This window comes from Strix aluco, chromosome 2 (genome assembly GCF_031877795.1).
Source record: "Strix aluco isolate bStrAlu1 chromosome 2, bStrAlu1.hap1, whole genome shotgun sequence".
Taxonomy (NCBI): Eukaryota; Metazoa; Chordata; class Aves; order Strigiformes; family Strigidae; genus Strix; species Strix aluco.
This window is the reverse complement of record NC_133932.1, coordinates 4,607,903-4,750,161: the sequence shown is the minus strand read 5'-3', so window position 1 is coordinate 4,750,161 and position 142,259 is coordinate 4,607,903. Positions and strand designations below refer to the sequence as shown.

The following is a 142,259-nucleotide window of genomic DNA, read 5'->3' as shown; positions in this document are numbered from 1 at the left end:
GTATGCAGCCAAAAGGACAGCTAGCAGGAAGAGCTCACAGCCTTAACAAGTCTGGTGAAGTGTTTGTACGTAGGCAAAGGCAGACCAATGCAGGATATCAAAAAGACACACTTCTCCCCACAAGGAGTCCTCCAAACCATGGGTGAAGAGAGGAAGCAGCACAGGTTTTTGTGTCTGCAGTGAAAAGAATCACTGCCTTTGCCGTTTCTTCATAGCACTCAGTGCTTCCCAAGAGCTACCTTCTGCTCTGAAGCACCAGATAGCCTCTGCTTCACCTAGATGATCTGCTAGATCTGCAAACCAGAGCCAGATACATTACCATAGTAGACCTTGCTGGTGTGTGTGGCTGATTGCCCTGGGGTAGAGACACAAATGCAAAGCTCCCTTGCTACCTCTAAAAGGCTACACTGCTCTCTGGACTCTGGGGGGCACAGACAGCCTTCCAGCATCTCATGGATTTATCTCTACAGCTCTACGTGCAGTATATGGCAGCCTAGTTAGAGGACATGATCTCTTTCAGATCTGATTGAAGCAATGCTCAACCCCACTGAAATTTGTTCAAAAACTAAATAGTCAAAGTGGGGATGACTATCAGTCGTCTTTTTACCTTCCCTGCTAAACATACACTGGCTGGTTCAGAGAGCCAATGCTTATGGTATCTGATGGGCACTGGGAAAATCAGAACCAGGTAGTTTCTAAAGTTGAAGTTGTAGGGGAAGTTCTGTATTCCTGGCTTCAAAACAATTTTAGGGGCAGAAGGTTATTATCAGAGATCTATTTTTGAATTTTTGCTTATTACCATGTTCCTCTGACCAATTTGCTGAAAAAAAGCCAAAAAGAAGAGATGTAGACGAGATGGAAGAATGTCATGCACCTTTGATGCAATAAAAGAAGCCCTGAGCCCAGAGCCAATGTTGATAAGCTCTGATTTTAGGAGACCATTTATAGCACAAATGTATATGACCAAAATAGGACTGGGAGCAGTAGCCAAGATGAAAAACAGTGTATTTTATATCAGGAAGAAAATGTGCCCTTGGGAGTCACGGTACAGTACTGTAGAGAGGCTGTCTGGCAGTAACACAGTTCTGCAGAGCCTTCAGGTCTGTGCTTGTTGTAGTGAGAGGCCAGCATCCTCCAGCTTGCGTAAATACACAGAGAGACAAAGATGCACATATAACAAGGTGCCACCCGGTTTTGCAGTCCCGAGGTGAAAAACCAAACAAGAAGCCATGGAAAAAAGGGCTAATCATGGGGAAGGTGCAATCCGTGCATACAGGGAGCAACTGTTCCTGTGCACAGCGCAGAGCAAGGGTCTGTCTCTCATGTGGTGGCAGTGGTTTTTTGCTTCCCCCAAAGTGTAATGGTTCTGCTGAGGAACTGGCAGGTTAACCATGCTGGCAGGCAGCCTGATAAAAGAAAGCTAATTGCTCACCAGCTCCTGTGTAGCCAGCAGTGAATGAGAGAGAGAAGGAAGTGCTCGTTCTGGGATGGGAAAATATTTGTGTTGCTTCCATGAGGAAATCAGAACTGGAAAGTTATTCCAATTTATTCTTGAGATAAAGCTGATCACTATTCCCCAGTAAAAAAAAAATCCTCTGATTGTATGAAGCCAGATCTAACAGCGGACTCTGCCCAACACTACACACAAACACACACCTAATCGCTCCACATCGACAACAATATTTTGCTCAGAGTAGTAAGTTTAGACCCCCCCATCTTACACCTAGCTACGTCACTGCCATCAGCCCTAACTCACAGGCAGGAAAACAAGCTCAGCAAAGGGAGGTGGTTTGCCTGTAAGGGTCATGCAGTGAGTCAGCCTCAGAGTTTAACAAGAGAACGTGCGACTTTCCGGATGCGTGCCCAGATCTCTGGCTATACCTCCTGCCCAAACCTGCCCCCAGGCCCTCGGCAGGATTTCTCTGCTCGGCAGAAGCAATGCACCATGTATTAGCAGAGAGGGGCCACCAAGAGTCAGTCATTTTACTGGCAGGATGCTGCTTCACCTGACCGATGCCAGAATTTCCACTTCCCTGCATTGATCTTCTAAATGACTCAGGAAAGAAACGGTCATGGAGGGAATGTCGACTATGAGGCTGGCAGCCTCGATGCAAATGTCCAAAGCAGTCAGGTCTGGATGGCATTAATCCTTTCAATGAAAGACTGTGGCAATAAATCTGCGTAAGGGGCGGCGAGGTCTGATGTATGAAGACAGTTTAAAACAACTAAAAATGTGTACCGTAGCTTGCCTGAACGATTCACACCTGCCAAGTGACACCCACACATTTCATTGTGCCTGTCAGTCTGCCCAAGCCCAGAAGGAAAAAAAAAGCATGTTGTTTTTTTTTCTTTTTTTCTCACTACTGTTACTGCTCTTCTCTGTGCTTGTGGGGCAGGTAACCCCCCTTCTCCTGCTGCCCCATTTGCTGAAGTGGCTCTTATGCTGAGATACTGCATCCTCAGGAAAGGAATCCAGTCAGGTATGGTGTTTTTGGAAAGCACCTAGATGAAGGTTAGTAGACATGCAGTGAGGAGTCATTGTGTTAGGGCTTCTCTGGAGCAGAGTGGATGGGAATGATAGCTTCAAGAAGCAGTACACAAAGATCATAGCTTCTTATAGCTCTGTCCTCTTGAGACCAAAACCCCAGGCCGGAGAAATAATTTTTTCCCAAGCCTCGTGACTCCTGTCTGACTACAAGTCCTGCAGCATTGATGCCTGTCTGAATACAAGCCATGCCTGTGGCATGAAGGAATGATCTTCCCCAATCTTGCCTGCCTCCTGGGGCAGAAAGGCAATGAGGGCTCCAGCAAGAGGTAGGCTCTGCCTCTGCCCCCTCTTCCTTACTCCCTCCCATCCCATCATGTTCTCTCAGGAAAAAAGGAGAAATTTTTCAAGGTAGGGGTAGAAGAGAGACAAATAGAGAATGCATCCACCTTCCCCCCCACACCTCCAAGTACGGAAAAATACAATGAGAACAAAACATGCCCAGAGCTACCTCCCTTTTAGGCTTGGGAAGAGAAAGAGGCTATTGCTAGTGCCACCTCAAGATGCAGCATTTCAGGAAGGGGGGATAAGAGCTCAGCCAGGAGCTGCAGGAGCAGATCTGGAAGAATGAGGTTGCTCTGGAGATGAGGGACTCCAAATCATCTGCAGGAAATGCAAGGGTGCACATACATGTTTTTAGGGTAACATGAGGGAAGGTACAAGCATTAATTGGATGAAGCTTTGAGAGGAAAGCTGGGAACATGTCATCTTCAGCAGGGGCCAAATCACTTTGGCTTTATGCATTTGGAGACAGTGAGTGATAGGGGTTCTTTTAATTCTTGCCACATATATGTGGATGCGGAGAGGGGGTGAAGTCCCTCTGCATATGTGTGTATGTGAGAGAGAGAGAGTAAAAAACACACGGTTGTCTTCTTTGCTTGATCTAAGGTATGTGGGAAGGGATCTGGCTCAGCATTTGGGGTTAGGCACTCCACCAGAGAAAGAAATAACTCAAGACAAAAGTTGGAGGACGACACAGTTGCAGGAAATTTTAACCTAAGCAATATAGGGACTTCATAAATACTATTCCCCTGGTCCTCAGATTGACAGCAGGTTGTGCTCCATCTAAAACCAGGGCAGCTCAGAGAGGTCTGGCTGGAAGACAAGAGGGGGTGGTCTGGCAGCCTGGCTTAGCACTATATCATTTAAACAGAACTCTGCCTTCAATTCTTCCCAGGAGATTTCATGCATCTGATTTAGCATCCTAAATAAGATATCAAATATTAATACAAAATATTACTTCTACCTCAGGGACTCACAAGCCGTTCTTGCTATATACTCAAGGCTTTCATTAAATAGGCCGGGGCTGCAGCTGTATTATTCTTATAGGAACAGATCACTTTTTCTGTGTCAGGGCACTGCTGTTGTAAAGTTATGAGAGAGGGAGTCTGAGACAAAACAGTGTGGAGCAAAAGAGATGGTGGAATAGAAGGAGATACAGGGAACAGAAACTGGAAAATAGGAGCTGGGAAAAGAAGGATCAGAGAAAGGAATGAAAGTGTTTGATGATGGAGAGGGGAAAAGAGGCAAAAGAATGGAAAAGGATGAGAAAAGCTTATTTCTGATTCCTAAGGCTAAGGCATAGTCCTGAGGGGACCAAGGAACTACTCTGCAAATGCTGGGAAACCGCATATGATTATTAATTAGCTGCAAGATGGAGTTGTGTTTTTTTTCCCTTTGGCTTTTTCCATTCTTTCCCTTTTGCTCAGATTGCAGGGAGAAGTTAGCCAGTTCTACCTGCAGGAGCCAGCCCCTGGGCTGGCAGGCAGAGAAAGAGTACACACGCGTTTGTACCTCAGAGAGGAGGTGAGGTGCAGTGTCCTCTGGCTAGTGGACACTAGTACATGGTCTGTCAGTGGTGGAAATCCCCCCTAAATCTAGGCACTTCTTACCCTCCTATGGTCTGTGCAATGCAGCCAGCCTAACTCGATGACTAAAACAGCCCCAAAGTGTTTTGGAAGTATTATCCTGGACCGTAGTGCCGTTTTGTCCTGGGAATTAAAGACCTTCCGTGGCTCTGTGGCTGCCTTTAGCTGGTCCCGTGTTGTACAGATTCTTGCCCCACTACACTACAGCACAACACAATATTACTGAGTAATACCAAAGGGTTTTGGTTAGAGACAATACTCCAGATGAGAGCAATGAGTTCAATACTCTTCTCAACGTTATGCCCCAGAAGATGTGCTCATGTTCTGCTGATTTTTAGGGATTGATACTCACAGAATCACAGAATCACAGAATCGTCTAGGTTGGAAAAGACCTTGAAGATCATCCAGTCCAACCATTAACCTAACATTGACAATTCCCAACTACACCATGTCCCTCAGCGCCATGTCAACCCGCCTCTTGAACACCTCCAGGGATGGGGACTCCACCACCTCCCTGGGCAGCCCATTCCAAAGCCCAACAACCCATTCTGTAAAAAAATGCTTCCTAATATCTAGTCTAAACCTTCCCTGGTGCAGCTTGAGGCCATTCCCTCTTGTCCTGGCACTTGTTCCTTGGTTCAAGAGACTCATCCCCCCTCTCTGCACCCTCCTTTCAGGGAGTTGTAGAGGGCCATGAGGTCTCCCCTCAGCCTCCTCTTCTCCAGACTAAATCCCCCCAGTTCCCTCAGCCGCTCCCCATCAGACCTGTGCTCCAGACCCTGCACCAGCTCCGTTGCCCTTCTCTGGACACGCTCGAGTCATTCAATGGCCTTTTTGGAGTGAGGGGCCCAAAACTGAACACAGTACTCAAACCTCTAAAGGCAACAGAAAGGAAGACAAATGAAGGAGCAGCGCAGTGTTAGCTGTGATTCTCCAAGCTCCCCATCTGCTTCCATGGTGGACGGTCAGCAGAGGGGAATAACATGTTTGCAGGCAGCAGGAACAGACCCTCTCTGTAATTCTTGGAGATCAGATTTTTTGCAGCATGGCTCATTCGACCAAGTGAACAAAAATGCAATTCCTGGGTCTGCCGAGTTTCGGGCTAAAAGGAATCACAGTTTGATCAAGCAGTCTGACCTTTTGCGCACCACGGGTCTTTTGCATTCCTTCTCTGTTGCCGCTGTAATGACAGGAGGAATTTGTGTTTGGTGAACATATCTCTTTTTCAGATGACTATTTAGTTGTGATTTAAGGACAGCAGGGGATGGGACGTCCGTATCTTAAGCCAGTAGCTCTTTCCTGGTTAACCACCCTCCCTGTTGAAATTCATGCTTCATTGTCAGCAGAAATTTGTCCAGCTTCAGCTTTCAGTCAGTGACTCCTACTGTTCTTTTCTGCTAGATTAGAGACCCCTTTAGTACCTGGCATTTTCTCCCCATGAAGGTGCTTGCATGTTGCACTTCAAGTCACAGCTAAACACTGAGATTCCTGTTGTAAGGCACTTTCTCCAGCCCTCTAAATATTTTAGTGGTTATCTTCTTTCATGTTTGATTTTTCAGCATCCTTTAAGGGTTGGCCACCAGAACTGAACATATTCTAGACTCAGTCTTACTAATACCATTATACAGACAGAAAATAACCTCTCTACACCAGAGAAGTAAGAAACTTTTTTTCTTCTGCATTCAAGGCTCTTATTAGCTCCCTTTAATCAGCCTTTTATGTTAAAAGATGCACATCATTTGTCTGGATTTGCCACTACCTCCTTGATGTGTACAGAGGCACTTTTGGTAGGAATGGCTTCTGCTCTTTCTTCTTAGCTTTGCATTGAACCACATCAAAATGCGTTTTGTCTGTAAGCATCCACTTGCTATTGAATGCAATTCAGGGTCTGTGACTGTCTTTTTTCTTGTATTTACTACTCTGCCAAACTTTATGTCTCTATAAACTTTACTGGCTGTGATTTTTTATTTACTTCCAGATCATTAGGCATCAGGCCCAGTTCTGATGGTGGAGCTGTGTGAGACACCAGCCCCATTTGAAGAGCTGTTCTTCCTGACAACTCTTTTTCGAGGTCTTACAGCTGTTTATTCTTAGTCCATTTATGATGTGTTTTATGGATGTTGTAAAATCATTACAGGTCTATTTTTTAATCAGAATATCATGCGCTACTAAGTGAACAGAAATCTCTGTGTGGTTATCTTCATCATCTAAACTTGCAAATCCAAGAAAATCACAACAGGTTTGACATGTTCTCTTTCAGTAAGAACATGTTGACTGGCATTAATTATATTTCTTCTCATTACTTTGTCAGCAGCTGATGTCTGGCTATCTGACCTACCATACTTGGAACAAGCTGCTTGCATCTTTTGGTACATTAACACAGCATTAGTGTTCTTCCAGTCTTCTGAGATTTTCCCTCCATGCCAAGATTTGTTTACTGTAGGTTACTGTCTCCAATCAACAGGTAACACAGCGAACTCTTTAGGACTCTTGAGTACAAGTTATTCAGATCTGGAAACATTAAAATATCTAACCTTAGCAGGTGATGTTTAATATCTTCAGACACTAATGGACTGGAAAGTACTTCTTCATCTTATGATTTTTTTTTTTTTTAATACAGACCAGAAGAAGTACTTAAGTCAGTCTCCCCTTTTCCAATATGCAATAAAACATTACCTCCATTAGTCATGAAGCCATGCAACTGATGGAATTTATTTAGTTCCTAACACACTTAAAATTCTCCTTATTGTCCTTAGCTCTACCAGTCATTTGTTTTCAACTTGTCTTTGGTTTCCTTTATCAATTTTCTATATTCACAGCTTCTAATTTATATTGACTGCTGTCTATTTCTTGAAACAGTGTAACCCGTTTATGAGACATGTCTGTTCAGTTCCTGATTGCTGCTTTGACTTTGCAGCTGAATAAGGATGATGAGCTCTCAGCCAAAGCATGTCTTCTGTTGATTGCAAAGCCATACTTTTTTCTAACAAACTCTTCTGTAAGACCTGCCAATTTTCATTCATCTTTCATGCCTAATTTTTGCCCCATCAATTTTGCTTGTATTTTTCTTCTACTGTTGAGAAATTAGCTCTTTGCGACTGCCCTCTGTTTGCCCACATTTAATGCAATCATTTCACAGTCATTATCATCTGTAATTTTAGAAACCTTTAAACTCTATCAGTTCCAGCATATATCTTTACAACCAAAGCTCCTTAAAACAGTGCTTTCATTTTTTCCTTCTGCAGTAGGTATGAAGAAGAGACAGGTGCATAAAGAATAACTCACCTTATTTTCTGGTTTGATTTAGCAGTCTCAAACATCCCTGTACCAGCATGCCTCCTGGGTTTTATTAGGTAACGCATTAATCCGTATGCATCCAACATCCTTTGGTTCTGGATTATCAATAACTCTAAATCAAGTAATGATGTCTTTAATGCAGACTGCCACCTCCACTTCTTTTATCTACTCACTTATTCCTAAACTGATTAAACCCATGGATTTTAACATTCTAGTCATGCGAGTTGTCCCACCAGGTTTCAGCAATGCCAATTATATCAATGAGAATTTCTAATTTCTTTTGCTTGTTACAGAGCCTCTTTGCACTGCAAGATGAGCAGCTGAAACATTTCTTCCCATATATGCTGCCACATCAGTGCAGCTTATCTGTGATGAGCTGAATTCAATGTCAGTTTTCCACTCCTGCACTCTGTGGCTTGACTCTCAGGGTGTGGAGTGTGTGATCTGGTATCAGGATTGTATCAGCATCCGTGTTTTGTAACAGTGCTAGAGGCTAGCTTTGGAGATGGCTTGCTCTTTTGCCTACAAGAACCGTAAAAACTACTGCATTGGAACTTGGCACCTGTCAAATCTGTCTTCAGTAAGCTCATGATATGATATTTAATGCCAAGACATACTAAATAAAGGAAAGCAAAAATGTCTTCGCTTCTCATATTTACAGCTGCAGGGAGTTTTGTCTGGAGTTAGTGGAAAAGGTACTCCTTGTACTTCAGTCCAGAGATGATGAGATAAAAGACCCCAGGACGCAGCTGAATCTGTGCAACTGCTCTGGAGGGCAGGGAGTCCCTTAGCTAGTAGCCATAAGGCAAGTCAGAATATTTCCCTCTGTGCTTCATCTAAATGTCTTTCTGGCCTGAGTTGCTGTCCCTCTAGTTAAATATCGCAGGGTTCATTGAAATTGGGCCAGTGGTGCTGGCCATGTCACATGTTTAGTTGTTTAGCAACAGACTGGGAATCAGTGACATCTCTCCTTTTCCCCAAGGGTTTTCAGAGGGTAGCATTTTAAGTCGTGCAGGCAGGAGCTTCTGAGGCAGATGAGCAACTGTCCATCATAACAGGATGTCTCCTCTGTAGCCTCCCCGGGGCCTGGGTTACAAGGACTGTTTGCTGAGCAGGGGACAGACAGTTAGACGGGAGAAAAATCTTTGCAGCAGAGGACATCAAATTTCAAATAATAAATCTGAGACAGGAGATCTTGCAATACTGAAAGTCATGCCCATATAAATAGAGTGGTAATATAGATTAAAACTGCAGTATAATCCCTCGAAAAATTTCTTGTTTTTATGAAGAGCCAATCCCACAGATGTTGTGATCTCACTCACCAGTTTCAAATCCTTGAAATCATCAGGAAAGAGAAGTTGGCTCAATTGACACGTAGTTTCCCAACCCACAGCAGGCTTGGTGGGTTCTCCTGGAGCAGGCTGTGGGGAGAGAGCCAGTGTTGGTTCTTCCTGGAGCCAGACAAGCACTTACCCAGCCAGTGGCCTCACCTCCTCTGTAAGGGAAAGACTCACTGGTTACACTGCTTGGTGTTCCTCCAGAAGTGGCCAATAAGCAACAAACCAAAGCAAGGAAAAACAAATCTCCCTAGCACAACACATACCTTTATCAGAAACTTGCTCTTCGTCCATGCTTATCATTAGTTTAGATTCTCAGCCACAATCTTTGACACTTTTATCACTAAGTGCAACACCAGACAGAGATCTTATTTGCTGATATGACTCAGCTTGCTCTTGTACAGCATAAACAAATAAACAGTAAACACCCAAGAGGGCAATGAGCAGTTTGTCTGGGAAATACAGTGTGTAAAATGGCAATTAGTCTAAAATCTGATGCCAGTGTATGTTCACAACACAGTCTCTATGCAAAAACATGTGGGATATTGCTGTCCAGCTTGCTGCAAGCCATCGTTTCCGTTGCCATTGAACATGGGTTAGGATAGATACCTTATTCCCTTGTCTCAGATTGCAACCATTTTCTCTGCCTGCCTATGATTCATCTCTTCCCCTGTCACATTCAATGCACTGTGAGCGTCAAGTCACCAAGTACCAGCACTTGTGTCACTCTGGGCTGAGGAAAAGCTCAGGTGCCTGCTCTAATGCAAATCATTCAGGAGATGCTTGGTCACCTCTCAGCTGAGTCAAGCATTTAAAAGAGAATACATCAGAGGAGGGGCACATCAGCTGTTTCCTCAGCCTTTCATGCTGCTACCTGCATGATAAAATGGAAGAGGAGCTCAGCTCCATCTGAACAGTGTTAATCATGGCTGGATTGTTAACAGTGCTACAGGCAAGAAGGTTTAACAGTAGTGTGGCTGAAGAGAAACATATTTGTCACAAAAGCTTAGAGCTCCCTGATGGTGGCAGGGGGTTCTGGAATGAAACCCTGGGCTGATGAGGATATGATGTCAGATGGCTGTTACCTTTCCCGGCACTTTGAGTCGTGGGGTCCTGATGTCCCGGTGAAGACTACAGACACAAAAAAATCACGGCATTGCATGGCAACATGCCTTGGTGGCACTTAAAGAGCACTCTTGCAGGGACTCCCCTAAGGACATGGGCACCACAGTTCATACTGTCTAAGCTCTGAGCAAAGCGTGATTTACACCCGGAGCCTCCCACTGCAAATGTGCTCCATGCCTTCCCGACTGAGGTGTCAAGACTTATTCTACCAGACTCTGAGATAATATGACAAATTTGCATTTTCAACTAGGTCTCACAAATTCCACCACTTCCCCCAGCATAGTTGTACTTTGCTCTATCACTAGTGGCTCCTTATTTCAGCAGGACAGTTGAGGGAATAAGATATTATTTATCATGAATAAAAGAAATAGCAGATAACATTTAAGGAAACTAAGATGAGTAAACTGTCCTATGAGTCAGATGTTCAGCCGGCAGCAGAGAGAACCAGGAGTATGACCAGAAGTTTAGCTTGCAATGGGGCAAAATGCTGCAGGCTTTCATATTGGACACACTTTACTAATTAGACAGCTGGAAAATTCTGCAGCTAGATGTGCAATTATTAAGGAATAGATGAATGCAAGAGTTCTCCAAGGCGACTTAATCTAGCCCCTGCTAACAAAAGCAACTGTACCACAATGCTTCTTATAAACTGATCAAGTCCCAAGTAGCTATGTGGCTTGACCCATCTCTCCCTTGGACCCCACATATATAAGACCAAAGACTACGAAAGACTTTGAAGCATCTAAACAAAGAGAGGCAAAAAAATTGCCATGGTGTCAGAGAAAGTTCAGCTGCTGAACACTGACGCATTCAAAGGAATCGTCTCGCTGAGCTTTAAATGTTACAGGACCTAAATTAGCTGTCCCTAACGATCAGGTTATTGAGAACTTGTGCTTCATTGCAGTGTTAGTCAAAAACAGACAGAGGAAGGAGGAAGGGTACAGGGCTTCTACGCATGTTGGTAGAAATATTTATTGAAACTTATGTTTATGATTGCAGAATTTTCATTCTGTGGTGGCTTGTGCTGACTGAGAGTGGTTACAGCTGTCTTGCAGGATGGTGAGTCTGAATGCTGAGTGGGTGTTTCTTGTCTTTAAGTCTGTAAAGAACACAGTTTTAGATGATGCTGTATTAAACAGTAGTTATTATAATAATATATAATAAATCACTTGCAATAACGATCCAGGCTAGGAATTGTCACAGTGTTTGTCTTAATAGAAAGAGTTCCAAGAAATGCTAACTCTACTTTTCCTGTTTCATTTGCTGTTTTATATTCCCCTAACAACTATTCTTATTTGTCTCTTCTTTAAACTAAGGGATCACATCCTTCTCAATCTTTCTTTAACAGCAGCCTCCCAAGCAGATAATCATTCATGTCACCCGTCTCTGAACTTCTTCCATTTCTTCTGCAACCACTTGATGGCTGGTGACTAGGACTGAACACAATATTCTAAGTGAAAGCATACTATTGATTTATTGAATGGCTTTATATTTTCAGTAATCTCTTTCATGCATGCTTTCTTGCTACTGATGCTAGGAGAGTAAATGGATAAAAAATGTCTCTCAAATGCACTAAAATGGAAAATATGAAGTACAATCTCTTCCTTCCCCCTGGGAAAGTAACACTTCTGACACCCTCTGTGCTGCAGAAAGTGCACATCCATCTTGGTTCTTCAGAGAGGTGAACTTTTGACTTTCAGTGCAACTTTCAAGAAAGTTGACATTTATTGTGTTATTGCACATTTTCAAAGTATCTGTCTCTTATTTATAGAGGTGGGATTCAGTTAGCTGAAAATGTGAATATCTTTTATTGGGCTGAGATATGTTAGGGAAGGGGATGCTAAAGGACTTTTCTTTGCCAGTAACCATTTCTGCAGGTGGATTTTAGCACTAAGAATCTGTAACTGTTTTAACAAAGGATTCTTCTTTCATATAAGATATATGGGTCATCCCATATAAAATACATGGGTCATCCATAACATGATGTCTTATAAATATGATGGCATAAACATACGTACCCAAACTACATTCCTGAAATCAGGCCCAGAATATGTACACAGGCACTCAGATTAAGTGTTAGAAACCTCTTTTTCTTTAGGGCCTTTGCTTTGAAATTTCTGCCTGTGTAAAAATCATCCCTGTGATTACACCAGCCCCTGAAACAAAACACGTTGGCAGACTGGAAGTTTGTTATGCCCTAAAAAAATAATTTTAAAGGAGGGAGAAACCCCTCCCCTGTATCCTGTGGGAAATAAAAATCTTTTAGGAAGCCAAGAGTCGCTGATTTTTTCTGGCCACCTCTTGGCATGCTGTTCTCCGCCATCTCCTGGATCCCTAAAAGGTGCGGTTGGACTTTAAGAGTAGGGGGAGCAGGGTCCTTGTGTCCCTAAAGCAGCGGTGCAGACACCCTCACAGGCAGCTTTGGACTGAGTGCTGGCAGCCTTCCTGCTGACTCTGAGATTTTTCTGCTCCTGTAAGGACTTAAGGATGAAACTCCTAGACATAGAGGCAGTTAGACTCTATCTATCTTGGCATATGCCAGTGTAGATAAAAGAGGATGTGGCTATGTGCTGAAGCTGTCTGCTAGAGCTAATTGACAAGAAATAAATGAAAAATGTAACCGTTGTCATTATCTCCAAGTGTCTTCTAGACAACAAGGATCACTTTCACCGAGCAGGAGCCCAGTCTCAGAGAGTGTGTAATGAAATAGGCAGTGAGATGACTTTGTATCTATCTTTCCATCTACTGTCCTCTCCAATGTCAAATACTACAATTTCTCTCTGTATAACCATACTGCATGGTCCACTAATTGGTTCTGGAGTTAGTCCTAATAAAAATAGGCAGCTGTGTGAATAATGACACACCTAATTTACTTTTTTTGGCTATTGAAAGTCACCTGAAGTTATCAGTATTGGTGGAGAACCAATCCACTCCTGGAGAATAACGCCAGCTCCCATTATAGCTGTGACTAGAGAAATGAACATTAGGAATTTGCAGAACTTCACCATTCACTTGTGACACCACATGTGTTAGACAGGTCTCCTATACACAAAGATCTTCCCCAGGTGGTTATAATAAGCACTGAGCTATTATAATGGACTTGCAAGTATGAAATGTGAATCTTTAACTTTGAGTGTATCTTTGCGATTAAGAACGCTTGTGCCTCTGAATTTTACACAGCACATATTTGATGTCAGCCTATCTATCAGCAAGCAGCACAGGTGATTAACAGACATGGATCTAAAAAGGTAATGCCTAAGGAGGTTAGGACTCAATTCAAACACCTGTGGATTAAACAGCATCTTAGAGAGTTTGCTAGACGTGCATTTTAAAGTGACCTGGAGAGCCACTCAGTCTGTTATTTGATCTTGCTCATGTTTATCACCAAAGAATCTGAATATTTAACAGTGAATGCATGCAGATCCTGCAGTGAGACAGCAGGGAAGTGGTGGTCAGTCAGCAGGGTAGTTATCTGCTAGAGACAGTTTCTCTCTGAACAGCTATTTTGGCATCACGTTCTCCTGCTATGATCAGATATATTGCTGTGATGGGAAGATGAGTAGATAAACAGATGCATAAAATGGATGATATGGTTCAGGATGGTATGGTTCACGTCATTAAACATTAGGTTGATGGTTTAAGTGCAGTCTCCATCCTTGGACGTTTTCAAGATCAGACTGGACAAAGCCCTGAGCAACTAAGTCTGATCTCATAGTTGACCCTGCTTTGAGCAGGGGATTGGACCAGATGATCTTTTGAGGTCCCTTTCCACCTGAATTAAATTACCTTATGAGGTTTTTTTTTTTTTTTTTTTTTTTTTTTAACAAGAATGATCTGCATTATCTGAGAGCCTACAAGTCAGTAAGAACAATCTGACAGATCCCATTATCAGGGTTCCAAATCAGTGCACTGATGCCAGAACATCTTCACGGTCTGGCATGTTTTCTTAGCTGACTGCAATCTTGCTATTAGTTTCAGTCCTTGCAACGTACACTTTGAGAGCATTCTGTATTCACTGAAGCCAAAGGTCTAGAAAAAGAATATCAACAGGGAGTCTGTGGCTGTGAAATGCACAGCCAGAGGTCAGGCTAAAATTGATGAACAGTAACTATAAACTCCCATTACTTTGCCCAAACACATTTACCTTTCATTAGGACTAGCAAAATATGGTGGCTGTCTTCCACACATGACGGCCCCCCCACAAATATACAGCTTTCAGTTTTTTCCAAAGTTCCCCTCACCCCCAACTTTATTTCATTTAGGAATGAACACTGAATCATAATTTCTCTTTCATTTCATGTTGGACCCTTTCTTCAGTCATATCAAGCAATTTAATCCTATTTCAGTTTTAACAGAAAAATGTTTGTTTGTTTTAATACCCTTTCCTCAGCCTAAACAAACAAAAAATTGGAGAAGAATCAAGTGCTTTTTTTATTCTGAAGAATTAAAATCTCTAAGGGAACAAACATTTCTCATGAGCATCCGTTCCTTTGAAAACTCAGTTTTTGTCCAGAAAAAAAAAAAAGAAAAGCAAGCCTGTGATGAACATATTAGCAGCTCACTCTAACCACAATAATAAATGAAACCCTCTGGAAGCAAAAAGAGCAAATAGCCTCTTAAAACATATAGCTGCCTGTGATGGCTTTTTATGGACTGACGAGCTTGGCACAGCAAGCTCCTACACTGTTTCCACAAGACGCTCTCCCACCTCCAGCTTAGGGCTACTGTGCAATAGAAATCCCTATAGCATGGCAGGAATCTCTCTGTGAATGCTGCAATGCATATAGGAGCTATATATAGGTTAATTGTCTATAACAGTGCCCTTCACGCTCTTTGCTGAGTTTATTGTTGCTGAAAGATGTCAGCCTGACAACCGCTGAGGCTGAAATCTCTCATCTTCCACAGGAGAGATGACTCCAAATGTAGCACAGGCTCCAACAACTTTTCATCCCTTCTGATGAGACTGGGTATAAGGGGGACAACTGTGGTGACAGTTTTGTGACCTGGACAGTCTCTCAAGAGCAGCAGGACAGGATCATCCACAAGAAATAGCCATTATTAGATGGTAGCCTCTTATGGTTACTGCTGAGTCGAAGAGATTTGAGGTAGTCAAGTTATTTTGAAGCCGGAGCCTTCACACATTTTGATGTATATGCAGGTTTCTGTATCTTCTCTGTGAACTCTTGGTGCAACACGGAGAGTAAATGACAACCCCTTGGAGTATGCTGTTCATGGCATAAAGCAACCAGGAGGATAATACAAGGGAGTACAAGAGGGTAGACAAGGGTGATTCAAGCACAGGTGGTCCCCTCAACGACCAGGCACAGTCCCACAGCACCAGGCGCGGTGTGGATAGAGACAGAGTCTCCTGACAGCCCCAGGCAAGGCAGGGTCATGAGTCAAGTCCAGGGTCCCTCCAGGAAACAAACCCAGGCTTTCTACAAGGTGGATCCAACATCTCTCCAGAAAAACAATCAGTTAAGCCAGGAGAGAACTGAGCGCTGGTACACAGGCAACACAGCCCAGGAGCTTTATTTAAGCTCAGGCCTGGGCTAATGGGCAGAGGGTGCATGGATGCAGGGCCCAGGTAAGCCCAGGTTTTATCTGGCAAATAAAAGGCTGTAAACGAGGGGGAGCACCATTAAACAGACAACGTGAACACAGAATCACAGGAAGGTGGCTCATAGCATCTTGTGAACAATTGCCTTAGGGCTAAGCGTGAATTGATTAATCTAAGTTGTTGGGTTTTGGTTGTTTTTTGGGGTTTTTTGTGTGAAGGGCAGAAAGCTTTTTCTTTTTGCATTGGGTTACAGACAGCAATACACAGGCACAAGGGATACACATCACTCTGCAGAACAGCTGTGGATTCAACACATATTAGGGAGAAATCAAGGGTGGTGGGGAGAGGAAGAAGTTAGCCCATGCAAAAGAGCAGAGTTTGCAGGGCCAACCAGTAAGCGAAAACAACCATGGCTGCCAATTGTCATGTGTCAAGGTCTAAGTGGATCACCATCAGAAAGGCATTTCTTTCCAAAGTATACATGAAAACATGAGATGTGTCATCAGCTATTTTACTGCGTCTCAGAACACATCTGTCTGATCATTTTTCAGGCGAGGGTACTATGATAGATGATGAACAGAGCTGCTCTAGCATGAAAACTTCTGCTATTCTTCTGGTTCCTCTGGATTTTGAAAGCTGCATGCCCCAGGGAGATGGGGCTGGTGGACCCTAAAATATAAGGTGTGAAGATGAGGCAGTGACGGGGATTCTAATAACCAGAAGAGGATCCTAATAATCAGAAGGATCTTTATTTCTGTCTGGAAACATTATTGGGACTTGTTAACTTATGTGGGTCAGCCCCTAGGAAAATGTGGCATACCACTCTCTCCTAGAGCTCCCTGTACACACTTCATGTGTTATTTGCACATGAGAAGGAGACTTAGACAGCAGATGCTGCAGAAAAGAGAATCAGTGAATATTTATTCAGATTCTGCACAGCTGCTCATCTCCACTCCTCCCCCACTCTCTTTTGTTTCTTATTCATGAGGACTGGTGTGAATGGGGTTCTGCCTGGCATGTAATGTTTGGGACACAGCTGTGGCAGGGGTATTTTCTGCATGAGGAAGGAGAAATCTTGTAATTAAAGGCATTCTAACATGCAGTTCGAGAGCAGTAAAGCACAGCACATCAGTGAGGGAGCCACTTACATGGCCTGAACAGGAGAGGGAAGCAAGCTGCAGACACCTCCCACAGACTGAAGTTTATTTGCATGAACCATTCATGAAATAATTACCAAGAGCAACAAAAAGCAAAGTCTGTTTGCTAATGATTCATGAGCTGGATAAAGGGTTGAATTAGTCGGATAATTTATTTGTAAAAATAATCTAGCCAGCTGTAATTAGAAGGCTGGATAGAGTGATCTAGAAAGAGAAGAGAAACATTCCCAACAGCACATGACCTTCCAGAGGGCATTGTTGTTTTTGAACAGAAGCATTCCCAAGAGTCCTTGAATTTGCCTGGGTGCAGGGTAGACCTGGTGGAGGCCTAGGAACCAGGATGGTTTTTTTTTTTTTATTGTAGGTATCCTTTCCTTTCTTGGCTTTGACCTGTTTGAGCAGTTGGTACTATTCCCAGTGGCTTTTGGGTGTAGATCAAAGCATTGCTGAAATCACTTTCAAGTGAAGCAGAGAGCATTTGGAATTAGATCAGCAACTAGCCTCACTTTAAAAAAGTTAGAGGTTTTCTGTCAAGAAAAAAAGGGTTTTTTTGAAACATAGTAGGGCGTTAACTTTCCTGAAGCCTCTCCATACAGTTCAGGTCTTCACCCCAACTCCAGGCCTTTAACTACAGAGGCTGAGACAGGGATGCCCTCTGGGAACAGTGCATCTAGCCCACGATGAATATCTACAGGCCTGTGCGTGATCGATCCCAGCACCGCTCATTTAGCTTGCCAAAGAGTTGAGCTCAAATAATTCCTTGTCTGCCAGCTGGCCTGACCCTGACACCAGCAGTGGAGGTTGACAATTCTGCGTTGTCCTCGGTCTTGCTGCAGGGCAGTTTTCTTCTCAGCTGAGAGGGAGTGCGGAGGACAAAGAACTTGGCTGAGCAACAGGAGGAGGGGAAGGGGGCCACAGGCAGGTAGGAAGCTCTCGGTGGTGTTATGATAGTGTGGGGAAGAGGAGTAACCCACCTATTGCTTTGTGCAGAGCATTGCTGTGTCCTCCTCACACAGCCATCAAGTCAGCGTTTGATATGGACCTTCCCCTGAGTGCTCACCTCCCGTCACATATGCACACTAATGGCCATGAAAATGGTGGAGCAGGCTCACTGGATGTTATCTGCCTCCCCTGGGCCACTGAGGAGTTCCTCTCTAATCATTGTCTCCCCGTTACAGCCTAGCAAAGCTGTGTGACTGGAGGCAGGACCCTCCTCTGTCAAGATGTCTGGATGGAAGACAAGCACTGGCTGACCTGAACATCAGCAGTCGTGTCAAGCTCACCTCAGCTGGTCTGTAGTTTAATCATCCCTGACTGTTCTTGTTGGCCTCCTCTGACGCCCTTGGAATGACACTCAAAAGGGCCTTTCCTTGAAGCTTCAGTGAAATGTTAAAGGGACCGTTGCAGCTTTCCATTGAATGATGAAGCAATGAGAGAAGATAATACTCTAACTGTGCTACTCGTTTTCTAACAAAGGGCTCTCATAAGTGTTCTTCCTCTAAACTATGCCGAGTCCTCCCTTCCAGCAGGACAGGCAACAAAACTTTCTTTCATACTCACGGGATGCCACAGCTCAAGCCAAGCCCTTCCTGACCTGCCCATTTCTGGAGGGAGCTCCATTCTGCTGCCAGGGAGGGCCAAGACCTAGCTGGTGTCAGTCAAAAGAGGGTGAAAGCTTCATATGGGTGTTAAAAGGACCTCACATGGAGAAGCCTATTTTTGAACAGCTATGCAAATCGCTGTAATCATTTTAAGGATATTAGAGATGGCTCTTCTAAGATATATCTGGGAGCCACAAGGGATTTTTTCATCTCTCCCAGGGGGAAAGTCAGTAACATTCAAAGAGAAGCATGTCCCTTAGATACTGAAAAGCAACTGTTTATTGCCATCTATATAACAGACCTGTATAGAGGGACTTGAGAAAAGGGTGGGTGGGAAGGGTTTCCACCAGATCAAAATAAGACTGTGAATCATCAATGTCACACTGTTGTGAAAATGTGTAAGACCATACTAAGAAGTATGGCTAGACTCCTGTTAAGACTTGGGAAGTAATTCTTCAGCACTAGTATTGGTACGAACTCAGCTTGACAAATGGCATCACACTCCAAAATGTTGGTGGATCAGCTAGGCAGAGTCTAGGAGGAGGGTGCCAACAGAGGTCAACAGTCAAGAAAACAATATCTGTGAGAAAAGACAGAAAGTACTGGGCTCGCTTAATCTAGAGATGATGACATTGGTTGAGGAGGAGGATGTGGTCCACAGTCTTCAACACATAAAAGGCCGCTGCAAAAAGTGAGGGGATAGTCCTTTTTTCATATCTGTGCTGGAGAAAGGACACATAATGAACTGTGGCAAGAGGAATTCAAGCTGGACATTAAAGTTTTATGGGTAAGGCTACTGATGCACTGAAGAAGATTGTCTGGGATGGGTGAGTTTCCATCATGGTAAACTTAGATAAATATCTGCAAGGAATGGCTCAGATATAGGTAATTCTCTTTTGAGCAGGAGATGGATAAAATGAATGTTTGAGGTCCCTTTTAGCTTTTTTTATTAGTCTACAATCAATATGATAAAGCCTCATTCTAGCCACAGACAGGGGTTAGGATTTTGGCACTGGAATACAGGGAGAAGGAAAGGACATTTGTTCCAAAGGTTGCTGAGCCTTGAGAAGGGAATCAGAGAGTTTCCAAGTCAGAATATGTGCTCAGAAAGTATTCATTTCGTGTATTAGTATGCCAGGCAGAATGCTGTCCACACATCATTAGGAGTCAAGGCCTTGGCACAGAAAACAAAATTTGCCCCAGTAGCCTGTGTAAAAAAAAAAAAAAAAAAAAAAAAAAAATTCTCCCTCACACCCAGCTGCAATGCACTGGCTACTGAACACAATTTGTTTGTCACCCCCCCAGCCTGGTGATGGTTGCCTTCCAGCGGCGCTGCAGCTACAGCAGAAAGGTGCACAGAATACTTCAGGATGGAAGTTTCTCCCTACAGAGCCATATGGCCACAAGCAGATAACGCTGTGAGCAGCATTCATTAACAATTTCCAAATCTGCAGCAGCTGGAGCGTGGGATCATTTAAAACATGACTGATTTACTTCCTGCAGCCTTGAAAAGGAGGGATCGGTTGGAACCCAAATGCACAACACATTTCTCTGGACTTATCAAATGAAGCCACATGCCTCTCATTACCATCACACACACGCTCACAGAAGTTACCTCTTGGGGAGGGTACTGGAAGAGGCACACAGGACAGATGATTGGTGGAGCATTGGCAGGAGACCAGGTATCCCAGTTGCTGGGGTGGCTCCAGAAACTGAGCAGAATGGAGCGAGAGGAAAGAATATCTATAATAATCCTGATGAAAACAAAGTGTTGGGCTACTATTTTGTTTCAGCCGCAGCAAGAACAACAATAAAAGCTGTCAGAGGCAAGGACTGTTCTTTCAGCAAAACTGTTCTGTGAAGGCTTATAATGAGCTGCACTCACCTAAAAATAGTGTTCAAGTTAGCACAGTGTACCTTAATTTGTGGGACAGTGATCCATCTTTGCGCCAACCAGATGTTACTTCATTAATTATTGACAGCAACATGGCATTTCTATAGCACTTCATAGTGTTAAAAGAGTTTTATAAATAGGTAGATAAAAAATTAATCAATCAATTTTGTTAGACAATTAACCAGCATCCACTGTTTTAATCTGAGATGATGCCAAGATGATGTGGGGTTTTTTTTTAAAGAGTGCAAGAAGGGAGAGGCTGAGCTTGCCAGAAGAAAAGAGAAATGCTTCCAAGCTAAAAAACGTGGAATAATTTCTGAATGTTAAGCAATGGGGTTAAATGTTTAGAGCCTCCAAAAATTTTGGGCACTGGGATGGAATTCATCTCCCTCAGCTTGATTGAATGCAGACCTTTGCAGCTAGGCTTGTCATCGTGGACTCCCTTTATAGTCAGCAAAAAGAAATGAACCATGCCCTTCAAGTGCCTGTTCCTTTCAGCTGATCATAAAAAGAGATATTGTAGATGACAAGCTCTGACGTAGGCATTGAACAGCTGGGGGAGAAGAAGCCTCCCCTGACAGCTCCTTTAAAAAACTGTCGGGAAAACGTTTTGAGCTCCAGCCCTGGAGCTGCTGCAATTTAGTTCTTTTAAAGATGAGGCCAGATGGGACCTCAGGGGAAGGACCACCGGGCACATGGCGGGCACAGGTCCCAGCCAGTACAGTAATGGCCCTTCCTCTGCGAAGGCATCACGTAAGGAGCACACCTAGAGAGAGCATGGAAAGCTCTGCTCCTCCAGTGCCTCAGCGTGGGCTCTGCCCGTGAGCTGCACCGCTGCAGAGAGTAAGTGTCTGAGGTCCGGGTTATGAAGGGAACTGTTGCCCAGAAACATGCAGGCAGGCTTAACCTGGCTGTTTGGTTTGGGCTTAAATTGTGGTGATGCTGGGACTCTTGCTGGGATCGCCATGGGGGATGCTGGAAGGACAATGGGTAGTGGTGACCAGCTGCTGTGTACCCTGCCATCCCAGCTCTGTGCTTTGCACTGTCTGTGTGGGCTCAGGGAGGGGCTGAGGCAGTAAAAGGAAGTCAGCACAGCTCTAAGCTGAAGGGGCGTTACTGATAAATAGGAACAATATCCAGAAATGGATTGCAAAAGCCCGGGTTCTGTTGTGCCTGCAAAAGGCATCAGAGCTGCTGACACACTGACCACATGGCTTCTTTCAGCCATTTCTCCATAGCAAATAAACTGGTGTTTGTTTTATTGTGCTTTTTAGGATGTGAGGGGTCAGCTGAGGACCAAGAGCTTAGAGAGCTGATATTGTGCAGGCAAGACAGCGTGCCCTTCAGGCTGAGACTTGTAGTGTAGAACACCAGGACCAGGATCCCCTCTCTGGACAGCAGAAGCCAGCATGGGGGATATGGTGTAGGGGAGAACTTTGTAGAGTAGGGCTGATGGTTGGACTCGATGATCCCAAGGGTCTTTTCCAACCTGAATGATTCTGTGATTATTCAGGAATCTGTCTTCCTGGCTGGAGAGGACTGTTGGATCTGGATGTTAAAGGAGACATGATGGGAGGAGAAAGGGGGAGGAAGAACTTCCATGAACAGGGATCAAAATCCTATTTCTTCCTCCTGTTTTGAAGGCCAAGACCAGGACACTTCTTACACTGGGGACAGCAGCATTCAGCCTCACCATTATTTTATAAATTTCACTAAAATCTTTCCTTGTCATTTTGTTTTAATGCAAGGTACAGTTGCAGCACAATGCAACAAGTGTTTAAGGGACCAATATTGTACAAAGCAAGAACAGCACTTGTTATCATTATCGAGATAATACTAGCAAGACAAGAACATTTTGTTGTCATATGCTGGAAGACAGAAGACATGGCCATTACCTTGTAAAAAGCTAACCTTTGCAACTTTCTCCTACGCAGGCTTTTTTGGGTTCATCTGAGCTGCCACTCTCCAAAATAAAGTGTTATTTTAAAAAATATATCCATGGAAACTTGTTAAGAGTATTCCTAATGAGTTCCCATAGATATAAATCTAATACTTTCTAAATAATGCTTAAACATTTTAGAGTTCTTCTGCATTTGTGCTCCTGTGCAGTGGTTCTCAGTGGGGATTTCACTGGCTGGCCCCAGGCTGGGAGATGGACATGCAGCAACACAGGCTGACTGCAAAGATGGGACACGTAGGAGAATGCTACAAGGTTCTGAAAGCTACAACTACCTGAAAGGAGGGTGCAGAGAGCTGGGGATGGGCCTCTTTAACCAAGTAATAAGTGATAGGACAAGAGGGAATGGCCTCAAGTTGCACCAGGGAAGATTTAGACTAGATATTAGGAAGCATTTCTTTACAGAACGGGTTGTTAAGCGTTGGAATGGGCTGCCCAGGGAGGTGGTGGAGTCCCCATCCCTGGAGGGGTTCAAGAGGCGGGTTGACATACCACTTAGGGATATGGTGTAGTTGGGATCTGTCAGTGTTAGGTTAATGGTTGCACTAGATGATCTTCAAGGTCCTTTCCAACCTAGATGATTCTGTGATTCTGTGTCTGTGTGAAGGTCTTTTCCAAAGTAATGGCCATTTTTTTCTGTTTTTCACCCTCACCCCCCAAAGGGACTCTATATACTTTCACCTCGATAGCAATATCTTGATTATGAATAATCTTTCACTGTTCTTGTCTGATACTTCCTTTAAACCTCTATCACATTATGTATACATAAGCATATCTACAAAATTTTCTTTCAAGATCCCCACCGGCTAGAAAACACTAGAGCTGCCGCTGGCCAGGATGATGATTCTTTTGCCCTGGATCTCCTGTTACTGCTGGATTTTCTCTTCCTTCTGTAGTAGTGCCTGGTTTCTAGAGGCAACACTACTACGTTGTTTGTGGCACCCTCCTGGCAGACAGACAGAGGTAATTCCTGCCCTGATGATGGAGAGGGAAATGCAAGGCTTTTAGGGAATTGCTCCACGCTGGGAGGGGATGTTCTGTATCTCTCCTGAAAATTAGGGAAAACATACCAGCTCATCTGACTGTCTGAGGAAGCAAGAAGCCGTGAAGTGCATAACCAGGCTGCGAACAGGGTCTGAAGCCTTGACTGAGATACTCTTACACTCAGAACTTGTGGCTGTTTATGGTGTGTGAATGGGCCATGGGACAGAGCAAGAGCAGGGCAAACAGAAGATTTCCCTTACCACAAACCAGTACTCACTAGCGCTTCTTACTCCTTTCCACCACTTGCACCTGGAGTCTTCTGCAACCTGGAGACCCACTCAGAGGAGAAGCCTGGTTCCCATCCACCTGCCAGGGGAAACCAACCCAACCTGCCTCTTCAGCTCGCCAGGCCCTTTGCCTGACTTACTAAATGGAGGAATACATCCAAGCAAGCAGACTGATAAAGCTGGCCAAAGCTTTGGCCTTTTCAGTTGAACATCCCCACATGTATCTGCTGGACACTCACAAATCCTGGGTTTATTTCTGTCAGGAAAAGGCTGAAAAGGCAATTTTCAGGTAACTGGCAGAGCTACATCCTGGGGGGGGGGGGGGGGGGCGGGGGGGGGCGGAGATAAAACTGCACGCTTCAACACACTCCAGAGACTGAGAAATTTCTCCCCAGGGAGCAAACCATTTTACTGCACCACAGAGTGGACTTCAAAGGTGGTTTGCACTGTAAGACATAGGCTTCACGTAATGATACTACAGAGACTGGGCACTATCCCCGCCTTAATGCACACAGAAGAAGGGTTTACTTCCCAGAGAGGGAGGGGGAATGGAGTCTCTCTACTCTGCTACATCTGGAGGACAGGGTGTGTGATTTCATCAGCTCTAACCCATAATTGCTATTCTGATTTAAGCATTATTTTTATTTTCTCTCTCTAAAAATAATAGAAAGAAAACAATTGCCCTAAATGCTCCAGAACTCTTAATATAATTTCTAATTAGCATTTATTCTTTTCATTTTGGCAACTGTACACAATGGGCCAAATTCACGCTGGTAAATTGTTACTAATCCCTGTATACATACTTAATATAACTTAATTTCCAGGCAGATTTCAGAGCAACTGCCTGACCACTGTCTATCTGCACAGGCTGATTTTAGTAGTAAGAAGCAGATCTTGCAAGTTCAGAGGAGCTGCTCACCCTTGCAGTCCAAGCTGAGTTTCTCAGAGCTAGAGACCGGGAAAACTTTTTGAGATCGTGTGATTTCCCCATGAGATTTTGAGTGTAGGTTGGGCTAAAATCATGTTTCTGAAGGGATAATGATACTTTCTCATTCTGATTGTAGGAAATGTAGAGAAGTACAAAAATAAGGAAGATTCCAGTCTCTTTGTAACCCTCCAGAAGTGTTAGGTTGGACTGCTGCTCACATCACCTGAACAATTTTTCTCTTCCCTACATTTTCTTTTAACAAAGATAACTCTCTCTGTGCATTCATTATTCAGTTCCTAGAAGCAGACCAGCTCCACAAGACTCTCCTGGTTGCAATCATAAATAGCACCAATCAAACCTGAAGCCGAAATATCCCAAATTTCTTTAAACTCAGTCTCCTAGCAGACTTCAGAATTGACTATTTGGACATCTTCTGTTGCTTTACTTGGGTTAAGACCCTCCTGCTATTGCTTCATTAGCATGGTAAAAGCATGCATAATGATGTAAGAGATCATAAGCAAAGAGATCAAAACACAGATCTTAAAAGATATTGCTTTTCTGGATGAAATATGACCTGGACCTACATCTTAGCTATTTTTCTCCCTTAATCAAATGTCACTGCAGGATGAGAAGATGCATAATACCAAGGTGTGTGGCTGTACATGCAGCATACAAGTGTGTACTTGGCTGATGGAGGGATCCTCCCTCAGCTTGCCAGATCTGGGACTCTGACCCCTTACACTTGGTAGTGTGAGCTCGGATTATACCACACGCTACCACTAGATGTCAAACTCTGTCCCAAGTCCCACAAATGCCTCCAGTGGCAAGTGTGGAGGCCGCTACATGCTGTTCCTGCTGCAGCCATCTCAGCAACAGTGTCAGGGTAGATTTTAATTTTTCCTCAGAGGAAAATGATTGACATGTTTAAAGGGCTTTAGCTACTGCAGACACAGGGATTTCTAAAGGGGTACTTTGCCCAGAGAGGCAAGCTCAGGTGTTACTAACAGCTACTAAGTGATTTTGTTCAAAAATTAAATCTACCTGCTCACACCATTAATGAAAGAAGCAATTAATACAGGTCCACAGAGAAAAAGTGAACTTATCAGCAACAGAGGCTAGGTGATTTCTTTGTTCCCTCTTGGCCAGTTTGAGTTGCTTTAAAAGCAAAATCAGTAAGAGAAAAAGCTGAGGAGCCTTTAGCTTAGGACTGCAGCTCTAGCAGCACTCGTATGCGAAGCACCAAAGTCGTGATCGGCATTTGGATCAAGGATTCCCCAGCATGCAACAAAACCCGCAAGAGAAGCTGATTCATTCGAGTGGTTTAGTTTGGAAGCGGTGGAGGTGCTCCCTTTCAGAAAAGCTGAACGCTGAAGCCCCTAACGAAGGGTGTTTATTAGAAGTCCTGTGTTTCCTTCCTCAGGAAAGGGCCGTGGCACTGTTACTCTGGCCAGGTTTGAACTCACTACTTTCCACGTGTTTGATTTCTCAGATATGTGCTTCTTTTCATCACCTTCATGGCTAAATGACAGCCCTGTTCCCACCCAGATGGGGTTTCTTCTCAGCAGGAGGTGAAGAAATTCCCATCTAACTAAATGCCACTTCCACGAAAGATATTACATAAAGGATGAGATCTTGCCTTTAACATGTGTAGGAAAATACATCGTTTTTTTAGGTGTAGGCTTCTGAAAGGACACCGCTTGGCTCTTTTTAGCCTCACCAGCATCCTTCCTGTTTCTACCAAAAATAAACATGCCAAGGCTTTTCTCCTCTAGCACTTTTAATCTTTCTTGGCTTTGTCACAAGTTGTGTCACAGGATGTCCCACATCACCACAACATACCACATCACCGCAGCATGACATGGGCTGAGATCAGCTCAGCCCTCTCTTGCGCGGGGAAGTGGCTGCAGTTCCTCCTCATCATCTCCCAGTGGATCAAAGGTGGTACACCAGGTACACCGAGTGCAGAGCCAGCACAGGCACGTGCTCCTTCCACAGCCTAACCGGGAGGATTTCATCACCTCTTTTTGACCTTCTTGTTTAGAAATGGTGCCTTACACCTCTGAAAGGTGTAAGGCACCCAAGCTCCCCTCCCTGCATACAGCTACAATCCTTTCCCTGTCCATCCTCCACATAAGCTGAGTATGCAAACAACATTTAGTCATGGCCCGTGTCCCTTATTGAATTAGTGCTCCCCAGAAGCTCCTGTGGTTCTCTTCCATGACCAGCAAGCCAGTAAGAGGCCCTGAAGCACAGCTTGTAAGGACAAAGGGTCTGTCAAACATGGCATGGTGGTGGTCTGCCTCCTGCATGGGGAACAGAGGCTCTGGATCTCTGAAAAGCTGTGTGGGAAGAAAAGGCTTTCTTGGCCTGAAGTCCTTCAGTCAAACCTGTGACATTGTCTGAAGGCTCACAGCAGGTACTCCTTGACAGTCCTGCTTTTGTGCAGAGAGCAGCATGTCTGAGAGAAGGGTCTCCTCAACCAAACAGACTGCAGAATAAGCACAGTTAGAAAAGCTGCTGGGTCTGGTTACTCGTCCCCAGAGCTATCTCGTCAGCCAGAAAATTTCATCTTGACACACGAGGAGGGCCTCCTCAGCAAGTGTGATCTATCAAAACCAGGGAAGAAAGGGCCTTGTGCCAACAAAACCAGGCCAAAACTATGCAACCAGACCTCCAGCATGTTTAAAAATATCTCTGGGTCCCTGTACATCCCACTTCTCCTGGCTCCCTTTCCGGCCTGCTTCTCAATGTGAGGAAGGACTCTGTAGCTAGCCGGGTTTTGGGATGTGGTTGAGACGTTTCTGTGGTAAAAGGGTGGAGTTCCCTTGTTTTCTCCTTTTTCCCCAAAGTAGTCTGGCTCTTGTTCAGTGCCTGTTCAAAGAAACCGTTGCTATTCCTCTCTACTCCCTGCCTCTCCTTCCCTCACTGGAAAGGTAAATTAAGGAATTCAGGGATGACGGGTGCCTGCAGCAAGCCTGCGCTTTCCACCAACCCTCTCATTACAGCAAGGTGGGGCCAGCACACAACCCAGGAGGTCCGCCAAGACAAGCACTTCCCTTCAAGGGCCCTCCTTCATACTATACCAACGCTGGGACACCCTTTCATGGGATTTCCTTACTATGGCAACACACACCCACACAGTGTTTAGAGGAAGGACGTTTTTAGTTTTTTCTTGTGTGACTACCTGCTCCGCTTGCTTTCAGAGTCATCTCCTTCAACCGAACAGCAAATTGGCAGGGGCTGGGATGGGGACATGGGAAACAACAGGGTGCCCCAGGATAGCAATGAAATGAAGAGGCTGTTGGCAGCTTGACAGTATCATTTTTCAGTCGTCATGTCTCTCTGAAGTTTATATCTGAGGCCCTATCCTGTTCTGAATATAATGAAAAAGTTATTTCCCTTCGATGACATGCAGTCCTATATTTAAAAGATTCTCCCTTCAGCACCCTTCTTTCATCTTCACTTTCCTTAAGGGAAAGATACAGGTGTAAATGTTAATAGCAACTTAAAGTAATAATGACCTTTTTGCTGTCAAACATTGGCACATGGCTATGCTCTTGATTTTTCTCAAGCCATGCAGTCTCACTCATTGCAACTGGCCCATATGCCTGAAACCATAGCTGGCCAAATACCTCCCTCAAAGTTCACAGTCGACCCATGGATGAGAGGAAGAAACTGCAGAAAATGTGCCAGATAGCATAAGATAATAAAGAACCTGAGGAAATTGCAATCTGCTCTGGGATACTCCAAAAATGGGAAAAGAAGAGAGATTTGCTGAGTAAACAATTCATTGCAAAATTATTCGCTGAGATCTAGGAGCCAAATAAAAGGAAGGAGAAGGATATAGAATATGTTACGGTAATAGAAGGTATGATGGTATTGGCACAGGAGGAATGTACCTCCTAGGAGAGATGACAAAGAGGATCTGTCTCCTTATTGGCATTTTTCAGAAGCAGAACAAGAGGTAAGACTCTAGAAGAAAAATAGAAGCAGTTTTTATCCACAACCCATAGATCCTGGGGCCCCAGAGCCGAGCTGTCACTTCTTATTTTTATATCCTACTCCCAGTCTGTGAGTGTTTTACTAAGATGTTTTCTTTTCTCCCATTTCATATTTTCAGCAATTGCTATTGTTCTGCAGCCTACAAACAGGGTCTGGGAACCAAAGGACGGCACGAAAAGCTGAAGTATGGGAAGCATTGCACCAGGAAAGGGCAGAGCAAGAGGACTGATAGGAGTGACAGAGACTCCAAGGTCTTCTGGATATGCGGCGCCTAAATACCCCTGATGCAAGAGCTGTACTCAGATGCAGTGGCACTTCAGAGCTTAGGCAGCAAGTCAAAAAAACTTCTATAACCCTCAGGTATTGAGTGACTGTGGTTTCACACGCCTGTAATAAGCAGTATCTAGTGTTAGACTATAGTGAACAGAAAAAGTGTTGTTTTCTTACCTTTTTTCTTTTTTTTTGGAGGCTGCTAAGCACAAAGCGTTGAGGGTCACCACTCCTATCGACTTCTGCTCTGGCCATAAAGAGCCAATGGAACCAGCAAGCACATGAGGAACTGTGTTACTTTTTTGCAAAACTTAACTTGAAGAGAGGAGATGATCCAGCTCAAACTCATTTGTGGATAGCCCAGATAGTTTATAAGGGAGACAACATAGGGATATGGGAGTTGGCATGAACTGGGATATCTTAGAAAAGCATTTGTAAAGTTTCCACAAGACTGGTGTGTGATAATGTCTGTTCAAGATGGTGCGATTTAAAAATATCAGATAGCAAAAAAAGGATGATTGGAGCAATCTATTTTAATTATGCTTCACATTTGTAGTTATTTCCAAAACCTCATAGAAATTACCAGAAAACAAAACTAAACTAAACTAAAAAGGTTGCTTCCTGTTAGCTGGTAATTAGAGCATCCTGATTTGAAACTAAATATAGCCCTTCCACTAAATTTGGTAACTTTTTGCTAGCCCGGGCTCTCTGCACATGTAAATAGAACAGTCTAATCGCTCACATTTATTCAGATCCATAATTTGCATTTAGTTATGTTAGAAAATAGTGAATGGCTTTGCTTATTTACATGATAATTATTTTTTTACTTTGATTTGTGTCAAGCTATTTTTGGATGAGAATTGGAATTCAATTAAGATGCAGAAAGCCAGCATTTTAATTCTGCTTTTTATTAGATAATGAAGGTACACAGTAGCTGTGCAGGATATACAAGACAAGTTGATCAAAACTGATTAAGCAAGGAAAGGACATATTATCTGTAGGTAGTGAATTGAATTGTTTCTTTTCGGTCAATATATCTTACAAGGTTTTAGAACTAATAGATCTCAGCCTTTCTAATCTCGTTTATGCTGAGACCAAAAAAAGAAAATCTAGTCTTCTTTGGTTTTCAAACTTGCTATGAATTTCTTAGTGCTGATCAGAACATTAGTTATTGAATCAAAAAAAAAAAAAAAAAGAATAAATTTCGGAAAACCTCCTAGAACTTCCAGAAAAGGTTGCAAATTGTAGAGAAAGAAGCTTTCTGACTTCAGCAAACTTCTCTTAGACTTTGTGCTGGTGACTTGCCTCACTTTGCTAGTGTGAGATTAGGCCTTCAATACACTGTGTCAAAAGTTCACATTCATTTTTCAAAAAACTTCACTTTCCAAAAGGAAGATCCATTTCTTCCAAAGGCTAAAAACACACACACACACACACACACACACAAAGGCAACTATGATTCCTCCCCCAGCAGTCCTCCTAATCCATTTCACATCAAGATTCTGCAAGACGTTCCTCCCAGAACAGGGTCCACCATGCAACTACCAAACGCAAGTTTTTGCCACAGGTTCCTCGGAAAATTAGCACGACTTCATCAGCCATTTCCTCACCATCCCTGGATTTCTCAGAGTGTCATTAATCCACCTTCTTCCCCTGATCCTCCCTGTTGGTAAGCTTTTCTGTTTCCCGTTCAGCTGGAGTTCAGGACTTCCTCCACCTGGCTGTGCTGCCACAACAGGTCACAAAAGGAACCTGAGTGTAAAATCTCCGTGGCCGTTCAAGCAGTTGCCCAGTAACTGCTGGGCAGGGTAGGTAAGGGGCTGCAGCGCTATCTTGGGGAGAGTCAGAAGAGGGAAGTGGCTGCAGGCCAATCCCTCTTGCATCTCCTAAGCAACCACTAAAATAGATGAACAGTCTTTTCATAATGGCATCATGATAAAGTGATTTGGCAAAATGAGAATATAATTTCCTGTTGACTATTAAGGCTCCACAAATGATCTTTAGTCACCGAGCACAGTGGATCTGTGTTCTGCAATAAACAGCAAGTATGAAATAACCCCCTTTATTATTGCAACGTGAACCAAGAGGATCCCAAATTTCTCAGCCAGCCTGTGTGCACCAAATCAGAAGCTGCTATAGAGACAGGCCTTTGTTTTTTAGGCCACCATCCAAAATTTTCTGAGCTTTTAGGGTCTGCATCTTTAATATTTCCCTGTACGCTAATGAAGGATGTAGGGTTTTTTGTACTGGTTTATACTGAAAGCTGAGATTTTTACAGGAAATGCCCTGACTCCAGGAGTTGGGAATTAAAGACAGTTGCTATGTATGACAATATTACAACCCAGAAAACCCTATGCTTATGAAACTGCCTTATTTCCTATGACAAGGGCCATGCCCTATTGACTCTTTCAGGTTTTTTAGTGACATTTGAGTTATTCAGGTTGTCTTCTGTGATATGTTGAAGTGCAACAGTGCAGAGTCCTGCTTACTGTACCTTATCGACACTGTCTGCTAGGGATCAGTCTGAAATGCAACCTTTCCTTGCTGCATTAATTCCTCCCTTTTACCTGATTTGCCCTCAACTGCTCCCTGTACTCTCCACTCATCTACAAAATTTCTGCCTAAGACTGTTGTCCTACAATACCTGTCATTTGGTGCTGTGTACCCATGGTGTCAAAATATTATCTGCTTACTTCTCCCCCAGCTGCATTTTTCCTGCCAGCATGCATTTTCCTAAGCTGTTCTTAAAAGCTGGTTCCATTTTCAAGTTGTACATACTTGGTATCGTAACAAAAAAGATGCTACGTGACTATAACACAAACCGTTGGATTTGTCCCAGCATCTCGTAAATTTGCCAGAGAACAGTGGGTATGTGGTGATAAGTGAAGCGGGAGTATGACACTGGCACTGGAGGCACATGCACTCCCCGTATTCCCCACATGAGATTTACACTCCTCTTCTCAGGCAGGACCAGCAGATGCCTGTGTGGTTTGGACAGATACCTTTTTTTAGCTGATCTTTCTCTTGCCCTGAATTTTGCTATGATACTCAGCACCTTTCTTTCCCTGCTGGAAATATTGACTTTTTTTTTTTTTTTTTTTTTCTTTTGACCTCTTTAATGCCCTGACCTCTCTAAAGCTTATGGGCTTAAAGGAAAACCCAAAAGAGATCCAACTGAAGGATGTTCCTGGAATCTCCCTCAGGGATACACATGTCCTTTTCTGACTAGAGAGGGTTTGGCTTAGGAGGCCAAAAGAAGCAACAAAGTTGGAACCTAAGGTAATGGAACAAAATCTGTTTTGGATGAAAATCTGCAATTTCCAGGCTCTCATCATTTAGGTTACTGTGGATCAGGCAGACTCCTCTGTCTTAAAGAAATCTCTCTTCTCTCTCTTCTCCCTGTCTGGATTTTTTTTCCTTCTCCTTTGTTTTTTCCTTTGGCTCCATTTGTTTAAAACAAGCAAAAGTAATCTTAACTTGATTCTTGCTCTGTGCACCGGTAGGGCTGGGGCTGCTTTTTCTCTCCCCCTGTAGTGCTGAGGTTGTAGAAAACGGTAGCCAAACACCACAAGAGCTCAGAAAAAAACCAGGGGGTGAGTGAGAAGGGCATCTGGCCGCACCTGTAACCCTATATGCACATGAGCAGCTTCTGCTGCAATCAGGGCAGATAGCAAAGGCTTTCCAGGAACAACCTGCTGCTAAAACACGCTCTGGCAGGAATACAGGATTAGGGGTGAGGGTAACAGAAAGCAGATCTTACATTGCTCCTTGCCATCCTGATTTGCTGCCTCTTGGCATTCCCCCCATGTCTTCTGACACCTTCTCAAAGACAGTCCCTGGGGCAGGGCCACACCACAGAGCGCTCAGCATGGGGAAAAAGCCCGTGCTGGAGGTTGAAGCAAGAGGGACAATTGCTTCCCATTTCCCAGTACAGTATGTTACAAAGGGCCGTTGCAAAGCTTGGCTGCCTGACAGTTTCGTTTGCATGAGCACTGGCCCCTTTCCAAGCAATTCTTTCAGGTCTCATTGTTTGGTAGGAAACAAACAAGGGGAACAGCACTGGGTGGGCACACCAGAAGAGGGTCTAAATATAGCAGGGCAGCGTTAGGGACCCAGGCTTCTTAGCCAAAGCTTATGCTAAAGATAACAAAACCCCTCTGCTAGTTCACAGAAAAGACACCAGTCCTGCTATAGCCACTTCAGTTACACAGGAGAGGGCTCCCCAGATGTCCCCATCATACTGGCCAGCTACAATGATGCTACACTAGCCATAAAAGTTGAAAACAGCTGTTAAGCTGTGTAAGTAATTGCAAAGCACAGAAAGAATATTATTGGTTCCAGCCTGAAGTCTTCTGAGTACTTTCTGCTGTAATTCACACCCAATATAACTTCAGCATGAGTGGGGAAATAATCTGAACCACAGATTCAGTCAATGAGGTGTCAGAGTGAAGGCAAACCAAGCCTTTCAGCCTGCGATGGAGAGAAGATAACTGTGCCACCTTTGCCTGGAGGTGTTGAGACTTAGTAGGATTCAAACTAAATACTGTTGCTGACAGCACTGCAGGGCTGGTGACATTTCTGAAAGCAAAGGAAAAGAGAAAGCAAGTGTGGCAAAGAAGTTTAAAAAATCCTCCACAACCTGGCACATCCCCACAGAAAACACCTCCCGCTAGAACAGCCAGGGTGCAGGTACGGAAATGTTAAAGCATAAATGTGGCCTTCCCTGAGGGAGTATACAGAGAGCTTTAATATTACACATCCTGAGAGAGGGGACACTCAAATCTCAGGCAGAAGGAATCTGCCCACGTAGCTGATTTCCCTGCTTGGTACCTTCAGCATTTGAGAGCACAGTAGACAGGCAAGTTGTTTTTCCACTTAACCAAGGCACATGCCTGACTGTGAAGAGGGACGTGGTGCAAGGCAGGAAGAGAAAGCCTAGAAGAGAGAGGGGATACAGTCAGCCTTGTAGAGAAGACAATAGAAGATCATTTGTGCAGCCCCACCGGTGCTTTCCCTACACGGACTTAGCTCAGCAAGTAGAAATAAGAAACAACAAATGTGCTGGAGCCTCCCGCTTGCAATAACACCTGGCCTTGCCTGCCACAGCTGCTAGCACTCTACCCATCACAGCTGACAGCCCTCTTGTAGAGGTGTTTGCAAGGGGACATGTGGCTTTTGCAAACTTGTATTTGCTCTCTTCCCCCTTCCTGCCACCAAACCATATACTGCCTTGCTAGAGAGAGAGAGAGAGAAGGGGTGAAGCAGCAGTCTGTCCTAGCTGGAGACCATCATCATAGCTGGCAATTCTTTGTAGGAACTCTTCCTTGTGGTGCTAGACGTTCGGACAAAATAAAAGGAGTCTTAGTTGAAAGCTTGTGCTAAAATAAGATTTAATTGTCTCACAGAAAAAATTATTTTCACAAGTGAACAGGAGAAGACCCCAGAATAAAAGAAGTCAGGTTTTAAGAGACTTCTAAAAATAGCATGTAACAGGCTAGCTTTTATCCCTAAAATAGTGAGCAACCCCTGAGCTATTTGTTGGGGTTTTTTTAGCAAATAAGGTTATTACAAAACAGCCCTATCTTCTACAGAAAGTGAAGAAAATAGATTATTCCTTGAGTTAACCCCTAATCTCATTTCTTTCTTCCCTTCCAGCTTAGTCCTTATAATAGAGATTCTTTCTCAGTCCTTAGCCTTGCATCACTGTTAAAATAACACAAGAACAAATGACTGCTGTTATTATGCAGTCAGGTTAACCCACAACTTCCTTCTCCCATGGCAACTTGATTAGCAGAATGGATAATAAGAGAGGGACACCTGAAGGTGGAAATACAGGCAGTGAAGTGGGTGTTGGTGTCAGTGTTCTCTGAGTGATGGTGAGCTGGGCTAATTAGAAATTATATATGTAGGATCCTTAATAGTACACTACCCATGCTGTTGTTTGGCAGAATTGAGAGCAGGAAAGACTAAATAGTTTATCTTTTTGCCTCTGGCTCATCAGATTTCTCATTTCTGCTAGAACAAGGTTTATAGGATAAAGGGTGGAGGAAACTCCTACAAAACCAGTGGGGTGCAAATGTGGAGGAACAGATACTGAAAGTCTTCTGCTCTCCTTTAGGCTGTGGTAGCATAGCTGCTGGACATAGTGACTAAGCAATGGGTATCTGAAGTGATAGATTGATCTCCTCAGGATTTTCTTCTCTGATTAAGTTTTCTCAGCTCCTAGGGATCCTGGCTGTGCTTGAAAATCTGGTTATTGCTTGTGCTCACAGGCTGGTAAGTCATGAGAAGCAATGGGCTTATGGTTAAGGCGTTTCTTAAATTCATAGGTTCTGTTGATTTAGCTTTTTGCTTTGCTATGGAGTCACAACATAGTTCTAAGCAAGTCATTTAATTTCTGTCGGTCTCTTTGGTTACCTGATCGGGGGGGAAAAAGGAGGCAAAAACATTTCCTAGTTTGGTGGGAATCCTTATTGTTGTTATTTGCAGTGAGGCAATGTGTTGAGGAAATCACGTCTCTCTCTGCAACATGCTGTCTTGCTTGTACTCAGCACAGGGCTGCCAGCTGCCTCTTCCATGTTATCCAAAAAGCTGCTGGCAGGATGCTCTTGAAAAGGCCTGTGTGAGCTTGGAATGGCTCCATGGTGTGAGCTTTGTGGACTTCCTGCCTCACCAAATGGGTCATCTTGTTGGTAAGATGCTTGGAGAAGGTTCAGAATGTGCCTCTGAGACGAAGGAAGCTTTTGCTAGCTGTGTGGTTTGTCTGGTAGAGTTTTTCTCTGAATGTTTGTTCTATAATACTATCGCATATTATTGCGCTATCAGTAGAGTTTTACACTGGGAGGCATAAAGCCTTTCTATAATGTTCTTTCTGTTTTTTAACTAAAGAACAATTTGGAGTCCTCAGTCAAGAATTCAAGTTCCTCTGTGCTAGATGCTGTACAAACACAGGATTAAGCAACGGTCACTGTTCAGACAAGTTTGTGTTTTGAGTAAGGGAAGGGAGATGTGTTCCTCATTTTTCTGTAAGCAAGACACTTCTGAAATGACTGGATAAAAAATGTGGTTGCATGTGTTGTAGTTCTACTGTGTGTAGTCAATAACTGAGTATCATGCTATATTAAGCTACTTATGTACTCCAGAATTCGCTGCATCTGGGATGATACTCAAGGAGGTGGGTTGGGCAGGAGTATATATGTCTGCTCCTATTACGTCAGTGACTACACCTGGTCCTACGGCCATAGATACTCACCCTATGCCCTAACCAGCAAAGGGGGAGAAAAGTACCCTCCTGGTACAAGCGGTGTTCCATTTGTTCTCTTCTGTGATGACATCACACCATCATACGGCCTCAAAACTAGAGCCTTCTGGGCATAGGTCTGTCGTGTCATGGGTATACAGCCAGCAGTGAGGAGGATTGGTAGTGTGCAAGTGTGTCTCCTTCATTTGTAGCTGAAGTGCTGGGATCTGTGAAGCAGCTAATGAAAAGCTTGCATGGGGCAGACAGACACACAGAAGAAGATGTGGCATGAGGGTCCTCTGGAAAGCAGAAAGGGAGGTGAGAGCTGGGGGAGACAGGGCTTGTGGCTGGGAATAGGTGAAATTAGGAACCAAGAGTGGTGGGTGCCCTGTGACAAGGGGCGCTGAAGGGTATCCCCATAGTCTGTGGTCTGACATGCACTCAGAGAAACAAAAGCCTCCACACCAGGCTTTATGTTTCACAATACATAGCTCCAGCTTTGGCCACAGAGATGGGAGTAGACAGGAAACTGGGCTGGAGAGGGGCAGGAGAGGAAAGAGAGTATGTTGAGGGGTGGGGAGGGAGGGTGAAGTGGCGTGTCAGGGTCTAACAATGAACTGTCTGTGTCAGGAAAACAGCCGTACTCGGCAGAGCTATTTTTAGGGGTTCAGATTCACCCCCCCCCCCCGGGTCTTCCACCCCCCACCTCCACTGCTCTTTTGTGTTGAGTGGCGCCTGGCAGATTGGTGGAGATTTTAAAGCCACAGATAGGAAAGAGCTCAAACAAAATGAAGGAAACGCAGCAGGGAGGGGAGAGATGGGTGCCCAGAAATAGCTTGTGTGACGCCTCCGCCACAGCCCACGGCTCTTAGAAGGGGAAGAAAGACTTAGGCCTAATGGCCAAAGCTGTTCCCCAGGCTCTCTGACTGCTTCTGGGGTCACCGATACCTTGTCTGTGAGAACGGAGAGAACTGTGAAGTCATTATCCGTCCTAGTTCATTCACACACAGACCCTGGTTTGCCACATCCGCTCTCAAGCCGAAGGGTGAGGCACCGCAGATCAGCAGCGAAGCAGGGTGGGAAGGTGCTCCACCTTCCTGCACGAACCTGTGGCCCTCTCTGACAGGGAGGCCTTTGTGACTAACTTCAAATCCTGACCTATTTTTACAGGTTCAAAAGGAAGGATTTAAAGTAAGTGTCGTGGGCCATGACTTCCTGATTGGGGCTGTGGTACCGTGGGGCAGCTGGCCATCAGGCTGTTTGTATGGCAGCGGGGACAAGGAAGTAATCTCTACAGAGAGATTGCTTCTGTGAGAGCTCTGGCTTGGCTTGGTGTTGCTTTTATTCTGCAGAGTCACTTTTTTCGTCTTCTTTTTTTTTTTTTTTTTAGGAGGGAGAGAAATTCCCCCATCTTTTCCAGCGGTTTCAGCTTTGAACTCTTTTGCTTTCCATGCTTCTGGCTCAACCTCTTTTCCTCTCCAGCTTTGCCTGTTCTTCTCTGTGAAAGCTTTTCCAGGAGGGACACTGGCTTACTCCTTAGCCCTGCTGTTCACCCTAACTATTGCAGCGACCTGCCCTGCCTCCCGGGCTGCACAAATCCAAATTTTTTATTTTTTCCTCTGTGGAGGAGAATGTCGCCCCTTTCCCTCGGAAAAATCCTCTGGCTCAGCACTGATTTCAGACTCCAATACGAAGCGCTTTGTTTGTAAAGCCTCCCTTGTTTGGTTCCCATTCACCTTGCCTGACCTTCTCCTCCCGGCCCAGGGCTCCTCGGGCAATCCCCCAATGACCTCCCCTCTGTCCTCTTGCTGAACGTCATCCTGGCATGGGGAATGCCACCCCTGTAGCCCAGCCTGCCTGGCAAGGGCTCTCCTGGAGCTCCTCATGCCTTCTTTCGCTCGCCGCAGCACGTGCCTCTTTCACCCCACCTGCCACACCATTTCCTTTCTCCAGCTCCCTCTTCCCTCCATGGGGTACCTGGCACGGGGCAGCAAGGCAGCAAACTTCAACGCCTGAAAGATCCTCTATGAATAAAGTGAGATTGTTTCTAGGTCCTCTTCTATGCACTTGTACTTCAAATACTGTTTTTTCTTGGCATGGGGGTGGCAGTTTCTCCCTGTCCCCCACCCCAGTGGCAATGGCTGATGGTGGTCCTATGGCCAGGCCTTGGACAGCCATCACCCACTCATGGCCTGGCTGGGGTCAGGGCAGCACAGCACAGCCCCCAGATAACCAAAATCAGACGGCAGTGCTCAATTTCTGCAGTGTTCATCGGCTGATGGGACCCAGTAGCATGGGTCCCGAAGATGGCACCTCCCTCAGTGGCTGCAGGGAACTGCCACAGAGCCGACTCCAAGAAATGGTGCTTTCAGCTAAAAATGCCTACCAGCCTGTGAGAAACAGCAAGAAGAGAGGGTGACAGGCTAACCCAGCAGAGCTGCTGAGTCCCTGTACTCTGGGCCTATGGGCCACAAAGGTCCCTTGGAGCGAGGCTGCACCAAGGGAAAGGAGGGGGCCCGTGCTGCATGGCAGCCATGTCAGGGTGCTACCCGCTGCGCATGGCGCTGTAGCTCCCTTGCTGGTGACATGAGGAAGGTCTATCCATGCAGGGGTTGATGTTATTTGTTGAATTTATTTTTTTTTTAAATGAAGCCATCCTCCTCTGTAGCCATCCTGTTTGGTTAGACTTTCAAGGGAGGAGTGGGGAAGGCATATCTAAGATGAAGGAGGGCATGGAGGAGAGGGCAGGAGTGTCACACCGTGGGTCACCAGGCAGAGGGGACAGGCGAGGGCTGTGGACACAGACCCTGTTAGTGAGGCTGTCTGATGTAGGATGATGGAGGAGACCAGCGTGGGAAATTTAAACGTCCTATTTGGTTCGTGGAGGGAGGAAGGTGTCTGCAAAGGGGAGTTCAGGACTTTGAAGAAGATGGTGTGGTTATGTGCCACGGTGAAGCTGTTCCCCGCTGTGAGTCCAGTGCTGGGGCTCAGCCCTGCGGGAGAGGGCTGGCATGCACAGGAGGACATGCCTCCTCCCTGAGAGGGCAAGGAGAAGGCTTTCTCTTCATAGAGAAGGCAGCCAGCCACCCAGGCAGCGGGAGGACGGGCTGGTGAGACATCCAGGTCTGAGCGTCCTGTTGTCTGTCCGACCCGTTTGAAGTCTGCCCCTTGGCAGGCAGGCAGGATGTGCTATGGCACGCGATGGGTTTGGCAGCATGCCGGCACAGGGAGGGATCCAATGCGTCAACTTGACATCGAGGTGCTGTGAGAAGCCCAGAATAAATTCAAGGAAGTTTTAAGTGTTTCATGAGCACCTAGGGTCCCTGAGAACAGCCATTGGTCTGGTCACAAGAGTCGAGTTTTCCCCCTTAGCCTGTGAGCAGGAACAGGAGGCTGGGAGCTGACAGGCCAGACATCTCTCTGGCACCCTTCTGCAAATCATTTTCTCCTCAACCCATCAGCCAGCAAGCTGTAAAATGGGGATAATGATGATAATTGCAGTGATAAACTACACAATAGGAGTTATAATTGCTCAAGGTCCTTCGCTAGGGCTAGGAGTTTTTTCTTGTATGTGAAGTGGTAACATCCAACACTTTTGAGGAAAAAAAAAAGTCATCATATCAACAGACAGAACCCGACTTGCTTTTGGCAGCAGTCGGATCACAGTCGGAGGCTTGATTTCTCTGAAAAACGACTCTGTCAAAATAAAGACGTGAGGTGGTGGGTTTGCAGATGTCTGTGGAAGAAGATGGGATTTCTCTGCTGTGTGAGGGTGCAGAGCCCAGGGTTGAGGGGGAAGGTGGGTTAAGGGAGTCCTTTGCTGTTTCCTGGACAATTTTCCTTCAAACCAAAACTACTCTCCTTGTCTTTGGTCTGATTTTTGGTTGAAAAGCTGCAATTTCCTGTTTTTCATTTGTTTGTTTATTTTTCACCCAGACCCATACAGTTATATCTGGCACAGAGCAAGAGGGGGCAGTGAAGCCTTAGCAGCGTTAAGTTTGCCTCCCTAGGTGAAGCATGTGGTCCGCCAGCACACCCAGCCCTGTGAAGAGGTCTGAATTTCTGGGATAAAAAAAAGTGGAGTAAGTGCAAGTGACTGCTCTTACGAGCAGAGATATGCATGTACTGAAAGTTAGACTAGCAAGGTGTTGGGACAGGGGGGAGCAAGACTTGGGGCCTGAGGGCAGACTCGTCCCATCTCCCTTCTTGCCGCTACTGGGTGATTTATGTTCCTTATCTCTAAATCCCTTTGTTGGTCAAGGGGAGCATTTTTTGGGAGCTGACTTGAAAGTACATGAACTTAGGTGCCCGGACAGCATCTGTTTCTGCTTGCCGGGGAGGAGGGAAACGAAGGTTTCCCTCCTCCCCCTTCTCTTTAGTTTCCCAACTTTCTGCCCCCTTCTTGCACTTCGGTAGCTCCAGCCTGTGCCTCTGTAGAGTAAGGCAAATCCTGAAGTGACAGGATCATGTTCGAGGGCAGGAAGGTGCCTTGCGATGAAGGACTTGATGAACAGAGGCAGAGATTTACTGAAGCAGCTCCTGGTGTCTCTCTTCCTTGCCGGCCCCTCCTTGGGCCTTTTCAGAGCTGAGCATTGGTAGCGCAGGAAGCGTCTGACCGCGCCGTGGGCTGCGGCTCGGCTCGCAGTGATTTCCTCTCAGGCAGTCCGTTATCTGTCGACTGTCAGGACAGGCTTTCCCTCTTCCTCCCCTCCCCATCCCCATCCCCGTCCCCCAACTCCATTCCCCGCCTTCTCTCAGCCTCTCCTGTACACACACACACACACATACACACACGCACTTTACTGCCAAAAACTGTCCTCCGCCCCCCTCCTCGGCTAACTTCCTTTCAGCATTTTTTTGAGCTGGATAATCCTAGGATTTGTAAAACGGGGGAAAGGAGAGAGTGAGCGAGCGGGAGTCAGGACAGGAAGCTGGTTTCTCATTCCTCTAACTGTCCGAAGGCAGGAGGAGGGGAAGGGGGGGAGCCAAAGAGGAGCCTTGTGCAGACTCTTCCCCGGTCCCTTTTCATTAGCCCGTTTGAACTTCCAGTCTCCTCTGAAAGCCAAGAGAAGGACAACAACCAGACTGGGACGCTTTCAGCTGGAAGTGGCGACAGCACAGCTGACGAAACCCAGAAGGTGGCTGTGGAGGGTCCCGGAACCGTGCTGAGGGAAAGACGTCCCCCCCCACCATCATCTTCCCCCAACTTGCCAGCTCCGATGTGGGCACCCGTCCACCACCCACTTCCCTCTGATGAGAACCCTTCCGGGCTCGGGCTATGATCGCTGCTGCTGCCGACTGGGGAGCCTCCTCTCACCCTGACCTTCCTCTGCCACAGGAGAAGCCCAACATCTGGTGGGGATTAATGTTTACTTCTCTGGCTGGACGCTGTACGGGACCGCCGATGTTGCTCCCTGGGAGCGGGACACGGGCGGTGGTCTGAGGAGAAGAGCGAGATTTTTGTCGCCCAGCGTGAGGCCGGGGGGAGGGGGGCAAGGCAGGAGGGGGGCGAACCTCTTTTGGGACTAACCTCATGAAGAACAAGGGAGCCAAACAGAAACTCAAGAGGAAGGGAGCCGCGAGCGCGTTCGGCTGCGACCTGACGGAGTATCTGGAGAGCTCTGGGCAGGATGGTAAATGCCTCTTTATTCTCACTCTGGTTGTGGAGGAGCAGAGCGCGCGTCCCCTTCTTTTACTGGTAGGACTGCAAAACGGACCTTTCCCAAGGCTGAGGGTAGACAACCTGGAGCTCGTTTATCCCTGGGAAGTGGAGTCACTGCCCAGTTACTCACAATGAATGAACGATCGGAAGATTGCTTTGGTGACGCGTTTGCGTGACCCTTGCATGAGTAGTGCTAAGCGTGGACAGAGGTGGACAGATGTATGTTCCTATCCTCCCGGTCGTGGAAGGGAATAGCAGGCTTTTAGGGAGCTAGGTTCAGAAATGAAAAGTGCACTTAGCATTGCCTCCTCCCAGGATTCAAAATCCTCCTGAAGTCCAGGAGACTAGAGTGTTGCAGGGCTGTAGAGAAGAACTGGGAATGTCCTATCTGCCCCTTCTGGATGCCAGTACACTTCCCGTATTGTCCTTTCACTGCAGGATGGAGACAGGACAGAGACTGGGGGGAGGGCATGGAGTAAGGGATGGGTGTGAGGTGTAGGGGTCAGCTGAGCTAATATTTTTACTACCCTGACTGTTATCTTTCTCTCCTCTCCTCCTCCCCCTGACCTCCATGCCCCCAGGTATGAGATGAAAACATGGTAGCTCAGACAAGAGCTAACTCCAATAAGATCAGAGGGTCCTGAGCTTGAAAGGGTCAGTCCCTGATAAGGGAAGGAGCAGAACGATTTTTCTTAAAGAGGGCTGGATGACAAGAGAAACAGTTGTGAGTTTGGCATACAGAAAGACCTGCAGTTTAGCAAGAGCAAAAATAAATATATGCCTATTAGCATCCCTGATGTTAGCACTATGTTATAATTTGAATTAACTAACTTTTAGCAATGTCAGTCTACTCTGACCAAAAAAAAAAAAAAAAAAAGGCTTCTAGCAGCAATGCCAGCTTTGTACGGGGAGGGCTGTACAATCAGGTCTTTCATTTGCTGATGAGTATGGCTGATGGACTACAGTGTGGAACCGCACTGGCTGAGGGATGGACTACATAGCAGTAGTCCTTTCCGTTGCACAGTGAAGAGGGCAGTACATATATCACTAAGATAAAATGTTCTGTATGTGCATTTACTTAGATACAGGGAAAACCAGTCATTCAATTTCATTGTGAGTTGTCCGTAACAATTACTGTATCTTTTAACTCATACAGCCCTTAAAAGCAATTGAATTGAAATAGCAAAAATAACAGACTTAATGAACTGGTATCACTTTGCCAGTGCAAGGTACAGATAGATAAATTCCATCCAGTGCTAACGTGAGCTGCCGTGGTGGAGGAAAAATTTACAGCTGTTTACAGGAACACTGAGAAACAACGCCAGGAAGGCGGGCACAGGCGGTATATTCTGTTGAAGCAGCAAGGGGGATTTTAAAGGGAGAAACATAGTTACTGCAGTTGAAATTAGGCCAGAACAGCAAAATTTACTACCCGAAATCCCATAGTTTTTTTAAATAGTTTTTTGGGCACAAGAAAGAAAGACATTGTCTCAAGTCTCATTTGTGGGATGGTTCACAGTTCCAACCTACTTATCTCTCCATGCTGAGGAGAAGTGGGGGAGAAGATGAAGTTCCTTTCCCTTTATGCTGTAGTGCTATTTGCTGAATAGCACATCTTGTTGCCCGGTGCCGTGGGATCCAGAAATGAAAGACTCAATTGTTATAGGTTTATTGGGAAGGGTGTAAGTTAGATTGGTACAATTCCATTTGTCAGGACAGGGGGAGAAGAAACGAGAGTATTAGAGATACTAATTTTGTTGCCAGTAGGGCTCTCAGGATCAATAGGAATGTGACCAACTATGCCAAAGTGACATCCTGGGAAGAAATGGAGGTTCAGATGTCACCACGACATCACAAACTTGCAACCTGTAACTATGAAACAAAATTAGAAGAGCGTTTGAGGTATGAGAGATGATTGATTTGAGGATAGTTGAATTGTCCTGCTAAGAATTATTTCCAGTGACAAGCCAGTGGTTCGGCAAGCAGGGGCTTTGGTAGAGATGTAAAGCAGTAACTTTCTCTCTGCTTTAGATAGTACTCTGTGTTTAACTGCTGGGATGCATGCTCTGGGTGTTCCCTACTTGGAAGCAATGAAGATGTAAGACAGTTCACAGTATCTGGGAGTGAGGAGGAAGGGGAGAGCACTTTGGCTGCTGTCCAGAAAACATTTTGTTGCGGATCTTTGTGAAAGAAGGTTTTAAAATGCACCCAGAGGGTTAACTGGAAAAGAAGAGGAGGCTGTAGGACAGTCAGGACACTAGTCAGATCGGTTGTGCTTTCATGCTCAGGCCTGCTTTACGCCATCCTGCAGTGCTGCTTTGTGTGACTGGTCCTGCACACTTGCACAGGCAAAGAGAAGTGGAGATCTGCTTGGCTGGTGTTGGGGATGGCAAAGGGAGCACAGGGGATGGCCAAGGCTAGTGTAGATGGTTCAGTTTGGCTTTTTTCCCTCCAGACGAGTACATGGCCATTACAGTTAGGGGGTGCTGCACTACTTGTGTGAGGCTTTGTGGAGGAGATGCAAAACTTGAGTCCCTACATGCTTGTGGTTGTTGAAGAGCAGCTTGCGCTTTCTTCAAGGACCTTAGCCCTTGTGTGGTTGCCAAATTCCAGTGGAGAGAATTATATTCTGCTTAAGGTATCAGCATTTCCTCTCCTGTCGTTTAACTGTTTAATCACTTGCTATGGTCTGCTTCAGAGATGGCTGCGTTTCAGTGACGGGTGAAAAGATCCTGCTGTCTCCTTTACCAGACAGATGTACCTAAGGCTCTGTTATAAAGAGCTTTATGATAATACAATAAAAGCTGTGGCCAAACTACAAAGTATTTAAGAGCGGTGTAGATGGAAACACTTTAGCAGGTACGGAGGGGTAGCTCAGGAGACTAAAAATGTGATACAAAGCCTTCAGTTGTAAGTTGATTCTTCAGATCTGACCGAGGTCAATGGTGATGGACAGATGTTGCTGTCTGGTAGCTGGTTTGAAGCTCAGATGTGTTGAGTTTTCTGTATTTCAAGTCAGTTCCTGTCACTACCGCATTTGACCCTACTTGGCCTTTTCCTGCTGGCAATTTCTACACAGAGACTGGTTGTGCTCCTTATGGGGGCAGACTGCTATCAGTGCTCTCAAGCATTTAAAATCATGACTCAGGCCACAAAAATCATGAGATCAAATAAAATCAGAGCTGGGTTCTTTTTCTTCTTTCTGTTTTCTGAAACATCTGTGTGCTTCTGAGTTAGGTTTTCAAGTCCTTCTCCTGGCAAGAGGGCTAGAAACTTGGGGAAAAATTAGCCTTTCTTCCTTCCCACTAAAATTCTCAAACAATGACTTTAATAACAGTGGATTTGAGGAAAAGCTCACAGAAGACATAAAAGAATGGTGGCTGGCAATACCAATGTGCAAAGGTCATCTGATTTCATATAGTCTCTGCCAGCACTGAATCCACGTATGGAGGCCAAGTGGAGCCTTTTGGAGTGTCAGAGCTTCACTAGAAAACAGTGTCAGGCTTTGGGCATGGATAGGCACCCATGCAGGAGGAATTTAGTGCTAATGCCCTCTACTAAAACATTTTCCTGTGTCAAACTTTAATAAAGTGTTGCACGGGTGCAATGGAGCTAACAGATATTAGCCTTGAAAGATTAACATTAGAGCCATGTTTTGGTCTCTTGATAACCAGCCTGGTTTCCAGAGGAGAAAAGCATGTAGTGTCCCTAATGAAGTCAATGGCAGCTGCACATCAGACCCCCAGTTCCTGTAATAACAACAGTATAATTTTCAAGTGATGGATGGGCCAGTGGAGAAGACAAGAGGCAAGGTTGTGCACAAACCTTAGTTGGGGCAGGACGGTCTGAACTGCTTAAGAAAACAGTCATGAAGGGTAGTCTTGCTTCTGGTTACACCACAGAAGTGTTGTAAGAGGGGGCTGAAAAAGTCAAAGCTGTTAAAGTGAGAGAGACTAAGTCAAAATGGAGTTTAATATTCCGAATACTTCTAAATGTGGGAGATTCCAGCTGGGATTTCAGGTACACAACCAGGTACAAATCCCACATTTTAAAATGGAAATACACACAACATCTACAAAAAATGGATTGTACTGGTAGGACATAATCCAGTCTTTTGCATAGGAACCACTACTGATTTAGACTTGCCTTGGATTCATTCGCTTAGAGCCAGGTAGGACTTGGAGAAAGGCTGAATCGTTTCCTTCATTTCTGGTATGATGGTGTCTAGATGTTGGGATAAGAGGTGCTACCAGGACTGCAAAAAGCCCAATCACAGATTAGACACCTTGTTCTTAGGGTGCAGGTCAGCTCTGTGTGTCCAAGCTTCCCCCATTTGCTGGAGAGTTAATTCTGCTGTTGCTGTACCCTTCTGTGGTTTCTTGCACATCTGTTTCCTGCCTGATGTTGTCTGGTTGGGATGCAATGAGCTCAGTTTTTCCCCTTAACCCACTCCCACACTCCCCACAGCTCCCTCAATGACTCTCATCCTGAGCCTGTAGCACCCAAAGCACTTTCTACCTCTTTGTCTAATGCTGCTTATTGGCTTTGTTTGTTATTTGCTGTAGAGATAGGGCTGCTTCATTTGAGGAGCTCTGAAGCCACCAACTGCCTTGTGCTCTCCACTCGAGGCTCCTTCTTGCCATGGCAGAGAGCAGGGCTGACCAGCAGCCCTCCCTGAGGCTGGGGAGGGAAAGGGAGATATTGTCTGCAAATGTAACACAGGGAGACGGGTGAGGAAGCCCTTACAAGCCCCTGGATTGTAATACAGGGAAGGAGAAAACATGGGTAGCCAATATGATATTTTTCTATGCTGTAGGGCTGTGCAATGACTGCTTCTGCTTTGTCACAGCTGCATTTGAATGAAAGAGTAAGGAAAGTTTTCATTTAGTGTTGGTGGTCTCATAAAAACATGGTAATTCTGTCTTGAGCTGGCTCCCCAAGCACAATCTTAACCACTTTTGAGAGCTGCAGTAGGTCAAGACTTACTCGAGTGTGTCCAGAGAAGGGCAACGAAGCTGGTGAAGGGTCTGGAGCACATGTCGTACAAGGAGTGGCTGAGGGAATTGGGGTTGTTTAGTCTGGAGAAGAGGAGGCTGAGGGGAGACCTCATGGCCCTCTACAACTCCCTGAAAGGAGGGTGCAGAGAGCTGGGGATGAGCCTCTTTAATCAAGTAGCAAGCAATAGGACAAGAGGGAATGGCCTCAAGTTGCGCCAGGGAAAGTTTAGGCTAGATATTAGGAAGTATTTCTTCACAGAACGGGTAGTTAGGCGTTGGAATGGGCTGCCCAGGGAGGTGGTGGAGTCCCCATCCCTGGAGGTGTTCAAGAGTTGGGTTGACCCAGAGCTGAGGGATCTGGTGTAGTTGGGATCTGTCAGTGCTGGGTTAACGGTTGGACTAGATGATCTTCAAGGTCCTTTCCAACCGAGATGATTCTGTGATTCTGTGAAGACTTTACTCTAAGGTAGGCAGGTACATCTGAGGGAAAACAGTAACAATAATTCAGCAGTAATATGCTTTGTACAAAGGAAAAGTGGCCTTGGATACTCTGGCTGTTTCGGTACAGCCCCTTAGCACGCTATCTTCCGCCTGATTTTGATGCTACGTGTTTTGTTGTGAAGCTGCCTTGTCTGTCCTCAGAGGGATGAGGAGACCTGTCACTCAGGAAGAAAGTAGTTTGCTTTGAGAACAGACTCCCTTTGGAGCCAATCGTTGAACCTGCTACCCAGATGTGGAACAACTTTTCTGGGTCGTGTGACTTTCCTTCCTCACGCTTGTAGGTGCAGCTGTTTGTGGGATAAGAGCATGAAGGGATGTGCGTGAGAGTGCGTGCAAGTCCATAGCGCATGTAAGTGTGTACACACAAAGATGCCACTTAGTATATTAGATGTGTCCACTTAGTGTATATTTTTTTAAGTGCTTTTCCTGTGTTGATGTTTCAAAGTGAATGTATGCCCATGCTTTTGGGTAGGTGCTTTTGGTTAGCAATGCATGCAGAAAGTCCTGGGAAAATTGCTGAAGGATCATTAATGGCAATGTGTAGGAAAAAGACAAGGCCTTTTTTTTTTTTTTTTTTTAAGTCCCCTTGGAAAAATGAAAATGCCACACGCTCATTTAATCTGCTGCAGAAGATTGAAGAGCTGCATTCATCCCGCTCTCAAAATTAGAAACTGGCACTGGGGATTTCTGTCTCAAGAACTGATCGAGCTGAAAAGAAACCTTTTCGTCTTTCTGTAGCCAGATTGCTTTCAATCCAGATCTCTTCCCTGACCTACCTCCCTCCGAGGCTATACAAACACTTGTCTCCCTGCAAGGAAGGAAGCGGCAGGAGCTAGGAGGAGAATGGGACAAGAACATCCTTTTGGGCTGTCTTGAAATGCATTAGTCCTCTTTTTTTTTTTTTTTTTTTTTGTCTGATGTGCTGCTGCAGTCTCCTCTACATTTTCCCACTGCTGATATACTAAGAAGCCCCATGACCTGTGCTCTGTGGGGTCTATCCCTGGCTGTAGTCAAGCGTGGATACATAAGGTGCATCCCCTCAACTTTTGTGACGGGAGCAAAAGGCACAGCTGGGCTCTGAAGTTTTGGGGAAAAATGGGGGACTGTGTTATTGTACAGTGGAGGAGAGCTGTGGCAGAGGAGCCCTGGGAGGGCATGAATTGTCAGGTGGAGGAGCTGGGCTGGGTTTTGGGGGAAAACAGCTCCTTGGCCTTTCAGGGTCTGCCAAGGCATGTCCAGCGGACAGGGGAGTGAGAAACTCTGCTGCCAAAATGGATAGTGTGTGGGAAATTATTAATAACATAAAGGTTGCTTTTTCTCCACCCACTCTCACAAGTGGAGCATCACATTATGAGTCCCAGATATCAGCCTCTATGGCAACAAAGTGAGAGCAAAAAGACACTGGGAACAATGGGAGCAGAAACCATCTGTCTGCTTCTGTTACTGTGCTGTTCCTCCTTGTTTTGGATGATGTTTGTGCTACTTCCTCAATCTGTTTCTGGTTCCTGGGAGCTGGATTTTTGCATCTTTGTGGCACAGTGTTACTGCAGTTAAACACTCGTGTTGCGAGCTCAGCTCCTTGTTCTGTATTGACTTTCCATTGCTAGCACTGTATGATTAGCAGAGAGCTCTTCCACGCTGCCTCCTGCTTTACATTTCCCTTAACCAAGAACTGCAGGAGGCACACATGTTGTTTGCATGCACTAAGCCCCACTTTGATCCTGCCTTCTCCCCCACCCCCTGAAAACAGCATGAATCACATGGCTTGCCTGCAGATTCTAGATTAGAAAACGTATTTTGATTTAGCAAATGTTTTCTCTTTGTTGGTAGCAGCTGATTTCAGCTGAACTTGGGAAACCAAGGAGTAGGGACTTCACTGCTTGTGGTATCACAGCTCTCGAAGGTTCAAAGAAATAACTGCAGTGGATGAAATGCTGGCGCTGCACAGGGTGGATGTACAACATAGGCTGATGTGAACACGTAATCTGGGAGATCCCCAATTGTCTGAAGTGCTTCGATCCAAAATTTTGCTGTAGGCCTGGTTCTAGTTTGGAGAGCTTGTGACACAAACAAAATGCTAGAAACCTTGCATCTGTAACTCGGGCTTTGCATATATGATGCAGTTCCACAGCAGCTGGCAGTCAGTGTTATGCCACAGATTTTTGTTCCAGTGGTTCTCCTTTAACGGTAATAGTGGAAATGAAAACAGCCTGTCAGTAACGGTATACCCAGTCCAGCTCTGAAGGGCCTGGGGTGGCATGGCTGTCAGATTGACTGCCCACACCATGGCTTGGACTGAATCTCTCATCTGCACTGGATGTGGTTTTCCTAAGTGTGAAATATAAATGGAGGGTGATTAAAGGATGGAGAGTTACCAGCATCTGCCTCCGGTCCTGAACCACCAACAGGGTGCCAGACGCACTTAGAGCTTTGACATGGAAACCTACACATACCTCATTACAATACAAAGGCTGCTAACTGGCTCCACTGCTGGTTGTTTTAAGGGCAACTAGTGTTGCTAGTTGCCGAGTAGTGTCTACTTTCCATACATTCCCAGAGCCTCAAGCCCCAGCTGTCCTTTGTTCGTATGCCAGAGCCTTCAGCTTTTCTGCTGATAACTTCAGTGAATGTGTTTTGCATTGTCAACAACAAAAAAACCACCTGCAGCATGTTTACAATGGACACAGACAGAGAACAGTGTAACTTAAATTGAATTTAGTGTTAAATTAAATAATATGGGGCAACTGTGCTGACTGTATTATTAACTTTCATGCTTAATTCAATAATGTAACCCTCTGGTTTGTATATTTATCTGAAACCACAAGCAGACTTTCTGGTCTTCTGGACCAGTGTGATTGCAGATATGAAAGTACTTACCATGGGCTTAAGACCTAGCCTGTTGTCGGATGTTTAGGCCCTTGCATATAATGAAGTTACAGATACCAATACTAAACTTCACCCTCACTCAAGTGCCAGATCAATGCTATCATTGTGTGTGAGAGCAAGGGGTTCAGTCCCTAACGCTACAAGTCTTTTGGCACACACCACGTAAATGGACAGGGAAATCCCAGTCCTCTTCTGTCTCACCCTCCTGCCTTGAACATGACCCTGCAGCTGGATTAGATTCTCCATTTTCAGCGTGGTGGAGGCACTTTTGATCTTAACAGGGGACCAAAAGGGACAGAGCACTTGCCTTCAGTTCCTCTACCTCAGGTGCTGTCCTCCCATGTGGGAGCAGCAGCCTGGACTAGGTTCAAGCCAGCCTACCTCCACCTTAGTGCCAGCAGCTGATGCTGTGTTCCAAGCAGTTCTGGGTTGGCTGGATGGCTGGTTTGACTTAGGTGATTTAATGTCCATATAGGAAGAGTTACCTTAACAGCAGTAGAACGTGTTACAGAATCACAGAATTACTGAGATGAGCAGGGACTTCTTGAGATTTTCTAGACCAAACCCTCTTCTTGGGCAGGTTTGGCTTGAGCCAGTTGCCGAGGACTGTGTCCAGCTGAGTTCTGAATATCTCCACAGATGGAGATTCCACAGCCTCTGTGAGCAACCCGATCCAGCCTTTGACTACTGTCACATTAAAAAGGTATTGTGTTCAGATGGAATCTCATGGTTTTTAATTTGTGCCTCTTTTTTCTGTCAGTAGGCACCACTGAGAAGAACCTGGCTCCCTTTTCTGCATTCCCTCCCATCAAGTATTTGTTCACAACAATAAGATCCCTCCTGATCCTTCTCTTATCCAGGCTGAACAATCCCAGCCTCTTCTCATATGAGAGGTGCTCCAGTCCCTTAATCATCTTTTTGGCCTTGAGCTGGGCTTGCTCCACTAAGCCTGTCTGGGCAGCCCAGAGCTGGACACAGGACTCCAGGTGTGGGCTCCCCAGTGCTGAGCAGAGGGGAAGGATCACCTCCCTTGACCTGCTGGCAACACTCTTCCTAATTCTTCTGATATTTCTAGTAATTTATACAGTTTCTGTCAGAAATCAGCCTTGGTCTTCCAGCCTAGGCTGGCAATTTCAGTCAATAACTAACATGCAATTAGGACGGTGTAAAGGATCCTTGCTGCTCTGGTTAATGCTGAAAATGAATTGACTTTTCACAGAGGGCCCCTGTTTTTTTAATGGTTTCTGCAGTTTTTCTGCTGGCCAGCTCAAATGAATTAATGTATGCTTTATATAATACGCTGATACGCTGCATCTTATGAAAGCTGTGCAGAGCCTTGGCTTAATAGAAAGCCTACAATTAATGCTATGAAGCAGCACACCATTCTCAAGTGGCGGTTGTGCAGCCTCCCCCAAGGCACTGTGCACCAAATCGGGGGCTTGTGGCCGGACTTGTTTCTTTTGGGGTGGCTGTGTTACATGTCCTTCTCCAGCACAGTGACCGGGCAAGGGGAGGGGAAACGTGCATCCCCGTGCAAGATTCTCAGCTGTGGCTGCTGCTCTCAGAAATATGCCCTGAGCAGCTGAGCTGGATTCATAGCCATTTATCTCCAGCTCCTCTCTCTGCCCTCTTCTACACTCAAGACTCAGCTAACTAAATGCCTTTGGAAATGCTATTATCTCCTGTGCTCTCTGGGGCCAGGAGCAGCTTGAAGATTTATCGTCTGGAACAGGAGGCTTTGTTTAGTTCTGTAAAGCACAAAACAGTTAAAGACAGAACAAAACTAAACCCCAAACCAAACGCAAAGCTCTCTTTATATGTCATGTCCTTTTTTTGCTCTCTTCCATCTGGGAACGTGTGTGCATTTGGTTTTGTAATGTCATTAAATACTGTCACATGGTGAAATTGTTAGAGGAGATATACCTGCATCTCTAAAGTAGGGATCGAACATACAAAGGGCCAGGAGACATTCCTGCTGTAACTAAATTGTGTAACTTGTTTCCTAAAGAGTGTTAGACAGGCGACCAGGTCCGATTCTCCAGCACAAACTTCATCTAAAGGATGCCGCTGCTGGTTTTCACCAAACACTCAGCATTGGTACTGCCTTTCTTTTCTGAAAGGTGTCGGTGTGTTTGCAAACTTTCTCTACACGTGGGATGCGGGGCTGAGAATCCAGGTTAGATCTGTGCCTGATCTCACCGTATATATTCACTGGCTCATCAAAAAAATGCTGATTTAGCAAACCCAGAACACGGGGAGAAAAGGTGTGGGGGGTGTGTGTGTGTTTATCTGGATCTGAATATTTCAGCTGGGATATTTTTGATACCATTAGTATTCTATATTTGCCATCTCAGCAGTGAATGTGACTGTCAGTCCTGTTGCAGACAGGCAGCTTGGCAGCACAACAGGGCCAACCAGCCTGTGGAAAACCCTTTGCTCCATGTGCAACTAGTGCTTGTTTTTCTATTCATCTCTCATTACGGTGCTGCTGGTAGTGATGACAGTCACACCTCAAGAGGTTTGGAGGTGTGATCAGGCAGGGTGAGCCTCCTTCTGGATCCCTTGCGTCTGTGCTGCAATTTGTGTGAAATAAATAAGCTGTCAGCGGGACTGAATTGCTTTCTTTCCTCATGCAGAATCAGAGAGGGGAACAGCTTCACCATTTTGCTTTCTTTTTTTATCTTCCTAGTGTGCTCCATTTGGTGTTACATTTTCCTTACCCTTGCTCTGGTCAGGTAGTTTCAGATAGATGGGAGGCTAAATGAGAACAAACTCTCTTGTGAGATTTATTGCATGTTCTGCTTCTAATCAAGCCAGAAAAATAGAGCAACAGACTTCCTTCTATAATCCTGTTCTCTCCCTTCCAGTCCCAGCTGGAAATCAAAAGTACAACAAGGTAGAGGAATGCAGCAAAAAAAAAAAAAAAGTTAAAACAAATGTCCTGGAACCTCTAAAAGGAGCATGGGGTTTGGCCTGAGGCAACAGCTCAGGGTTACAGATGGGGTGTGGGGGATTCTCCCTTCCCTCGAGTGTTTTCAGTTCCCCTTACTTAGTTGGGTTTTTTCGTTGGCTTTTTTCCCCCCTCCATTTCAATAACTTTATTGCCAGGATGGCAGTATGCACATGTTGCCAAAGTCAATACATCAAGCATCTGCGCCTAAGGCGGGCTTAGGAGCGGTAAATGGGAAGAGCTGGTTTTGATCTGTTGAGTCCATTATTCTTATTTCCTGGCTCGATAGCGAGCACCAGTCACATACTGTTGCCCAAGGTTTGCCATGTAAAGCCACAAACAGGGTCGGAGTCAGAAAATCCAATTCTGGATCCCAATGGCTTCAATTTGAGGTCCCCCTTCAGACTTGCCAGAACCTGGATGAGGAGTGACATCCTCCTGCAGCCCCGTCGCTCGATCAGCCAGGCCCAGGTGACCCCGTACCTGCTGTCCTTGGCGTGGCAGGCAGACAGCAACCGTGGAGGCAGCCCCTCGGCACTGCTGGCAAATGGGCTTCAGAGGCAGGGAAGGAACTAATGCAATAAATACAGAGAAGGGCTAGGAGTCCTAATTAGTCCTCATTTCTAGCCTGTTAAAATACCCATCTGTCACTCTGCTGCAATAATGAGATTTGAGAAGATTAACTGGATACTACTTAGGCTCCTAACCATGGCAGCTCAGTAAGTGTGCTGCTGCTCAGCCTTAAGCCGTGCTTGCAGCAATTACACCCTAAGCAGGTTTATGTCTGGTTAGCGCTTGCATGGGAGTTGCCGAAAAAAATCTGCTGCAGGAATGGGGTGATTCAGAGGATGGCAAGTGTAGTATCATCAGTTCAGTGCTGCCTTGGCATCATTTAGGGAAATGTTGCCATTTGGGCACAAGGTAAAACAAAGGTCCCAATCCTTTAAAAAGAGCTCTGGTTTATCTTTTGTTTCTAGGTGATAGGGACTTTTTAACACATGTACATGCTGTGCTGCGTCTTTCCCTTTCCAGAAGCTATTTCAGCTGGAGCCATGACTTGTTTTTTTCACTCAGCGTCCTAAACTGTCACGTAGCGTTGCTCTGCCCAGCTCAACAGCTGCCACCTCCCAGCCTAGAGGTGGGTGGAGTGAGTCTTGTTTTTGCAGTTTGTGAAATATTTCAGGATGTAAGGCGCTTGTTAAATTATTGATGTTAGCTCTTGGGCATTAAAGACAGACATGAAGTGCAGCTCTGGATCCTAAGGGCTTTGGAGGCTTATCCCTGCCCTAATAATGGTTCCCTACTTTGGATTTTTCATGCATCTCTTCCTACAGATTTGAACTCACTGCAGGATGGTGAAAGAATTTAGCAGATGGACAAAGGGTGACAGCAAGGCTTTTCTTTGCAACATTATTTACCTATGAGGCAAATTTAAGTGAGCATTGGTAGAAAAAGGAGAAAGAGACATATGTGTTTTCTTTGGGAGAATGGGAAAATCAGGGAAATGTGTTCTGCCTCTTGACAGAATGCTTGCAGGATATGAAAACATTTTGCATAACTGTGATTCAGGGGACAGTGCAGGTGCACCTGTCATCAATTCTTGTGCTCAAGATATTTTAGCTTGTAAAGTGCCTTATTTCTCTCCCTTTCCCCACACTTCTGCCTCCTTGAAAAGAGGCTGGTAGCCATAGTGTTACTTTACCTCATGGTGACGCTGGTCTGGAGGCTGGGACATTCAGTGTCCTCTCCCGTGTTTGACGAGGGCTCCCATATTAGGGTTTGAATGGGAAGTGTTCAAAGGACTTCTCCCTTCCCCACCCCTTCCCCACCCATTCTCCCCTCCCTGCGTCGGGGCGTTGTAGTTTCGCATAAACCTCATGTTTATTATGGGGGAGAGGAAGGGGTGAGGGCCATCTCTGACCCTCTCCTTTCCTTGGCAGTTTGCATGTTAATTAGCTTGTCCCTACGAGACAAGCCCGCAGCCCAACAGAGCGGTGATTCAGCAGCCGAACAATGTCCAATTATCCCGGCCTGGGAAGCAAGAGGCTGGCCCCCGGCACATGGGCTCTGCGTCCCTGGCCAGATGGCTCCTCAAACTCACTTGGCTGGGCCAGGAACGCTGCTTGGGGGATTTGACACGTGTCAGCAGTTTTGGCTGAGTGCTTTTGCGAGCTACCAGCAGCACAGTTGTCTGAAATATTGGGAAAAGTTCCACACACCCCCTGGGCAATGCCGTCCACTCCACGCCCCGTGATGAGGCTAAAAGGGAGCATGGACCTTCACGTGTGAAATGAGATTTTGCACCCTCAGCTTGGCTTCCGGTTTGGTGACCTGGTGGAGGTGTAAGCAGCTTAAAAGCACACCTTTTTATTTTCTCATTACATTCCAGTGTTTGTACACAAATGAAGGTTGAGTTGCTCAGATTGGAGTTTGAATTGTGTAGAGCGAAGGAGGTGGTAGGAGTCACACTGGTGGCATGCTGCCACTGCTTGATTCAGTGAGAGACCTTAGACCACTCCTTTTTCCACATCTTACTCCCCTCAGTGATTAAATGATGCTGGTATTGTCTTCTTTTTGGTACAAAGTTCTCAGTATTATTATTGTTTTTATTATTATTATTAAATGTGGAGAGTCCCAGCTGTTTTCACCACCACTGAAAAGTGGACTCGAAGCTGTGGGGAGTGCCGCCTTGGATGACAGTGAGGGCAGAAAATGATGTTGCTTGTCCATCTCACATGTTTCAGGCCCCATACCAAGAGCCTCAGAGGGAGTTGTGAGGAACATCAGGGTGGCATTACATACCTAGAGAGGAAGGTTGCTAGCTCTTCCTTTGGAGTTAGGTGAGGCCTCTGCCCCGATACGTGACGTTTTAGCTTTGAAGAGAACATGACAACCATTTACCACCTAACCCCTGGGTCTAGGAAATGGAAAAACAATGCAGCATCTATCTGAAATAGCAGAAGAGATTACCCTAAACTGGAATTTGGCCAGGATGCTGTCTTTAGTTCTGCTAATCTTGCAAAAAAAACCAAGGGAAAAAAAAAAGTGCTACAAAGACTTTCTGCAAGACTGCAATCTTCATTTTATAGTCTCTGATTTAGAAGGGAGAATATGCAATAACACGGCATTCTCTTTGCACACCATGGGACATGGTTCATTATTGGCTCATGGAAAGGACTGCCCCTTACAAGTCACCGACAGCAATTTCCATTGGTTCTGGTTTTGGGACAAGGCCCAACCTTAGGTTATTGATAGAAACTAATGACAATGCATCCAAAGAAACAGCTAGGAAGGGAGAAGTGTGGCAGAGAAATGAAAAAGGAGACTGGAGGGAACAAATGGGGAAAGGGAATAAGAGCAAAGGTGGAGTGGAGACAGCATGTGAGGAAATTCCAAATGCTTGAAACGGAGGAGGGGAAGGCTGGAAAAACTAGTCTGAGAGCAAAACTGACCTTATTGGAACAACTGGAGGCTGCCAGTGAATAGTAGAAGAGAGAGAGCTGTAGGTGGGAGAAAAATTCATAATCCTGGAAGCTTTGATAGTAAGGCTAGAGCAGATGAAGACATGGTTTTCTGGGTACAGATGGCCAGAGGATAGACAGGAATAGTGTTCATCAGAAACAGTGGAGAGCAAAGGAAGATGCTCACAGTGCCAACAACTCTTGTTATCCAAAACTCCTTTTCCAGATTCTTACCCCAAACTGATCCAGGGCGAGAGGTGAGGGAATTATTTCTGGCTCCTTTCAGCCCTTGAAACAAGCTTGGTTTTGGAAAATGCAAGAAGTTGCCATTGAGTTACTGCACTGTGAGTGATGCATCTTTTCTTCAGCAAACTACATTCTTTCATTCCCCCTTTGGTGCCTAACTCAAGTTAAAAAGAGCTTCAGTCTCTGATCAGTTCCAGAGTGTATGGGTGTGAGCAAGAGCAGCTCTGTCTTGCTTGGATAAGCTTTCAATACTTAATGTTTAAATGTGCCCAGCTTCATTGCCTGCTGAGGGCATGCAGTGCCGCAGCTTCCTTTGCTTTGGAAGCCTGTGCTGTGAATCAAAACTTCTCTGATTTTAGTGTCCAATAAGTTCCTCCTTTTAGATCATGCAATTCATCCCCCTTTGAGACAGACGTGTGCAAGAAGATAAACTCTGCCTGGCTTTTTTTCCCTCTGAAACCCATCAGCCTTGTACTAACATCAGGATACAGGCCTTGGCCTGAAGTGTGTGGCTCAGTTGTGTTGGCTGCAGAGAGTAAAAGCAAAGAGATGATTGACTTATATGGCAGTACTGTAGCTATCAAAATGTAAGGAAGTTTGATTAAGTATAATCTCAACGCCCTTTTCCTGCAACACCCCTTCTTGTGTTTGCAATGTGTTTGTTAGTGTCTCAAAGCCCTTAGTACAGCAAGATCCAGGAGTCAGAAAGACAAAAGAAACAGCCCAGAAATCCAACTGCTTGGTATTTTCCTTTGACGAAACACAGTGCATTAAGGGATTTTTTTGTTGCTTCCTCTTTCCTTGCTTCCCCTTTCCTTGCTTCCCCCAATATTTGTTATTCCCAGCAACGACCATATTTACTTATTTGCATTTACTTATTTGCCTCTTCCCAAATCACTGGACAGACAGGGGCTTCATCAGGGAGCAGTTTAGCAGGACTGCTGGAGTGGGCAAAACAATGGGGCTTTAATCAGGGCGTCTCCAGCAGCCGCTGCTGGCCAGAGGTTTCTCTGAATTCCCAACGTGGAACAGTTGCCTCTTTCATGAAGCGCCTGTGGGATGAGCACAGGATTGCTACACCCAAAGCATTTTCATGCAGCAACAGCTCTCTGAAAGGAAACGCTGCCGAGGACACCGCCTGCAACGCCCCAAGCTACTGGGGCGTCCAGTATGAGAGCCTCTTTCTTCCAGGCCTGGGCTGTGTTTGCCTTCCACATGCAATCTGTGAATAGCTCAAGTCTGGAAAGCGTTTAGGAAAGCATCTAACTTTTCTTTTAAAAGAGAAAAAAAAAAAAAAAGAAAACGTCAGAGGTAATGAAATAGTTTCCAATGACTTGATGCAGTGTGGCCAAACCATTTGTAATAATTTCCTTTAAATTCCTTTTATATAGAAAGAATTAAATATGAAATCATGAATCAGGAAGCAGTCATCCTGCCAGCCAGTGACATGTACGGAGAGATCAGAGCAAAGTGAGAAAGACACAGAACAGCAGGAGACTTGCAAAAACCTTTTTTAGCCCTCTCTTTTTCTTCCTCTTTTTGTTTAGTGTACACATCCATGTAGTACTAACATTTCTTAGCCAAAAGAAGTTGCGGGAATCTCCTGCTGTTCCTTGTCTCTCCAATGGCAGCCATGAACCTTCCTGTCTTGATGTGTCTCATCTGTCTGTGTTTCCTGATGGATTTTGCAGTCCCCAGATGTTTGGATACCTGATTCATCTCAAAGGAGGCTGTGAAACATTAAGTATTTTTAAATACCCAGCTTTATAATTGCTTTGTTTAACTTTGCAACATTTTGAACTCATATAAGGCAATAATAAAAATCACTGCTGCTTTCCTTCAAAGGATTTTGCTGTTGCTGCTTCTAAATTTGTGTGTGCGCAATGGCTTTTGCCTTTCTGCTAGCAAGGTTGTAACATTCCTCTTTCCTGAATTCATATTTTTCCAATTCTCTTTTTCAAAGCCTCGATAAACATTCCTGTCAGGAGTGCCCAGGCTGTTGTGCAAAAGAGGACTGAGGTTACCAAAGTGCTACCAAATCAAAGTTAAGAAATTTCCCCAACAAAACTTAAAATCAGAAGAAAAAGACCTTGTGTCTGTTGTCTACAAAGGTCTAGAGGTCTACAAAGCTGATTTGAGTTGCACCTCAGCTTTGCATATCTCTGGAGCTTGCTTGGATTACACTCAGGGGGTCTGGCACTGCCCTTTGCTGTCTCCTGCCCAAGGTGGGAGCTGAAGATGGCTGTTGGAGCCCAGTTCATTTTGAACTGGTTCTTCTCAGATTGCTGTGATCAGGGCTGAATTTGAAGTACAGATGCCTGAGTTTAATTTCCCTAAAATCTGGGGTGTTCAGCCGCAGGGTTTTTATCTAAGTCTGTCTCTAGCTTGGCTCCGAGGGAAGGGAGAGTAAATACTATAGTCCAGGAGACTACAGATGCAAAAAATTATAGGCTTTAAAATGTCACTAGCTGAGCACATAATGGATATTCTTTGGATTTTATGATTAGCTGTTGTGTTCTGTTGGCCAATGCTGCCTTCCTGATGCAATTTATAAAGGAGTCTCAGGTCGCGGCCAGGCAAGCCAGATTCAAAAGTGGATTCCCTGGGAATGCCACTATCTTTTGCAACATTTCCTTTGTTTCTTCTGAGCAGGACAGACTTGCTGATGTACACCTGACTGTGACTTCCAGCCGCCTTCCGCTTTGCCATCTCCCCTTCCAGCCCGAGTCCAACAAGACATCATCCACCCAAATGTCTGCTTACATACTGCAAAACCAAGGGGGTTATGAGAGAGGCTATGCTGCTAAATCACGCCATTATGCCCAGAATTCCACATCAAGGGTCGTGCATTATGTGTGGGATTCATACAACTGACTCCCGTCTCTACCTAGAGCCATCTTAAAACCTGGGATGGCCTGAACGTTGCATGTGAAACCAGGCTCTAACCAGGGGACCAGGGCACTGGTCTGTACTCCATGGCAGCTGTGTCTACACCTCGAGCATTCATATCAGTGTGTCTCCTTGCAGCCCCTTTCCTACTCTGCTCAGGTGGGCCAGAGGCCTGGCTGAATGTCCCCTGCCCAGCTGTCCTCTGGTGTATGAAGCTAAGGAGTAGAAGGGAATGTGCAGGGATGTGTGGCAAAGTTGGATGGAGCCGGGCTGTACAAGCCAAAGGATCTGGTTAGGAACATACTCCTTGGCTGCATGTCACACCACAGGCCTTCCCTAGCACGCAGCTCTTGGTGACCCATGTGTCCTTTCAAGTGCTCCAACACAAAGGATCTCTCGCAGTGGGACACAAGAAGTATAAGGGATTCACATGCTGGCAGAGAAAGGGTGCCTTCTGCGGCTCCAAAATGTTTTTCCAGCACCTCACAGAGCTCTGACACCTTGCCTCCATTTCAGCATACTGCCTTTTACCATTGAGCTCCTCCAGAGGCACAGGCTGCATGGCATCGGGCCAGCTTCTGACCTCAGTGACACTAGTATAAATCTGAGATGCTGCAGCCAACTGGTGTGGAAGTACTTCAAATCGGCATATACAGCAAGTGTTCCCAGCTGTAAAGAAGCTTATGATTTAGGTTGGTGAAACAGCAGAACAAAAGCAACGTCTATGTGACGTGGGTACTTGCGAATCTCCCCTGTGACAAAATGCTTCTGCAACATCCATACTTTCCCTGTTACCATCAGAGAGAACCAAGAATTAGCTCCAGAGAAGTCCTAGGAATGCACCAGAACACAACTGGTGTCAAGAGTGAAAAAAGAACCAAATTTTAGGAGGATTTGTCAACAGCAGGTAGCACTGTTGTAATTTATTGCAGTTGGGATTGAAGATGGTGGTAGCGTCAACTTCAAGAGAAGTAGATTGTGTTGGCCTAAATTTCTTGAAGGGCAGACTTCTGAGAAAGTATTGGTGAGGTTGGATATGTATCAGAGGAGCACTCAAGTCGAAAGCTTCAATGACAGTGCCTGGATGGGAGGTTCTGGAGACCTGGAGACAAGGCACTGTCTGTTTTGAGTGCTTGACCATAGAATGACCTTCCTTAAATGAAACCAAGCTGCAGACAAATATGATCTTTCTTGAGACATGCTGCAAAATTCCTCTTTGGCCAGGGCTCTTTTCTGCTATAATTGAAGAAAATGAATTAATAATAAACAGTGGGAAAAAGCATTGTGGTAGGAAAAGATCGACTGAACCTGAGAGGTGCAGAGCAGACAGCAAGAAGAGGCTCAGCTCATTCCTAAGTAAAATCACATCCTTAACATGATGGCTAACAGGGACGTGCAGTAGAGCAGCACTACTCAGGCTCTTCAGGCTGAAGCCAAACACGTTATTTCATAACAGCTGAGAGGCCACAACTGATATTTGCAGCATCTTGGCAGGCAAAGCAGAGAGAGCAGGACAAATGTCCTGGAGGCCCTGAGGATCCCCCTTGGTGGGCAAGAGAAGTGATGTTAAGGCAACTCTTACTGGGCAGTGCCCACTAAAAGTGATTCCTGTGATGGGGTCTGTGGTTGGCATTTTCCCCATCCCTCCTGTGAACTGCCCTGTGATGCTGTGACAGCAGGCAGGCATGCTTTGTGGGTACTTCCCACGGCTGAGGCAGAGCCTGCTGGGCTTGCAGGGAATGACACGGGTCAGGGTGGCTGGCAGTACTGTCTGCCCCTACCCAGCAGTGCAGCCAGTGCAGACCAAGGTAGCCAGGGAGGTCCCAGGACATCTGGGGAGGTGACAGGAGGTGTCTGGGGTAGGGCATGCCCATGTCCCCCGACTTGGACTTGAGAGAAACCATTTACACTTGGAAGCCAGCAGAGAGCTAGAACAGCCGTGAGGGCTGTGAGCTCTGACAGCCCTGCAGCGTGTTGGCTCAGGAGGCAGCAGTAACGCGTATATTTTGAGCCTTCCTCCAGACAAAGCGGGGAATGTCTGAAGGGGTGGATATCCATCCTAATATCCAAGGACAGCCCTGAGTTCCCAGCATGGTTTCCTGTCCTCCTGGGCAGCATTGGCAGCTGCTGGTTTGCAACAAACAGTCTGCATGTCCCTGTGCGAGCCAGGGCAGCTGGAGGTGGATTTGTTTTCTGTTGATTTCATGGCAGTGTTGCTGCTTCAGGCCACTGCCTTGGTGTGAGGAACAACAACATCCTAGAGGAGACACCCAGTGAATTGCTGACTGCTCCACGACTACCCAATCTGCATGCCCAGCGTGGGAAGCGGTCAGACCACCCTGACGGCATCAACAAAGCCATCATGTTTGCTGACATTTGAAGGGAACAGAGAAGGGAACAAAAGCTGGGAATAAAAGCGAGGAACAAAAGTCTTTGATCCAATTTAGAGCTGCAGTTGGAAGATACGGGCCTGAATCGTAAATGTCAGCTCCAAGTGTCTTTTTGCCGGGAAGGGATTTTAAACCTCAGTCCAGGTCCCAAAGGTGGGGCTTGAGTTTGGTCTCTGTGGGAAGAAAATTATGCTGAAAACCGAGTGCCCTGTGAAATGAAAATGAAAGGTAAAGAAAGGAAACCAATGGATAGTTGAGGAGACGGAAGAAGTCAAAACACAGGGAATACAAGAAGTTTGGTGTAACTGATCTGTGAACAGACAGGACATCTTTTCCAGTGAATTCAGGCCTCCCCTCCCACCCCCCACCAACCTCCCTTCCCTGAAATGATCAGAAATAATGCAGTTTCTCCCCAGATGGCCTCTGGGTAGCTTCTTGCCATTATTGTGGTATTTAGTTATGAGAGAACCATTCAAAAGGAAAAAAAAAAAAATTAGAAGACCAAGCCACAAAACGTGGATCCAGTTCCAAACGTTCCCAGGCACAGGGGTACTGAAGTCTGGTCTTTTGGTACAAGGTTAACTTTTAGGACCACCAATCCCAAATTTTGCTCCAAGAATCTGATCGGCAATCTCTGACTCAAATCTCCTTCTGAGGTTTTAGTCCATGCGTCCAGATTTTGGCTAGAAGTTTGGGTAGGGAGGGTCTTTCTGGTTTGGTAGAAGCTTGGGAAGAATTGAGCCTCTCCCAGAAAAACACATCTGTGTGAGATTTTCAACTTGACTTTCTGGGGCAGTGATTCTGATAAGCCAGTTGCAATCTCTGCATGCTTTAGCAACTCCTGAACTTTTGAAGGTAAGTTTCTATTTACCAGCATTTCAGATACAAGAAAACTGGCCATGTGGTTTAGTTACAGAGTGGGGATCAAAGCCATGGGCTCTAACCTTAGCTCTTCCACTAACTCATTGCATGACCTCAGGCTGCCAACTCATTTCTGTTTCTCATTTTTTGCACCTATGGGATGAGAACGATACTTATCCTCTGTTAATTCACGACTCTTTGCCAAGGGGTTAGATTTTTGCTGACAGAAGCAAAGCATATTCTGTGAGACTGTGCTGGGGTTTTATCCTCACAATGGGGGACGTGAGATACAAGCAAGATTTCAAATGAGGGTTTTTGTATCCCGAGGGTTGAAAAGCAAACCCTAGGACACGCGCCTCCTTTTTCTCTCATACACTGACAAGAAACACACACAATATTCTGGGCTTCAGCTTGCAAGGAATGGTGCTGCCATCCTCAGAAGTGTGCAGAGAGGAGCAAACACTAGCCAGTCATTGATGATATCACTTGGTAGCCATTAGAGAGAGTTCCTGTTTTGCACTGCGCTCCATCTTCCCCTACTGCAAGACTTCCTTTCATCCGGAATTGGAATAAAAAAGTAGAAACTTCCCCTAAATAAAAATTTGCCAACAGGTTATATTATGTTGAAAATAATGGTATGGAAGCGAACATATTTCACTTTCTAGAAACAATGTATTTAAGTGTTTCTTTGGTTGAAAAACCGAACTGAATCCCTGCTTTCTGGTGAAACATTTTGATTCTGTGAAATGCACACTTTCCCACTGGAAAATCGTTCTGCTGGAAGATTTTCAAGTAGCCTTTCTTCCCGCATGCTTTAGTACCCAATTTAAACTCCAGCTGCTGGTTGTGGTTGTCCCTTGTTGTAGTGAGCGCTGGCACTATATGCTTTCCTTTATAATTAACACAGCAAGCTCTTCCAGGGGATCTCACCGTGGCTTAAAAGGCATCGCCTGATAACGACATGGGAAGGCCAGCAAAATTGTTTTGTCTTTGTCACAGCAACCGGTGCAGGACTGTTCCCTTCAGAGTAATCTCCTGCCTAATTTTAAATATCCAGGCAGCATGGCTCCCACCCCCTCCCTTGAGAAGGCAATTTTACATGATACTATGTCTCACTCTTAGGAGGTTTTTCCTACCATTCAACCTAAATTTCCCCTCATAATTTTACTCAGTCACTCCTAGTCACAACCCCTTGATCATCCAGAACAAACCCTTTCCCGCGGTGGTATTTGCACCCCGTATTGCGCGCGTTTGTTTCTCTCCTGGTAATTTGGGCCAGCTGTGCCTATTTACCACTGCCACTTTGTTCTTCCTTGCAAGTCAGTCCCTGTAGATCATTAGAGTTTCTGCTCCTTTTCTCTTCCTGCTCCCCATATGCAGCATGGTATCCTGTTTTCCTTGTAACTGTAGCCATGCTACAGGGCTAAAAGATTCAAGGATTTTTCCATTAATAATCCCCACGCTCTTTTCCTGGTCGGTGCATTGCTTAAGAGGGATTGAGGTAATTCATTCACGAATAGCAAGCCATACTAAAGGAGAGAGAGAGCACGACGGGAAAATGTGAGTTTGGTGGAGCCTGTCTCTCTTGCGCACTCCTTCGTCAAAGTGCGGTTTTGCTCCCAGAGCAACTTTGGAAATGGGGTCCCATCCTGCAAAGTGTTCACAGGTTTTAGCTGATGCTGCCAGCTGATAGGCGCCTTCCAGAAAAGCCACTGGCACTGTGTAGGCTGGAGCTCCCTAAAAAGCACAGGGACGTCTCCTCTCCCGGTCCCCCGTCCCTGTGTGCAAGCAGCAGCACAGCTCCGGCTGAGTTTAGCCATGCAGGGTGCATCTTCTGCGTCTGGGAATACTTGCCTAAATGTCAGCGCTGTGAATTTCAGCAGCACCGGCCAACTTCTGCTGTGAGAATGTAGGTGGGCTTTTTTCCTTTGCATCTTACACCCACACCAGCCATCAAGATTTTGCAACTGCACCTTGAGTAAGAATTTCTTATTGTGAGGAAAACTAAACCCCAGTTCACTCTCTTGCAACTCTGCCGGCTCTGCCAGACTTGGGGCCACATCTGCTGCTGGCTACAGTTGCATAAAGCTGGAGTAATTTTGTCAGCCTCTGTGGCAATTTATGCCCAGAGATTGGAAATGTAACCCTTTGCTTAGTTCCTACAGTGACAGAAGAAGGTGACCAGGCAACAGATAGGAAAAGGAGAAAATCACCTTATAGCAATATATTTTATTGAAATATACATGAAACTCATCCCAGAGGACCGTTAGGAGCAGTAGTTGAGATTCTAAGGGACAAGTCGTGTTCTGGTGATTGCTAGGGATCCCTTAGTAAACCCCCTCCCCACCCCACCTGTTTGGCCAGTTTTAGATGCGGTATAGAAAATGCTGGGGGACTCTATTTCCCCAGTCATGGGAAACCTCTGCTTGCAGAGGAACGTGTCCTAACACAAGCCAGCTCCTTGCCCTGCGTGGGAGGCCATGGGAGCTGCGTGGCTGAAACGCTGTGGAGGGCAGACGATAGTGCTGCCATGGCTGACTGTGCCCCCGGCGCTCTGCCCTGTTGTGTGTCCCTACTACGATGGTACCACAGTAATCGGACGTTCCTGGGTTGTTTCTTACACCGTGCAGCAAACTGATAACCTCCTGGTGGGAGCTCAGGCAAGCCCATCAGCTTCTCTAATGGGACAAATGCAAACCTTGAATGCCATGGACTGGGAGAGGTCTGGAATGGTGTCTGGTTAGGTTTTCCCTTTGCTGGGGCAGTGGCTCATGCAATGGCAGTCTGCAGAACTGAAGTGCTTCAGCTTGGCGTAAGCAGTGTTCTGCAAATGTCGTCCAGTTTCTCCACTGTTGATGAAACAGTGCTGGCAGTGGTAGAGATTCCTCCATTTGAAAGAATAAAAATGAAGGCAATGGTCTGGTGTAAAGGTCTTGGCATCTCCCACAGCTTATGACAGCGCCGCTGGAGCACGGGGGCCATGGCTGTAGCTTTTCTTTTGTGAGCTTACATTCCTTAGCAGTGGGAAATCAGCAGCTGTAATTAGTCTCTGATGTTCTCTGCTAATAAGTGATTTCTCTGGTACTTGCAAATGCCGGCATCCCTGAGACACAGTTCTATTGTTTTGACCTCTTATCTCTTCTCTCTCCTCCTCATTGAGAGGGGCCCCAGATGTTCTTCAACACCGCTAGGAAAAAAAAACATCCACCCCTGCTCCTCCCAATTATATCCTTGTCTCCGCTACCTTTTTTTTTTTTTTTTCTCCCAGCCGCTGTGTAGGAAAATGGCTCCTGCTAGTCCTTATGGAAAAGGACACAGATGCCGGCAGGAAGCCCATTTGCTTTGGGAGGAAGAGGGGCCTGACATCAACAGGAAGAGCTGTGCAGCAGAGCTGCTCCTGCCTCCAAGAGAGAGTGGCCTTGAAAACAATGTCAGCTTGTGGTTTAGGACTCGCCGCCAGGAAACGCATGCACACTGGTGTTTGCAGTGCAGAGGAAATGATAAGCACTACCTGGCCTGACTTGGAACAGAGATAGTGCCGTGAAAATATGAAAAAAAAAAAGGGGGGGGGGGGGGGTAGGTAAGGTTGTTTTTCTTCACACTGGTTTGGAGCCTGTCCTTTGCCAAATGGAAAACAAAATAAAGAGCAAAATATGGAATATATCAGGAATCCATTGGGGGGCTTGGAAACTGAGGAGCGCAAATGCAAAGTGGTTAGATTTACTACTTCATTAACAGCTGGATACTGCTTTTTTTCCCATTGTTAGCAATAACCCTCAGCTTGATAACCCCTGGCATGCAAATTTATTGAGAGATGAAGGGAGGGAGAGGCTTGTATCTGACGTTGAACTGTGGGGATTTTCTGAGGGAGAGAAAAGTCATGGGGACAATGGCTCCCACTGGGGGCAAAAGAGCCTTGGGAATACAAAGAAGAGTCACAGATAGATATCTCTCCTGACTTGTCCCTGCTAGGTGAGGGGATAGAAGCCTCTTTGGGAAATAAGAAGATACCATCATGCTGTAATATTTTATTCAGCTTTATTTCTTTTCCCTTTTCATTAGGGCTTGTAAAAGCCATATCATGCCTCCTCTCATCACTGACCTTCTGAGAGAACCAGTTTCTGGTTTGGATACCCTTATCCCTCTGGCAAGCAGTTGCAGAGTTACAGTCCCTGCAGGTCAGCCTTGGAGAAACCATGTCCTACGTTCTGGATGCATCTCAGTAGTTACGTGCCGACATCCTGGGGTGGAGGTAGACATAAACAACATGGCAGGAAATATTTTTTTCTAAACAATCCCAGCCCAGCATCAGCCTCTAGAAGGCTGGGAGGCTGTGTGACACCATCTGCAAACGCTGTTCTGCCTCCTCTGCTGTCCTTGATGATTCTCGCAGGCTTTGGAGAGTGAGGGAGCTGCCCTCTTGCAACATATGTGAAGTGTTGATCTGCCACAAGGCTGGCACATGGAGCAGTGTTGTATTCCCTGTTGTTTCCGAAGGAAGCCCTGAAGGTGCAGCACCACATCCAGATGCTGGGGCTAGGCTGCTCTAGCCTCTTTTAGAGCTCTTTAACCTTCCTGGTGTATGGAAAGGAAAAGATGATCCCTGCGATCAAGGCTGTAAGGTACACTTTAGAGGACTGTATCCTCTGGAGATGAAAAGGTGGAGCCTAAATGACCCATATCCCATGGGCTACCCTTCTTAACTAAGCTACCGAGTGAAACCAGTCCACTGAGACTGGTTCTGGACTTGCTGATGTAGAAATCCATGCATGCTTGAGGAATCCACCCCAAACCAACAGCTTTCCTTGGCTGAGAGTATTTCACTCAGAAAGGCCTTCAGTGCAGTAGCAACAGGCAGGGCAGTGCACAAGCTAAACGCACTTTGCCTGGGACAGGAAAGCATGGAAAATGTCTGTGGCAATGGCTTATTCTCTGGCTGGCTGAGCAAGCTTCAACAAGCAAAAGCATCAGCATGTAGTGATGTATCCCCCAGACCTATGACATCAGCCTAACAAGACTTCTGCAGCTTTTGACTCTGGAAATACCACCTTTAGGTTTGATTGACACCTTATTAAAATAAAGCTATTTCTCTAAGAGGAACTTCCTGGCAATGCACATGAAACCTCTCTCACACACATATATACATACGTAAATGAATATAGCTGTATATGTAAAAATACATGCATATATGTGTATGTATGCACACACATATATATGCTAATATATATGTAGATATATATTTATTCATGTATAGACATACATGTGTCTGTCCAGGGGCTGTTTCTGGCAGAATTTTCTCCATGCTGCTTGGACACAGATATCAAGCTCACAGGCTGTGGTGATTGTATGCCCTGGGCATTACTTGGGATGAACAGCACCTTGTTTCACCAGAGAAACATCAGCAATCTGACTCACCCACAGCTTAATCCTCTTCAAATAAAGACTGACCTGTCTTCAGCCTCTTCTGAGCAGGGCTGGGAGGAGCATTTCTAGGTGACCTTCCACTGTCAGCAGGAGTCTTAGTTCTCCACTCTGTGTTGAACCTCACACCATCATTTTATGCTCCTGTAAAGCTAGTGAAAATGCTTCTGTCATCCCTACACCTCATTTGCTAGTATTTGCATGCCACGGTAAGAAGTAAGAGAGAGTAGAACAAGCAGATTTATTTTTTTTTTTCCTCCTTGTGGAAAATACTGCTGAATTCAATGGGATTTTTTGTATGAGTGCGGTTCTTTGGGTCAGGCCCAGGCAGCCTTGCAATGAAAACACTCAGTCTAAATATATGCTCAGCAACTGAGCAAAGATGGAATGGATTTTGTGCTGCTTGGCTTCGAACTATAATGACTGATTATTGCAAGTGCTTTTGCATGTTTGTTTTCAATCAGATTGACATCATAAAGCCTTATTTACTTTTTCTCAAAAGTCTGTTTTCATTTGCCTTTCACTTCTCATTTGCAGCCGTTACGGGTTTGTATTTAGGCTCTTCATCTGTCTGTCTGTGATATATAATGATCCTCAGCAATTTTCCATGCTCTTTGCCCCAAGTTGTTGACTATCCGTAAAAGAGCCCATTTGGAATAACCTCTGGAAATTGCTGTATCCACTCTTCATGAGGAGAGCCCTAGAGGTAAGATCACTGAGAAGCCTGAGTGAAAGAACATTGCTGCGTAATCTAGTGTCAGTCTGCATCTGTCCATCAGTGTGACAGAGGGCAAAATAAAAAGAAAAGCTATAAATATGTGCTGTGAGATTCAGCCATGCAAATTTTTCATCCATATGAGAGCTTGGTCCAGGACCAACTTCTCAGTTACTTCGTACCTTACTCCCAAACATTAACCTGGGCTCTCAGTGAAATGGTTGGCCCCTGTTCTCCCTTTCACACACCTGAGCACATTGGCACTGCCGATCTGCATTAGCCAGCACAGTTGGATGTGCACTTTAAAGTTTGGTAATGGCTGTCATATACACTTGTAAATGACTTGCTGTGCAGCGAGAGTGGAAGGAGAACCATGAGTGCTGATGGACCTCCAGACTATCCTTGCACGTTCAGAGGGACAACAGAAATTTCCTGGGAAAGAACAGCAGGGAGAACTGCAGAGCAGCCCACTTCGCTACAGCACCAGAGTTCATGACACAACTGTCCCGCTCCTCGCTTCACCCTGTCTCTTCACCAGCAGGATAACAGCAACATCATTTTTCCTGAAGCCTCCCAAGAGCATTTATTTGGGAATTAGTTGCTTTGTCACCAGCATGCCATCACTACGAAAATGGACTAAGGATATGTCTAAGAGTGAGATAGCATGACAGAACAGCACAGAAACTACAGTCAAATTCTATACCCTATAGAGATTGCTGTAGATTTCAGTGTGTGGAGGTGGTCTTTGTGAAAGGCACGGTACAAGGGACTTCAAAACTGTTTAACTAGTAGCTGGTATTTTTTGGATGCATGTCAAGATCTAAGCACCCAGAATTTCTTTTTAACAGTCCCAAAAGACTTTCTTATAAAGAGAAACCTGGAATCCCTATTGCCTGGCACACTGAAGTCTGAGTCAAAGAGGAATAAGGAACAAACTAACACTGACAGCCACGCAGGGAGTATGCCTTGATCCCCTTGAATAGCCTTCCTCCAGATTCTGGGATCCTAAGAATCCTGTGTAAGAGTTCCCATGTGTCAAGGGAGATGTTGGTTTCTACACTCTTTTTACAGTCGAGTAATGGGTATAATAGCTCACAAGTCACCTCTAGAGTAATTTTGGGACTGTAGGAAACTGAGCAAGTCTGCATCAGCCAGCAGGTTCAGGTAAAAGATGGGGACTGTGCACTGTTTTCTAACTTGCTTCTAAAGCCCTTGTAAATGAAAACACATAGGTCAAAATCTGTTGAGAGGTGGAAAAAACTTATGAAGTCTATATATTTTCCTTGCTTTATTGACAGCAGTTAAGTAGGTTAGCATGGCTTACCTTGGTGTCCATGCTTAAGAAAAAAGCGGAGTAAGGAAGGAAAACATAATACAGTGTGGCACCTGCAGTCCATAAGCTTGTTTATTGATCAACGGGCACTCAAGAGACTTCAAATGGAGCCTACATCACTGCTGTCCATCCCAGCACTCAACACTTACCTGTACTCTTCCCTTGCAGGCTTGTCCTCCCAACTCCCTTGAGCTGCAGCTCCATCTGTGCTGACGTATCCTTTGGTAGTGGTTTTAGTATGTGTCATTAGAAACGAGGTTAATGGCAGAATTCCTGTCTCACAGCCTGCTTATCCTCACAGTCTCTAGGCATTTACCGAGACAAAAATCAACTTCTTATATGCAGCTTCAAAACTATTCTCATCTTTTCTATACTTATTCTGGAGTTCCTTTTCTGACACAGCATAAATTGTCCTGTTACTCCTACCTCCAGAATTAATTATCCCAATTGCTTGTGCTGTGGTGAACAGAACACTGTACAATATCCACCCTAACCTGCCATAGATCAGAGTTGTTAGGATCCATAGGGCTAGCTGAGGACGTGCACAGCTCATTGACCTGCTCTGCAGAACATAACCCACTCTTTTCCGAGGTGGCTGTACCACAAAGTCATAAAAGTTAGGAGTGGAGATATCCTGTTCAGTTATCTGGTCTTTTTTTTTGCAGGAAACCCACAGCAGGATGTTTTCCTAACAAAACTATTCTAGTATTTAGTACAACTTCTTTTCAAAAGTGCCTGCATGACAGAATTTGCCAGCTATGTCAAGGTACTAGTCACGTTTCAGAGGGGCATGGTGACCCCTGGGGTTGAGAGTCAGCATTCAATGTCTGCTTGTGCAGTGCTTTCTCTTAGGCTTTCTTTGCTGTGTGGTGTTGATGAGCTGGCCAGGTCTGCCACGGGGTCTTTAATTTCTGCCTGGAACATCACAGTTGTCAGAGCTGCTCTGGAAAATCAGGTGTTCCTACATGTCTTATTTAGATATGTGTGGTGCAAGCTGGGTATAATATCAATGGGAAGAAACCCCTTGGTAGCAATGCCATCGAATTCATTCAAACTCACACTGGGCCTGCAGGCTGTGTTGAAATGCATTTGCTTGAAATCATCATGCCACATCCGGAACAGTGCTCAGCATTTCCACTTCCCGCTCAGGACATGGAGGGTGATGGCTCACAGCATCTGACAGATTCGAGATCCGTTTTTCCTACGTCTTTGCCCACCAGAATCACAACTGCATTCAGGATGGTGCTTTCATCACAGGGAACAGCACTGTTGTCCTAACCTTCATGACATTGCAGAGACATTTCCCACAGAAGTAGAGGGGAAAAAAAATATGAAGCGTGTGACTTATATGGTGATTCAGTTGTGCTGTCCATGCAGACAGGATCACCTCGGCGCCAGCTAATCGTCTTTTTTTAACTGTGTTTATGGCAGCTAAGGGGGAAGAGGCGAGGAGGACTCTAACAATTTGATTTGTTTTTAAGCTTGTTTGGTGTTATTTAGCTGTCTCACACTGTTCAAACACAGGTGTGCGTGTGCATGGGGGGTTGTGGTAGCTCAGCCAAACTAAACACTGGAGTTTGATGGTGAGACTGTTTTTTGTTCTTCTGTAAAATGAATTTAGTGCTGGTGAAAAGTGTGCATAGACGTTGTGGAGACTGGAGCCCTCTGTTTGTCCTTGTAGCAGTTACATCCAAGCAGGGCAAACCCTCCCCTTCCCTAGCACTGCCAACTTCATCTCTGAGCAGGAGGGATCCTCTGCAGCGATTGTGGATGCTGTGGTCCCTTCCATCCCCGGTCACCGCTGAAAAAGAGAGAGTGGAAGGCAAAGGAGACAATCCCTGGGGGCAAGGCAGGATTTATCCTTAACTGCCAAGGGTTAGGGCTATGCACTGGGAGACAAACTGGGATTGTGACTGCCGTGCTGGACCAGGGCTCGGGTTTGCTGCCAGGAGAGCACAGTTTGATCTTCTCTGGAATCTGTTTCTCAGCCAACCTTACGCCTAGTAAAAATCAGGCAAGATCAGCAAAAAAAAAAAAAAAAAAAAAAAGAAAACTAGTGAATCAGCATTAAAGCTCGTGATTTAAAGTAGGAAGCATCAGGAAATGCAGAAAAATGTCACATCAGAGATATTGACTTGCAAGCATGTTGCCATTTGTACAATGCTGTTCCTTTCCTGTGATTAGGAGGCCAAGTTAATATATTAGTATGTTCTAAAATGTGTACTGTTTTGTTATTTTTGTACAAAACAACAACTCTTGCTTAGTACAGACTGAAACACTTATTTTTTAGGAGGAAATATTTCTTAATTTAGTCATATAAATTGAAACAAGAGACTATTTTGACCTTTATTGTCATGTTATTGACATAGGTCTTGTGGGCAATGGAAGGCAATTTAAAAAAATACGAATATGTAACAAAGCCAAAATGGTGAAATAAAAATGCCCACAATTTTTTTATGGTGCAGGATTCATTTTAGGGAGAAATTAAAATAAAAAGAAAGGCAAACTATTTCCTGCAAGTCAAACATCAAAAAGTTGGTGTTTCAGGTGAAATGAAAGGTCTTCATTTATCCTCCCGTTACTTGAACTAAAATTAAAATAAAATTAGAGAGGACATGAAACCTTCTCCATGGGACATAAACCAACCACTAAGGAGGACCTGAGTAGCTCTGCCACTAATTTTTATCCTTGCAAGGAGCCCTCTGAGAGAACATCAGAAGGATAAAGACGAAAATGAAGCCTGCTGCTATTCAGTACAGCGTACCCTAAACACATGTCTGAGTCCAGGTTATCTAACTTTAAGCACAGTCTTACTGGACATTATTCACACTGACTGGTTAGGGTGGCTGACTTCACAACCTCCTCCCTACGGTCCTTCTGTAGCCCATGGAGACTGAGAGTTTCTTCTAGAAGGTGGCACTGAAGGGCACAGGGCATTGCTTGCAGCTCTGACTGGATGAGGGCCATTCTTGCTCTTTGCTGGCTTTGGTGGGAGACCAGGAGGCCATCTTCCCACCAGTTGTTAGATGGGTGACTCCCTCTCTTCCTAGTGTCCCCTCCTACTTGGGCTGCTTGGTGATTTAGTTATGTACATGCTGATAGGTCTCCCCGGCTTTGGTCCAAACTGCTCGGCCTTGTGCCAGACGAAGCCTTTGTCAGGCAGGCAGAGGGACCACCTTGCTCGCTGGTGGGAAGGTCTGGTGGGTGGTAGCACCATGTCTGGGAAGGGACAGGAGAAGGGAGAGCCCCCCTCCATCCCAGCAATGCTGGGAGATGAGATGCTCAGCGCCCATCGTTGGCACTGGAAGCCAGAGGGATCAGAAAGGGAGGGAGGCACGATAGATGACCTAGCAGGAGAAGCACACGTGTAAAGTAGGTGGCATGAGCTGTGGTCATGGAAAAGACCCCGGTGAAGGTGAATGTCTGTGTACACTGAGCTTAGAGGTGATACCCAGTGAGAGTGGAATGAGTTACTGTGACTGCCCTTCTCGTTTATTTTTGTCTGGGGGAAGAGAAGTATTGTCTTTTGTGTGCAGTATGTTTATAACTCAATTTCCTTTCTGACTGATGCCTTGCTCCACGCTCTCTTCTCCTCCTCCATCTGGTTTCTATTGTAGTTTTAAATGAGGACAGTTTGGCTGTCTGGCAGAACAAGCGGGGTCTGTGTGACACCAGCTGCCTCTTCCAACTTCTAAGCCTCCAGCACAGTTTTAATTATAGAAGTGTCAAGATTGGATACCCCCACCCTCCACCCCTTTCTGTGCCTGCACGCACACTCACAGCCCCTGCTACAAATTCCCATCTATGTCCGATCTTCCTTTGGGAGAGACCCGGCTCTCGGATTTACATGTGCCCTGTAACACCGATAGAGTCCTGTTGTAAAGCACATGCTAGAGTCTGTACCTCCCTGCATTCAGGGTTGATCACAGCCTTTGTTTTGGTTCATCGGGAGCCATGTCTGGAATAATCAAACCACCTCAGAAATGCCTGGAAGTGGGAGGGAGCTGCTCGCTGCCCCTCTAACCTCACCTCCCCCAAGTGCCCAGCTTTGTAGGAGATCAGAGCTGCTCAGGAATTTCAGAGCTGCAGGTTCTGCTCAAAGAAAACATTTATTGTGCTCCAGCTTCATACAAGCGTTGCATTTAGGGGCTTGCTTTGCAGGAAGCTGATGAAGTCCCTTCACCTCTAGAGATCTGAGGTGAAAGTCCATAATTTTTGGTTGCAAGCGAAATGTGTCCTATGTGGGATTTTTTTTGACATCACAAAACTGCCACACATTTTGGTGTAACTGGCTGTTCCTCTTCATAACAGCCAAAGACCTGGTGTGGCAGGAAATCACGTACGTGAGGGAAGGGCACTGGCAGAGATATGTGAGAAGCTCAGGGCTGGAAAAGCAGGGAAGACTGCAGGGCTGGATAAGAGATACTGGCAGAGCTCAGTGTATATTGTCTATCTGCAGCCTATAGGTTATGTCTACTATGAAGTCTTCACCCACTTTTAAAAATGGGTTGAATTTTATACATTTGCTAAAGATTATTCCCCTTGGCCCCTTTTTTTTTTTGCTTACCAGTCCTCAACAGATGGATCTAACCTTCTCTGATGTGTGTATAAGAGGTTTGCTTACCTGCCTGAGGCCTCTTGACCTAATTTATCCCAAGGAAACTTAAAACTCAGCAAAAAAATACTGTGATTTAATAGGTCTTACTTTCAAGAGGTCAAATTAGCGTGGCCAGCAGGGACAGGGAAGGGATTTTACCCCTGGACTTGGCACTGGTGAGGCCGCACCTCAATTACCGTGTTCAGTTTTGGGCCCCTCACTCCAAAAAGGCCATTGAATGACTCGAGCGTGTCCAGAGAAGGGCAACGAAGCTGGTGCAGGGTCTGGAGCACAGGTCTGATGGGGAGCGGCTGAGGGAACTGGGGGGGTTTAGTCTGGAGAAGAGGAGGCTGAGGGGAGACCTCATCACCCTCTACAACTCCCTGAAAGGAGGGTGCAGAGAGCTGGGGATGAGCCTCTTTAATCAAGGAACAAGCAATAGGACAAGAGGGAATGGCCTCAAGTTGCGCCAGGGCAGGGTTAGACTGGCTCTTAGGAAGTATTTCTTTGCAGAAGGGGTTGTTGGGCGTTGGAATAGGCTGCCCAGGGCAGGGGGGGAGTCCCCATCCCCGGAGGGGTTGAAGAGTCGGGTCGACTTAGCGCTGAGGGATCTGGTGTAGTTGGGAACTGTTAATGTTGGGTTGATGGTTGGACTGGATGATCTTCAAGGTCTTTTCCAACCTAGACAGTGCTGTGATTCTGTGAAATTAGTCACAACAAACATTAGTATATGCATTTTTAGTTGCTGTGCTTGATCTTAACACCAAGGTTTTAAAAAGTACCCAATAAAGGGGTCTGTGGGCATGGACCTCACTTTTTGGCAGCTAGACACCATCATATGAAGTTTGTCTATATGAAAGGCTTTTTAATTTTTAAGCAAACCTTGTCATGTTGTTGTCCAGATCAAAAATGTTTTCTGTTCAATTAATTCTATTTTTTTATGTTAGCAGGGAGTGGTTCACCCATTCTCCCACCCAAATAGATCTGAAGTGAACATGGATCTGCCTAGCTTTCATTTTTGCTATTTGCATTAGATTTTTTCCCAGAGACCCCTACCAAGAAGGAAATCTTAATATGCCATGTATGCATAGCTCCTGCCACAGAGACGATACAGCCCTACCAGCCATATCATCTTTGATATGAAATCAGAAATGAAGAGGCCTGAAGTCATTTGTTTTTCCTTTTTTTTTTTTTTTTTTAAATTTCTAGCATGCTCATCATCATATGATCTTAGTTCCCTACTGCAGTTACAGATAATCAGGTCTTATTCAGAGATAGGAAGGTCCTCTTTCTTGGTATGTCACTTTGGCTTTTCTTGGTAGGATTTTAAGGAAATGTCATTCTTTTCTTTTGCTCTGTCTCCTCCCACATTACTTAGTCCTCTTAGGAAGCAGGTGCTGTAGGCACTGAAAGGAATGTTTTCCATGTTCCTTCTGGAAGGCACTGATGTACCTTCTCCTCAGAAGTCCTTGAGGAGGGAATCCTATAGCTCTGTGACTGCTGTGGATGAAGCTTTGACTCTGTAGACTACATCTGTTCTCTTGGTGATTTCATGGTTTCTTATGAACATTGTTGTAGTAGACTAGGGCTCCTGCCAGAAGCTCTGCTGTTAGTCTTGGCCCAACAACTTGAGGGTCTTAAAAATCAGCCCAAGGGCTTTGAGTGTGACACAGCATGACTAATATACCTGCATTATGCGTCCCTGCTCAAAAAAACATAAAGTTAATTTTTTCCTGTTGTTTTGGAGAGGCTCCTTTAACTGAGAAGTATTAGTCTGTTTGGATCATTCAGGCTTCCAAGTAATCACTGGCATATGTGTATATTTGTGTATTCCTGCCTTTGGGTTGTCCAAAAGAGAAGAGACCCACAAAAAGGACCTGTGGTGGAGTCCCCATCCCTGGAGGTGTTTAAGAGTCGGGTTGACCCAGCGCTGAGGGATCTGGTGGAGTTGAGAACAGTCAGTGTGAGGTTAATGGTTGGACTAGATGGTCTTCAAGGTCTTTCCCAACCGAGATGATTCTGTGATTCTGTGACCTCTTTACCTCCTTCTTGTAAGAGTTGGGAGGCAGAAGGGTAAAACTTCCCTGACCACCTGGGCTCAGTAACAATGTGTCATTGAGGTAGGCACCAGCCTGTGATCCCTCCTCACCAGAGCCTGTGCCCTGACCTGCTTGGTTAGCACAAGTCCATCCATGAGCTGGCTCTGGCCTCAGTGGCACCCATGAGAAATACGATAATATACCAGATGTTTTTTGTTCAGGCTGTCCTTGGAGTGCTGTCTTTGGAAGCCGCCTGATGAAGCACATGTTAATATGTCATCATGGTCCTGAACTTTGAGCAGAAGAACTCAGGGAAGGTCCAGCCGGAGGCATTATCTCTGTGGTGTTGCAAAGATGCAGTAATTGCTATGCCTGGCTTTCCAGTCAAATGGATGGCTTAGTCTGTCTTCTGTCATACAGCTTTACGAATGTGCAGTGCAGCAGTCAGCATTACAGCAGGGAACTTCAACTTCTGCATTTACTGACTTTTGTGCTTATGGTTGTGTGAAGCATTGCGTTAAATACACAGTAGTTTCTAGCACCTAATAAGGAAGGGCTCTCTTACTGTTATTGTTATAGCTAGGGTTGTTATAGTACTGGGGACAGGGAGGCTTGGTCTGACCAAGAGGATGAGGGTTTCCTATACCTATATAACGGGGAAAAAATAAACATATGCTTTAGGTCCAGGTCTGGATGTAAATGTTGTGCCTCAGGCTCCTCTCAGCTTTAGGTCTGGTTAAGTCTTTGGCTGCTTATGTTGATGGAGTTCTTTTGAAGCCAACGTCAGATTTTGTCAGTGTGCAGATCTAGTCAATATTTGAACTTTATACCCCCTCTGTGGGAGTTTATGAGCACTAAACTGTGGGTATGTAGGCTTATATGGAAGTGCGAATGCTTCTCTGATTTTTATCCAAGCTAATCAGACCTTTTGGCACAATTCAGCGAGGCTGGAGCTCTAGCTTGGGGAAGGGGGAGGTTCCCAGGACCTCATGTTTTACCTCATGCTTTCAATTAGAATGAAATTGCTTCTTTTTCTGGAAAGAAAAGAAAAAGGGGGAGAGAAATCCTACCTCTCTTCCCACATGTTTCTGTGACTTCAGGGTCAGTTACTGTCATGTGTCAATGAGTGTGGCGTGGCACAACCATAGCATATCCTTACTTTGCAAATTGTCTACGGCCACTTTGTGGGGTTTATTTTTGGTTTGGCCTGTATTTCTCCCATTGCTGTACCCCTCCCTGCATCTGCAGAGAGCCTTTGGTGTTGTTTCATGAAACTTTCTCCTCTGTGGTGACTTGTGGAAGTTCTCAGTGTGTATTTATTGGGCATCTTGCCTTGCTTTCCTCTCCTAGTTCCCTACGTGCTGAAGAGCTGTGCGGAGTTCATTGAGACTCATGGCATTGTGGATGGGATCTACCGCCTCTCAGGAGTGACCTCCAACATACAAAAGCTGAGGTAAAGGCAATCTGTCTGAGTGCCACAGGGATTTGGTCACAGGGCTTGGTACCCTTTTGCTGTTAGACCCTCAGGCATAGACTGGGCCCAACAGACCTCTATACTGATGCAGAAGATAAACTGCCTCTGAAGCTGGTAACAGGGAAATACAATTTTTCAGGGATTAGTCGGGGAACAAAAAAACAAAAAAAATGTCCCTCTGCATCTATTAATGGGAAAGGCATGGAGGGTCTCAGCACAAATGCTGAGTTGTTCTCTTTCACTTCAAGACAAAGCAATCCACTCATGGGACTGTGTTAAGGAAACCAGAGACTAGTTGAAACCTCGGGGCCTGATCCCGTGAGAGAATCTGGGCCAGGCTGCAGAGACATATCTGCTTTCCAGTTTGTTTTTCCTTCTAGCTGTAAAAGAATACTTAGGGTGGGGTATTGGGATGCTACAGCTTTTTATTTGCCTACGTTGTTATGTTTCCATATTGTTTCAGACAAGAGTTTGTTTCTGACCAATGCCCGGATCTGACAAGGGAAGTTTACCTCCAGGACATCCACTGCGTGGGGTCGCTCTGCAAGCTGTACTTCAGGGAACTGCCCAACCCTCTCCTCACTTATGAGCTCTACAAGAAATTCACGGTGAGACGCTTTGCTGTTCTTGTTCCTCTCCAGCAGTGTGGATGTGCTGCATGTTCCCCCATGACAGCTGTTTGAGATTCACTCCAATGTCCTGGTTTTTGGTGCAGATATCTGTACATGCACTTCTCAGTGCTCTTCCCTTCTCGTCTTGCGCTGACTCTCTTTCCCTGTCCTTGTTTCTTTCCCCGCCCTTGTTTCTTTCCCCCATTTCATGTTTATTTCTCTAGTTTTCTCTGCTTTTTCATCCCCTTCATCTTGCTTATTTTTTCACCACATTGCTTCCCTGTTGTTATTCTTTCTCCCCCACTGTGCACCTCCTCCCAGAATTACTAATTCTCTTTCTTTTCCTCATTACTGTCCATCACTGAGAGTCTTCTGGATCACCTGGGGCTTGTGATCATAATCATAAGGGTGTGGTTTCCTCCTCCCTGCCCCTCCGACAGTCCCTGACACTGGCACAAACTGATTGCTCAGCCCATCTTTAAAGCACCAACATTTCTGCATCTGTAGCATTTTTCACATGGTTTGCCGGAGTGCAAATGATGACACAGGTTATGCCAGCTATGGCATAACAGGCCCATCATGATCATGTCATAAATATAAATGGTGGAGAAAAGTGGCAGCTGGCCAAGCAGAAATCTCTAACTTTCTTTAAAGAGATTATCATTCAAGTAGTTACTGGATTCTGCAAAACAACCATAGATTATACATGGATACAGTTGGAGCCTAGGAGCAGACTGCGGGGGAGCAGAAAAATAAGACCACAAAGCCTGAATTTTTAAGAGTGTTGGCTAATTTTGATGACAGATAATATTTTATTAAAAGGTGGCACAGCAAGCTATGCTTGTTGTTAAGATTGCCTGCTTCTTACCGTTCTAAATCTGCTTTCAGTTGTTTTTGACACCAACAAATTTAAACCCAGTCATTCAGACTGAAATGTTAAGTGGCAGAGGTGTGAATTTTCAGCTAAAAGAATTCACCAACTTCTTAAAACAACTGGGGTGAGGGGATGGGAAAGATTGTTTTCCCAGTGTTAGAAACATCCATACTTTGTTAAGAATTTCTGTCATCCTACTCTTTCCCATTTGGTGGGAGGTGGAGGGGACAGACATCACCAAAAACGTCAATTGTTGCAGAGAAGTTTTGCAAAATCATGTCTGAATGAAATGGGAATTGGCAAGCAACCTTAGCTTCAGGTATTGCTGTCTTCATTGCCTCTATCCTGAATCAATCACTTCCAAGTGGTGCTGTTATGGCACAGAAGGCACTGAGAGACATCCGCGGGGTCCACACAAGAAGAAGACATTCTCCAAAGACTCTCTGTTGCCTGCTATGGGAAGAGCCAGGCACGTCTATGAAAGGGAGTTGCTGTAGGGCAAAGCCAGATGGGACCAGCCAAACAGCAACCTGTTATAGGAAGTCAGGGAGCTGCTAGGGACAACAGTTGCACTGGGGAACATGGGGTGGGAATTGGCTCGCTGTGCGGCTTGACAGATATGCAATAGTGTTAGGTGTCTTGCTGTTTCGGTGTCAGATTTTGAGTAAGATTGGTCTGTTTCAAGGGGATGTATAGTCAAAACTTCAGTCAAAATTCTGAGCAGATTTGAAAAATCAGGATACAGGGATCCTGAGGATATAGGATAGGATCTCTAAACTAGACACAGTCAGGATGAATAGGATCTTGAGAATGCAGGGTATTATTCAACTACAGTAACTGATGAGTCTCATTCTTGTTGAAGCTGTTTGGCTGGTGTCTTTCTGGCTATCGCTACTGATTTATGAAAGAAAAATGCTCTAAAGGAAACATGAAGATTTAGATGGAAACTTTTTTTTGGAAAGAATGTTTGCTGAAAAGTGCAGTTTTGTGATGATGACTTGCAGATTTTTGGTAGATACATTTGGTAAATAGTTTTATTCAAAAACAAAAGGGAAAACATTTCTTTAACTGTCTAAATGTTTCTTTTACGAATACTTTCTAAAGGAAATATTTCAACATTAAATCAACACATCTAACTCATAAATAAAACATCTTTCAGAAAAGGGTTAAACAGCCCCAAATTTAAATGAAGATTTCTTTCATTTATGGTTGAGTGTGATGCTTTGGTGAACCTCGAACAATTGTTTCCTAAAATCTTGTGCCAGTTCCCTAAAACATTATCACTTTGGATTGACCTAAAAGGGATTTTTTTTTAATCTCCGGCTTTTTAGTTTGTCCGCTCAGCCACAAAATCCATTATTCACGTAAGTCTACTCAGTAGGGATTTATAATGGGTAACCCAGCTGACAGGAAGCACAGTCAGATACCAGGAGGAAAGAAAGAAAAAAGACCAATTCCCCAAGGACCAGAAAACCCCCTAGGAGCTTGTGTATGCATGGGGTGTCTGAACAAGGAGTGGTGGCAGCTGTGCCTCAGCAGAAGACTGCTGGTAGGAGTAAAGGATGCATGCTAATCCCAGCCTGACTCAGTTGGAGCTGTCTCTGAGATGGGATAGGCTCCACTTTGAGTCACCAGAGTGATTCAGACATTTGTGGCTAAGGAAAGTAAAATTCATAATGACTAGGAGGTGTTGGCCTTGTGGTCATTACTGTGTCAAGTTCTCGGATGTAACATCCCAGTCATGACCTCACTGGCTATCAACTTTTGCAAAATGATGCCCTCTCATGCTCTCCAGTTTGCCATTTTGTATTCTGGTGAGGGATGCTTGTTTCATGGGATAGATAACTTGAATCTGCTTGGCTTGTTCTAACCTGGGGTTAGAGGGACCGAGTATTCCCTCAGAGCAAATCATCTGTAGGAGGCCAAGCCTACCTTCTCTCTTGAGACTCTATTCCACTTGTTAACCAGGGCTTGTGAATTTTGCACTCCCAGAATCACCAGTAGAGTAAAAATATCCAAGATTTTAAATTGTTTTACATACCTTCTGCTACCCTCCGAGTGTTCTCTTCCCACTTGTAAGATGAAAATTTAAATTACAGTAATTCATACATTAACAGACATGTAATAAATGGAGTTACTGGTTCTTCCTTGAATTCTGTATTCTGCTGCCATAATCCTGAGTTTTGGAGAGGGCCTCGGATATCAAAGGCACAATGTATGGGTCAGAAATGTGGCTCAGAGTTTTGAATAGGTCATGACCTCAGAGAGGCTGGTATTCACTTGATGTCTAAGCATTAGGTCTTTGAGACCTGGTAGTTAAATATAGGAATGAAAATCAGCACAGGGGGAGAAAATACTGTATACAATCTAGTTGAAATATAATGTTTTAGATGCACCAGTTAAAGTTTATATCTGTCTCCATCTCCATCTTTGGACAAGGCCATTCAACTGGAAACCTTGTATGAAGATCACAAGAGTTCTTATATTTAGGATTTCTGGGCTGATGGGAATAGGCTTTTTTTTAAAAAAAACCCCAACAAAACAAAACAAAACAAACAACCCAGAGCTATAGTTGTGGGTAAAAAGTACTAGAAGGAGTTAATGTAACTTTAATTTGGGCAAAACAAGTGCACCAAACTAGTAAGCTCACTTGTTTTTCTTTGCCACCACACCAGTGAGAAGTTCAATCTAGAGGGCATAGATCTCAATTCCCAGTGTTAGGGAATAAAACATGATTCATATTCATCTCTGGCCTTGAAAATGGCAATGTTTGTTTTGCTGGTGGTTATACATGGGAAGTGGTCTGCTGGGAAAAGGACAGTGACCAGAACAGAGATGGCAGCATCATCAGTGTGGATGTTGTAGTGACTGCTACTAGAAGATGTTTCTCTAGCGGTGGCTGGTAATTTCAGGTTCATAATGTTTAAGCGACGGGTGGTTTGGGAAGGGTTATTTCCTTCCTTTCGTTTCCTAGCAGTGCTGACGTCTGTCTGTAGGCAAAGCTTCTGCTGGCAGCGTAGGTCCCAGCATCTTTCTTTGAACTTGCTCCAAACTCTGGTGGCAGTAGGGTAGGCAGGAGGTTCCCAGACAGTCATGCATTGTTTGAACTTGCTGGTGGTTTGTCTTCCCCCAGCACAAATATTGAAAGGGAATAGCTGAACAGATGAATACCAATGCAGTAAACTCCTAGGAATGCAGACAAAAGCTTATCATGGCTCTCTAAGCTCTGGGTCTGTAGACACTTGCTCAAGACCAAGATGTATAACCTTGATTCTGTCTAACCTAGTGCAACACTGAGTATAAGAATTTATTAAATTACCTGGACAGTGATTTTCCTAACGCTTCTCCCGTCATAAAAGGTGTAAACTCACACAAACAATCCCTATAGCTATCTTCATATGACAGTCAAAATATTGCTTAGTTTGAAGAATATGGAACATGTATATCCAAGCTGTTTTCATAACACTGGGCTTGAAAGACCTGCTTTATTTTTAACATAGTTTCAGGGAGGAGGTGTCGCTATTTTTCTTTTTTTTCCATTATTTTGAATTCTCTCTTTCCTGCTCTTTCTATTCCACCCATTACTGCCCAAGTTAAAAAAGGGTAAAAGAACGGAAAAAAAAAGAAAAGAAACATAACTCCTAATTGAAGGTCTCAGTCCTTAAATGCCTCTCTCCCCAAAACATTGACCACCATATCCCAATCTGTGGGAAGGATGTACCGAGACATGAAATAACAGCGCAGCAAATCTCTGCTGTGCTGAGGACACAAAGCAACTTCTTCTACCAAGAGTTCTGTAAGGTAACAAGAGAGCATTCCCTCTGAGACAGGCTGTCTCACGTGACTCTCCTTATCCCTCTTCCTTTTCCCCTGAGTCCATTGCCAGGGCGGACTGTTTCCTTGTATCTCCGCAGGAAGCAGTATCTCGCTTCCCTGAGGACGAGCAGTTGGCACGAATTCAAAATGTCATCCAGGAACTCCCACCATCACATTACAGGTGAGAACGTGTCCACTGAGGTGCTGAGGAACAGTGTGGTGACTCTCACCATCAGGGAATATCACCTGAAACAGCGCTGGAGTTAATTTCCAGAAGTCAGCTCCCAAAAGCTTACTCACCATTTCCAAATCTGACAACAATTTATCTGGCATTTCAATATTATTGAACCAATTGTTAGAGATCGAACAAGCTCTCCCTGCTGCAGTCTATCATCCTCCTTCCCCAGGTATGACCCCCTGTGGCGCGCTTGGCCAGTGCCCTGGGTGTGGTGAGAAGAAGATGATCTGGTGGAGGTGCCTGAGCAAGAGCTAAGCCTTTGCAGCATCTCACTCCCTCTCCCACCTGTCTGCCATCTTCTTTGCACCCATCATGCTAAGGATTATTTGGTTCATGCCCCATCCTTGGCCACCCCAGAGCACAGTTGTTCAGGTGTTCGCTGCCATCCTGTGTAAATGCTAGTGCTGTAAATCCTCTGTCCTATGGGGCCTGTTGTGCCATTGCAGACACTGCCTTCGTTGAGGAGGGGACAACTCTGAGGCCAGATCTAGGTCTAAGCCTTGCTGTCCTGGTGAGCAGGCATCAGTCACTTGACGTATTTTTCTTTCTTCATGTGAAACCACTACAGAACACTGGAATACCTGATCAAGCACCTGACTCACCTGGCCTCCTTCAGCAACATGACCAACATGCACACCAGAAACCTGGCCTTGGTGTGGGCTCCCAATCTCCTCAGGTACAGTAGAGAATCTTCTCAACCAGAGCACCATGCCAAGCTCCAAGGAGAGCGCCAGCACCTGAACCTGGAGACCCTTCCCCTGAGGGAAATGCAAAGACAGGGAAAAGCAGAATAACTAAAGGGAACAGTAGAGCAAAGAAAACAGCTTTTAAAGGGAGAAAAAATGCTTCCAGGTTGAATAATCTGAGGTTTTACTACCAGCATCCAAGGAAGCTTGTGGTTTTGTGTGTTTCTTATATAAAAAAAGCTGTTATTTGCAATTTGAGCACAAAGATTTAAAAATGAGGAGTTAGCTCATCACTGTGGAACGGAAATGACATCTCTGACAGCGCCAGTGCTTCTGCAGTGGGGCGGTGAGGGACAGCAAGGCTTGGAAGGGAGGGCAACAGTGCAATAATACTACAGGCCTGTGCCCAGATCTGCTTGAGCAAAAGTGAGATGAACTTAGTGGGCTTAAGATGGCACCCTGCGTCAAATCTCAAGACCACCAGTTAGTTTGCCATGTTTGCTATGCCTGGGAAGAGGCCCAGTTAAGATGCAGACAGAGGTTTGGCTGATATCTTGTAGAGCTAAGCAGAACAAGAAAAAATAGTATCTGGAAAAAAGTAAATTGAAATATTTTGTATCTTGTTGAAATTCCCTTCCCCATGTACTGAGAGGAATGAACTATGCAGGAAAAGTCCTGGACAGCAGCTGGGCAGGAGAGGGGCAATGGCAAAGCTGGTGGAGGGAGCCCTGGGCTGGCAGAGGACAGGAGGGAGGGACCTTGGCTAGAGAGGTACAGGCCTGGAAAGCATTCTCTAAATAATTATCTCACTCTTTTAAATCACAAAACAAGCAGAGCATGTTCTGAAAATAAATCAAATGTTGACTCTATTGAATATCACAAAGTGGACCTTTACTACCGAGACATTTTCATTCTAGCATCTGTCCTTGTCAAAAAACCTGAAGTCTGTTTCCTTTTGCAATCTTTCGTAAATGCAAGTTCCAGGGAGGAAAAGAAAGGAGCAAGCAATGCAACTGCAATCTCCTTACAGGGTTATCCTCTTGGCAATGCCCCAAGCTATTATCTAACACACCAGTCATTAACTTTACAAAGGATCCATTGCCCAGAGATAATTTCTTCAGCAACACTTTGGCATGTCAAGATAAGGAATGTTACTCTGCTGAAAGCAAGAGTGAGAATGTGGCAGTGCAGGGGGGCAGAGATGAGACTACTGGGACACACGTCAAAGCATTGAAAATATTGGTGGGAGGAAGACCTGAGCAGGGTTCTGTGGAATTTCACTGAGAGATGATTGAAGCATTGAGTAGTGATCTGGAAGCGGTGTTTGAAGGCCCCTGTGTTGTCTTTCAGACCCAACTCTGAAATATGTAAAAGAGGAGCAAAGAGGGAGAATGGAGTTTGAGAGTCAGTTTTATCTTCTGCTGAAGAATGTAAAAGCTAAGTAGGGAAAATAACACAGACAGGAAAGAAAATAACAGAAGTGGCAGAGAAAACAGGGAAAATCATTTTTATAAGAGTGAAAAGGCAGAGAGAGGATGAGGGCCTGTGAGAGAAGGAGAGCAAAAGGTGCAGCAAGAGTGAGGAAAACATCCCTGTTCCAAGTCTTGCAAGAGAAAGCTGCTCTTTCCTCCCCAGGGGCTGTGTGTGCCAATGCTGGCTACTAGTAGAGCTCTTTCCTCATGCAGGTCAAAGGAGATTGAGGCAGTTGGCTGCAATGGGGATGCAGCTTTCCTGGAGGTGCGAGTGCAGCAGTTGGTGATCGAGTTCATCCTGAATCACGTGGATCAGATCTTCAACAACAACAGAAAAGCCAGCTCTGCAGAGAACATTGGTAACAACCTCCCCGAACCACTCCATGTCTCACTTGCCATGTACTCCAGCTCTAACTCTATCCCCTTCAACTAATATTTCCAGCACATCAACCCTTAACATCCTCACAGACTCCCCCAAAGACACCTTGAGCCCAATCCCTCTTTACTCTTGTCCTCTTCATCCACATCTCCAACATGTTCTTTTTGAATATTAGACTCCTTCAACATGCTCCCAGATTACCCTATGGCTCATTTTTGCATGATCTCACCTGGCTTAATCCTATCCACAAAAGGAAGACCACCTGATTATTTCTCAGTCCTGGTCTAAGCTTTCTCTTTAAGCCCATCAGCCACAGTTTCAATTCTTCTCTCAGGCTCCCCCAGTTGTAATTCCTCATACCGATGATACCTGCCCTGCAGCCACCATATCCACCTAAATCAGAGGCCACACTCCCAGGATAAAATTTAAGCTTGTGTTCTAAAAACTTATGTCTTGTATTTGGGGACATTTTATAAAAGAGGTTTATTTTTTTCCTGGGACATTAACAGTTTTCAGAGATGCTGATTTTGTTATTTAGTGATGACTTTGTTGTCAAGATTCTTTTAAGCCTGGGAAGTGAGAGGGCTTGGATCCACATTGACCTCACATAAGTTCAGAAATATGCAGCTTTCTGTTTTACACACTGGAAAGACTCATAATACCTTCGGAAGTGAGGGAGTAGCCACCTTTCTGCTTTCCAGCCCTGTGTCAGCTCACCCAATCCACCTTTCCCTTAACATGTGGCACTCTCTGCTAGTCTGTCCCTGGAGCCTGCATTTCAAGTGCTGTGCCCTGCTCAACCTGTAACACCTCTGCTCTGGTGGTGTGGGTGCCATTCCTATGCTCTTATTTGTGCCCTGGCAGTAGGCATGGAGTGAGGAACTTCTCCCGTACTGACTTAAGCATTGTAGTGAAACACTGGCTAGTAAATTCCTTGGCTTCTGGTTGTGCTGCAGGTCACTGGCCCAAAGCTGGCCCAAGTTTGGTAAGTGCTCATGTTGTGATTTAACCCCAACCGTCAACTAAGCACCAGGCAGCCACTCGCCCACTCCTACCCTGTGCCAGTGGGATGGGCAGGAGAATCAAAAAAAGAAAAAAAGTAAAACTCGTGAGTTTAATAACTAAATAAAATAGAATATAATAATAAAAATATAATAACAATAATAATAGTAATGAAAATGAATATAATAAAAAAGAAAGAGAGAAAAACCAAGAAAAAAACAAGTGATGCACAATGCAATTGCTCACCACCCACTAACCGATACCGAAGCAGCGATACCCCCAGCCAACTCCCTCCACTTTATACACTGATCATCACATGGTGCTGGCCATGCTCCCTCCCAGCTACATGTGCACCTGCTTGCTGGCAGAGCATGGAAAACTGAAAAATCCTTAAGTTATGGTAAACGCTACTTAGCAACAACTAAAACATCAGTGTGTCATCAACATTATTCTCACACTAAATCCAAACCACAGCACTATACCAGCTACTAGGAAGAAAATTAACTCTATCCCAGCCAAAAGCAGGACAGTTGAACACCGCTGGCTTTTAACAGCTGTATGAAGTCAAGAGAGGAACATGTTGATGGTCCCAGTTGATTTCTTAGTGGGAAAGTGCCCCTTCACCCAGCCCCTCTGCACAGGCAGTGGCTCGCACCCTGCTTCAGCAGCAGGGCTAAGTACTGGTTGGACTCCAGAGCCTGCGCTTCCTTCATGAACGTTGAGGTGATCTGTTTAGGACAGACCTGTTGGGGTGGCATACGGAAAGTTGGATTTGCCACTGCCCATGTAAACTGAGACCTTCAGTTCCCAGGGCTATTGTCACACTGCCTTCTATAGCCCTGAAATGCATTATGAAGGTAAAGTAATGCTGGTTTTTAGAACAGTCCCCCTTCCTGGAACAAGATGAGGAGAAAGATGTGGAAGTGAGACAAAGAATTAGGCACCAGGTTTGGATCGGGGACTGAACTCCTCCAAAATCTGGGGAGCGAAGGAGAGAAGAAAGGGGAACGTATGAATCCTGGTGGTTTTCAGAGACAGCTCTTTCACACCGAAGTGTCTACAGCAGAGGCAGCAAGTCTGTGCAACGCAGCCTTTGGCTAGTGAGTGTGGCCCCTGCTGGGAATGCACTCAGAAGGATAAGGTTGCTGGGGAGATGGAAGACTTATCTGACATAAAGCCTCTCTCCCTGCACGTGCTGCTCCTTTCCCTGCTCTGCAGGAGATGTTCCTGTCAAATAAAGACATAAAGCTCTTGCTCTCGTCTCTCCTCACCCCGGGCTGGAATGTATTTTCTTGCTTTTCAGAAAGCGCATCGGTTGTGAAAAGTCTGACCCTCCCCTCGGCCTCCCTGCCGATGAAACTGGTGAGCCTGGAAGAAGCGCAGGCACGGAGTCTGTCTGCCTCCCACCCTGCTCGGAAGGAGAGACGAGAGAACAGCTTGCCTGAAATTGTCCCCGTAACGGGGTCCCTCTTCCACACAGTTGTTGACCTCCCTGACAGCAAGTAAGTACCAAGAGGACTGTGAAGTGCAAACAAAAAAATGCAGGTTCCTCAGCATGATCGGGAATGAGACTTTTGTTAGCGTGATACCCCCACACCTGCACGCATGAATCTACAGCCACCATCGAAAGGAAATTGTGTCCCCTTCTCAAAAGAGGCACAGCTGCTCCTGAGAAGCATTGCAGTTGTTGAGCTCCACTAGTCCTCATGCCTCCATCAGGGCAGAACCTCGCCGACCTCCTGCAGGAGGAATTCATTGTCTTTGCATCATAGCTCAGGAATTGGCTAAACTTGGGCTGAAGTGGTGGAGCAGGTCTAGACACAGCTCTCCTAGGAGTTCCACCTGCTGGCGGCCGCTCCACAGCACGCCTGGTGACATTGACCTGCTCAGCTTCATTATTCTTCAGGTTCCTCTGCACTCATAGCTGAGCAGTAAGGTGAATTTTCACTCCTAGCATGGAGAGATACTTACATAGTGGCACCTATGCCACCTATGCCTATGCCAGGAGAAGAGTCCAATTTCAGCTGAGGTTGCTGCAGTTGTTGGCACTGCTGCCCAGCATAAGTATTTATCTATTGGTCTATCTATCTGTTAATATATGGCCACTCTACTGCCTGGTTCTGAGAGATTATAGCCTCTGCAGCAGGAGGTTCATTAATCTACTGACCTATAAAGCACTGAAGCAAAGATATTTATTTGCAGTTGATATATTAAAGCAAAAAGAAGCCATCTAATAGAATACTGGCAAGTGGATAACCAGCTTAAGACAAAAGGGTGTATTGCCCCTCTAGAGTCCTTTTTTCTTTCTCACTTGAAAGGAACAGTCCTATCCCTAATATACTAATCCTCTTTGTAGGACTGATTTGTGCTCTTCTGAGTACTGATCTGAAAGAAAAGCAGAACTATGGGGGTAGAAAGCCCATTATGGAGAGCAAGACAAGGAGATAAGAGGGTTCTTCTTGCTCTGGAAAAAGGGAGATTGAAGGAGGAGTCAGAATGGGTATGTGAAGGAACTGAAACAGAGTTTCATGCAGTAATATGCATAGAAGAAAACTGGCTTCAGGAGTACCAGCTTCTTTCTTTTAAAAGCTGGAATTTCCAAAGAGTCACAGGGAACTGGTGTCCCACTTCCTCTGACAGTTACAAGAAATTGATTTAATTCCCTTAAGCCTCCTCCTTTTTGGCTAGTACATTATACTTGCACATGATCATATAATACCTATGATTAAATTAATGTTGGCCTGAGAAGCATTAATAGCTAGTTTGTATTAAGGGATCCTTTTATTTTTGCAAATTCATAAAAACTATAAGACACATGGACTTTAAAGATTAGCTTTGGGCACTAAGCAATAGTACCATCAGTTCTCTGGAATTTATCTTTCATTCTGTCAATTAAAATCTGTTAAAAAGGCAATTTTTCTTTACTGTATTGCAAGATCATTCTAGCCTCGGAAACCTCTCCTCTCTGGAGACGAGCATGGTTGATTGCTCAATCACAGTTGCTGTAGCATGATGCCAGAGCCAATTCTCTGAGGAGTTGGCTTAGATGTCTTTCCATCCATGACATGCTTAAATCAGCAATACAGATAAATCACTTACAGAAAAGCAAGAGTTGGTTGTGCAGCTCTGCCTTGCATGCCTTAGAATTGAAAGAGGTGTGAGAAGAAAAGAGGGACAGCATTGAGGGGAGAGAGCTCAGAGGCTTTTGTGGGATAGTCTCTAGGGTTTGGAAACCTTCTGAGCCCTTTTTCCTTCCAGGAGAAAATTATCTACCAAGTCCAAGAAATGGAAGTCGATATTTAACTTGGGCCGTTCAGGCTCAGAATCAAAGTCTAAACTGAGTCGAAATGGGAGTGTCTTCGTAAGGGCACAGAAGCTCTCTGGTAAGAACACACTTTTCAGTTAAATATTTCTCTCTGCAGCTTTTTCCTGCAATATTGATAGCATGGGCAACCTGTATCCACGTGACACTTACACCATTAGACTTGACATAGTCTAACGGGGTCATGCTTGTTGCCTGGTTTCATCAACATCAGAGAATAAATCTTATGAGGAGCGATTGAAGGAGCTGGGACTGCTTAGTTTGAGGAGGAGAAGGCTGAGGGGAGACCTCATCACTCTCTACAGCTCCCTGAAGGGACATTGTAGAGAGGTTGGTGCTGGTCTCTTCTCACAGGTGATTAGTGATAGAACAAGAGGGAATGGCTTTAAACTGCATCAGGGGAGGTTTAGACTGGATGTTAGGAAAAAATTTTTCACAGAAAAAGTGGTCAGAGAGTGGAATGGGCTGCCCAGGGAGGGGGTGGAGTCCCCATCCCTGGGTGTGTGTAAGGGTCGTTTAGATGAGATGTTGGGGGATATGGTGTAGGGGAGAACTTTGTAGAGTAGGGCTGAGGGTTGGACTCGATGATCCCAAGGGTCTTTTCCAACATAAATGATTCTGTGATGGCGAGAAGCACCCTTTCAGGAGGATATGCCAGACAGCTACAGTAAATATTACATTTTGGTATGTGATAAACAGGTTCCTGTTGCCCATCTGTCAAGCTTGGGAACTAAGAAATGCTATGTAGGTTTGGATTAGTCCACTCTTCCAGCCCAGCCAGATTCCAGCTCCTGATGTTCCTTACATGGCACTGGGTGAATGACTGTCCTTGCAGGCTCTCCTTCCACTAAAGAGCATTAAAGAACCAACTGTGTTCAGTGCCTTTGTGAAAAACAAGGCACCAGAAGTTCCTATGGCTCCTGGCTCTCAGCACTTTGAGGGAAGCTATTACTTCTGCAGAATTTACAAGAAAAAAGTAGTCTTTTCTCCTGGCTGTAATCCCAAATTCTAGCCCCTCCTGAGCAGCAATCTCTTAAACATTCTGCTTCCTAGAAAATCACATGGCAGTGCCAATTCCCAGTGTTCAGAAATGATGACTCAAGTTCTAAAAACATGAAGTTGACTTAAGAATAATCACAGTTTTTAAAGGAAAGCATACCCTTTTTTACCTGAGTTCTAAAGAAGTGTTTCAGGTTTATATGTCCTAGATTTTTTTAGTATCTAAAGTAATTTACTTTTTAAAAAGAAGATGAAGTTGGAAGTTTTTTTAGATAATCTCATGATTCCAGCAGCTGGTGTTTGGAGGAGCCCTACCAAACATCACAAGACTTAAAATAAAATAATTAATGTTGGCAACATTACCTACCACCACATATAAGAGAGGCTGTACTTGGATCAGAAGTGAGTGTGAAGCCAAATGCTGGATCCAGTTCTTTTTGGACCCCTGCCTTCCCCCATGTTTTGCAGGTACAGATGGCCTCACATAGGGTGCCCAGGGCATACCTCAAAATAGCTCTCCATCCTATTTTGATCATGGGTTCACCTCCTCGCTTTGATAAGGAATACTCTGTCCCAAAATAGTGCTAACCCAAGGATGCCGAGGAATGACTGGAGCCCAGTGATGGTGGGGGCTGAGCCGTGTTCCAAGCACAGTACCGAGTGACAGGAGGCTGCACATTTTCTCCAGCAGGACACACAAATACACTAACGTGTGCAGAGATTTAGGCACTGAAGTAGTGTTTTTGAGAAGCAGTGCTTTAGCGCTGCCATGTTGTATTTTTGTGTGCTCTCTGCTTACAGCCTAATGTGAGGAAACAGATGAACTTGCTGTTGAAACTCAGCACATGCTATAACACAGTTTGTGTCCATGCACCCAAGTCTGCAAGTCACAGAAAATGCAAGCTCCACAGCTTGAATTCTGTTCCTCCGGGAAAGTGAGCCAGTGCTCAAGACATCATGCCATATGAATGTAAAAGGTAGCCAGGACTTCATATAAATGCAAAAAGTAGCTGGAGTTTCTCCTATGCTCACGTGAAAGTCAGTCCCAGAAGCCTCAATTATATAAACAAATGAAGTCCAACCAGCCTGCTCACTTTCTGCCTTACCTACTTTGTGCAACACTGTAAACAGCAAACTTTGCTCCCAGACATTTTCCAGAGCTCCATGGATCCTTGCTGGGCTGCCAGAGACTAACTTGTCTTCCTTGCCAGCTACATTTCTCCCATCTCCCCTTTTCAAGGTGGTAACAGCTACATGCTTCCAAAACCTCTCAGGAACAGACCTGTAGAGTGTCTGGTGACAAATGGCAGCCTGTCTCTGGACAAGCAAGTTCACTGAGGATGACCAGGACAATAGATTGCTTACTGCCCTCATAAATTTCCCGGAGTGCTTGCTGGAGGCAGGGTATGCTCATGCCAGCAGAAGAGCCTGGGAGTGCAACGTAAAAATAACCTAACATTTGCTATCAGGAACGAGAGGTGAGAAGGCATTTGTGTCAGTTTAGTTAAAAAGTCCCTGCAACCAATAGCCTGACTTGATCGGGGAGGACAGTGGCGCATAACAGCTTTGGGGATGTTTAACTGCTTCACAGCGGAGATGGTGTTGACTGGCTGGGTTAAGTATAGCTCTCCACATGTCCAGCAGGTGCAAAGCTGTTGTTAGTGCTAGCAGATGCCCAGCTGCGTGGACAAGTGTTGTGGGTAAGATGCCGTGTGGCGTGGATACAGAGTGGGGAATGCTTGGAAATGGAAAATAACTTTGATGTCTGCCTGGTGTGTCCATCTATATGTAGCCTTTGGTCTTTACGGGGTGAAACCTGCAAAGCCACAGGAACTGAAGCCTTCTTCTAAAACTCATTTTCCACAGAAAAAGCAACTATTCGTCCTGCGAAGAGCATGGATTCGCTGTGTTCCCTGCCAGTTGAAGGTGAGACACCAACAGACTATACTGTAAGGGTGAAGGATTGCACGTCTGCGTTCTCAGCTTTCCCCTGTGCTTGCATGGCTGCAGTGGTCTGTTTCTTTGCCTATCTCACCCTGTTGTGTATCTCTGTATGCTTGTGCCATGGCTGCTGACATGTGCCCCCACCTCTGTGTGCATGCATTTTTAACCCCTTTCTGTGTCTTTTATGTTGGTGCATGCACCTGAGAGTTACCACTGTCCCTAGCTGCATCTTTATTAGCAGTGGGATTCCTTCGATTTCATTCTTGGTTATTCTGGGCACAAAATTCCCATTCATAAGTGAAAAGTGCTTGCAATAATCCAATAAAGCTTGGAGCTGTGATCTTTGTGGGCAATGCATGCTAGCCCAAGACTTGGCTGCGTGTGATTGAGGGGGGCCTCTAATAAAAGTCTTAGGTGATTTCCACCGGAGGGCATCCTATCCAGCCCTGCCTGCCCAGTTTAAAGAAGGCCCCTGGGCTGGAGCCCAGAAGGTCTCCAGTGCCTGCTGTGCCCACCTCTCTGGGGAAATGTGGGTGTTCACCAGGGCAGGACTCATCCCTGGAGGGATTGAAGAGGGCTTCTCACAGAGAAAGGTTATTTGCTAGTGCTTTGCTTCCCACTGACTTTCTCCTATCTTCCCATCTCTAGGGGAGGATGAAAAGAGCAGATTCAAGAGGACAGTGACTACTGGAGGGTTTTTTGTTCCGGTGATGAAGATACGGACAGGAGGCACAGGCAGCTCATATGACCTCAGCAAGGAGAGTGAGTGGGAGCAAGAACGATCTGCCATGGGGGCCAAAGGAAGCTCAGACCTGAGTGGGGAGAAAGGTCCTCCCCGGACACCGCAGGCAAAGTCACCCCCTGAGCAGCTGAAGGTCTTCCGGGCAGAGGATGCTGAAAATGAGCAGACTTCCCCCAAAGGCGGCCGCATGTTCTACACTTCTGAAGCAGCCGCCAAGTCAGGCTTCCCAAGCAGCCTCTTTCCCTTGGAGGCCTCCCCTCGTCACCAGAGGAAAGCCCTGAACATCTCCGAGCCTTTCGCCGTCTCTGTTCCCCTGCGGGTATCCGCAGTTATCAGCACTAACAGCACCCCATGCCGTGTGCCTGCCAAGGAGAAGCTTTCCCTCTCCAGCCTAGAGGAACTGTCTTCCCTCGTGGCCGAGAGCACGAGCCCCTCTGCCCTGGAAGTGGGGACCCACACGAGGACAGAGCAGGCACCAGAGCGGAAGGAGAAACAGCCGGGGCCCACGCTGCCAGTGGCAGCATCCAGAGGTAAAAATGTGTTAAGGAGGGTGATGTGGAACCTCTGTCGGGCTACGGGATGTGCCCTGCAGCTCGGTGGCGTGGAGGTTGCTCCAGCCTGCTCTTGTGGCAGGAAAGAGACCAAGCTGTAGCAGGGTGGGTGTTGATGGTAGCAGGTCAGGTTGGTGCTTGTTGCAATAATGAGACTGGGGAGGTGGGTGGCCTCCCAGTAACATCCTGTTGTGCCCGGAGGCTGCTCTTTAGCTTTGTTAGTTGGCATTGGGTTGAAACAGCACCACTTTGTCTCAGGGCACATGTTTTCAGTCACAAATAGTTACATCGTTCATTTGTGTTTCTGATCCAGGCTCTCACACTGAGGAGCTGGTGGCAGCCAGGAAACCCGAGTCCTTAGAAACTCCAGCAGAAACTCCAGCAGCAGAAAATCAGGAGACGTTATGTGAGCAAAGCAGCTGCATGAGCAGCACCAGCAGCCCCCAGCAGTCCTCAGAGCAGAGTCCCACCTTGGAACAAACACCAGCCTCAGAGGTTCATACAGGGCCACTCCCTGAAGACAAGGCAGAGCAAGGACAACTCAAGATGAAGGATGTCTCCTCAGAAGGCAGCTGTGACCACCAGGAGATCGAGACAGCTAAGACAGAAGAAGGGTTGTGCTTAAGAGATGTGGTAAGGAAGAAGACATGAGAAAAAAGATGGGGGACAATGTCATGGTGGTGACTGGGAGGTTGTTTAAAGTTTCGTTGTGTGTTTGTAGTCATGAAAACTCAGTCTATGACCTAGGCTACGCAGGGTCAAGAATTGACCATGTACTGATTTACCTTTACACAACCACCTACAAATACCATGTGGTGATTTACCTTCACACAACTACATACTGTCCCCTTTTGGTCTTCTTTTCCTGTAACTATCTGATTGCAGTCAGTACAATGTCTTCTCTGAGACTCTCCAGATGTGAGACTGTCTGGATGTCTGAGCATTTTGACCCATGGTCTCTGAATTCTCCTTCTATTTTTGCTGTCCCATTTGTCCTGGACAGCCTGAACAGTCCTTTTTTCTTCCATTCTCTACATCCTTTTTTAAAATTATTATTATTTTTGCCTCATCTGTATCTCTAGCAGAGCTTTTTCACCAAGTTTCTTACAGCGATACTCATCTCTGGACAGCTATTTAAAGATCTGTTGGCATGGCTCCTTGAATAGATTATTCATTCCAGTTTGTGTGTGATTTGGGAATGCAGATCCTCTGGCAAGGCCAACTGAGCCTGAATGGGAAGAGCCGAGAAACAGGCTGAGACATTCCAGCTACTCATTCACCTCACTCTTTCAGCATATCTGTCCAGGCTTAATTCTGGCTACACATCAGATCTTCTCCTCCATAACCCACTTGTTTATAGACGTATTTCCTTTCTTGAACTGGTAGTAGTATGCATGTCTGTGTTTCTGTACCCAAGAGTGTGCTCATCCAGGAGCCTGTCTATTCTAAGAGGGTGGTTTGAGAAAAATGAAGGGGTATTTACTGGTAAGTTGTGAGCTGCCAGGTCATGTCATTTCTTCTGTTTTTCAGACAGAGGAGGACCCTGGGAATGCCCTTCTAGAGCCACTGTGGCCAGAGATACAGCAGGAACTGAAAATTATCGAACCTGAAGAGGAGCTCTTGCTCTTGCCAGCATCTGTCCCCAAGACGGGCCTAATTTCTGAATCCTCTTCTTCAGTACAAACAGATATCTATTCCTCTGGGCCGGGGCAGAGTCCAACACTGTCTCAGCAGAAATCAGCAAGCAGAACACCACAGATGACAACTCAGGTGCCTTTATTTGGTGCTGCTGGCATGGAACAAGACAGCCTCCACAACTGCCAGTCTGACGTGGTTGCACAGCAGAGTTGTGCTTCAGCCCTACCCGAAGTGGGTACTCTCTCTACTGGCACAGCAGCTCCAAAGAACGACCACCCAGTGGTGGAGAGCAAGAGTGAATGCTTCACTCCTCCACTGGACTGGAAGCTTCGTAGTCAATCAGAATTTAATGAGGTTTCCCCAAGTGATGAATTTTCTTGTTCCAAAGGAGCATGTCCAGAGTCAGGGAGAGAAAAAGATAGCACTTGCCAGCTGCAGAGGGAAAAGGATGATATTAGCAGAGTCCAGACTCAGAGGGAGAAGCCCGAGATACTGACCACTGATGAAAGGGACACATTCACCTCCAAGGCACTGAGTGGAGCTGGAATCCAGGAGCTGAAGGAGGGCAATGCTATTAGCAGAACCCATGATGCTGGTGACCAGGATGATGAGGATACCTGGACAGATATTGTGCAGAGCTTAGAGCTTGTGGAGCCATGGGAGGATCACCAGTGGGTTACAAGCCCACTCCATTCCCCCACCTTTAAGGACATTCAGGAGAAGATGATACAGGAGTTTCAGCCACAGAGCCAGAGAACAGAGACAGGACTTTCTCTTAGACCACGATTCAGTCGCAGCCTCTCCCTGGACAGCAAAGACACAGTGATGAGTCTGTGGACTATCCCATTCTCTTTCATAGATGCCACTGACCAGCGACAACCATGCAGTGACATTCTGCCAGTGACTTGTGAGCTGCCCAAAACACAACCCATCTCACCCTCTAGTTTGAGCAAAGCTAAGCAAGATGAGAATGGCACAAGTTCTCCAGAAGAACCTTCAAAACTTGAGGAGATGAGGTACCCCCTCAGCAGGGAGGAAGCACCAACTGAGAAGGAAGGACTCTTCAGAATCCCTCTTTCAGAGCCAGAGGAAAAGAAAGTGAATGTGAGCAGAGAAAACCCTTGGAGCTCAAAGCCTGAGCTGTCTTTACCACACCAAAATAGCCCAGGCAGTTCTTCACAGGTGAAGAACACAAAGGAGGAGTTATCCATGTCTCAAGACACTGCCCTGGGTGACAATACTGTCACCAAAGCATTGTGCTCTGCCACTGAGTCACAGCTGAGTAATAAAGGTGAAGAAACACCTCGCAAAGTAAAGACTAGACCATCATCCCTCAACTTGGATTCACTCCTTCCAGCCTCAGATTTGTTCGCATTCGAGAGCCTGTCCATGCCCTCTGCCCCTGGGAACCTCCTGTGCGGGCAGAAGGAAGTAAAAAGCAGTGATTCTGTCCCATCCCTGCCGACTGCCTGCCCTGCTGCCAGTAAAGGCGTTTCCTGGGGGTCTCACTTCAGTGCCCACGTGGATCTAGACTTGGATTACCTGGCAGTGGCCCATGCCACCACTGGCCGTCGTAACTCTGCTCCCGTCAGCGTGTCAGCGGTCAGGACCTCCTTCATGATTAAGATGTGCCAGGCTAGAGCGGTACCCGTGATACCACCCAAGATTCAGTACACCCAGATCCCCCAACCCCTGCAGGCTCAGAACGCCGCTCCACCGGCTGAGAAGAAGGAAGCAGAAGCCAAGCAGGCCATCAGGCAGACTCAAAGGGTGGCATGGAGCCACCTGGAAGCCCCCAAGAGCCCGCTGACAGAGAAGAAAGCCAAAGCAGAGAAAGAAAACAGTGACCCAGCTCAAAAGGACTCAGCCTGTCCTTGGCACAGCAGCCTTGGCTCTCCACTGGAGCCATCTCAGTCCAGTCATTACCCCGCTCTGGATGTCCCTGTTCTGCGCCGAAAGCGCACCTCTGAGGGGGAGACAGCTGGAGATAACCCACAGTCCTCAAAGATGGAGAGGCCATCAGGGTTCTCCAAGCCTTCCTATAGATCTAGGCCTGGGAGGCCCCAGAGTCTGATTCTCTTCAGTCCCCCCTTCCCCATTATGGACCACCCCTCCTCTTCAGCAGACTCCAGGGTGTTGTTATCACCCATAAGGAGCCCCACTCTGACCACCTCTTCGAGCCCCATTTGTGGCGATCTGTCTGAGACTTCGCGGACAACACCTGAGGGGGTGACGCTGAGGAACAAAATGACCATCCCCAAGAATGGCCAAAGACTGGAGACTTCTACCAGCTGCTTTTACCAGCCCCAGAGGCGCTCTGTGATTCTGGATGGACGAAGTGGGAGGCAGATTGAATAGCAACTGCTTCTCTTACTCTTTTTCCATGGTGGATGGGATGGGAGTGTCCGAGACCAACTCTGTTGCCATTGTTGTTATACTGCCTCTGTTGTTATAACTATTTTGTGCAAGATGGACCTGAATTCTTTACGGTTTCCTGAAAAGCATTTTGCTACGGAGGGTCATAGTCTTTTTGCCTTGCTTTTCCTTCCCTTTCTCACCCCTACCTAGTCCCTCACAGTCTGCTTTTTTTTTTTTTTTTTGTAAGCCAGTACCAAGGAACTTGCATTTCCTCATACTTATTGTCTAACAAGCCTTGTGAAAGTCTCATCCTCCCTATAGAAAAAAGGAAAAATAAATCTTGGTATAATTAGAAAATAGGGCTGGGAGGAAACACTGTTCCAAAGCACTGCAGCCCAGGGCGCAGGGGCACAGTATCTGCTGAGGAGGTAAGTCCAGATGTTTGGGACCTCCTTTCATTGTTTTCCAGACACCAGTAAAGGACCATGCCTATCTATCTCTGTTGTCTGATTTAGACAGTGCAAATAAACAGTACAGGAGGCTGGGGATAGCTGAAGAGGAAGGCGAAGCTGGCTTGAGCAAGTCATGCAGGTTGTGAGACATCCAAGGATGTTCCAGTGACAAACATACAACCTGAAGGCGCTGCCTCCCGCTCTGTCCTTGCATCAAAGATGTGCTCTTTCCAGCATGTGCAAGAGCTGGAATGAAAGTAGCTGGACAGGAAACGCCTAGTTTTTCTTTTAATCTTCCAATTCCTGCTTGTGAGTTTTATTGTGCTCAGCCACACCTTCCTTGGGCAGACAAGATCTGTGTGGCTGGGGAATGAGTGTGCGGCTGGCTGTCCAGTGGTAGAGACTTCTCAGGCTGGTGTCAATGAAAGCAAAGATAAGTTCACAGCAAAGGCCAGTATCAACTATTTTCATCATTGCTTAAAGCCAGATGACACCTCTGAAACTATCTCCAGCTGTGCTCCACACTGCCAACAGCAGAGAAAAACAAGAGGATCTTCTGATCTGCACGTCCTTGGGCTATTGTCCTCTTGCACCCTGACTGACATATCTTTGACCCTTGGTCTTTCATTGCCACTGTGTGGCATGTCCCCAGGTGCTTCTTCTTCCTTTAAACTTCCTCTGCTTCTGATTTTACACTGTTTCTTTGAGATCATGGCTGGTTGTCACCTCCCTGGCCCTCAGTGCTTTCAGATTGATTAAGAGTGTGGTAAAGAGGATGATTTGTGGGACTGCAGAACAGATCATGAACAATATCCTGAGAGGTGGATTTGAAGTGAATTAAACTCTCTCCTGAAGGGCCGTTATTGTTACAGGCAAATACACGTTCATATAAGCAACAGCTGCTGTGGGAATAGAATTAAAGCTTCCTTTATAAAGCCTCTAACTCTACATTCACCGCAGGCTCATCTATTGCCGGGTATGTGACTGTGGGCGATTGCCAAGTCAGGTACAGCCTGTGCTCTCTCTGCAATTTAAGTGTCACTAGTGACTACGGAGGAGACGGGAACACAGGTGTTGCTGCCAGCACTGAGATTGTCCTTGTAATGGTGCTTGCAGGGGCCATCATTCACGGAGATGTCTGAGTCTGTAGGCCCTCGGATGGTTATTATGGGCTATAGTTTAAGCAGTAGCTAAGCATCTGGTAGGAAGTGCTATAGCCACCGCAAGGAGTGTCAGTCAGAATTTCCCAATGGATGTATGTTTAGGGCTTTTTTTTCTGAAGTACTGGCATTTTCAAATTGTTAGCAAACTCAATCCATGAGCTCCTGGTCTGTATTGAATGTGTCACTCCATTAGTGTCATTGTGGCTGGAGGGCCCAGAGCCTGTATGGTGCTTTCTCTGCACTCTTTGATTGCTAAAGGGGAGAGATGCCAGAGTACTTTTGAGAAGTTCTGGGCCCACAAAGGCAAGGAATGTATCTTCAGCAGAATTTTCTCCTGCCATATCCAAAGGGAGCATGAAAAACCAAGAGGGCCTTTCCCTGTCACCAGCTGCAGTCTTTGATCCTCCCCATTGTACTCCTCATTTGTGCATAATGCCCTATAAGAGAGAACAGAGCAGAGAACTAAGTCTGTGCTGTCAGTTTTGTTGAAGGAGAATATTAAACCAGACAAGACCCTGGAGTTCTTGTTTGGGTCCATGTTCTCTCAGAGATGTCAGCCTATGCTTTTCCTGGGCAAGCCGTGAATGCCAAGTCCAGAACATGCAACTTCATGACAATTGTATTATCCTCCCAGACCACAAGATGCCTGTTGGGCCTCCCAATAAAACTAGGGGATTGCCAGTCCTCTGTGCTCCTCATAGTTAACACAGCTCTGCACTGCATTTACATGGCACCCAAATGCCTTTTTTACTGCCTCATGCGAAAGCTTTTAACCACCATGGCTGGGTTAATGGCAAATGACTTGGGAAGGTGCGATACAAGGTATTGTGGTAAGGCTTTAGAGAAAGTAAAAATTGTGGAAATGATGCCTAGGTTTTTTTGGCGTCAACAAAACAGTTTACTTTGGACAGGGATTTATATTCTCTCAGTTCCTAGAAGTTTTGACTGCCAAGGCATCTGGAATGGAGCCAGAGAAGCTCACGAAGTAATGTATCAAAAGAAAAAGAAAATGTGATGAAACCTTGGCACCTTAAAACTGTTCCTTTTATTTTTTTCCCCTCCTTATTCTCATATAAGATGATCTATGAGCAAGAAATGAGGTCTGGCAATTTGTATATAATACACTGTCTCAACTCTTAACAGCGTTCCAGTAAGTAATAGCGCTTTTGGCATAAGTGGTGAAACTCCTGAAAGAGAAAATTATTAGAAATCTTTACTTTAATATTAAAGATCAGCCTCAGCTAAAATCTGTATCCAGACTATACTTTTTAAGGGTGTTTCAGAATTTGAACTCAGATCCAGGTCCTGGATTTTAATTAAGCAGACATTCTGTAATGACATCTCTATTTTGTAGCTCGATCCCATCTCTATCTACAGTTTAATCTCCAGCCTTCAGCTGATGTATCAAACTTCCAAGAGCCTAGCCAAGTGGGCTTAATGCAGGCGCATCACTATTGCTTTATGGTCCCAAGTGGGCTTGTATCAAGAGCGCTGAGATAAAGCCCCAGATCCTGCTAAGAGCTAAGAGTGCTTGCTTAGTTGCAAAGTGCACCACTGCATAGGAGTCACCATTCCCAGCTCCAGACTCAGACTCCTGCAGAGTTGGTAATGCTTGATGATAGATCCATGTTGATACTGCTAGTTGCAGCCAGCTTCAAGGACCGGAGCTTGATAGTTGGACAGAGCCAGAAGACAGAAGCCATCTCCCATCGAACGGTGCTCACTGTGTGGTTGGAGCTTCCTGAGATCCAACTTTACTAATCCATTCCTGAGGTCAGCTGATGTCCTGATGTCATTCAGAGCCCTTAGATTGTCCTCTGCCATCCTGCAGTAGCAGATTGAGTCTGAGACTGGAAGCACTTCAGAAGTTCAGGGTTTTGCAGTGGTACATTGAGGGTACCAAACTCCTGCCCTCCAGCACAACCCTGCAACACTAGAGACTTTAAAAAGGGATTTTGGTTATTTTTTCTTGTTTTTTTGGCTCTGTTCATTTTTGTGTGTGTGAAGCATTATGGAGAAGGATAGACCAGATTTATGAGACATGGGTCTGGCCCAGAATTTGAAGTTTTGTGTACAGGAGAGCTGAGTCAGTCACTCTTGGCATTATGGAAAGGACCTTCCTAAATAGACTGTCACACACCATTTGCAGCTCTGCAAGGATGGTTTTAGGGACCCTGCAGTACATGTTGATTCTCCTGAGACTGTGAAGAGTGTAAAGGCCATTCCCAAGTTTGCAGATGGCCCTAGTCTCAGTCTTGATATGGTATCACCAGCATGTGTTGCTTGTGGACTTTTACCAATGGGAGACAAGTGACTAAATTTCATTTATTATTCCCATGTAGTCAGGGGTTTTGTGCAGCTTCTGTCAAGTGTAGCTCAGAGTGAAATGGTTGGGCTGGCAAAGATGGGAATCCTCTGATGGAAAGGAGGGACATGGATAATGTTAGCTCATGTGGGAGCTGCCTTCTTGGCAGCAGAGTAAACAGAAATGAGGATTATATTTCACCTTATAAACCACATTCCTCTGGGCTGTCCATCCAATGCTATCACTTCAGAAAGACTGAAGCACTTCTTTTTTCACCTTTAGAGCTTCAGAGGAACTTAGGTCTGTATTAGAGAGCATCCATAAAGCCCTGCAACATTTTCCCTCAGCCAGAGTCCAAATGGTGCAATCAAACTTTTTTCTTTCTTTATGAATTCTGAAATGCCTGTAGTGGTGAATATTGTGTTAAATTTATATATATATATATAAAAGAACATTCTATATAAATATATTAAAAAGGAAATGTAATTAAAATGAAGGAATTGCCTAAATAGAATCCTGCACATCTGTGAAACTTGGGCTGATGCATGGAACTGTTTTCTGCTGCAATTTATGTAGCACCGAGGGTGTGAGATCAACTGGCTTTTTGCCCATGGAGAAGCTAATGAGTTCTGGATAATCTGTGGTGGGCAGAAGGTCTGAATCTGCTTTCCTGAGCCAGATCATGTCCTGGGAGAGAAGAGATGAGATCAGGGGAGACCAGAGTGCAAGGACTGATTTAGTTTTCTACCACAAGCTTCTCCTCGGTCCTTGAAAATGCAAACAATCTACTGGAGCATATAGTACCCTTCAAGCATGCCCAGGTTTTTCAGTTGTCCCTTTTTCTTCTCTCCATCTCTATAAAAAAAAGTAAATCTCTAGGGGTGGGGAAGAAGCTGTAGCTGATCCCAATTTGGTTTAGTTTTTGCTTGCTCCTAATCAATGTAAAGCCTTGGTGATAACTAATTCTGCTCCAAGTAAGGAATGGAAAGCTTGCCACTGAGTTCAACTGGAGATGGAGCTGGACTTTAACAGCCCTGGAAAGGAAGGATGGCAGGAGGCAAGTGCTTCCTGAGGGCTCCATGCAGCAGCCCAGACCTTAGATCTTGTTCTTGCAGGGACTGGTCCCCTTTGAAATACTATTTGCTGCCAGGTCAAGGGAAGGGCTGGAAGTCAGACACTGTGAAAAGGACTGTCCCCATCCCACTGGCCCTGGTTTGTGATTATTTCTCCTGCTAGCTCTGATGGATTGTATTTTTGTTAAGCTTTGTTCTCTGTGTGGACTTGCCTGCCTTTGTGCCTTATTGCTTTAAAAAAAGAAAAAAACCCAACAGCCACAAAAAAACCCCCAAAAAACCCAAAAAAAGATGTTTTGCCAGGTCTCAGCCATGAGATTAAACTGGAGTTTTTATAAAAACAGACCTGTGCCCTAGTGATGTTTTGAAACATTTTCTTTTTCCTGGATTTGGTTTATGAATGAAGTGCAAATGCATTTGTCTTCCTCTGACATGGAGTTTGAGGCCTTCTTTTGTTGTGTGAGTGGTCAGGGCACTAAGTTGTGTTTGAGTTTTGACTATGGGGATGAAGGTTAGGGCCTGTTCACACAGTTTTCTGATGGGAGGTTATGAAGGCTGCAGCCGCTCTGCAGCTCTGAAAATGAAGCGAGGGCTTGGAGACTTCTGTAGAATTACCATTATCTGAAATGCTTTAAAATTTCCAAGGGTAAAATTCATCTTTTTTCTTACCATTTTTAGTTCTTCCAGGCTGAAGTTTCAGTGATGCACAACCACATCCTCCCATTTATCCCATCTCCTGCAGAATTCTGCCTTGCCTGTGATAATGTAGAGCAACGCAGAGCAGAGTACAGAAATACTTTGGGATCCCAATGCTTGTAGAGTGGAAGACAAGCTGGAACAAGAGAAATTATTATGAAGCCTCTGGTGCATTGTGCGTGCACTTCTGTTGATTTGTAAAGGACAAGCAAGAACTTAAAAAAAATATGAATTAAGTTTCCTGGTTCTCTGGATTCCTGCAGTGCCCTCATTGATCCAGTCTCTGAGCTGTAGTGTGGAAGTGAATATTATTAGTATCCGTCCGTTATTCTACCCTTGGGGGAAAAAAAAACCTGAGAGGGGTTCTTGTGGTTGTAGCCCCAGTAGTCAAACCTGCAGTTCAGCCTGCTCTTTGTTCTCCCTAAAAAACAGATGAATCATTACGTTAAATGAAATACCTTTTTTTTCCTACTCAGCAGCTGAATTCAGGGCTTGACTCCCTTTCCTACCTCCTTCATGACTTCAATTTCCCTTTAGGAAAATGCCTGGGCTGTGCTTCCTGCTTACCATGGCAACTGGCACACAATGTGGGAGAGAAAACCATGTCTGTTGACCTCTGTAATTGTTGTTAGCCATAGCCAGTCATTAGTGCTGTTTGAGAAACAGTATTTTTGCATTCTTTGTGCCACAGAGTCTAGCAATGAGTTGGCCATAAGACAAGAGGAGAATCTCAAACTGCCCCCCAGCATTCCCATGGTTATAAAAATCAAGCAAAAGGCACACTGCAGACCTAGTCATGCTCCACGCAGCACCGTGACCTAAATCAGGGTGCTCAAACATGTGGAAGTGCTTGGCACAATTCCAACCAATTCCTTTTGCTCACTTTCCCATCACTACGAGTTTGCAAGTCTGACTCAGGACAAACATCTGTGTAGGTTGTATTGGAAGCACCAGCTACCTCTTGGATACTTTCAGCTAAGCCAAAAGCAGGATCAAGCAAATTCCCAAACTGACTGTTAACCGGAAAACAATCTAACCCAGCACCAAAGAGCACTTGATACCAGTGTCTCATGCATCCTCCTTGCAACACAAGAGTCTAGCAGCTGTGGGACACAGAACATGTGTAGCTGGTATCCCAGTGGATGGAGCTAAATGTCAACTGGCAGCAAAGGGAAGGCAGGTAGTGCACGGAAGGAAATTTAGCCCAGTGGGGGAGACTTAGGCCATGCTGGCACAAGACATCAACAACAGCAAAAAGAAGAGGATCATAGTGGCCAAGGTGGAGAAAGGTAGTGAGATCTCTGAGTTAATTTTCCATCTGAGCAGAATAAACTTCTCAAAGAACACGTCTCACCACAAGGGTAAAGGATGAACAGTTTCAGAGTTAAGATTTAGAAATGAACAGGAACTGTGAAGTTTAGACCTGGCCAAGTCCTGATGCCCCCAAAGTTAGCTAGAGCATGAGTATTAAGAACATTTGGTTCATTCCATAATAAAACCGGGTAACCTATTTTCTCATGTCTTATTTGCAAATGGCAGTGCGAGATGAACTACATTTTGCAAACCTAGAAAATTCATAGGAATTATGTGATGCAATTTGGATCCAGATATATCTTAAAACTGGACCTGTTTTCTCCCATAGGACAACTGCTACAGGGAGCACACAGCTCTCTATCATAAGAGTCTCTTCATAAGAGTCAGGAAGAAGTTTAGATCAGAAAAAATAAGTGCTCACCTTTTCTTGTACTGTGAGATAATTTGCTTTAAACTTTGAGGGACAGACAGTGGAGGCAGAAGAGAGATGTAAAAAGAGTAGGCTGCTTATTTTCAGGGGTTATTTGAAGTGGCTTGCCTTTACCTTCTCCAGCCTCTGTGCCAGCCACAGCACTCTGCTAAAGGTGAGTGTCGCCTCAGAAAAAATAGAGAGAGGGAAGGTTTTCCGTCCTGCGTTCACTCACAGTCAGTAACAGCCCTGAGCAGCCAGAGCAGCTCACTGCTCATCGCTTAGCTCTCTTGCAGAGTTTATCTCAACTAGTGAGTGTGCAAGAACTGCAGATGACCTTGTCTATGCTGGAATTTCACCTCGCGTGCAAGCTAACACAGCCAGAAACATCCTCACCTTTTTTTCCTGTTGAGGATAAACCCTCAGCAGTCATCCTCAACTCCTCACGCAGCAAGATCTCCTAAAGATAGATGACTGAGATTACAGAGAGAGTTCTTGCAGGAGGTTCCCAGCATACCACACGTTGCAGAGGCTTTCCCCAGTTGCCAAAGAGGGCAGGGCTGCCAAGGGATGGGAGAAGGAGGCTTCATTTATGAGCTAGTTTTAGGTCATACTTGGTCCCAATAAACATTTGCTTGGCACAAGTCCCTGTTGTAAGGAATGTGAAAAACTAAGATGCCAGGGCAGTGAGCAGGATGGGGAATAAATCTTCTGAGTCAGAGGACACCGAACGCCACCGACAGCTTGGTTGCTGGTTTTTGCAGGGTAGCCAGATGCAAGCATGGCACATAGTGGGCATTGTATGTTGTGTATGAACCATCAAGGTAGGAGAAATAGTGCCCGAGAGAGTCTGTGCAAAGAGATCTCATGCAGGAGAAGAAGTGACGGGAAAGGAGGAAGGGGTAGGAAAGCTTGTTGGGAAAATGGGGGCAAGGTACAAATTACAAGAGGCAGCCCCGCTTTGCCCCATTGCCTGAAGGAACAGAAACCTTCAGTACTGCCCACCATAAGCATTCAACAGTGTGAAAGACATCAGGTTACGTTTGTGTGAGAATGTTTGTTTGGGAGAACTTTGTAAAGTAGGGCTGATGGTTGGACTCGATGATCCCAAGGGTCTTTTCCAACCTGAATGATTCTGTGATTCTGTGATTCCGTGTGTGTACGGGAGGGGAGCAGCTGAGGATTTGGGATTCTTGTTGGCTTGGAGGCCACGTTGCTCTGTCAGGCATGAACAGAGGATGTTTCTCAGCGAGACTCTGATTTCTCAGAGCTGGGAATTTGACAATAAATTAATAATCTAAAAATGTAGTTGGTATTTCTCCATGGGAGAAATGAAGCACTCCTTTTTTTTTTTTTTTTGCCAGGAGAGAACTGTGAATATTCACACCTGCAGAGAAGAAATACACAGAGTAAATCTGCAAACAAACCACACAGCTTCCATCTGGAGAATTTTTTTTTCTTCATACTGTTGTAGTCCAGCAGTTTTCATGCACATATGCATATTGCCTGCTCTGAAGACCACATACATCCATACCTTCAGGCAGCAATCTGAACAGCTGAGAATGACCAGGATTTCTTTATGAGCCTCAGCCAACACATAAACCAGTTCACCACCATTCCTGTCACAGACTCCATCCCTTCCTCACCCTCCCCTGGCATCCCAGGTAGGGAACTTGCAGAGATTGGAATCAACCTTCAGAAGCTGAAAAACCAGAAAAAGCTGTGCAGGATTTTTCACAAGCCTGCTCAATGTCATTCTGCCATCAGTCCAGTCTTCTTCCTCCTTATTTTAGGTGGACAAAGCTGGGTTTTTCTGGTTGCGTTGTGGCATGCTTGGTGCTTCTGCATAGATCCACCATTGCCTGGATCGTTCATTCATCACAGCTTTTATTTTTTTAAAACATAAATCATGAAGTGCAATGTGAGGGAAAGGTTTAAGAAACAGAAAGCAAATTTGAAGAACCCAAACTTAATTGGCTTAAGCTGCCATTTATGCAATAGGTCAGTGGTATCATTTGCAACTGGTTGGAGCAGTTAATACTGCACTAGTCTATTCAGAGTAGTCTCAGTTCTTCTCCTGCAAAATCCTGCAGCATTTTCCCTATATTGAGCACAGTGCTATAATCACACCACATTTAGATGAAGCAGGAAGGAAGAGACCTCTGGGTCTGAAGCAAAAGACCAGAGGAGGAGAATAATATTTGACATTATCTGCTTCTTTGGTCCTAAAGTTTTCTCCAGGCCATATCTCCAGCCACATCCATATGCAGAAGGCCTTGCTAGTCACAAGGAAGTCCCATAGCTAGGTGTTTCACCCATTTGCAGAGCTACTTGAATTTCAGAAAGAACTCTGAGCAGGAGACCTTTACACAGGAGTGCAGCTATCCACAAAGGCTGCTGTGACTGAGGGGTCATTGGAGGGGTTTGGCCAAGCGAGGACAGAGGCTGTGTGCCTGCACTGTCCTTCCTCCCCCACTTGTCTCCTCTCTGATGTTACAGTTGGCAGGGATTTACCATTCATGGCAAGTAGCAGAGAACCCAGCCTTTGCTGTTGCTGCCTGCTGCCCAACTTAGGCAGACACTAATTCTCTTTAGAGTTCTTTAGATTTAGGTATTACTGTAGGTTTCAGCAACACAGACACAAAAAAACCCCCCTACCACCAAACTCCACCCCATTTCAAAAACAAACCCAGACCACTGACATACACGGTCTGCATGGTCTATCCATGCCTCAAGTCTCACAAAAAAAGTGCTGAAGACTAATTTTCTTGTGGAAATTGCTGAGAGTCCGGGGTCTCCAAGATGTCACCACCCCACTGAATCAGTAGAGTGTCTGATCCATGGGGATTTTCCTTTCTGAAGGCACACTCATACAGAAAAGCCCTTCTGTGTTGCAGGGACCTGTTTCTTCCTCAAGCTGTTCGCCCTCATAGCTGCCTGCTTCTCTGCCCCAGCACCCTAGCAAGGGACTATTCAGCTACAGAGTTTCTGTAGCACCGTGCATCATGGTACTTGCACTCTGATCCTGAGGACGGGGTTACAGGACTTTAAAGTCTGCTTTTGCACTGCCCCAGATGTCCCAGATACAGACCTTTAACATTTCCCCTTCTCAAACACGCAATCTTGAACAACAAAAAAATTTCATTTCCACTTCTTTTTAATTAGTATTTTGGTGAATATACAAAAACAAAGCATCAAGGCAGCTGGCAATTGTCAGGACCTGAACCAGTACACCTTAGGAAGAGGTTTCACCTTAAAACGCTCTATACAGGAGCATATTTCACACGACACATGTAACTACTGAAGTGTTCACTAGGAAAGACACCAGATCAGCCTGGGCCAAAGTAAACAGCCTCTATTGAACTGAGTGAGAACCGTAACTGCTGATGCAAGGACTGGATTTGGTTCAGTTAGCTCCTTGCTTGCATTTTTCACAAGAGCTGCTTGTTGCCATTATTTGCCTTTCATCCTACATGATGCGGGGATGGGGAAGGGGAAGGACAGAGGGGATGTGACCATATACATACAGGTAGCTGAAGCAAGAAGCACGGTAATCTAGGGGTGTGGGACAGCCACTTTCACAAAGCCAACTACTGCACAGGACCCCTCATATTCTGCACAAATTCTAGCCCGTAGATGTGTGAAATCTTGTGTGAAGTACATAACAGCTTTTTGAAGGACTTGCTTGTTAGGAAGTGGAGCTTTTCCTGGACTGGCACTTCTGAAGGTAGGAGCACATGCGGTAGTTTCATCAGTGACAGGAGGCAGGCTTGAATATAGGCAGCGTATTGCTGAGGAGTGAGCTAGCCTTTTATTGGGCTTGACTAGCAACAGACTTTTTATCTGTGACATGTCTTTATTGCCGACACACTTAAACTCTTAGAAAATCTGCCTTGTTCTAAGGCAAGGGGTGACAGAGACCAGGAACAGATGTTGAACAATAAAATATATTAGAGAGGTCTGCAGTCTTCTCCCTTGCAGCATCCATCTTTATTGGTCACAGGAGGTTAGAGTTTTGCCCACATAGCCCTTGTTGGAGCCTTTAGTATTACAATTTACATTCAGCCTAGTTTTAGAGAGAGATTTTTCTGGAGCAAGTGTATATGGACATTTTCTGATGTCATCACAGAACAAATCAGATCACTTCTTAACTTATGCTCCAAGGATTTCTTGCACAGCAAAAGAAGGATGTGCCTCAGCTAGGAGGCAATTAAGGCTGCAGAACAAGGGACAAAGTAAGGACAAGAAGATTCTTTCCTGGAGTCATCAGCTCTGTGTGTCAAGTTTTTGGAGAGGCAAAAGTATATATGGGAGAGGTAGTGGGAAAACTTCAAATCCTCCATGGCACGAAGAGAATCGAGCAGGAAACAAACGAATGCAGTTTCACACGCTGCTTCAGGACAGCGCTGAGGACACCGGGCCTTCAGTATTCAGTTCTGCTCCAGTAGAACATGGTACCAAGGAGGACGCAGAACTGAAACGACAAGAATACTAAGTTTCTCTGCTCCCCTTTTCCTTATCCCCACCTCTTCCTCAGCCCCATTTAGTCCTACTGGTAGGAGAGAGCAACAGAAGTTCTTGATAAGCAAAGGCTGTTCAGGCAGGGGAAGCTTAAAGCTTTTTATCTGCACAGAAGCTTCACAGTGAAGAAAGAAGATACGTGCAGCCATGACTATTTGACTTGGATCACTCAGCTCGCTGGGGATTATCTGTCATGAAGCTGCTGAACCCTGAGTGCTTAAAACACTCATACAAAGTCTTTGAACTAGAAACTGAATTATCTGTCATGATTACAGTTTAGATGATTCAATACCCTTCACAAACAAGTATCTGCAAGCTGTGTTTGCTGTGTTGTATTGCTGAGATGGCAGCTGGCCACAGCAAGCTGGAAGGCCATCTAGTTCCTCACCTGTGGAAGCCAGAAATGAGGGGAACTTGTAAATGTAGTCCTGTTACTGGGACAGGCTACAGGCAGATGGGTGACAAATGAATAACTATAATCTACAGACATTTTAAATGCATCAGTTCTGTCATCCACCTCCACCCAACTGGGTGTGGAATAGCAAGAAAAGAGAAGAGGAAATAAAGGCAAATATTAAGTACTTACAGTCCAGCAGAGGATGGCAAAACCAAACCAGGCAACACCCCAGGCATGTGTGTTCATTGGTCCAGAAATAGCGTCATAACAACCCTGTAAGACATCCATGAATGAATCAATGCCAGCTTTGAGCTTGTACCTCAAGGCAACAAGCTTATCCACCTCTGAGAGACACTGAGGTGGCATGCTCCTCTCCTATTGCAATTTGGGTAGCTCACAGGGTCTCAAGAAGCCAGAGCTATGCTACTTATTGACCACTTGCAGATAGCCTACCTGTTTCTAGCTCCAAATACAAAGTAGACCCATCTCAGACACTTCAAGGACAAATTCCTGTGCCATCCACTTGCCAAGTATACGAATATAACCAGACACAGCCAACACAGAATTGATCTCCAGAATCAAGAAGCTGTGGGCAAATTTGGAAGCTTGAACACCTTCTAGAAATGCTTGCTAGTGCAGAAGTTGATGTTCATGACCCGTCAATCTGTTTGAACAGGACAAGCTGGTCTACTGAAAAGTTTGACCTTGAGGAGAACTGCTGACTCACTCACTCGTATGCACCCATCTTTGGGCTGTTTGATTTAGCTACTGTTCATCTACATGTTGGAGATGTCACTTCTTACTGGTGGGATTGGGAGAGTTTTCTTAATAGTTCTCTCTCCATCAGGAAAACCTTTATTACAACCTATCCTGTGTTCAGCTCATGGCCAGGACCCTACAGGCATTGTTTCTCCCCCAGAAACCTTTTGAACACCTGTAGCTTACAGTGGAGGAGAAAGGCTATTCACTGTTTCCTTTCCTTCCAGGAAGGTGCTTTTGACCAACATATGTTAACTGGAAAAATTGGAGAGCATCTTACGTTGCTGTTATAGTAGCCGGGGACTCCAAGCTTGCAGCCATCGAGGTTGACGGGAGATCCTCGGGCATCCATGACACAGCAATTGTGAGGCCAAGGGAAGTCGGCGTCATTGTGTGTGATGCGGAAGGCGGACATGTACTCCTGCCAGTCGGAGGGGCCCCGTACCCCACAGCACTGGTTCTGTGGGGAGAGAGAAGGGGATGGTCTTTATGGGCCCAGGTCACAGCCCTGCACATGGCTGGACCCTGCACATGGCTGGTTAGGCATTAACCACAGATTTATGGGAGAGATTTTTGAAGTGCTTGCCTTTGACAGTCTGCTATCTGATAAATGAGCAAAATGGGGAGTGTGGCAGGACTTTCTCTAAGGTTCAAGGCAGATGCCATCCTCTTTATTACCAAGCCGCCCCAAGCAGGACTTGAAATTCCAGGGTTGCAGACCATTTAGTAATTAGTGAGAGTTTTCAGAGTTATTACCTGAAGCATGAGTTTATCCCAAGTCTTTGTGACCCCTTCAGTCATCCATTTGTCATTGTTATTGTCTGGCTCTGACTTCTGATACCTCTCTAGCATTTGCTTCAGGAAGAGATTCGGAGTGAGCTACAGGGAAAAAACAGAGAAGAATGCAGGAACTATGTAAATAAGTGGCCATGTAAAGCAACAGGGGAGAATGCAGGCACTATGTAAATAAGTGCCCATGTAAAGCAACAGAGAAGAATGCAGGAACTATGTAAATAAGTGCCCATGTAAAGCAAATATAGCGTTGTGTGGGGCAGGTTTATTTGCTTGTTTCAGTGTCTTGATGGAGAACAGGAATGCTGCTTCTCCCCCAGTTTTACACACAGGAAAATAAAGAGCAGGATTTGAAGAGCGGGAGCAACAAAGATGTAGATCTTGAGCACAACTCTAAGCAGGCTCTACCAGATGTCAGATCACAGGGGATGTGCAGAAGCTATGGGTTACATTTGATATGTGGGTTAGAACTAAAGTGCCACAAGTCATTTCCCTCCCTACCAATATCTCCAATAACCCACGTAATCTTTCCCTCACTAGTAATACTGCCTGGGGCAATGCTGAAGATTTGTCTTCTGCATGTGTGATAGATTAATCACTCTGTAGCTGAAAGACTAAACACTGTATTGATGATTCAGTTAACTCACACTTATTTCCTTAACTATAAGGTTGTAAACATTTAAAAATGTTAAAAATAACAAAACTATGTTAAAAAGAACAAAGTTATTTCCTTGTTTAGAATAATTACATGGGAGACTTTCCTTGTGGGCTCTTATTCTAGCTCAGCAGTAGTCCTTTGAGTTTACACTGCACCACCACACAGGCTATTTACTACACCGAACAGGACCACCTTGTGCCCTAGGACTGCAATGTTTCCCAGCGCAGTTTCAAGAATACATGAGGAAAGAAATACTCACGAAGTCTCGGTGAGTTGCTGCCGTGATGCAAGAAGCCATTTCAAATGCATAAGTGATCAGCATCAAAATAATATACTGTGGGAGACAGACAGCAGAGTTAGTTCTTGGAGAAACAGTTAAGCAGTTTTGCCAACATTAAGCCTGATACCCTACTCAAGGCAAAGGAGTCCGGGCTATCCTAGTCTCCTCAGTCCTCTCCATGCCCCTGAACCCATGTAGCCCTTCCCTATTCTTGTTTCAGTTTGCAATCTGTTTTCTTGAAGATGTATGACTGGAATTGTTCTCCATCTCCCAGACAAGATTTCATCAGAACCTCATGGCATTAATACCACCCTGCCTCTATGGAAAACACTTCGCCTGATATGTCCGAGAGTAACATTTGCCCTTTTCTTAGTTGCATCTCATTGGCAAATTATGCTTGTGACATGTCTTTTCCTTCCACCTCCACTTGCCACCTATAAGCTTTTAAGCAAGAAACTGTTCACTCCTAGCAGGAGAGCTTGTACTTTGGGGAAACAGAAGGTGTAATTTAGGGTGTTGTTCAGATCCTCCTGATTTTGCATCATCAGATTTCCTCAGCACTTCTACTTTGTGAGGAAAGATCCTTCATGAAAACAGATCCTGAGTATCACCTCTCATGGTCTATTTCACTGTTTCTCTTCCCTTCTCAGCACAATCCCTTTAACCTTTCCCATATTCCCTTCGGAATTCTCATGTCTCTATTTCTCCTTCCACATTTTATAATGTTCTTCTCAGATTCAAGGCGTTTGTTTCCTTCTTACGCCAGCTTCTGCCACTTGTACCCTCTCTTATCTCCTATACTACAGCCTTGGGTTTCAGCCAAGACACCAAAATTCAGAGTTAAGGGAATTCTCTTCCGTCAGCTGTTTGCTGGCACATTCCCTGGCACAAGAGTTCAGATCTCTAAGTGTCTCTTGTTTAAAACAGACACCCTGCCATCCCACATTAATCCGAGAGAGCTGATTCTAGAGTTTTTGGCTCTACCCTTCATAATGCAAGTACCAATTAAGTTTCGTCACTGCCAATCTAAAAGACTAAGTAAGAAATTGTACAGACATTTGTTCACATGTTAACATTATCCTTGGCTTATCCAAAGCTCTCTGCCCCCACCCCTGTAATTTCTGCCTGCCTGCTGATGTCTAATGATCTCAATTGCACCCATATTTGGTATACTAACACATACTAATGCCTTGTACAGAAGTCATTACTTATCAGCTCCTAAACTGAATAGTATATGACAGCTGAAAGGCAGTAAGGGGTGGGGAGAAACAAGGATGTAGAACACATCCCAGCTACATCTGATTGCACAAGTGCTTCTGCATTGCTTCAGGGCAAGGTCAGGGTCAAGCCAGTCAGCTTAAACCTCCATTGTGGCCATCACCATTAATTCCTTCAACCTGGTTTGGGAGCTTCTCATGCATGTGTACTTACAAGATTCACCTTGTGGGACACCACAAACACAATCAAGAAGAACCTTTGGCTCCTTATCACTAATAAAAGCTGTCTTTGCTCAGTGGGTGATTACCAAGGTGAGCAGGGAAACTAAGGCAGCATTTTTTCAGGTTGGCAGTAATCAGTAGGCAAACTTTGCTACACTTACCACCAGCAGCAAGGTCCTGTTGGACTTAATGACTCCAACGATACCAAGTATAGACAGAGCAAAGAGTGCAAAGCCAACAAAGATGCCAATCCAGGCAGCAGCATAGATGTCATCATTTTCTGTAGCTTCCAGCAGAGGGTAGAGACCATGGGGATCGGACACAAAGAAGATGCACTCTGCTGTCAGGGCAATGCCGCACATCTGAGAAGCACAAGTTCGGGAAATCCATTAGATCAAGCTTCCCCAAAGAAATAGCAGAGACAGAAAAAGACAGAGACCACTTGCCTTTCATTCAACTTCCCACCAAACAGGAGCTACTCAACTCCTCCTCTGCCAGAGTCTACAATCTCTTGTTTTGTGCCTTCACAGAAGAATTGCAGGCAAAACTCACCCAGCCTAGACCTGAGAGGTCAGGCCTAGGACTTGAGGATGTTAAGAAAGAATTAACAGAACCTCTCCCATCACTATATGGAGGGAGGGGACTGGAAAGATGCTGGTCAGCAGAAAGGCCTGTTCCCCTAGAACTCATGTTGGTCTTGTGGATCAGTCCCTGCTGTCCCTTGCTGTCCCCTCCCCACCCAACTGATCAGCTAGCGCAGCTCTCCTTTACCGCTCCTCTCATGCTTTACTGGTTTATTTATGTGTGGACTTCACACGTGAAGAGGGATTTCATGGATGGGAACTACTGTTTTAGGAAGTGTCATACTGGAAGGAAGCCTCCACCCATACTTGTCTCACTTCACTTACCCCAATGACCACATTTCCAAAGACTAATAGACCCTGCAAGATGCGTATGCCATCATCACTTTTTGCCATCTTTAATTCTTCATGCAATCTGGGAAAAAACAAAGACAGTCTTCAGTTAGACCAGTACAATAGGCTTCACTCAGAAACAGAAATGAACCTTGAGGAGAAGGATAGACAGAACTTGCCAGCCTGGCTGTACACCTCCCACTCTTTGCTTCATAGTAGTTTCAGAGGAGAAACTTCCCTGGGTGTGAACCTGGTAACTCAAACTCTCCCCGATACTTGAGCTACAGAAGATTGGGATGACTCTGGGGGCAGCCAGTGTCTTTGGCTCCCTTTTGGGTAGGGTTTTCATCATCACAACAGTACCCATGCAAGCCTCAGCTCATGGTGTTGCACTTCCACCTGGCTAGAAACACCAGCTACACCCAGGTCAGAAGGGGATGAGTTCAATGCCCTCACCTCGCTCCTCTTCCAAAGGTGACAGTTTTACCCCAGTGTATGCTATCCACCCTGGTGGTTGTTTCATTTTGGCCAGCACTGCCACGTGACCAAACTGATAACCACAGCGGTTTAGCTGTATCCCACACACGTGGCTGCGGCACACGTCTTGGCAGCACCTTGCTAAGGATAGCCCCATCTCCCACCCATGCCGGGAAGTGGAGCTGGGCCCCCCATTCCCAGTCAGGTGTAAGGAAAGGAGGGAGCAGCTCAGGCTGCAGCTGGCTTGTGGGAACCAGGCCAAGTAGCATTCCCACCAAATTCCTGAGAGCGTTATATCCTGCAGGCTGGGGCCCGGCACCCCGTGTCGAATTCATCCCCTTCCAGAGAGAGCGGCATAAAGGCACTAGTCAGAGGTGTGAGACTTCTTGGAGAAACAAGCCCAGATGCCAGCACCAACCAAGTCCTTCTTTCAAAGGGACAGCACGTGTGTGCATGGAGAGGGGGAGGAAAAAATCCCCAACCTTGAGACAGCTGCATTTGCTGGGTGGTTAAGAAAATATAAGCTGTGAAAGAGAGGCTGAAGCGGGCTCAACTTGAGCAGACAATAGGAAAAGCAGCTTGAACACCCCTCTTCTGCCAGAGTACCTGCACTAGTGCCTTCTCTTGCTGGGGTTACTGACTCTGGGATTCTTCAGAGAAGCTGTTGGAAAATAAGTCCAGACACAGCTGTCAATGAAAGGAACAGAGCATCGTGGGACCTCTCTAACAATGCCACTTTCAGCCTCCTCAGCAGCTGCCATTTTAGGGTAGGCAGGACTTCCAACAGTGACAGAGGGAAAACCAGAATTTCCTACCACCCTTTCTGCATTGATTTGAGGATCTCCAGTGCTCTCACCATCATACCAGCAGCAGAGCACATAAATATTTTCCCATGATAGCATGAGCGGGGATGGCCATTGTTTCCAAGGTGAGAAGCCATTTTTATTCCTGGAGAAGTGTTTGGAGGCTACCTAATACACTTGAAGCTGTATGGCGCTCTATTTGTAAATGGCAGGCTCAAGAGGTCAACTTGAAACTCTGTCCCTGCCAAACTTGTTGACCAGCCATCATGCCCAGAGGACCACATAAAACTGCCTTGCAGGTCAAATCTGGGTCTGGACAATGTTCGGCCATATGTTGTCTACAGTACAACACTGCAGAGTCTGCCAAAGCTGAGACAGACACTGGTCCTCTACTCATCTGAAAGCTGGAGAGACCACTGCCTGGCTCATGGATTTTTGTGCTGCAAATTCCAGAGATTTTTGAAAAGCCTTTAGTTATTGCCATCTAAGGGACATCACAAATCAGGGGGCAGTCCAAAAAGCAAGGAGATCTTCCCTGCTCAAACGCAAGCACATGAACTCTGACTACTACATGGAAAAGCAGCTGCCATGTAGATAGCAGGGTTGAGTGTGCCATGTGGCTAGCACAACAGATCACACCAAGTGTGATTAACAAAGTCAAAACCCTTTCCTTAACATTGCAGAAACCTCCTTCTCCTTCCCTTTCCCTCCTTCAGACCCCCCTGCAGTGTAATGACAGCACTCACACCTTGTACATGGGCTGCCTACCCAGCCCATGCACTTGCCTCCCCACCAGCTGTCTCACTCTTGCCTCTCCTTGGGCAGGTATTACTGCAGTCACACCAGTCTGAGAAAGCAAACCTCTTCTCCTGGGGCAAGCCCACCTCCTAGGCTACCATAGCTGGGAGGAAAGCTAGACACAGTGACCACCACACAGATATCATCTGGACAGTGTCAAGCTTCTAGGTAACCTCTCCCTTACATAAGTCCAATGGGATTGCAGGGCAGGGGGAAGCAGAGAGACCAGGAAGAGGAAAAGCAAGGAAGAGCCTTTACTGTAGCTCTAAAACTAAACACTGTAATGATGTTGCTGTATTAATATGAATTCTCCCTCTGCCTCCAAGAGATTGGCACCAGAGTCTGTTTCTCAGCATCCACTTCATTCCCCTGTGCCATGCGTGGCAATCCCTTGCCTGGTCCCTTCTCCATGGTTGAGGGTCCAGTATCAGCATCATGCATGAGAGACGTGAGGGGGTGTGAGAGACTGAGGAGGTGCTCCAAGGCCGTAACAACAGCTGGGCAGCTGGGGAGCCGACCCCCCAACATGGCCCAGAGGAGAAGCCGCAGGAGATCTGGGGCCTTCCACCTGCTGCCTGCTCCTCCCGCCTCGGAAGAAAGCTGCCCTTGAGCAAGAGCAGCTTGTGTGGCACTTGGCGCTGGCGCATGACTACAGAGTCAGGAGGCAAACCTTGGCCGGCTTGCCCAAGGCAAACTGCATGCAGGTATGACTCAGAACCGCCCTCGGGTGTGACACAGGTGGGCAGTCCTCCTCCCAGCGCCCAGAGAGACAGGTGCCAGCAAGTCCTGCCCGTGGACACAACTCAGTTTGGAGGTAGAAGAGCCTTCCTTGCAGGCTGGTTTAATTTTATGCCCCAAATACAGTTTCCTGGGGCTTCAGGGAAATCCCTGAGGAAACCAGGGCTTCAGCTGCAACCATTATCCAAAATCTCCACATGAGAAGGCAGTCAGGGCCTTGAGCTTGCATGGACCTGGGGTTCCTCAACACATTCCGGTCACCTGGCAATTTAGCTGTGAGCCATCTATATCTCCAGTATTCAATTATCACTACCATAGACTTTGCTCCATGCTCCAAGTAGCTTTGAAAATGCATCTGTTGCTCCCCTTGTACCACAAAAGCCTACATCCCCCTTGAAGCGCATCCTTCTTCCTCTTCCTTACACCCTGGTCACAACTGAGACCGCAACTTCTCCCCTCTCCTCTCCCCTCACACCCCCAAAACACTCCTGGCACTTATTGGGGTCCAGCTGAGCCTGTCAAAGCCTGGGAGCAATGGTAGCCCTGCCTCCCCCTGTTCCTCTGCAAGTTGCAGATAGTTCTATTATTTCCATGCCCTTGGATCTTTCCTGACCTCTCCTCCCTTCCTCTACTCACAGTGGCTCCGTGAGACCTGCAGCACAACTGTGGGAGCTGAAAAGCAAACTCCTTTCTGCAGAGGCTGGCTTCTGCCCTTGTATTTTAGGTGACAACCGCATGCAAGCTTTCAAAGGAAGCCCTGCTCACAGCAATGCCTGGATTCAAGCAGGATTCAGTCCCTGTTGTGCATCCCTCACACACATTGAGCTGGTTGATCTTTCGAAGCCTCCACAACCTCTTTCTATAGACTGGGACACGATTTCAGTAGCCTTGCAGATTAATGTCCTCTGCTTAGCCTAGTCCTACTCCATCTCTCGCCAAAAAAGCCAATGGGTAAGAATAGGTTTGGCGTTGCCCTATGCAGGAGGGGGTCCCATTTTGATTGCCTTGTGTTTTGTGCCAGTTGTCATGGTGGAGTCACAGCAATCTGACCAAGGAATGTCCAAAAACACCCCCGTGAACATAATTTGTTTCTACATCCTACTTTTGGAGGCCTCTCAGTGTGGCAGTGGGGCTTACAGGGGCTTCACCTCAACCCTTTCTACCCGTCTTGCTTCAGCGTTCCTGTGCAGCGTGTTGCATTCTCATCCCCTGGTGTAAGGAGGCAGAGACAAGAGATGCATTTGTTTTATTGTTCATGGGCTCTGCAGCCTTCAGACGCCTTGGCTGAAGGGCTCCACACCACTCAAGCGCAACTAAACAAACCCAGCCATTCAACGGCAGAAACCCGCTCCTTGCCCGTACCTGCCCCCAGTGCAGAAGCCCAGGCATCGCACCTCCTGCCCCCCATGCTCACCCAGCCCCGGCTGGAGAGCGTGTCTCTACAGGCAGGAGCGAGATGCCTGGGCTGGGGCGCTGCCAGAGGGAAGCCAGCAGGGCGGAACTGCTGCCGGAGGTGCTGTGCAGCGGGAAGCCTCCGTGAGCCACAGACCTGCCCACACCCTGACCTGCTGTAGGGTCTGATGCATCGAGACTTGAGGGGCCAGACGGCCATAAACCTACTTTTTTTTTTTTTTTTTCCAATTGGTTTTAGTGGAAAATTTAGCCCCTAAGGGGCTTAAAAAGAAGTATCCAAGTGCTTGGGACATCTTCAGAGTTAGACGGTTTTTAAGAGGATACAATTAAATACGTTATTGATGACTCACTTGGACTCTGCTGTAAGAAGCCAAGTGTCAATTCATCATTTGTTGACTTATTTTAAAGCAAACACCTCCAGCACACACAAAACCACATACTCCTCCTGCCCTGCCGGACTTTCCCCATCGCTCCACCGGCCACGGAATGCAGCCGCCTCTAATAGAGAACAGCTTGTGCGCCAGGAGTCAAGCACACTCAGAAAAGGAAGATCCAGACAGTCCTTTTGTGCTACCAGGGGAGAAAAATAAAGCAAAACCAAAGCTCAGCATCAAGCAGGGGTCAGAGACTAATTAAGTTTCCTTTCAAGAGAGATTGCTATGAAATGAAGCCTGTGTGAACCGTGGAGTGGCTGGTAAATCATCATCAAGCATAATTACCTCGGAAATAGAGCTGGGAGGTAGGTTTTTCCTCTCTCCCTCATTAGTTCAGCACAGCCAAAACAAGAGGGGGCTTTTTTGCCTTTCCTATTTTAACAAGTGAGTGGGAATTACAAGATTCATCTTTCTCTGCAAAAAATTTTTTTTTTTTTTTACACCCAGATATATTTGCAACAGATCTAATTTTCCCATTCCCTTCTCCCCAGTCTTTAGGAGAAAAAATATGAAACAAATTAAAACAGCCATAGAGAAGACACAGGTTGAGGTAAGAAAAATGAAATACTTAATAATCTTCTGCAGTTAACCTTATCCAGGTACCAGACTCTCACATACTAAACACAGCCCAGGGACTAAAATGAAAACATTAAACGTAAAAGCTTCCTTTTCTCCTAACAGACACTTATTGCTCACACGCCTCATTAAGAGGAAGACGATGACCAAAGCAAGGCACTCACCCTTCCCTTCTTGTGATGCTTCCCAACAGAAATCCCGACCCACCTTCAAAGCCAAAAAAGTCCCTTTCTCCCACCTCTGCTGGGCTTTAAAGAGCCCAGGTTGCTTGAGGAAAGTGCTGTGTGATTGGTAGGGTGCCCATCACATGAGGAAAACTTTTTTTCTAGACAAACCTGTTCCCCTCTGTGATTCTTAGATCGCATCGGAATGCCGTTGTGCCGAAAACAACGCAGCTTTAAAGAATTTCTATTATTCTCTCAAAAGGGCGGATGAATGACTCACTGGTACAAGATACTTGAACTTTAGAGAGCATGGGCAGGTTGGAAGGACATAAATATAAATATAAGGATTTTTTGACTGCTGTTTGGCATGGGCATAAGAAGAATGTACTGACTAGAAAAAGAGAGGAAATTAATGTTTTCATTTAATTACATTGCATGGGGAAAATCCAGTGGTTTGGGTTGGATCTACTTTCTTTTTATTTGGCTTGGGATTTCATTTGGAAAGAGAAGTGTAGGCGTTGGCTACTCTGCAAGACACTGGATAACATGAAAAGTGGGGAGATTGTTGCATTTCCTTGGGCTGGATTTTTACACATTCAGTTTTATTAAGACTGAGCAAAGTCAAGCACAGACATATATATTAATTGGCCTGTGATGAACTGAGAGGGGCTGAGGCTAAGGAGCACAGCAGAAAAGGAATGCCTCTCACCTTCCTGTCCCTCAGCCATTGCAGTACAAGTCTGCCAAAAGTCATGATTCCCGTTACTGGAGCCTTGAGTAAGTCTCTGGCAAAGGCGCAGGTGCTTGTGCTCGGTGTTCTTCATCTGCTGGTGCAAAAACCAGCCACATGAATAATGGACTTGGGAAGGGTGATGGGACCTCTGTGTTTTTACAGCCCTTCACAAGTCAGAAGCAAGCATCAAAAGACTATATATATATATATCCTTGGTAGTCATCCTTGCAAATATCTTGTGAGAAATAAGTGACAACTGCAATAGCTCTAATGTTTTATGGAACCACTTGGTACTTGGAGACAGCTGAAGAGAGATCCATGAGCTCTCCCATGAGATCCCCATAAGATTTCACCCTGAGGAAAGGACAGTGCTTTTAGCATTTCCAGCTCCATGAGGTATCAAACCAATAGGCAAAAGAAGACCCAGTCATTGCAGCCATCCTGATCTAGTAGAGAGGGACAAGAAATTTGTCACTTGGGTGCTCAAGAGTAGGGATGAAGATTTGTCTAAATAACTCAGACCTGCTTGCCCATTATTTGTGCCCCCTACAACATGTGAAGTCTATTTTGGTGCAGTTGCTACCCCATCTTTCAGCAGTCCTGGGGAGAAAAGGCATTTGACACCATCTTCGCTGCTGGACGTTGAGAGCAGCTGGCATCTTCTGAGCATCACAGCTTGGCTGGTCATGGGGCCATGATAAGACACCCCACCACATCTCAGCTGGGAGGAGAAAAGAGGCAGCAAGTGTAGAAATGCTGTTTTGGGAAAAGAAGATGAGGAAAGTGGAGAGAGGGAAGGGGAAGCTGGTAGTGAAGTTCGTAGTCTTGCCAGTCACCAGCACTGAGAGCAGCGGTTGGGTGAGAGCCCTGGTGTGGCTGAGCTCTTGCTGCTCTGTAGCCCTGTCCGGGAAGCTGCAAAAGGGTGTTCACGTGAATCCTTGTTTGGGCTGGAAGAGTGGGTAAGGCTGGGGAGGGTGGTGGTCAGTCCTGAGCTGCCATCACCATTTGACTGCTCACAGCTTGTTGTTAATCTGGTTTAGTGGGTAAGAATAATTTTGGTGATATCTGGAGAGAAATTTGGTATTGGGATGGAGAGAGTCAGGATGGGGGTTTTGTTTGTTTGTGCTTTTTTTGGTGTGTGTTAATAAGGTCAGACTCTGAGTCTGCCTGAGTGTGTGTGCAGAGCAGAGGGTCAGACAGAGAGGCCTGAGCAAGGGAGTGCAGTGGGGCTGACAAACCATGTGGTGGGCAGCCCAGGTGCCACCACGGGCACTTCCAGTGGGGTGCCAGCAGCTGCTTTAGCCTCCCCTGTAGGTCTGCATCTGCACTGTCATACCTCGGTGGAGAATGTCCCAACACCTCTGTATAGCCAGACCACACATCTGTGCAAACTCTTGCACTTGTGAAAGCTACAAACTCACGAGTGCACACATCCCCTCACAGAGCCATACGTACGCACACATGGATATGCACACGTACAAATCCATACATGCATGTGCTTTCCTCAGGTGTATCCAGATATAGGTCCATATATGTGCTCACCTCTATTGCGTGTGGGTTAAAGGCAAAGTGCTGGCTTGGGTGTGAAGACACGCTGCAGTTCGGGGTTTCATTTGGAGGCACAGTCAGATGCTGAGGCCACAGCCTGGCCCATTTTCAGATGGAGGTGGAAAATGAAGTTTCTCAGGAGATCTATCACTTGACTATATCAACGTGTTCTATGGGTGACGGGGCAATGTGAGAACACGCCTGTCACGAAGTATGTGTTTTTTCAAAATTGGCATGGGAGGGATGCTGGATGATACCCAAAGCGAGAACAAAGATTCTGAAGGGGCTGATTGGATGCTGTGAGAAATTCCAAAGGGCTGGCCCTGCTCCTAACCTCTAAGAATACTTTTTCACCTTCCTGCATCCTTTGAATTTCATTTCTCCATAGCATGGAAATACTGATTAAAGAATGAGAGAATGTGAGAGAGAGGATTTAGGGAGGGCGAGAGCACACAGGGAGGAAAAGGAGGTTATGGCCAAAGCAGCAGGGTCCCAGGAGTCATTTCTGTGACCGCCTCATGCCAGCATCATGAAGGAACCACTTCTATCCACGAACAGGAGGCTCCTAAATACATTTGCAATGTTGCACAGGAAGATCTGGTCTCATGGTTAAGGAAGAGGGCTCAGGAAATCCCACATCCCTAGCAGTGTGGCTGCAGTGTTGGCCGAGCCTGTGCACCCACGCACAGCTTCAGCTTGACACACACCGTCTGTTTGTCCCAGGGAGAGGGACTTTTTCGATGATTGTCCGTCCAGCGTGCAGCAACAGTGCACGGCACAGAGCATCGCTGCCGCAGCGTGCTGCAAAGGTGCTGCCCATGAGCGGAGGGGCTGCCGCCTTTCCTGGCAGAGTCCCCACCTCACCGGTTGGGTCAGTGACCTCCCCCTGAGGGCACTGCTGCCAGCGGCCCCAGCCCCAATTCCTGCCACCTGGCTTTGCTCCTGCATTCCCGGGAGGGCTGTAAACAGCTGCTTCCCCGTCCATAGTTTGACCTTCCTTCCCTCAGCCAGATTTGGGGTTGAGGCTTGCACCAGCCACCCAAGCCCTCCACGTGCCATGGCCGGGAGCCAGCTCCTCCCCGGAGGAGAAGGGAATTCCTCGCGGCCACCTCCTCTCCCATCTTGGCGTATCCGCACAAGGGGCGAGGATGTGGGCTATGGGGGACAGATGTCCGCTGCACCCCTCGGGTTTGCAGCTGGCCTGGCCTTGTGCCAGCCTTGCCTCCTGCCTCCCCAGCCAGGTCGTGGCTTTAGCTACAGCTGCCTCCCCCTTTCTGCAACATTTTTGCCCTTTTTTTTGCCGTTTCTATACCTCTCAGCCTCAAGAGAGAGGAGTAACTGTGGGGTGCAGAGAATAAATACGTGAACACCACCTAGGGAGATCAGGGGAGAAGAACTCTGTCCCTGAAATTGTTTACCAAACAGTGCTGAGTGTGGGAAGACAAATGGCATACCGTTAGCAACAACCATGGACTAATTATAGGGGGTTAGGATAAACCAGCGGGTCGCTGGGCTAGCCACTCCAGCTAAGCCTGCAAACATATAGACTGAAAAGCAGAACTGTATGTATATATTTAGTATAATGTGGAATGCAGTAAGTAACTTCTTTCTAAAACCTCAGATACCTTGGTGAAGAGCGTTACAGAAAACCCAGATACAGGCATCTTTGTGACACTGGTAATCCTGGTATTTTGCATTTGGCAATGCATAATCCACCCATTAATATGGCATTGCACTCTTCATTCCTAAGAAGGGTGTTATAAAGCGTGCTCTCAAGGATTGGGGTTTCTTAATATTTGGGGGAAGGAGAGGCATGCACCTTATTTTTCCGATTTTGTAGGATAGTTTTATTCATGAGTTTATAACCATGGCTGTATTTTGGTGTTGTTAACACTTGCAATTTTGTGTGTTTGCATAAAGCCCAAGCAACTGGAATGGTGTGATAGAATGAAAATCTGTACTTTCAGCCTTTCAGAAGAGACTGTTTCTTCTCCTTCTGACAACCGAGCAAGCAGAAAGGACAAACAACTTGGAGGAAGCTGCTCTGTCTGGTAAAGAACTGGGTTTAGGCGGGGAACTGCTTCCCCAGGGAATTTTGGGCTAGTGCTCATAGTGAAGTTTGCACATGTGGGTAAAGGCAGTAGCAAATTAAATCTCAGTACCCTACTGTTAACAGTTAGGCCAGCTGCTGTGGCTCCCTTCCTCAGTGGTCTCAACCCAAAAGCTTAGAGAAATAGTGGATGTTTATAAAGGCTAATCTCTATTGGCTGCTACTACTGTTAATAAAGAAGACCCTCAGGGTGCCTTCATGTACACATTGAGAGGGATTTGGTCTCTAAATCTCCCCCTAAGGATGCCTCTCTTACTCTGCTGACTACGAAGGAAATTCGTAGGAGAGCCTCATCACAGGCCTGAGGCTAATTTCTGCAAAGGAAAACCCAAACCAAAATATCTGCATCTTAGAGCTGCTGAACTCACCTAAGCGTTTCAGCAACCTACAGGTCACATTTTTGTACACAGAGAGACTAGAAGATAAAAGGAGCACGGAGGAGCCTGGGGGACCCCTGAAGTCAAGCCCTGCCCCAGCTCCCCTCCCACCGGCAGCAGTTTCTCCTGGCAGGGAAGGGGAGACAAGCCCTGCAAGAATGGTGCTGCCCAGCCAACACCCTCGATGGCATAAAAGGGTCAGGAAGTGCAATGTAGTTTCCTTTTGAATTTCATCTTTGGATGAGGGCAGGCCAGCTCGCTCTGAACAGGAGCCTGACCACAGGGAAGGCTCACAGAAGGCTAGAAATCTGTGCCTGGGCAAAGGATTGCCTGGGATTTTGCAAAATACATAGCAGGAGAAAAGACTTTTGAGAAGACAGAAATTCTCTGCTTGTGTTTCTTTAAAAGGCTGATGATGTCCAGGGAAAGTCTGCTAGAAAGTGTCTCCGTATTGCTCTTGGTTGTGAGTTTGATGGCTTTAGGGCCTCTGAAATACTGCATATGTCAGTGTTGAGGTATCTGTTAGGATGTGGTCCTGCCTCCTGAATGGCCTTGGCACTGTGATGGTCTTTGGTGCTGGTGGTTCAGCTGAATTTCATCTAACAGACTGGGAACAAGCTGTTCTGCCTGGACTCAGTGACTGCATTGCTCTTGCTAATGGTTAAAAACCTTTCCTCCAAAATACTGTGTGTCAGTCATGAGCCACAACACAGTAGAAAGAAGAGGTCTGATTTGGGGACCTTTACTGCTTGTTTGCAAGGCGCCAAAGAAATTTGTTCACATTAATTGTTCCAGCTCATTATTGAAGGGTGTTTGGGGATACCTCATTCCTCCCAAATCCATCCTGCTTGCCTCCTCTGCATTAGCTGCTTCTCTCCCATCTGGGAGGCTGTAACGTGCTGGCAGTGGAGCACTGCCATCTACATACGGTTGCCTGTCACTATATAGTTTCCAACACCCTTGCTGTAAGCCAAGTGCAGCAAGCATGTCTCATCTCAGCATCTCCACCATCCACCTTGCCAGAGGGCTGCAGCACCTGAGAGAAAGAGGGAGGACAGTCATGTTAAAGCTGCATCGAAAAAGTCTCGGCAGGAGGAGGAAAGGGGAATAGCAGAGGGGTGTTGGCTGGTGCAGTGTTTAGGAGCACTGGGATGGAAATAAATAGCATGCATGCCTTAGGCGAGTTTATAGCACTCCTGGGTGACAGGCTCTGCCTGGGCAAGGGTGTGGTTGAGGTCTCACACCAACTCATTGCTTTGACAGAATTGTAGGCACTGTCCAATATTCCTCCTCTGAAACTCTCTTTTAAGGTTTCAGTAACTAACTGGAAACTTCCCTGAGAAGTCTGTGAGATTCAGACCCTGTCGTGCACCTGGGGTTTGACCCAGTTAATCCTGCACCTAGCTGAACCTGCGCTTTAGTTTCGGGTGGGCGATGGATGGAGCTGTGCTTTGGACCATCCAACCCTTTTACACGGACCTTTTCTCCTCTACTTGTAGCTACTCCACGGCTGGACATAAACTCTCGAGTTAGTCTCCCTGCCTCTTAATCGCCTTTAGCGAAGGCTCAGCCGGTCTGTGCTGCCCTCTCATGGGCACACATAGGAAAAGTTAAGTTTCACCCTTTTTCTTCCAGATGCTTTTTAACCTACTACTCAAGCGCTGTTTTTCAACACATGATTTCTGAAAAGCCAGGAAGGTTTATGAACAACTTCTAAGAGGTCTATGAAAGGTAACTACGAAAAGTAATTCTACCTATAGTTGTGCTGGACCCTGCCCAGCTCTCACCTTCCTAAAGAGCTTTGATCTTCATTTGGAAACATTTAGACATCTAAAAGGGCAAAAAGTAGGGAGCTGTTAATCCCAGCAACAGGCTGAGCTTCTCCCATATGCACTCCTATCTGCCACGTCAAACATATACCAGCATCACGGCATCATTCTGTGGTCAAGGAGTCTCTCAAGATAGCTGTCACGGTACCAAGGATTCAAACAACAGCGCCAAAAGCTGGGTTCTCCAACGGGCAGTACTTGCTTTCAGTACTGTGGGGTTTCAGCAAACTGGCAACACTGTTCTTCCCTGAATCTGCTTCCAAAGAGGCAGGATATTATGTTAAACTCAAGGGGATGCTTAAACAATAGTGGGATAGAGCAGGCATCACTGCTCTTCAAAGGCACTCCTGTGATGATCACGGTGTTTATGCAACTTTGAGTGACTGTTAAAAATCTTTGGCTCTCTGACCACTTGCCTGCATTTAATACAGCCTTCTCCCTAATATCTACTCATCTGTCCAAACACCCAAAGCTCCTCGAGGTGGGAACTGTTTTTCTTCAAGGGCTGGTATGACATGCATTTTTCCCATTAACAAACAGTTGTGCTATTCCACATGTCTTCATTCACCCCTGTTTCCTGTTTTATACTAGAAGATAAACTGAGGGACGGGAAGGAGGAAGGACAGAGGTCACCTCTTGTTCTTACAAACTCCCTAACCATAATGTGGATCCTGGCTCCTAGTTCATAAAAGAATTTTTTAAGTGTTGGACCAGGTGATTCCAAATAAGACATTTGCCTTAAAGGCTTGTAAGTCTATAGTGAAGTTTTCATGGTCAGTGTAAACTGTGTGTTGTACTCCTTTAGCTACATTGCCTACCTTTTTACTTTATGAACTGTACTTGAGAGCTGGTGCACCTTCATTAGTCCGGCTCTGTGTAGCCCCGTGTTCATCCATCTCTTGCCACTTTAATGAGTGACATGAACAAGAGGCTAATTTTGGTCTCAAAGTAAGTAACAACACAAAAAAGCAAGTGAGTCCATCTCATAGTTTGTTTCTTCCTTGGTATTATTTCACTGCAGTTTATGAAATGACACCAACAGTTTCTCCTATTTTAGTTTACCCCAGACTCCTGCATGAATATGCCATGGAAATGACCTTCCTAGTGCCTGACGGTCTGTGACAAAGGGGGGTGAGCTCTTCCCTCCTGTAAGGAGTTGCATGGGGACTTGAGATCATCGCCTTGAGGGAAAAAGGAAGAGCCACTCCATTCATTCCAACTAGGCATTTGTAATACAGACCAACTCCTGCAGCGTCTGCAGTCAGTTTCCAGTCTTGAATTATGCGTATAGAAATCTCTTGGGATTGCTTTGCCTAACATCAGCTGTTCTGCAGTGACATTCCAGCCCACCACCTTTCCCCGGGAGAAGACGGCAAGTGACTGTCCATGCAACCCTTGCCACCTCAGCGACTCAAGGTTCCCCTTTTCATTTGTGTATGTTGAGACACAGCCACAAACTTTTGGTGATGCTGCTACATCCATGTTGCCTATGAAGGCAGTCCCAAAAAAGGAATGCAGCCATAGATATTGATGCCTGACTTTAGGGGAATGTTTCTTCTTTTTCTTCTGCATTTCATCTGGCGGAAAGAATGGTCAAGAGAAGCTTTTCCTTGAATACAACCTGAAGGCATGTCAGACAGGCTTTGATCAATTTGCCCCGGTATATTCCCTTTCCAAGCACTCCCACATTCTCCAGTCTTCAGCTTGAGCTCTGTCTTGCGTGAAACTCTTTGTCGGGCTCTACCCAGAGGTTAGTTTCTTCCGTTTCATACATGCAAGCTCTGAATAGTTGGTGCTGCGTACTTCGAGTTTCACGTGATTGTGAAACTTTGAAATCAGTGGCATTAAACTAGCTTAAAGTTGGTGTTATGTAGCGATGATTCATATCCAGTGAGTCACAGTGAAATGTCTCATGCTATAAGTAGTTGGCCATTGAAGAGCTATCCTGCTTCTGCCCTCCGCCTATCCAAGAAGCAGAGCAGTCTCTGTGAACTTTTCAAAGGATCTGTAATCAGCAGTTACAACATTTTTTTTTTTCCATCAGTTGGATGTAGCACACAGGCAACTTTACTATTGCTTGGGGCATCTGAGTCATTTTAAGTTCTGTACAGAGATGGAAGAAAAAGAAACTGACGCTTTGATTCAAAAGACACCTATTTCACCGTGAGTACGCTTTCCTTCTGGTTGGCCCCTCCACATCCTGCTTCTGGGGGAGGATAAGGTTCACAACAGAAACGGTCTGCACATCATAAGATCATGCTATTTGGCAGCTGAACTGGATGTCACGCTTCTGTGCCAGTCCATGGGTCAACAAAAAATCTTGCCTGGGAAAATACTGCACTTTCTCAGTGCCCAGCTCAAAATACAGAGGAAACACCCTTGGGAACTACAAATTACCTCCAATCTCCCCACCTTCCACTCCATGACCTATCCCTATCCATTACAAGCACACAGCAGTACACAGGTGTGGGTAAAAAAACAAACCACCCTTTTAAAAAGAATGCACTTCAGTGCACAGACATGTCCCTTGTGGAGAGGAGAAAGAACAAACAACAGATGTTAGTCACGTTGCTTAGCACACTACTGGAGGACATTCAAATATACTGTGACTAGTGTACTATAAGGACTTATATGGAATAGTTTCGGTTACACACACTGAACTGTTAATTCCTTCAGAGCACCCAAGGCAAGAAATTTAATGACAGTTTAATGTCATGTTGATAAATGTCCACTTATGAAGAAGAAACACGGATCCAATGGTTTGGGACAGAAATTATGGAAAAGGGACAATCATTCTGGAATTAAGACTACAATAAATGTTGCCATTTTAAACATAACTTTTCTCCTTTTCTTCGCCACAGAAAAGCCTTCATACACACAAACAGCAGTGGTGCATTAGTGCCTTAATGTGAGGTAGGACTTTTCTAGAGCTAAGGTGTATTTTTCTGAAGCAAATCAAAAAGGACAGCTGTGTGGCATTAGCTTAAACACAATAACCTGCGCACCTTCTGGAGGATGCTTTTTTGTTTTTATTAAACTAAGTTCTGGGACTTTTTTCCTTGAAAAAATGCAGCTCAAAATACAATCCAAACATTTGAAATGCTTGAGGAGAAGGAGGTGATATTTCTCCTCAGCTCATGATGAGTTCCCCAAGGTCAAAGACCCTGCTCAGATCTGATCAACTCTCTTACATGCACTGGGGAGGACTTCTTGCTACCATGGAGCAAATTTATTAGCATGAGATAAGGTGGCCAGGCCATGAAAGGAAAATTTTGGCCCTGAGATTGCTGAGGAACACTGGGTAGGGCCTCTCTTGCAGAACTTCTGTCATCTGTAAGAAGACTACTTTCCATCCCAATTCAACTTATCTGAAAGAGAAATTGAGGATATTTCCTTAGATAACTCCCTTAATGGTGACATGAAGTTGAGGGCACAGACCTATAGTCTGAGAACATATTACAAGTCAAAAGTTTTTTCATAAGTAAAAGAGAACAACAAAATATAATACACAAAAGAGAAATTCACAGCTAAGGCTGTACCCAAAAGCACCCTGATCCTATTCTACAAGAAAATTCAAAGACATGCCAACTTCTCCATCTCTTGGGAAAACAAGTCACCATAGAGGTGAAAAGGCTTCAGCCACTATCTTCATCTTCCATGCATTCCCTGTTTCACAGAGGTGCATTAGCACTTCTTTTACATTCACAGGGCATGTGTGCACAGGGCTGCTTATAAATTCTTGATCAAAAATATATCAGGATGAAAACCAGTCTGTTTCATTAAGTGTCCAATTCTTCCAGTTGCTGAAGAAAGTGAGGCTTTCCAAAGCATCTCACTGCAGGACCTAGATGCCTAAGTCTACATCAAACTTCTTATAAAGCCCATGAAGATTTTATCTGAATCTTGAGCCATCTTTAGGCTCACAATAACCTTGAAAACATTCCTGTCCTGTGAACGACAGGGGTGCTTACCTGCCTTTAACCTGGAAACACATGAGTTAACTGATCTTTTTTGAGAACCTTAGGTAGAAAGGCAACTTTTCTCAGACACAGAATTTGTATGCCAAATGCTTGCCTCTGTTATTCACAGACTCTTTGGGCCCAGGCTCTGCTGTGGCGTATCACACAACCTAATCATCAGACTTCTAGCTGAAATTAGATAGATGGAAGATAAGTTTCTATGGTGCTCTCTTCATAGACATAGAGACAGTCATTTGGGAATACACTACCATCCGTCAGAAAATCAGAGCACTTGCCTAAAAAAGAGAAAAGTCTGTAGTGACAAAAAACTTTCTGGCATCTACTGCACATACACATGAAATGAAGCCAAAATAACAGCATGCTCTGTTGCACATTTTCAATAATCTTCAGGCAAGAGACAAGAAAAAGAAAGACAATCTTTCTTTACAGGGTGGAAACAGACACTTGGATAGTACAAAAATGAGGATTGTAAGTGTTTTGAGAATCAAAAGCAGTTCGTATTATGTGTTTGCCAAGTGTACCTTGACTCTGAATTTTCTGGGCTACCAGTGCTTTTTTTTTTTGGTTTGTTTGGTTTTATTCACCTCCCACATTCCTGAGTGACAATGCCTTCTGAAGCCCCAGAGGGTGCATGCAACTGTTGCTTTACTGTTCAGTTTATCAAAATACACACTGTACTTGCAATGATACAAGCAGGACAACCCCAAAAAGCAGAGTGATCGGAACCCAGCAGGGATGGTTAAGGGTGAGGCAGCTGTGCCCAGTGTGTGGAAGAGGCAGAGAGACAGCTTCTTGCATCAGAGGAGCCCTGGGGGCAGTGGGAAAGCCACAGACCCAGCCTCTCAAAGTATGAGATGGGCACTGGTGCTGCTGCATAGCTGGAGACAGTAAGCCACCAACGCAGCATGAAAAAGGAGAGGACTGTGGGTCGTCCAGGGCTGCTTTTTAATTATACTTGCTTTTGTGCTTGCATTGTCTGAGATGTGAAGTTGCCCTGCACAGAAAAGCAGAATCTACAGGTGGCCTAAATTTGGGATTTATGCATTTGTATGCAGAGACTGCAGAGTTCAGCAACCCTGCCTCTTCAAGACATGCCATATGTGCATGCAGGTCCATGCACACTTTAAGATTTGAGTTTGTGCATCCAAACCAATACTTGGTTGCAGGATTTAAACCCAAGGGGAAGCACAAGCACACAGAACAGAAAAATCAGGAAACAGAGATACAAGCAGACGTGTTCCAAGTTACTGCCAACGACTACAAAATCATGGTGCTGTGAAGGCCCCATGCGATACCACAATAGCAAGGTCAGTAGGAGTCAAAAGGAGTGCACGGGACCTCTTCCAGAAACACGTCGGTATCTTCATTCTCCTCCAATATTCCCTCCATTTTTGCTTGCCTGGCATTCATCATAGACTGCACCTGGGCAAAAGGAAAAGGATCATCTGGGAGCCTATTTCCTTACCACTGGTGCCCAGAACTGACCTTGCCATTCCTCTGCTGGTTCTGCATTCAGTACAGCATGAACCTCGCAGCAAATCACCAAGGTGGTGCTTACCCTGAGTGACTACAGGGCACTGAAGGAAAAGACTCTCTTTCTCTGTCTGCTCTTTCCTCTAACCTCCTCCTTTCCCCAAGGAGCTCCCCACACTTCTTCTAACTCGTTCCCAAACTATCGCCTCACTCTGCTGACTGAATTTCCTGTGTTTTAAAACCCTGAAGAGACAGCTCTCCTGAATAGGGGTGTGTGGGATAGAGGGAGCTGGAGAATGGTCACAGGGATAGAGAGGGCCCCTACCTCTGTCCCTAAGCTTCCTTCACCTCTCATTCAGGACTGTTATTTAACAGTCCTCCGGAGCACATCCACCCCATTTTAACTCTCACACCCGGCTCTTCCACACACCCGCCCTCCCACACCTCTCCTCCTTTTAGAGCACATGTGGCTCCTTGCACCCTGGGCACTTTGCTCTTGCTCTGTGCTTCTCCTCCTCCCAAGTGAGCAGACACAGTAAGAGAAATAGTCATGGGCTGACCATGTTTCTGGTGTGCTCAGCATAGCTGGCTTTCTGCTGTGGCCCCAACAGACAGTCCCCACTGAGCCCCAAGAAGATACCATACCTGCAGCAACATGAACTGCAAGGGGTCATCAGGCTTGTGGTACACCAGTTTTTCTGTGATCTCCTGAGACAGAGAGACAGAAGAAAACAAGTATTGATCCTTGGGTAGATGGGTGGCTGCACTTTCTGCTCCAACACTAGCTGCATTTTAAAAACCAAGCATCTCTTTCAATCCCCAAAGATGATCAAGGGTCCTTTTCTACTGCTTTGTTTAAGTTTATGCTCAAGAAAGCACAGGACGAGGAGGGATCTGGGGGAGGGATAATTTGGTCCAAGCTAAGTTTAGGCCCAGCTTCTCAAGCAAGCCTCTGGAGGGAGAAGGGAAAGGGATATTTCACCTGAAATATCTGCAGAATATTATGTTTCTCCATGTACTTAATGGAGACTTCAAAGGGGTCTTCATATACCATTGGTTGCTCCAATATTTCACATGTAGTGTCTGTTGGCTTGACTACAGTTGCCGATGACCCAGCCTCAGGTGTTTCACTGCCAGTCTGTGCAGAGTCAGACATGTACATCTCGACTTTGAAACCTGGCAGTTCATCCACAGGTGATCCGATCTTATGTGAGTTTCCCCTGGATGAGGGAAATTCAATGACAGGTAACTGGTCCTCAGAACCTGGTGGTTTCTCAACAACCAGCTGGTCTGCAGGCACTGGCAGTTCCACTACAGATGGCTGGTCTGCAGTTGCTGGTGTTTCCACCCAAGGTAAGTCACCCAGTGATGACGGGGATTCAACTATAAGTGTCTGGTCCTCAGGTGGTTCAGCAGCTGGTGGTATGCTAGATTCCTCCACTTCAGATTCTGAATGATCGTTGGGCTCTTGCTAAAATATTTAACAAATAAAGAACAAAGGATATTTTAAACATGTAGCCCTGTAGAGCAGATACATCAAATTACTGCATCATTCTGCGCATATGTTGCAGCCCCTCTTAAGAGCATGCACTAATAGGCTTTAACTTCTGTGACTGGTCCCACCCACACCTTCTACCCATGAGCCCAGGAACTCCATTTAAGCTCAGGCCCAAGCCTTCAGACCTGGTCTGAGCTATGCAGTAGGTGTACCTGTGCCTGATCTTCACTTACAGACTGGTTTTCCCAGGGGGACTCTAGGTGTATATTGTAGGCAGTTTTGTCTCTGGAGTCCCTTGGATGGACCCAGTCCCTTGGGGTTCTGGAGTCCCTTGGATGGACCTGACTCACTGCTTTTGCCCTGTCTGGGACTGTTAGCGAGCCCTCTTATCAGCACCCTCTGCCCAAGTGCCTGTTAGTTAAGGGCACTGCCCTGCCTGTGCTGCAGTTGCCCTCAGCTCCTGGTTTGTCTTCCTGCTTGGCACAGCTCTGGTCTTGCTCCCTGAGCGCAAGCAGCTGAACTCTGGATAGGCTTCACCCATCTCCCCCCTGAGCTGTGGACTATGCTGTACCCATGCCCCATGCTCCCATTCCTAGTCCTGTGACTGAGTTCAAGTGGGGTCCCGCCCCATTTCTCCCCCTCATCCCAAAACTGCCTGGGGCAGAGGAGGCAGGAGCCACTACGGCTGAGTGAAGGTTCCCGGTTGTAGCTGTGTTGCCTGAAGCAGGGTGCTGGGGGGAGGCCAGGTGGTGGGGGCAGGACCGGCACCCATCCCTGTACTTGGGAAAGGGGGTGTTGTGCCTGGGGGCAGGGGGCTCAGGACGCTTCATTGGGTGGACGGGAGAAGGCAGTAGGCCGCGGGGGCCTGAGGGCGGAGGAGGCCGGGCCGGGGCTCTCGGGGGGGGCACAGCGCAGCCAGAAAAGGCGCGGGAGGGACCCCCGGGGCTGGCTGTGCGCGGGGGGAAGAGGTTGCCGGGGCCGCTCTCCCTCACCAGCCCCCGAGTCAGCAGCGTTGCGCTTCGCCTCCCACCGGCGCCGGCCTCTTCTGTCGCTCGTCGCTCGCCGTAGGCGGAAGACGCCGGGGAGGTTGCCAGGGCAACCGCCGCCCCCCGGTCCCAGTAGGTGGTGCCGCCGGGGTCACGTGGGCAGCGAGTGCCGCGCTGCCATCTTGGGTTAGGGCGGAAGTGCCGTGTGGGGAGGGGCCGCGGTGGCAGGGCCTGGGCCTGGGCCTGGGCCTGGGCCTGGTGGGGGCCGCCTCGTCGGCGTTATCCCACCCCCGCAGCAGTCACAGAGGGCTCTTGGTGCGTGTCAGCAGCCAGCGAGTTCTCGGGGGGGGGGCCTCCGGCTGCCTGTGGCCTGGTGGAAGCGAGGGGTCCCTCGGCAGAGGGAAGGGTGTGAGGGTTGCCCATAGCCCAGCCTGCCACCGGCTTTTCGCTTTGCAGGGAGCTGAGTCACTTCACTGTGAATTCCAGCATGCTTTCGGCCTGGCCGTGCTCCTCTAAAGCATGCAATGAAGCCCAAGGCTAGCCGTTTGCTCTTGTCCTGTTAGTAAGTACTGTGGGAGTGAGGAGGCCTGGAGGAGAAAGGCAGAGACAAGCTGTACACAGAGGGTCAGACGGAAAAGGATGTGTCAGATAGCTTGTAAAGAGAAGCAGGGAAGCAAGAGGTAGGGTAGCAGAGTGCTGAGAGAAATATTTACATGTACATTCATGTGAGAGGTGCTTTCTCCTCTTGTCAGCTTTACACAGATGCTGATGGTGTGCTGCATGATGAACTTCGTCAGAAAAAGCAAATAAACAGATTGACAGTTTCCCCCAAAGAGGAGATGAAAGGAATAAAGATAAAAGCTGTGCTGGGTTACCACAGTAACCGGCTTCTGAAATACTCTGGTTCACGCTCCAGTGTGACAAGAGCCGGGATTGAAACTTGAGTGGCTGAAACTGCTATGGGGCTTGATCGGGGAGTGAGACGGAGGAAGATACAGGACTTCAAAACCTGTGCTAAACTAACAGATGTCACTTCCATTCAAAGCAGCTCTGTGTGTGTGTTTTTCAGGTTATGCTGTTGACTTTTTAAGAGAAGCGGCTTCCTCACTGCTGCGGTACTAGGCCAGTGACAGGCGCTGGCCGTATCCTCAGCCACGCTGACCACTCAGATCGTCTCGCACTGGAGCGCTGCTGTCTGCATTCATGGGATGTCAGGTCATTACTTCAACCCCTTTGAGACCATCTTGCCTCTCCCACTTTCCCATGTGATTGTGATGATCCCAGACAGCATGGGACTGCTGGCTTTTTGAGCGTGGAGTTTTTTTGATCTGTGTTCACGTGGAAAGATCTTGAAAGATGCTGGGTAAAATCTATAAAATTGTTGAAGGGTCTTAGGCAGTTGGTGGGGTGGACTTTCAGGGAGATTTCATGATCTGAATTCGTCAACCTCCACTGATTATCCCATCCTCACATGATGGGAGAGGGTACAGTATACTGCCTGGTGCTTGGGATTGTCAGTCTGATTTGTGGACCCTGACATATTTCCTCCAGGAGCTGTGGACCAATGGAGCAGGCTTAAGTTTGTAGACAGAATATTCACTGGTTTGTCTTGTACACCCGTTAGAAATAATCTGTTTGTTCTGCAGCGATCTATGCATGTTTAAACTCGACATTTGCAACCCTTGTAGCTGTGAAGAAGTTTTTGCTCGATGAGGTCTTGCTGCCAGTCAGTCTGGAAACGAAGACAGCAATGTCAAGAAACAGTTGAGGTGTGAGTTAGGAGATCTTCCCTGCCCTGCACAGCTGTAATGCTCACAGAACTAGTTTATCGAGGGTCTGAAAGGAAAACTGTAAACTGTTACACCCCTGTCACACTTCAGGGGGGCAGTGTGTGCTCTAGTAACTGCGGTTGCAGTTTTAGCTGAAGCAGGCATCTGCTTTCAGTTGTGTGTGTATGGGTAGTTTTGTGCTGAGCCATCCCAGTGCTGTTTTCTCCACAGCATGACTCCCTGCAGAACTTCTCCCATGGGTTTCTCCTCTCCATCCTTTACTGAACGGGACTAAGCAGTTCTCAGCTGCCTGCTGGCTTCAAATAACGTCCTGCTGTGGGTAAATCTTGAGCCCCGTGTCTTCCTTTCATCTGTGCCTCATTGGTAAACAGCAGATCTCTCCATTTCCAACCCCACTGCCTACTGCAGGGAACTGGCTGCTGGGGCTGGAAAGCTAGGATTTTGTACAAGGAAGTAAGATGAATGACTCCATTAAATAAACATCACTGCTCTGTTTATTCTTTCAAAAGAACAGATTACAAAAAGCAGAAGATGCATTTTTAAATGCATTAAAAATTCTGAGCCAAATAATGCCTTAAATACAATGCTCATGTAACATAAATCACATAGCTTTTTTTCTATCCAGTACACATGGAAAGCAAAAACGTATTATTATATCATTATTTATATGGCACCATATGCTAAGTCTGGAACTTAAAGACTTTGAAATAAATAAGAAAACACCAGCTGCAGATCAGCAATACGCTCCTTTATTGGGAGTCACTGTGTAACTGTGGCTATCATTCCTGCTGTTAAGTTAAAACTTAAATAAATTGTCAGAGAAATAAGATAGCTATTAGAGATTCAGTGTCTGTCTCCTGGGGACACTTTTTCTAACAGCTGTAACAAAGATCTGCTGCTGGTTTTGTCCTATCTGTGTAGTAACTCATTGCATTTGTCCCTGCAGTATCACACAGTTGTTCAGTAGAGATGGTTGAGCTGTTCACTATAAATAATGTTGGTTAACAATGCGGCCCCTTTTGGGTTAATAAATTACGCTCAAACCACTCCTGAGCCTCTTTGATTGGTTTCTTGCAAGTCTGCAGTGAAGAGTTGGAACAAATCACTTTCCACAGTCTGTTCACTTTGAATATTTTTTCTTATTTTATTGAGCTGTAAATATATATATGAAATAGTCAAATCCTGAAAATGCCCGTCTTAAAATCCTGTCACCTCATCCAATACTTGAAAATCATAATGAGATGCATGAGATGAAACACATCAGAAAATTAAATGTCATTGCTTAAAGGGGAAGAGGGCCCCGGTCAGCACCAGGCTGGGGAATTTTTCCCCCTCCTTTGTGCCAGAGCTGCTGTTGGGGTTTAGGCTTCCTCCTGGACTGAGGTTGCTGGCCGGAGCGGCAAGCTCGCCTGCTCCGTGATCCATGAGGCTGCAACCCAGCCCATACCCAAGGCTGCGGCCTCGTGTTTCGCTGCACGGTATGGCTTCGAGACTCTCTGACCTGTGGTTCTGCATGGTTGCAGCCAGACGTAGTTAAAACCTTCCTGAGCTCTGGAGAGCAAAGAGCAGCTTTGTGGCACGGAGCAATGATCAAAAAATCAGGCTGCGAGGAAGCAGCAGAGGCCCTTGGAGAGACATCTTGGAATGGGCTGCCCAGGGCAGGGGGGGAGTCCCCATCCCTGGAGGGGTTGAAGAGTCGGGTTGACCCAGCGCTGAGGGATCTGGTGGAGTTGAGAACGGTCAGTGTGAGGTTAATGGTTGGACTGGAGGATCTTCAAGGTCTTTTCCAACCGAGATGATTCTGTGATTGTGTGACTTTGGCGGGGTCGCGCAGTAGCCCCGCGTGTTGGTTCCTTACCTGTGGTGGGGTAACTGCTCTGCCCTCTCTCCAGAGGGTTGTTGGGAAAGTAAATGCATTACAGGCTGGGAGGAGAGCAGGTGTAAGCGCAACAGGGCAATGTGGCGAAGGCCGGCTCCTGTATGAGGTGGGGAGGGCTGGGGCTGCTGACTGGCGTCCAGACTGCTCCTACACCAGCAGCTTTGACGTGGACCCGCTTCCAGCGACGTTGAGGAGGAGACTGCACCAAGGTGTCTGCTTTCCTACAGGCAGCCCTGAGAATTTGTGTGCAGACCAAGCCAGACCGTCCAGCTCTTCCCCCAGTACAGCCTCTTGCTAGGGCTCTGCCCGCATTTCCCAGCAGAGAGCAGCAGAGCCTCGTAGCTGCTCGCAGGGGCTCGAGTGCATCCTCCAAGACCTTTTTGCGGTTCTTGCCTCCACAAAAGCTGAGCTCGCAGGCGCTCGTCAGACCTGTCAAGAGCGTTGGTGTGGGCCAACAGAAAACGTGTGCTCCCAAATCCCGAAGATTTGGTGCTTTCTTGAAAACTGAGGTGTTCGTGGAGAACAGAGAGACCTTTCTTGAGGGGATGCTCTCCAGGTTGTCTGTGCTCAGTGCCAAAAGGGAGCGCCTCAGGTACGGCTTCAGAAAGTGGGGAGATACCTGTAGCGGGTTAAGCAAACCTCTTTCACAGATGATTGGCATGGACTGGGTAACCCCTTGAGGTGTCCTTCAGCCCCATCTTTGGCAGTGCAGGAAAGAAACGTTATTATCTTCTGTGTTTGGAAATATTTGCTTTGGTAACCTGCTTAGCCTGCTTTAGATTTAACCCTTTCTATAAAAAATAAAGTTTCCACTGTCACTTTGTTCCCTCCTCACTTTATAATGTTATTATGCCTGTTACAGGTGATAAAAATGAATAATAAAATGTGGGATGCTGCTTCTTTGCCAAGGTGTCAAAACTATTCAATCTGTGTCTAATTTAGAGAACCTTCTCCAAGAAAATGAGACTTTGTCCCCCATTTGGAAACTTACCTGCTCTTCCTCAGGGGCTTAAAGAAGCCAAATTTGGGATTATACTAGAAAGTCCTCAGTGATATTAACTGGGACAGTTTCTGTCATTCTTTAATTGTCCCATTCTGATTCCTGAAGCTATCGTGGTTTTATACTTTCCCTTGGGAGATAATCATAGACCTTCTGGGAGGCCAAACCCTTGTGAGGGAGAAGGCTTCAATTTTGTCTCACCATCGTGCGGCACCAGAGGGAGGGCATGCTCTGTTCTGACTGAAGCCCACAGTGAACCTTCATCCCCTCCCCTCCCCATCAGCTGTGAAATCCCTGCGGGAAGGGAGAGCCCAGGCGCGAAGTTCACCTGAGGGAGTGGTGCCTCTGGAGGATGCTGGGGCTAAGGACAGCAGCAGGGTAGTGGGAAGGCACAGATTTGCCTCGTCACTCCACCCTGCGAACGCTGCCTTATTGCTGCGCTCCCCTTTGCTGTCAACCCATCTTTCACCACGGGGCGGGGAGGCGGGCGTGGTACGGGACAGGCAGTGACAGCAAGAGCCTGGATAACCCCGTCAGTAGGTCCCTCCTCACAGAATCACAGAATCATTCAGGTTGGAAAAGACCCTTGGGATCATCAAGTCCAACCCTCAGCCCTACTCTACAAAGTTCTCCCCTACACAACATCCCCCAACAGCTCATCCAAACGACCCTTAAACACATGCAGGGATGGTGACTCCACCCCCTCCCTGGGCAGCCCATTCCACTCTCTGACCACTCTTTCTGTGAAAATTTTTTTCCTAATGTCCAGTCTGAACTTTCTGCATTCTGCATTCCTCAAAGCCTTGTGGCTGGAGTGCCCCTTCTGTCCTCGCTTCCCCAGACCCCCTCGTTTGTCCTGTATGCCAGGCTAATTTAAAATGTGATGCAAACCTGGGGTCACTGAGCTGGTCTCCACAGCCTCCTGCCACTGGCGCTACATAGGATCTGTCCTTCTTTATTGATGCAAATGATGCTTCGTCTCTGAATCGTATCTATACATGGGAAAGGTGCAATTAGCTGCTGCAAGGAGCTGGGACCGTCTGCCTTGCCTTGTTTAACAGAGGCTTTAATTAAAGACCCCCTGATGTTAGAAAGCCACATTAATTATTCATCTGAAAACATTTACATAGAGTCCCCCGTTTCCCTCCTTCAATAAATTATCAACTTCACATCTCCATAATTCATTGAAATGGCTAAAAATACATTGTCTCAGCCTCCATCACCTCCCTTCTCACTCCAGCTTTGTCTCTTCCAACTGTGATGGGTTCAGTGTCTTAATGTGAAGGTCTCCTACTGCCCTTAAGTAAAAAGGGGGGATGGAGGAGAAGGGGAAGAGGTAAAGATTTGTCCCTGCATGGGAGTCATTGGCAGTGGC

The 142,259-nt window shown here is 45.9% G+C and overlaps 3 protein-coding genes and 1 long non-coding RNA gene across 7 annotated transcripts; 2 read left to right on the top strand and 2 right to left on the bottom strand.

Moving 5' to 3' along the window:
• The first annotated feature begins 40,997 nt into the window (after positions 1-40,997).
• On the top strand, positions 40,998-104,442 carry ARHGAP31 (Rho GTPase activating protein 31). 4 transcript variants are annotated; one of them, XR_012621087.1, is made up of 13 exons: positions 40,998-41,685; positions 78,351-78,453; positions 78,938-79,082; positions 83,874-83,956; positions 84,582-84,689; positions 86,385-86,530; positions 88,856-89,054; positions 90,811-90,935; positions 93,740-93,799; positions 94,466-95,089; positions 95,424-95,743; positions 96,641-99,534; positions 99,622-104,442. XR_012621087.1 is itself a non-coding variant. In XM_074808518.1 (12 exons), the coding sequence occupies exons 1-12, from the start codon at positions 41,586-41,588 to the stop codon at positions 99,104-99,106; spliced, it is 4,479 nt and encodes a 1,492-aa protein (XP_074664619.1). In that variant the 5' UTR covers positions 40,998-41,585; the 3' UTR covers positions 99,107-104,442. The 4 variants fall into 4 exon arrangements, 3 of the variants coding, with proteins under 3 accessions (XP_074664619.1, XP_074664639.1, XP_074664629.1); XM_074808518.1 differs by having other exon boundaries at positions 96,641-104,442; XM_074808528.1 differs by lacking the exons at positions 40,998-41,685; positions 78,351-78,453; positions 83,874-83,956 and having other exon boundaries at positions 78,983-79,082; positions 96,641-104,442.
• Positions 104,443-109,654: 5,212 nt separating this feature from the next.
• On the bottom strand, positions 109,655-121,738 carry UPK1B (uroplakin 1B). Its single transcript, XM_074816788.1, has 8 exons — positions 121,682-121,738; positions 116,273-116,360; positions 115,526-115,726; positions 113,905-113,979; positions 112,952-113,074; positions 112,476-112,655; positions 111,626-111,709; positions 109,655-110,992 (listed from the first exon to the last, which is right to left on the bottom strand). Exons 2-8 carry the CDS (start codon positions 116,339-116,341, stop codon positions 110,942-110,944), a joined length of 783 nt encoding a protein of 260 aa, XP_074672889.1. The 5' UTR covers positions 116,342-116,360; positions 121,682-121,738; the 3' UTR covers positions 109,655-110,941.
• Positions 121,739-125,804: 4,066 nt separating this feature from the next.
• Positions 125,805-136,396, bottom strand: TEX55 (testis expressed 55). Its single transcript, XM_074816692.1, has 6 exons — positions 136,391-136,396; positions 136,222-136,287; positions 134,714-135,202; positions 134,377-134,439; positions 133,597-133,680; positions 125,805-127,485 (listed from the first exon to the last, which is right to left on the bottom strand). The coding sequence occupies exons 1-6, from the start codon at positions 136,394-136,396 to the stop codon at positions 127,390-127,392; spliced, it is 804 nt and encodes a 267-aa protein (XP_074672793.1). The 3' UTR covers positions 125,805-127,389.
• An 11-nt stretch (positions 136,397-136,407) lies between these two features.
• Positions 136,408-140,787, top strand: LOC141920096 (uncharacterized). The gene is made up of 2 exons (XR_012622207.1): positions 136,408-136,530; positions 137,285-140,787. It is a non-coding gene; the product is annotated as an uncharacterized LOC141920096 (long non-coding RNA).
• Positions 140,788-142,259: the final 1,472 nt, after the last annotated feature.

What these genes read in the sequence shown, in the direction of transcription:
- ARHGAP31 (XM_074808518.1), top strand. Translation starts at nt 41,586, where the DNA reads ATGAAGAACAAGGGAGCCAAACAGAAACTCAAGAGGAAGGGAGCCGCG. An exon ending in TCCAACATACAAAAGCTGAG is followed by an intron (nt 78,454 to 78,937) that starts GTAAAGGCAATC and finishes ATATTGTTTCAG; the next exon opens with ACAAGAGTTTGTTTCTGACC. An exon ending in TGGGCTCCCAATCTCCTCAG is followed by an intron (nt 84,690 to 86,384) that starts GTACAGTAGAGA and finishes TTCCTCATGCAG; the next exon opens with GTCAAAGGAGATTGAGGCAG.
- UPK1B (XM_074816788.1), bottom strand. Translation starts at nt 116,341, where the DNA reads ATGGCAAAAAGTGATGATGGCATACGCATCTTGCAGGGTCTATTAGTC. An exon ending in CAGCAACTCACCGAGACTTC is followed by an intron (nt 113,075 to 113,904) that starts GTGAGTATTTCT and finishes TTTTCCCTGTAG; the next exon opens with CTCACTCCGAATCTCTTCCT. An exon ending in TTGCCATCCTCTGCTGGACT is followed by an intron (nt 110,993 to 111,625) that starts GTAAGTACTTAA and finishes TTGTCGTTTCAG; the next exon opens with TTCTGCGTCCTCCTTGGTAC.
- TEX55 (XM_074816692.1), bottom strand. An exon ending in CGCTGCTGACTCGGGGGCTG is followed by an intron (nt 135,203 to 136,221) that starts GTGAGGGAGAGC and finishes TAAATATTTTAG; the next exon opens with CAAGAGCCCAACGATCATTC. An exon ending in TGCAGTTCATGTTGCTGCAG is followed by an intron (nt 133,681 to 134,376) that starts GTATGGTATCTT and finishes CCTTTTGCCCAG; the next exon opens with GTGCAGTCTATGATGAATGC.